This window comes from Esox lucius, chromosome 1 (genome assembly GCF_011004845.1).
Source record: "Esox lucius isolate fEsoLuc1 chromosome 1, fEsoLuc1.pri, whole genome shotgun sequence".
Classification (NCBI taxonomy): domain Eukaryota; kingdom Metazoa; phylum Chordata; class Actinopteri; order Esociformes; family Esocidae; genus Esox; species Esox lucius.
The window spans coordinates 32,318,646-32,445,347 of NC_047569.1; the positions used below are offsets into that span (position 1 = coordinate 32,318,646).

Sequence of the window (126,702 nt, forward strand, 5' to 3'; positions counted from 1 at the left end):
GTGTGTGGTGGCGATCAGGTGAGGAGTACAAAGACAATTGTGTCTTTCCTACAGTCAAGCATGGTGGTGGGAGTGTCATGGTCACGGCCCACTAGCTTTCTACCGAACGTTTCTGCAAAGCGGGCCCCCAGCGGCTTCCTTTTTATTTTTTATAGTGCGTGTCACAGTCGGGCCACCGGTGGGCCACTTCCATTACAATGTCTTCCAACAATACCCTGATCTGCGGCTCACCAGCGGCTCGAAAGCGGCTCGACAGCGGCTCGACAGCGGCAAGACAGCGGCTAGCCACTTTTATGCGCTAAACCCAGCAGGATGCCTCACGCACCAATATTAGGTTTTATTTATAATAATCCTTTACAATAATTTTGGTCATATCCCAAATGACAATGAACTGAAATTTATTTCAAATAGTGCAAGATGCATACAAAAAAAACATGCCTTATACAGCAAGCATAAAATATAAACATGTGCAAATGAATTGAAATCAAAAAAATTTAAATCAAATAGTGCAAGTAAACATTTCCAGCAACAGATATAGTAAACTTGCAGTATTTGAATGTGAAAAAGTACAAAATAAACATAATACAATACAAGATAAACAAGGGCTAGAATGGCAGTAATATACATAAGTGTGACCTAGCAGCGATTGATAGTTATTGAATATTATAGATACAGTGAAATAAGCTTATGAATGATGGCATAGCACAATACAACTACAGTCAGAATTAAGAACATTCACACACAGCTTTAAATATATTAAGAGGATAATGCGATCATATACATTACACTGTAGATAGCAGCAGTTAAAAAAATTTAAAATAAAAGAGTACTGTAGATTAGCAGCAATGTTGGTTGTGCTGGACATGTCATTCATATTCACGGCAGGTCCCTTGTACTGCCGCAACGTCTCCTCCCACCTGCACGGTCAGCTGCCCTTTCTGGTACCTGGGGACCTGGTTCTGGACAGCCTTGTCAGTGGCATCCCAGTTGGAAGGATTCTTCCTTATGGCTCCTGTAATACAGCAATAACATATTGTACTTATATTGTCCAACCACATTTTGAGAATTGCATGACATTCAAGACAAATGAAATGTTTCATGAAGACATCATGCTAGCGCAACTATAGTCTTGTTTTTATCTTATTGTAGAGCCAGCTGTTCCCTCGGCTTGACATTCTCTTTAGTCAGACGTTCATCAAAAGCTAAAAAGTACAATGAATTGTCAATAGGTTAATAGTGAAGTGAACAAAACTGCTATACACATGTGATTTCTGAAAGGCTGTACGGTATTGCATTTTAGTAAAGGGCACACTTTCCGACAAATGCAGTTTCATGAAGACAAGATGCTAGCGTAACTATAGACTTGTTTTTACCTGATTGTAGAGCCAGCTGTGCCCTCAGTTCGACCGTCTCTTCAGTCAGCCGCTTGATCTTCTCCAAATTTTCTGAAAGTAAAGACAGACAGTTAATTATTCAGTCCTAAATATCTGGTTGTTTTACAATCAGAACTCAAATCGCAGTTTCCGCCGTTATGTTTATTGTTACCTTCATGTGCAGAGCTAAAACTCCCCATACCTCTGCCTTCTTGCCCTTAAAAATAAAGTTGAAATTTAGAAATAAAATTGGAAGCAACATGCTTTAATAACAAGTTAAGCATCTGGATTAAGTGAATGAACCCACACATACCTATGTAGCAATCCTCTACATGGTGGCATGGAGTACCTCTCTGGTGCCTTGGAGTACTGTGCTTGCTCCATCCTAAAAATAAACATAAAAGTTGGTGAACAGGTAAATATGGTAAAACCAAGTAAACATTGCAGCAATTACGAGATCAACATGTAATTCACATACCTCCAGGGCTGCAATCCACAGAGTGTTGTGGTGTAGATGTGCGCCCTTGGGGTGGTAGGGGCCCACACTAGAACGATTTTCACTCCTCTGGTGATACACGCATCTGGTCTCTCACGTGTCTAGAAAAAGTTAAGGTTTAATAAGCATTTACCCTGCAAAATATATTTTCATTCCAAGTTTCAAATTGTTATTACATTTTCAAATTGACCTGGATGCTTGATGAGCTTATAAGGGACAGCCTCCCAGGTGTCTTCAGGTGGTGAACAAGTTCTGGCAACCTTTTCATGGCTGAAGGACTTCCTACTGGTGATGCTGTGTGGTGGCCAGCAGCAAACTCCCCCTTTGAGCCACAGGTGTGGAACTACTGCCACACAGTAATCCTCCTCCGGGAACAAAACTACAGAAAACATCATGACCTGAAAGCAATGTTTAGAAAAGATGTTTAAAAAACCGGCAGCATATGACACACACAGGCTAGCTAAGAACAATGTGGATAAACAAAGACACACAAGACACCTCAGTAACAGAATTGTAATAAGTGCAGGTTTAGCTAGTCTAGCTAAATGTTACTGCCAAGAGTAACATTATCCACATGATGTGGATAACGTAGATAAGCAGCAATATGGGTTGGCCCGCAAAATGGTCCGCCAGCCAGTGAAGTTGTCTTCCATTTTGTTTCACGGATTCCATCTGGCTGTCTATCAGGGTGGATTTCATTATTTGGTGAGTATATTACAAATAGTGCATTTTATATATATTTATATTCATTGTTTTAATTGATATGGTACCGTCAATGTTCACAAACTAGCATCTGTGAATTATCTTTCAATATTTGAGTTAACATTAAAGCTCTGTGCGAGGAGATAGTGTTAGTGTAACCTTTGCTAGCTAACTAACTAACATCGTTAGCGAATGATGTCACCACATTTGGGAGTCACCGCTCGGTTACGTTAGTTGTAAGCGTGGTTGACTGCGTTAACTAACTAGCTAGATAACTTTAGTTGCAACTGGTTGGTAGGGCTAACACTAGTTTGCCCCCTGTTTGAACAGTTGAAGGTAACATTATAGGCAGTCAGATAATTTCGAATCCACTGACGATCCCAAAGCTATCTTAATCAAGCATGTTCTCTTTGCCCCAATTGAACAGGTGAAGTAAAAAGGATAGAACTATCACTGGAATGGTATACACAGCTCTGTGTAAATACATTCATTTTACTATCTATTTAGGTGAAGTTACATCAATTTGGCTATTGTTCACTATCTTATGTTACCTAACAATTTTGCTGACGTCAGTAGCTTAACGGTAAGCAAACTTCTGTTCCAGTTAACCGGCTAGCTATAACTTTGGCTAGCTATTTGTAATCGGACTGCCTTTCAAATATACTAGAGTTTCTGCGTTTATACATACATGATTATGCTTAAGTATTCAAACCTCTGAATTCAGTCTATCATGCTGCTCTGTGTTTTATTACTGGTGCAACCTTTAGTACACATCATTGTCTGTCACACACTTCGATTGGCTGGGACTCCCTGACTTCAGTAAGAGCCAAACACTGGTTGATATTTATGTATAGAGCTGCCTAGCAGAACTAGTACTAGTTAGCTACATATTCTTGTAATGCCTTGCACGGTTAATTAAGGTAATATTTATACATGGAGGGAAAATACACCTACAGTACTGTAAGTCCTCAACCCGGCAGGTTTATTACATCTTCGGTTGATTTAAAAAAAAAAATTATAATATTGCCCTAACAGTGGAGATGGGTATTATTCAGGCAAGTTGCTGTTTGTTACAGCCATGCTTATTTTTACCAAGCTTGCTAATCTTTACCAAGGGAGCCAAGAACCGTGCCGGATATGCTCAGTGGCATGAAGGGATGCTTGACTGACTTCCTAGAAAAGCCACCCGAAGGCAACATTAATATTTTGTTTGTTGTCTTCTAGTGGACGCTTGCATGCGAAGAAGGTTTGCTGAAACAAGTTCACACATTCAGAACTTTTCTGATCCCTACTGAAACCAAAGCTCAACTCTGCTGCAGTGTGACATATGGGAACCCTGCACCAGAAAAAGTGTTTGTCGAAATTAGCATACCTCAGTATAAAATAAATACAACACACGCTACAGTGGACAAATGCCATTGTTGTAACCAGGGGAAATCAGTAGAGGCATATTTGAGAGTAGCTTCACTACAATACAGCTCCGGGAAAAAATTAAGAAGGGTTCATTTTAACCCTTCTGTTCCTCACTCAAAACCTTCCTTTTCAACTTTTTTGGAAAGGAAAGAAAAAGTGGTGCAGTGGTCTCTTAATTTTTTCCAGAGCTGTATGTCATGCAGATGCCCTCCACACATGGGAAACAGGCCTTTACTTTTCAATGAGATTGCTCATCTCAACAACATAGAATAACATGGTTGTTGTCTGGGTTGGACGCAGAAGACATCGGTCTATGTTTTGTGTTGGTGCCTGGCCCAAATGTGAGCCTGTGTAATGACTTCTGGCGTCCGCTACTCCACATCATACCCACCTCACCTTGCCACCAGAGGGATGAGAGGCACTGATAGTGTCTTCTGAATGGCCGCCCATCCATCATCAGCTCCAGTGTCCGTTGTTCTCGCGCTTGTATTACTGACTGCTAAGCTGTGTATGGAAGCTTGTAAAGCCTTGCAATAATTGCAGCTCTGTGTGTAGTGGGTTACTGTATTGTACCGTACATTGATTAACTGAATGAACTGGGGAATTGGAGATACTTTATGAGAAACACTTTTGATACTATGTGTGTGTGTGAGAGAGTAGGTGTGTGTGTGTGTGTGTGTGTGTGTGCTCGCATGCATATGCACACATTACTTAAACTGAAATTCTTTCATTGTGTTATATCTGTCAAGAGGGAGTTAAGAGAGATTAGATTATTTTGGACAGCAGCAAAACCTTTCATTGGTCAAACTGCAGACCAGTCGTTTCACCAGAATAAGGCCCTCAACATTTGCTGGAGAAGAGTGTCAAGCTCAGTCCTGTGCACTTTCACATCCACCACCCTGTGAATTTCATTAGGGCACAATATGTAGTCAAATTGAATAAAAAGGGCCACAAAGAACATTTTGCATGACTCCAGGGTTACATAGGTAAAATTGTTGTGTACTAAAGCACAATCAATACTATCTCTCCCATAAGAACAAAGACATTTTCAGTATGGAATCAACCTGACGCTCACTGTATACCTCTGCCAGTAAAGTTCTGTCATGCTGAATAGTAATTATTTTTTAATTCAAATTACCTTTGAGGAACTACTTGCACTGTTCGGATTGTGATGACGACATCAGTGCTTTTTACACTTTTCCTGGTTAAATTAGATTTGGTTCAGGTAATCACCTAATCAGTACCTCATTAAGTAAAATTAGGTGTGACTGTGTTGGAATTTAACAGACATTGGAATGGAATGGCTGTAGAGATGTCATTTTTTCCGGAACTGTATATGTATATATACACTCACCTAAAGGACTATTAGGAATGCCATACTAATACTGTGTTTGACCCCCTTTCGCCTTCAGAACTGCCTTAATTCTACGTGGCATTGATTCAACAAGGTTCTGAAAGCATTCTTCAGAAATGTTGGCCCATATTGATAGGATAGCATCTTGCAGTTGATGGAGATTTGTGGGATGCACATCCAGGGCACGAAGCACCCGTTCCACCACATCCCAAAGATGCTCTATTGGGTTGAGATCTGGTGACTGTGGGGGCCATTTCAGTACAGTGAACTCATTGTCATGTTCAAGAAACCAATTTGAAATGATTTGTTTCTTGGTTGATTAGATAATTGCATTAATGAGAAATTGAACAGGTGTTCCTAATAATCCTTTAGGTGAGTGTATTTTCTGTCAAGCTGCCATTTCATTGTTTTTTTCTGTTCAGTACAGTATAGTACACAGTGTCAATTTGTGGCCAATATTTATTAAATTGGAATATGTATTCTACATATCTACATATATACACTCACCTAAAGGATTATTAGGAACACCTGTTCAATTTCTCATTAATGCAATTATCTAATCAACCAATCACATGGCATTGGTCAGCCATTCCATTCCAGTGTCTGTTAAATTCCAACACAGGCACACCTCATTTTACTGAGGTGAGACCACTGCACCTTTTTCTTTCCAAAAAAGTCAAAAAGGAAGGTTTTGAGCGAGGAACAGAGGGGTTAAAATTAAGAGACCACTGCAAATTGAAAGCATCTGTTCCTCATTCAAAACTTTCCTTTTCCAATTTTTTTGCAGACCAATTTAATGCAGTGTGCGGCGTATGATCTGAGCACTGACAGGCTCACCCCCCCACCCCTTACACCTCTGCAGCAATGCTGGCAGCACTCATACATCTATTTCCCTAAGACAACCTCTGGATATGATGCTGAGCACGTGCAATCAACTTCTTTGGTCAACCATGGCAAGGCCTGTTCTGATTGGAACCCGTCCTGTCCTGTTAAACAGTTTCAGGGTCTTGGCAATCTGCTTATTGCCTAGGCCATCTTTATGTAGAACAACAATTCTTTTTTTCAGATCCTCAGAGAGTTCTTTGCTATGAGGTGCCATGTTGCACTTCCAGTGACCAGTATGAGGGAGTGTGAGAGTGATGACACCAAATTTATCACAACTGCTCCCCATTCACACGTGAGACCTTGTAACACCAACAAGTCACATGACACTGGGGAGGGAAAATGGCTAATTGGGCCTAATTTGGACATTTTCACTTAAGGGTGTACTCACTTTTGTTGCCAGCGGTTTAAACATTAATTGCTATGTGTTGAGTTATTTTGAGGGGACAGCTAATTTACACTGTTATACAAGCTGTACACTCACTACTTTACATTGTAGCAAAGTGTAATTTCTTCAGTGTTGTCACGTGAAAAGATATACTCAAATATTTACAAAAATGTGAGGGGTGTACTCACTTTTGTGAGATACTGTATACAGTACATTCTAAGCTATATTTTTGTATTTTGTATGGGATAATTTATGCTCTTGTTTTTTTATGTTAAACAAGGTTGGTGAATTGTGTTTTGTAACGGCTTTTCCTACACAGTCTCCTGCAATAATTTCCCTGGTTATAATGTTTAGCTACAGTCTGTTCTGACTTTGTATCAGATGCTTTACATATGTGTTACCAATTTTTGTTTAAAGGACACTGAGATATTCTGTTCACTGGTTCGAGACAGATGGGCTCCTATCGTTTAGATATTGATGTGTTCATAACATTTCTGAATACGTGTGATGTTTTCTTACATTAGGCCAGCAAAGTTCAAAGAAATGCTAATTCATGTTTAGGGTGAGTTCCTGCCTTTTTGTGAAAGGGCAGTGGAATCTATGATACTTTGAGTCCTGGCTTATTATCCTCAACGGGTGTGCAAAAACATAATTTATATGATTCTGATCAGAAGACAGATCTGAAGAGTTACACATGCTCTATTCTGTACTGTATTGTGTTTTCCATATATATACATATATAGGTTTATATTAATTTCAATGTCTAGACTGCATTTCAAGCCCACATCACTAATTCAGAGCCAATAGCAAGCCTTATCTTGTTTTCTCATACTTGAGCCTACCTAGCTGGCTAACTTTTTACAGGGAGTGTATGTAACGATGGTGATGGCCTGGCTGTCAGCCTCGGCTTTGATCTCAATTAAAAAATAACAAAAGCAAAGCAATATGAACATGCCATTGCTCATTTCATAAAGGACAGGAGAATGGAATGGAATAAATGATAATTGTATTGGTTAGAGCACTTTTTGTTTTCATCTACAGCTTGCTTTCTGTTGCTTTCTCATTCATGTTATTTTGAATGCAATATGTAAAATAGTATTTCAACTTCAGACCACTTGCTATGTGGTAAAAACCAAGGTAACGATGCTGCAGCTGGATGTACTGAGTCTATGACATTTTGTGATGTGGTGCATTTTTTTTCTACACAGGCATTTTGTATACACAGGTACTGTATACACAGGCATGCGAGTTCTCTAGCTATATAGATAACATCAGATCCTTTTCTGCCACTGAGGGCCTAGCTTCAATAGTCATGGTTCAGCACTACAATGGCCCATTATCAGCAACCATCACTTCTGTGGCATTTTATTTTGCTAATCCAAGTTTATCATTTTAAAAGGTTAATTGACCATTAGAAAATCCTTCTGCAATTATGTTAGCACTGTTGAAAACTGTGTTGCTGACTAAAGAAGCAATAAAACTGGCCTTCTGACTAGTTCAGTATCTTCAGCGTTAGGAATTGTGGGTTTGATTGCAGGCTCAAAATGTCCAGAAACAAATAACTTTCTTCTGAAACTTGTCAACCTATTCTTGTTTGGAGAAATGAAGGCTATTCCATGTGAGAAATTTAGGCTAGTTCAGTATCTTCAGCATGTACATATTTGTATGCAGATATTCCATTGAAAATCAGCCATTTCCAGCTACAATAGTCATTTACAACATTAACAATGTCTACACTGTATTTATGATAAACTTGATGTTGTGGACAGAAATTGTCAGAGTGCAAATTTAGTGTCCCCTGTGGCAGCTTGCCAGGACCTACCTCTTTCATCCCTTGAACTTCAGTGGGAAAATAGAGGGAGCTCTTGTGTCTTTCTTTCACATGCAAAGCCTCTGATATGGCTTTGATTAAAATGTGTTTAAAGTGTTTGGTTTATTAAGGTGACTGACCAAAGGGAAACTAGACCCATTCATTTGTAGCTTTTCCGTTAGCATTACATTACAATCAACATAAAATAGATGAAGCGGGTAAATGATGGCAGCGTTTAAGTAGTTAGAGCTTCTGTTGTTTCAGAGATGTGAATGAATGGTTGTGATAATGACAACTTACATTTGGTGAATTATATTTGACACTTTAAATTTCTTCTATCATTTTTGCCATTAATTAAAAATTATCCATCATCATGTCAATGTTAACAACCATGATGATGTGAAAGAGTTTGTGAATAAACCTCAACAGCCTTTTTGTCACTACATGTTATAAGATATCTTGCCACAGAACACAAGAAGGAAATAATTTCAGATCATGAAGATGAGAATATGCTCAAAAACATTAAGGCACATAATCATCACACCAAGTAATATCAATGTCAGGGATATCAATCTGTCCGGTTAGAAAGCATAAGTGATTGTAAATATATGTCACCTGTTTTGGTGCCAATGAAAATGACAACAGGTGCACTGGAGAGGCCAAAAAGTCAATCTTCATCTGCATTTGTTCCCTAGGTTCCATTCCCTAGTACACAAGAGAAAGTGCTGCACTATATCTTCTGTCAATTTACTTGGTAAATTATAGGGTTAGTACATAATTGTAACGTATATCAAGTATTGTATAATATTCAGTAAGGATCATTAATACTTTAAAGTGACCTTTGTTCTTTCTAATTCTGTGTAGAGAAACATGATTTGATTCTTTGAGTGCACGTCAGTAAATGAATAAAATCAGTTTCCATTTAGGCCTATAAGATGTTATAATAATGCATCTGGTCCTTTAATTGTGCTTCTAGCTACAGAGGAATATTCTGTCCATTGATTCATCTGTAGCCTACAGTCTAAGCCTACTTAGCAGTTTTAAGAAGGTTTTTGAAAAAAGAAAAAAACAAAGTGATTATGTTGTGGTCTCATCTTACAGCCCTTGCGCAAGTGACTAGTCTACCCTAGAGCTAAGCAATGCCATTTAAATATGTCTGGTGCTGGTTACCTATAGGGCAATAAATTCCTCCTCCATTCTACATATCATAAAATATGTCTCCCTTTTTTGTAGTCTTAAATTAAGTGGATGCATTCAAGCAAGACTAAGTAATTTTTTATTGATCTCAGTTCCTCTGCAGAGTGGGCATAGTCTGTAATTTTTGCATTAGCCTATTAAAGATTCCAGTACGGTCGCCAGACAAGACCATTGTTTTTCTCCCAGAAATCCCTTGACCAAATCCCTTTTACTGCAGCTAAACTCCTTCCATAAACATGAAACTCACTCTTTTTCTATGGTGTGGATTCTATTATATCTGTTTACTGTCACAATCAGACGGACAGTCTGCATACCTTGGCAGCGAATTTGTATGTAATTGTAACCTGTGTAGTTTCACATTTAGTTATAGTCTTAATAACAATCTATGGATTATGTTATGTTTCTAGGTCTTATGTTGGAGCATTTTGCCAGTTTTAATTTTTAGGAAAATGTTGGCAAAGTCATTTTTGTGAAGCTCAAGCCACAGACAGCAATTCTGCTTATGCTCATTATTCATGGTTACTTTAGATTTGTTTCACTTGTCTTCTTTGGTTTGTATTATTATTATAGAGTAAGCAGAACATGAATTGTCATGAAAAATTACAAGGAATGAAAATTAATAGAGGAAAAGAAACAGAATAGATCTATATGGTAACAATTAAGATGACCTTTTAAAGGGAGAATGTCTTGCGGTAGCATCAGTGACGTACTCATATGCAAATCGGAAGAGTTTTCACTCCTTAAACATGTCAAATAAGTTAGAAGTTTCTCTTATTTTTAATTATTTTTTTCTTGAAAGTAGAGCATGTTTTTCCCTGAGGTAAGAGTGGGGAAACACTATGATGGAATATGAGGATTAAAGTTGCGCGGTTGCCAGGATTGCTGTTTGAATCCGATAGCCCTTCGTCCTCAGTGTGGAAAGAGACAATGGTGTTCCTCTGTTGAGTCAGATAACCAGCTCATTAAAATTAATTTTTGCTGTGTTCAACAAGCTCACATCCAGGCTGTGTTGTTGGAAAAGCTATTTTAATCGAACTGGTAGAAAAATAATTGCATTTACTAAAAACGATTCCAATCATTGTCACTTTGATTTGATCTATTATCAGATATCAGATACTACTCAATTTAAGTATCTTGCCTTGGGTTCTTCAACCTTTCTTTTTATGTAGATGGTACTATGTTTTAGAAAGCTTTTAAACTGGAACATTCTTCTCATCTTCTCTTCAACTTCCTTATAGTTTCTGAGGACCAGCCTTCCGGGACTTCAGACCCAAATTATTTTGGGTCAGCCCAAAATCTGGTTCGCCCAGTAGGAAACTCCTAATGTTATCCTACAATTATGATAATTCCACAGCAGTTGCCAACTGTATGGCAGTTTTAGCACTGATTTGATTAAGAATGCGCAACAACGCCTCTTGACACATGCATGTGAACTTATGATAAATCAATCAATGTCAGTTTTTTTGTTTTCACTAAATGGTAATGAATGACAACTAAAAACGCCTTTATTTAAATTTTCCAGCATTCAATTTCCACATTTTGGTATTTTTCAAGTATTTCACACTTGAGACCCAGAGTGATCGACAAGTGTGTGCCCCTCACTGACAGAGGGGAAATGTTTTGGAAATGAATTCACTGATATTGTGTTTGGCTTTTAAGCCAGTAATTACTAAACAAGGGTTGACTAATGTCACCCCTTTGGTTGGAGAGTAGGTAGTAGTATCATAGATCAAGAAACATTATAATTTGCAACTGTCTTGACAGTTTTTCTTATAATAACTTACAGTGGAACATACTTTAAGATCATAAGCCGATACCACAAACCATTTTATTTCAACGATAAATTGTCATTTGTTTGATGGGTAATCTAATCAGCACTATGAACCACGTATGTCCTTTTTGACACCCACTATGATGTCAGGCATCGCACTGGTCACTTGTCAGAACCATTATGTCATATGTCATTAACCTGTCACATCCTGTCCTCCCGATCAGGACCCTTCCGATACCTGACAGATGTCTCATGGTCTTTTCTCCTATTCATATTTCTGTAGGTGACTATGGGCTACGACTCCACAGAAACTGAGTAGATGTTTTGGCCTCCTTGTAAGTACAAACTCTGGATTGACTGCGAAATGTGAATATTTAATCTCTCAACTATATAAAAAGTCAATTAACAAACCTTCAAAAGTATAAGCTAAGGCAAAACATTTGAGCAGATTGAAGGAGATAAGATAAAGATGAGCTTCTTCTATTTAAAATAATATTTGGGTTTTAACATGTTAGGCATTCTTTTCCACTTACAGTGTTGAAGCAAATGGACATTTGTCAAAGTTCCATTTTCAAGACTGATTTGCCTGTCTAGTTGCATGCACTAGTTGGAGAAGAAAATGACAGTGGACCAAGTTTCATTTTGAAACTGCTGGGTGATGCTTTGTAGCAATGTCCATTCCCTTGGGTGCTCTGTTGTTCTACCTTCACCCAAACAGAAATAATTGATTGGAGACAGGGTATTCAGTTATTTCCTTTATTCTAATCAATTCCCTGACAATATAATTAATAACAGAATTATGTGTTGTGGCTATTCTTAAATAACTAAAGCTAATTTTATTTTACATTTGGATATACAGGTACAAAAAAGAGCTTATGGGAATGAATCCCCTTGCAAAAAAATATTTGAAAACATAGCTGACATGTCACAGATTTATTCCACCTTGGTTCAAAAACTGTTTTATACTCAGCATATATTTTTTTAAACATGCAAGATATTGTCAGTCAATGGACATAGAAACATAGGCTCTCTAGAAAGTTGCTCAAAGCCAAATCTAGAAGTAAGGACGTTGTGGAGCAGCATGCATAGTGACACACCACTAGCAGCTGTAAACGCCGCCAATATAAAGAGGGTTAGCAGTAACATAGGCTGGAGCTGTAGGTATGGATATGATTAACTGAACAAAAGTGTGAAATACTGCGGTCCCTCATGAGTTCAGTGTCAATGCTGCCTGTACCATGTCTTGATTATATGCTTACTTAATTGCAGTCGAACAGATCATTAAAGTCTGTTAGCGTAGTAGTAGTGGTAGTAGTAGTAGTAGTAGTAGTAGTAGTAGTAGTAGTAGTACAAAACATAATTCTGAAAGTAATATGACTACTATAATTGCACTATGGTTAATGAGCATTTAAGTACTAGTGTGGATCATACTGTGTATACAACTGTATAAAGGGAACGTTTGTATTTTTATTTGACAGAATATGCAAATTATCAGTATTTTGTTGATGTAAAAGTTCGTTTTGATGCTGGTATTTACTGGTATTTCAGATTCATCACTTGTCTATTTATTACAATTTGGAAGTCAAAAACAAATTAACCAAAAGCGGAGAATGAGATGATGTCAGTGTTGATATTGAATGAACTAAATCTCCTGCAAAGACAAGCAACTTAAAAATATAGACTAATAGTTTTATAAGCCAGACCGTGACACATGAATGATATGTCGCCCTTCATTTACCAGCCCCCATTTCCTCTGACAGGGGTAGAGAATGTGTCTTGCACATTTCCTGTGCACAGAGGTGGGGCCGGCCTGTGCTCAGTGTAATAGATCAGTCTGTTCTGTTGGTTGGGAGGGTAGTTCTAATACAAATGCTTTGATGCTATTCCCAGACTTCCCTCTCCTGTAGTGCCAAAAACACATAGTATTGATGTAATTGATCCAATATAGACACAAAGGAGATACTGCTCACACCAACAGCCAGAAGGACTAGACGGCCAGTCGGCAACAAAATTTGAGCCCCTCCAGGATCCAGCAGGACTAGAAGGCCAGCTGGCAACTATATTCGGGCCTGTCCAAGAGGCTGTTAACAAAGGATGTTCCTCCATGATGTTGGATTATTTATTATCATGTTATATATTTATTTTCGATAAAGTGTTTGATCTCTTAAAATAATGAACCTCTCTGTGTCATGGTTGACTTTAGCCTTTGACAAAAAACATGTGACTGACAATTCACTGCCAAATATGTAAATGGCCCTACTGTTGATGGCAGGGAGAAGCATTTGCAATTGTAACAAATGTAAAGGGATTCTTCTCATTTTGTCATGGGGTCTCCACGCGGTGCAGCACATTTCTTCACAGTTTCAGAAGGTTTGGCCCGTAGCCTCAGAACCACCCATACTGCCAATACAACTCTGTTACTTTGCTTGTTTGTCCGTCCGTGTCCACTGACACACTCCACAGTGAGAGGGCTAATATCGCAGCAAAGCAGCAAAAGGCATCCCGCTGATGAATCTATTTGAACTTTACCGTTATTTAACCAGATAAGTTGATGAAGTGCAAATGACCTAGGGGGCAGGCATGGTGCCAGAACGAGTCAAGAGGGTGGACATTTGACATTCAAGGGGGGCAACACACTGATCACAGGCAATATATCCTTATGAAAAGTGTCCCTAATTGAGTCAGTGGTATTACCAAGTCTGGTACACCTACAACAGAATGGAATAGAACATATCTACAGATATTTCAAATACAGTGCTGCCCCGGAGATGATGATTTCCATTCTCTGTAATTAGGCAGCAAGGTCAGTCCCACAAATAAAACATCAACAATAATACTGGAAATAATCTATTTTATATCCTGCACAAAAAGCTCAGCAGCTGACTCCAATTTAATTCACACCAACAGTTGTACACATTATATATAAGAGCTGCTTAAAGATAATAAACAATTGACTGACTGCCGTGAGTAAAGTTGTATACACCAAGTGCTGGAATTAAATCCCTGGGCTTTGCAAGTGTGAAGAATGGCATGTTTTTGGTCAGAAAACAGATTAATACGGGTTGAGAAGGAACTCTCACAGTTGGCAATGGAGGCGTCAAATGTTAGAGTACATTTTAATGCTAACAATAAACTAGGCATGGCATCCAAGAGCTTGTGGTGTGTTAACAGGGGTCCTTGAATCGTCGATGTTCCTTTGATTGTGACATCCTCTATTTGTGCATCGAGAAAGGTCCTTGCAACTTTATTTTCCCCTTTAAACAGTCCCTTATGGGTTTACTGCAGCAAGAGCGCCTACCAGCTCTGCTCACTAAAACGTGTCCATCCACCCTAGTTTCCCAAATTGCAGCCTCCATAGCTCCATCTTCTTATAATCTTTATATCCAATTATCTCAGTCACCACATACTCATCCAGGTTTCCGGTTTACTCTGCGTCTCTGTTTGGTGGCATGTGCAGAGGTCGTCTCTGTGTTGGCGGCAGATGCAGTGTCCCGTAAGTTTCCAAATCTTCAGACCAAGTTTCTCTTGTAAAAGCTTCTGTAGGCCACAATGCTTCTCAGACACAAGTGAATCACCATTGAACGCCTGGCTCATAATCCTAGATGGTGTCAGCCCAGATTTGACCAGCTCTGCTTGTATAATATCTGTTAAAGTGCATATCCCATGCATCAGCAGCAGCTACGTTGAGCAGGCATTCAGTTACCCTGTTAGTTTTTAAGACACCATATGTTATTTTGTTTTTTCTCATCCATTTGATGTAATAACTGACCTCTTATAAACTGGATGGATTGAATGCTGATTGGCTGATATCCGTGGTATGAGACCACACATGGCATGACATCACTTTTTACTGCTCTAATTGTGGCAGTAACCGGTTCATAACAGCAATAAAGCATCTCTGGGGTTTGTAATATATTGCCAATATACCACGGTTAAGTGCTGTGTCCAGCCAATTCTAATAGCTCTTAGCCATGATATATTGGCCATATACCAAACCCCATTTTGCCTTTTTACTTACATATACCACAGCTCTCTGTCAATCAGCATTCAGGATTGTTACCAATAGTGCATTCATAGTACCAATTTGTTTTAAGAGCATAGATATTTCCTTGTCAGTGTCACTATGTCTTTGTCTTTTCTCCCAAAAACCTTGCAGTTGAGGTGTTTCTTTGATGTCGCCTGCTGCTAAAGTCCTTTGTTTGTCTCCACGGCATGTTTCCAGTCACTATACACCTTTACAGTCATGGTTGAGTTGAAAGTGGGCCCTGCAGAGTGAAACTTCCAGCAGGGGTGACAGAATGAAGCATCGGATTTGATACTATACTCAAGCCAGTCTCTATTTTGAAACCATGAATTCACAAAAGAGCATTTTTTGTCTTGATAAAGAAAGGTGAGGTATATCGCCAAGGCAGGTTGATTAGGTTGGCCAATACCAAGGTCGTCTGGATGCCCAGGTAACATGGAGAGAAACAGCACAGGGAGAACAGTCTTCTTTGGCCATTGTTGTTTCATGTCCTACATGATCAGGCTCGATCTCAATGATTCTCTTGTGCTCAAGGCGAACGGTAGGCCTAACAGCGATTTTTCCTGCATCATGAGGCCTGTTGTTTTCCTCTGAAGATGCAGAGGCAGATTGTCGGCAAAACCAATTTCTAATACCCATCTTCTGACTGTGACCTTAGACAATTATCTTGCTATTGCTAACTGTTGGTGATCAAAGACACAGCTCAGTAACCCCCACCCCACTTGACAAAATGACAATCGGCCTGAAGGTAAATCATCCACAGTGAGCTTAGACCTTGTCTGAATTCAAATATACAGTGGATATAAAAAGTCTACACACCCCTGTTAAGATTTCCACTTTTAATGTGACCTATAATGTGAACAATTCAATTGAAAAACAAATATTTGCCTTCTTTTATTTGCTCTTCTGGTTAGATGCTAACTGCATTTCGTTGTACTCTACTTGTCCTTGTTTAATGACAATAAAGTTGAATCTAATCTAAATGTATCGGCTTTGTGCAGTGTTGAAGGAATTTTGGCCTTTTCAACTTTTTGATTAAAAATAATTATATAAAGCAGCTATACTGTCACTTAACCCTGGAGGCGGTCCAGTCTTTTTCTATTACAGGGAGAAAAACCAGACCAGAAAAGTACAAAATCTTCACATTTAATGACGGCTTCTTCTTGACTGATGTGTTGTACTGTATGTTGCTGTGTTGTATTGTCCTGTTGTATTATTATTATTAATACTGATTTAGTATTCAACTACATTTAGGTTTGCTACAAACAGCATGGTCCAAACTGCACCTCCAAAGACAAGGAAGCAGATAGCTTGTCCATTATGAGAGGAAAAAACACACTCATGTTTCAAGGTTTCATCCCCAGATTTGTTGCTTTAACAGGATTCCTAAAGTCTTACAGAAGACATGTAGAAAAAAAAATAAAGAATGAACACATGCTTAGAAATTGTTTAAACTGAGTGTACGAAGTGCTGGGCTACAAAATCCCACAATCCCTTGATCTATCTCCCTCTGCTCGTAACATCCACGCCAGCTCTCATACATCAAACTGCTCCTCTTCCGAGATACTTTCAAGGTTGCACTGGAGGTCTTAAGCCCACACCAAGCCATCCCTTCCCGAGAAAGGCATGTCAGTCGAGGGTCAACTGGTGCACTCAGGGGACATAACCCCATGACATTCTGGAGAAAACACTTTTCATTTGGGCTTCTTTTCTGGGCTCTTGTCAAATTAAAATAAAAAAACAGCAAATGTATGACATGACTTGTGTGACAATGTTGAAAGTATAATCAACATAATCTTTTCACACCACCCAGTTCCATTGACGTAGCCTAGTTTTCATTTAGATCTATGAAGCACTGTTGACCAACTGTTGTGAGATTATTACAGTTCAAATCACATTTATTTCAGCCCATCATTGGCTGAAAGGTGTCCGACAGCTTGTTGATACTTTTTCCCTAGAACCTGGATACTGCAGAATTTGTGAAGGTTCTGTCTGTTTTTTGTTAATCAATAAACCTTTTCCACTTATTGTAGTGACTTCATCATGGGAAACCTCAGTCTCCACTAAACTTATAGATAAAATAATGGTAGCAGAGATTTAGCACCATGGATGTTAGAATTAGGGTTAGAAGGAGTGCTTAGGCATGTAGGATATTTGAGTTTGTTAATGTTGAATGTCTGTGTGGATGAAAAGGTCAACAGCACATCTGTGTACTAGAGAATGTCAGTTTCCTTACAAAGAATGCAACAGTTTTTTTGGTGTGGTTTTCCTGGTGTATGGGCCCTCACATCTCCAGGTTATAAAAGTGTGAAATTATGAATTAGAAAAAGAGGGGTGTGCAAAATGATGCTAATAATGAGAGTATTCACCATTGACTTGGTTGACATTAATAATGAGAGTATTCACCATTGACTTGGTTGACATTAATGACTGATCTGTACACAAAAAAGAGTGCAACATTGCAAGGCAATTTGTTTTGAGAGTGACCTGTTGAAGTCAGTCTACGACATAATGTGATGGAACATAACGCAGAAATATGGGCCATGATACCGTGCTGAAATGTATACACTAAAGTCACTCTCCCCAAATAATGTTGAGACAAGGCTATTAGTACACACTTTATATGACACCTCACGTGATAACAAGTAATAACAGCTGACATAACTTCTCATAACCTGTTAGAATACTTGACTTGTTACTTATATAGTTACTTATATTGTTACATTATATGTAATAATATATAATGATATGCAACATAAGTGGGTCATAGCCCAATATACTTACTACCCAAGGCAAACCATTCAATCATGAGCTGAAAAAACATACATGTCATGACATGTTAATGTAATATAATAGTTTCAGTGATTTTATTGAGTTACACTTCATACATGAAAAATCTGCCAATTCCAAATTTTTAATTGGTCCATAATGGATTTCACCCATGACTGAGCATACAGATGGGGTGTTCTTGACATTACCCACAGGATAAATCAGAAACATTTAAGGAGCTGTCACCATGTGCCCTGTTGCTTGTTGCCTTGTGTACAGAAAAAATTGAGGAAACAGGCAGTGTAGGGTGAGTTGTATCACATCCTCTCATTCTCTTAATATCTTAAGTTCCTTTTGTTTTGTTCATACATGTTATGACATGGTTATGATAGTGTCATAACATGTCACCAGCTGATATTTCAGTCCAATGTCTTACTGCCATTACCGGTTAGGCATTGGGGCTAGGTTAGGTTTAGGCATAAATGTTAGGTTTTTAAGGATGAGGTTAGGGTAAGGGTTAGGATTAGAAATAAAATGGGAAGATACTGTGAAGATTAGCATTGACCTTAGCATAGGTGTGTTAGAGTTCAGTATTTTGTTTTAGGCTCAGAAACTAAAGATGCAGTCTGAGATCGTTTGTTTCTGCATAATCTATATTGACTATCTTACCTCAGTTAGCTAAATTCCAAGTCTGAAAGTGAATGGTTTTAATAACATCTGGGACAAAGTAGCACATGGATGACACAGTACAACATTTTCAGGATTTTTTTGGGGGTAATATTGGACGTATGCAGGTTTTAGATCCAACCAAGGTGTGTTGCCTTTAATCACTGAACTAATAAATTAGCTGAGATAATGTTCTGCAGTTCATGAGCCATGTATTCTTGCAATATTTACTCACTTGATAATTTGGACATATTTCTTTGTGTTTCATAACTTTTTATTGTTCGTTTGATCTACTGACCACAGTGAATTATCTACACAAGAAATAATACGTAGTCCACTCCTCTGGGTCTGCAGCTCCAGAGACAAGCTCCAACCACTGACTGTCTATATGTGTCAGCAGGGAAAAACATCATCCTGCAGTCAGCATAGAGAAGAAAAATACTTGTTTAGACTGAATACTGAGCGGATACTGTGAGGATCAATGCATTTTATTGACTACTCAATGTTATTGATGGACACGTTTGTAGATGCGTCACACAGGCTGTCTGTCACTGCTTAAATCGAGAGCTAATTGACTGGGTGGCTGCAGTTAGCAAACTATATTGTGCTTATCCAGTGCACCAGTCAAGTAGCTGCATTCTTCCAAGAGCCGTTCACAATTCAGTCCGGTTGCTAACAAAACCTGACTTATTATGAAATTCTAGTTTCATACGGCTCAAGATTTTTTTCAAACTGTATTTGTAGCGAACAGACAAGTACATCGGTTGAAGCTGATGGAACTTGATTTTTACCCGTTTTATATACATTTCCAAGGAGTCAACGATTTAAATTGAGAGATGAACTTAATAGTTAAACAGAATAAACCAATAATTACAGTACAATTATCAAAGATAAAAGTTCTCTGGAGATTTGAGATACATGCAAGGGTGAGGAAAATGCGAGGGAGACCCTTTCCACAACCCACTATGGATTTTATCCTAAAAACTAAAATTGTGGGGTTTGGATTGTTAACCTAAAAAAACCAGGACCAGTCTTGAAAAATATACCCCCTATCAATTAGGGAAACATTCCGAGACAACCTTCTGGTCCTGCATTCACACCTATGATAGTCTATGATGAGGGTAGGACTGAAATTAAGTATATATTTTAGAAATAGTTGTGAAGAATAGTAATGAAGAATATCATGTAAAAATGTAAATGGACACAGAATTGTGTTGAACCCATTTCTACATTGTGTTAAATGACAGCTGCAGTAGCCTGTTATCCCAAGAAAGTTTGCAGGTGGAGGGATAGCAATTGTCCCCTGAAGCAGGTTTGGGTGAAGTGGGTGGCTTGATGTGTAATAATGGGTTCCAAGCGATGCAGAAGATCGTTGAAATGATTAGCCGACATCCAAAACATATTTTAAATGCATCTCTTCGTCCATCTTACGCATCTGCTGAACAAGCACACTGTATTCTTCCGAATCGGCTCGACACATATTCAAAGGCCTCGTTGACAACCTCTTCTTTGCGTCTTCTCTCTTTCCTTCTAATTAACTTAATACAAACCATTTATTCCATCTCATCGTCCTTCTCCTCGTCCTCAATTAATTCTACACGTTCTCTCAAACTCACCATTCCAGAAATATATGTTTTTTGCTTCTTCCCAGATCTAGCTAGATAGATATATTGTTTACCAATTCAGTTACGTCTTCTGTGAAGCTTTTCCTGCTCTACAAGCGAACAAAACCAACATTTTGAACGACAGCGTTGCCTAGCGCAAAGAAATGTAATGGCTATCTACAACAAGGCAGCACACCTATAAATGCTGAGCATGTCTCCGCACACCAGCACATGACATTAACAACCCAGACCCGCAGAAGCATAAATCAAGCTTCATCCACCATCCTTGTCCCCAACACCGCATATCAATTACTTGTCTAGTTTTCAAGTAATTTATATGTGTTACTCATCTAGGCGACCATGTAATATTAATAGTAACCTCCTAGCCTAGAATAAGAGTATTGTCACCAAGCTACTGTGGTAACATTTCATCACAATTAACTAGTTCTAATCCAGAATCACCTTTAATTGGTAAATGTGCACTTAGACAACATATAGGAACAGACATGACTGTGGAGTTTAAATTGGGGATGCTTGAGAGGTGAATGTTTTTTTTTTTTGTTTGTTTTATGTAAATCCAGTCACTCATGCATGCTACTAAACTAGCCAAACAAGTAAAACACATGAACTTTGACCAAGAAAATTACTGGTTGACGCTACAGTACTAAAAGTAAGTGCAAAATGTGATCTAACATGCAACAAAATAAATATATAATGCAACAACACAAAAGAAAAATCCCTTGAATGAAGGCCTGAAAGCACTTGTGTTTCCAAATGTGACTTCTGTTTGTAGATTCTGACTTTGTGATTCTATAATCTAGTGGAAGCCCTCGAGATGGTTGGAGTGAGAGTTTTATGACTTGCACAATGAGAGGTTGTGACTACAGGAAGGGGAACAGAGTGAGTGATGTGAAGGCAAAGCGAGGACTTGCACAGAACTGGGAAGAAGAGGAAATGGAGGGGGAGTGAGGCGTGGTGAAAGATGACATGTGGCCTAGATACAGATGATGGGGGATATATTTAGTTGTGGTGAGACAATAAAACCTCACCACAAGTTTTTTAAGTATTTACCCATATCATGAAAATGATAGCCCATGCTTAATGTACAATCACGGTCAAAAGCACAAGAGATCGGTCAATTGTTGCATGCAAGTCTAGATTATGCATGGCTTTATCAAATATTAGAAATATTAAAACATTCTTTTAATAACTCTAAATAATTTACCTGTATAGCACAGGAACCACTGACTTGCTTCTGCTTTCTATTATCTACAAACTTACTGGTGATTATCAACATCCTGAGCTGTCTAACAATAAATACTTGGTGATTTATCTGTTATACCCGAACAAGCTGTATGAATGGGTTTAATTTCACAACACTTTGTCTGATTCTGAAATGTTGTGTGGATATGTTGAGTCTTGGGTGGTAGGGTAGACCAGTTTTATGCCCTGGAATTTCCTGGTTAATATGACTCTGTGTTTGGTTTTGCGTTTGGTCATGAATGTGCCCTGTTCTGTCCTGTTTTCTTTCATTGTTTTTGAACGTAGCCTATTCATTTAACATTTGGTGATGTGGTTGGTCATTTTGAGGTATGGGTTGTGTGCGTGCAACTTTACTGAGCCTTCTTTTCCTGAGCATTCATTTTGATCTGAGAATCTTTAAAGTCTGTTTTGGTTTCTCGACCCTTGCCTGCCTACTGACCGCCTCTTTGGATTTTCCCCACTGTACTTCAGTGTGCCTCAAGATCTACACTGATTACCCAGTTACCAAGCATCTGCCTGCCCTTTGACTTCGCTACATCCTGTCCCTTTTTACACTATTGTTTCTCCCCAATAAACGTCCTGCGCTCTGCGCTTGAATCCATCCCTCCAGCCAACCTGCTCTGCGTGCATTCATTACAGACTTAGTTAATATCAATCTGGAATTGTACATTTAACAACCCAGGACATGTGTTTTTCCAACTGCTTTTTGTAAAGGTCTGTACCTTAGTATTTTGTTTATATTCCATATGTCTTTCAATTAAAATCTGCCCAGCAAGGAAGCATAGAGGAAACAACCCAATATATTTCTCATAATGATGTCTCTGGGTGCATGTGCCACTAGGGGCCGCTACCAATGTTAAGTAGTCATCTGGGTGCCTGGACTTTCTTCTTCTTGGCCAATACCCTACTCCATCCAGGTCATCAGATATGTGATCATGTCAATGAAGACCAATGAATGTGAAATTCCCACACAGAGGGCTGCATTCAATTTGTGGAAGTTCTCAGTGGCAACGTCCATGCTAAAATGACCTTCTTGCCACAAGAGGTGTCCTATATCCAGGGCCAGTTCTAGGCATAAACGACATAAACAGCCGCTTGGGGCCACTCCAAAATCAGATGGCCCTGGTTGTACAGATCATGCGTTTGTCAATGGTTGCACAGCAACTTTCAAAGTATCATAGTTAACCTGTTGTGCCAGGCTAGTATTATTACTAATACTAATACTAGCTATTATTACATACCACATTGGTGTTGCCAATGAAATGGATATATGCAGGGCTGGCTATAGCCTTTCGGGGGCCCTATGCAAAGTCTGATTTGGGGTGTGGCCCTAAACGACTGTTTATGTCGTTGATGCCTAGAACCAGCCCTGTGTGCAACTATTCAGAAAAACAACCATCTCAGTATTAAACATGCAGTATCACTTTCATTGTATGTTCTTAAATGTCTAAAGAATAGTAGCCTCTATTTTCTGTTTATTATGGCTGGTTAAGGCAATAGTTCATCTTTATTGCTCTGGTCATGGTTGGCCATATCCACACTTGCATCTCATCGCTGTCGGGCAAAAACCTTGTATGTCCAAAACCATTACTTTTCAGGAAATGAAAAAATCCCTGTGGTTTTAAAATAATTGAACACCGCACTGTAAAGTTGGTAGTGTCTTTATATATAATCAGATACTCCCATGTGTCATTAATGTATTAATATTTTACCAAAATCAAGCTCAAATGGAGTCACAAGGTTTTTGAATAGCAAATGGTGACGTGTGTTTTATCCATCATTGATTAGAACGGTCGCATCTGATGCAGTAGGTGCATCGCATTCTGTTATTATCAACTCATAAAGTTTATTGTAGCTATGTGTGCTCTCAGTTTTCTTGTCGTTGAATACATTTGGGCAAAATCTATTGTTATACAAGATTAGGTGCTATGAACAGGCTATTGAAGACAATATTGGCTGTGACTAGACGGCAAATGCTAAACTGCACTCCAACCCAGAGTTGGCAGATATCACAAGAGAAACAAGCAACTGGGACTGTCAAAAGAATCCCAAAAAACGCAGCCTTTTAACTCAAACAATGCCCTGGTGTTATTTTCGTTTGAGAGACCCAGCTTCTCTAATGGGTCCAAATACCCAACGTTGAAGTTATGTTCACAATCTTCCAATTTAGCAAACAAACATTAACTTTTATATTTACATAATATCTGTAAACACATTAATGGCGAATACAAAGCTAATGGAAATGTATTTGCTGTTATTTGCAAACTAAAGTTAATTGATTGATTGCACCTCTAGCCACTGAACTTATTTGGGGAAGGGAAACATTCCCAGCTAGTAGTAGCTGGCAGTAGCTCAGACATACATTAGGCAGCAGGGATAAGGGGACATTAACTCTATTAATTTAAAGTCTCTCTCAGTTTTCGTGTGCCTCATGGTCCAAAAAATACACAAGCCCAAATAAGTATGGGCATTTTCGAAATAAGCCCAAAAAAACGCTACCTGCTACAGACAATATTTCCAAGCTACTTTCTGAAATAAGAAGTTGCTTATAATAATTCTCCACACTTATATGTCTCAGGTCTCAAATTCGTACAACATTAGCCTGTTTAGACTCATTGTTTCTTGAGTGAAGAAAATGCTGTAGGCCTACTTATTCAAACAACCAGTTCTTTATTTAGCCTTGCTAAATATTATCAAACACAATACTCACAGGTATTTCAGTGTACACTTGTCAGATAGTTGATTACATGCGTTGCCATATAATTGAAAAAATACATTAATAATAATTTCTCCCTTGTACAGGTTTAGTTATGACAACACATATTTCACCAACAGCAAGTCACCATGTAATTATACTTCGATGGGCTGTATCGTTAGCTTGCCAGATGCATACATACAAGATACATACTACTGCATTCAACATTGAGATGTTAAGAAAAAGGTTGGCTAGCAAACTTGTTGTTAACTATCTACTTACATTACTGGATAGCAGCTAACATTCACAGTCACTTCCCCTTGTCTCTGGCATAACATTAGCTAGCCACCCACAATCCCCAGTGATGCGCCTCTGGCCAACCGACAAACGGACTGATTGGATCTTGTCAGGAGGTGTTGGGGCTGCGTCTGTGGCACCTCCAGCACCCCTACTTCCCACAGCTATGGACGGAGGTCTATCTGAATGTTGGTTTCTTCCAGTATTTATGTAATGCCATATAAACAATCAGTGTGGCTCAGCATTGTAACGTTCTTCACCTGAATAATATTCTGTTCTGTTTTTATTGTGCAGTTGCAGCTCAGCAAGATATAATCAATTATATCACAGGTTGAACATTTTATTGGTACATGTATGCACTACTCCTTATGGGTTGGCTGGGAGAAGCACGACCTTTAAACACTGTAAATAACCTGGTCGGCCTTGCAGAGAAAGTTCCAACTCGTCAAGCAAGATCTTTTCTAGCTATTGAAATATGGTGCACGGGAAATTACCCTCTTCTTCTTGCTCTTGTTGACTTTAACTAGCGGTTTCTTTTCCTGTTTTCTGATAGGCCCAGAGTGGGCTTCTGGCGACTAGCAATTAAGTAAGATGTGGTTAGGCAAGCTCAGAAAATAGTTGAAAGCAATTTTACTAGGCACCAAGTGTTTATTTGGCTGTAAAGATTAAAATAATCAGAAACATACATTAGTACAAATCAATGTAACAATAGTGTATTGTGTTATCCAAATAGTAAATTACATCTATTGAATTGGCAACAAAAAAGTTATGACTAAATTTGAAGGAACTGGCCATGTGGAAGAAACAATAAGCTGTCTGCCCCTGATAAACAAAGGTCACTTTGTTGAGGGACAGAAGGAAATCCCGGAACGTGGCTGGAACTGAAATACATGATTCCACTGTGAGAAATTTTAAAAGAAATGTCATTGTAGGATGACTTAGACACCATACACTATACTATATATCTTTAAAAGGATATATTTACAATATGCCTTTGTCTACTAAGTAAATATATCTATTCTATAAAGGAAACTCATACAGCAAATATATTGCTATGAATGTATTAACCTTGGTTAAGCATGATCACTCTCACTGTATCTCTTTCTCTCTCTTAAATATGTCTTTGTTGCAAGCCCTGTGCCCATTGCATGCTGGAATCCAACATGACCCTCAAACTATGCCTAGAGACAAATTTCCAAACCAAGGGCCGTATCTACGAAGAGTATGAGAGCAGAACATTTGTCGCCAGTGCTGCAAATAGAGATACTCCTACGCGTGTGGAAATACAAGCTATGCGTGAAGCCTCTTTAGTCATGAGTCACACCTAGTCAACAGATAGTTAGGACACCTCATGACATTGATGTGGATGCCTCATGGATAGTTTTCTCCTCATCAGTTGCTATGTCAGATGAGGAACTGTTCCTGGCTAAGAGTATGTCTGAACAATGTTATAACATCATCTGACCTAAATCCAAGTTGAGATTTTTTTTTTGTCATCTTTAAAACAGGTTTTAACTAGATGCATAGGACCTTTTCTATGGTTGCTTTATTTATGTGACCCTATGACTTGGATTAGGATTAAGATTAAGTGGGATGGGCTGGAAGTGCTGTATTTCAAACTTTGGTCTCTTACATTCTATGAATTTGTGCAGTCTCATGGAATATTCATGAAGTAATCCGAGCATGCATATTAGTTAATGGTAAATTATTAACAAATATTGTGAAGCTCCTGTATTTTTCCTTTTCTAAATGAGTTTTATATATTATTTAACACCGCCATCTAGTGGAAATATACAAGTACTATCATGCCAAGGAATTTACTGTGACAACAGTTTGGACATGATAAAAAATATGTTTATGTTTACTTTATGTTTTATCAATGACTTTAAATGCCAGCATGTAATACTTATCTCAGCCTTATATATAGTGGAGTTTGCTTGAGAAAGGTAAAATTGAGAAAGGTAATATGGTTTTCATGCAATAAGATATTTGTCAGAATGAGTAGTAGGTTTTATTCATATTTGATGCTTACTGCATTGACTTTTACTAAAAAGTAGGTTAAACTGTTCCTCTGAAGACCAGTTTACTTTCTGCTTGTGCCTTATAGATGCATTGTATTCATTTTGATTTGTTTGCTTTGTGCTGTCATTTGTAACCTGCTGTTTTCCTGTCTCTACCTGGTAATTTATTGACCAGTGCTTGTGAATTTACTGTATAAATCAGTGCACAGATTTTGAGACAGACCGAGAAAGACATAAAAAGAAAGAGAGAGAGATAGTTGGTCCAGCTAAAAAAACAGAAAGATTGACTGAAAGAATTAGTCATGTATATGTAATGAATGAAGTGCTGCAATAGGGGATGTGAGAGAGTCTGCATCTATGTGTAACAGCTACACTTTTATGTTCGGTGTTTCAGTTCTAGATTTCTTGTTTCTATATTCAGTCCCGTTAGTGTATTGTTTTCACCTGTGTCTCGTTTACCCATTCCCGTTTTATTTAGACACATTTTGAAAGTAAAATATTTTGCTGAATTTGGTCGAGCAGGAGGTGTGATATAAGCTAAACAAAAACATGATTTTATTTGAAGGAAATATATTTCAAATGTTTGTTATATAGGCTAGCATATATTTTTGATTTCATTTATTGTTCAAAAATATATTTTTTTCCCATACCAGAGTCAATGCATATTTAACAGTTAGAATTGAATGGAAAATAAAAAAAAATTGAGATGGTGTCAATAGTTCCAAATGGTTATGGAATTACAATTTGTGGAGCCTTGATTATTCTAGCACAAAATTAGGCTAGATTTTGAAACCGAGACCTAAGCAATTGTGAGTAATGTTTGACAGAGTATCCTATCATACTGTTACTCTGTTAAATCGATTTGAGATAGCCATAAACACAATTAAACCACGTTGTGACTCGACAATTGTTTAGGAATGGCATAAAACATAGCTAATAGCTTGGTAAGAATTTTTATTTAAATATATTTCTATTGATCTATGCTAAGTTTCTCACAAAGTTGTGTGGCACGGTAATGCAACAAACCTATTTATTTACCAGCACATATTTTACCGTACAAATATTACTCATACGCTAATTCACAAAATAGTTTTGTAGTTTATTGTCACCAGAAACATATACTGACAATGAAGGATGACTGGAGCCGCGATTCATTTTGACAGTAGGCCTATATCAGCACCATTTTTAGACTTATTTAATACAGCCAATCACAATCCCAATTAAATAACTTAATATTTCTTTAGCCTGGGCATGAAAAAATGACAACCTGCTATATGTTTGATTTTACACGCAAACAACATGTTTTCATTTTATTCATCCACACTTCTTGCCAAGTTTGCGCTGTGGCATATTTATGATGTTTTTTAGTACCTTCTTAAACAAAGTAGCCTATACATGATTAATTCGATTGGCGCGGGTGTTGGTAAGACTACATAGTCATAGCTGGCTAGAATTCTACTGTTGTTATTTAAATAAAGTTATTGATTTTATAAAACAGAAAAGGGTGAGAATAAAAATAATGAAAACAATGTAGAGAGTACCAAATGATTTATACTTCTCTTTAGAGAAATATGACACTCCCGATCTGCAGTGTAATCACAATGTAAAACTGCAATACACATGTTAGGGATTCCATGAAAAAGACAAAAAGACACGACAAAACTGAAATACTTGAATATGTATATATTACATCTATTGAATAGTAACCAGGAGTTGTTGAAGCATTTATTTCCATATTTACAATGTACATTCAAATTATATATATACAATACTGAAAAAGAAAGTATACAGGGTACACATTACAGGTAGGCCTATCAGTTTTCTGTGAAGAAAAATGTAAGAGAAAGAAGTCCTGTTTACAAAAAAGGGTGAAATAAAATAGATTCTTCATGGGAAACCTGTAAGAAAGATCGTAAATATCCTAATACAAAACATGTTAATGTCTGCGATTTGAATTCGTTGTCTGTGGTTTAAACTAGCCACCCAGTCTCGCTTGTGTTAAAACTCACACAGAGAAAACCGCATAGCAAAGACAATAATACAATTGAATTGTATTAAAAAAAGTGACAGAAAGTATAGAATAAAAAATATGTTGCGGTTATAGGGCTACACAACATTAAGCAACAACAAGCTTGATTGACCAATGGACATGGACTTTGGTTTAGGAAGGGAGGATGTTGGCAGTAGGCTATAGCCAACGGCCGACGACCTAATTGATGAAATGTTCGAGAGTGAAAAAAACAATTACAATGTCGCTAGCTAACCAAGGCAACAAAACCCAATGGTGACTATATTACATGTAACCAAACACCTCCAGTCAACATGCCTGGTGGTTTTAGCTAGATGAATGACTACCTTCACTCACCTGTTTTTAGCAGAAAAACAAACCTTCGTCTCATCATCAGAGGTGTTCTTCCTGTTCGTACAGACTAGAGATCCCCGGGTTACTGCGCCCTCAACTGTATGGGATAATATCTACGCACATATATACGTGCGTTCAGTCGTCTGGGTAGGTCGTCTATGACAGTCGACTGAAAGTGTATACTGATGCGTCGTGTATACGGGTATAGGAACGCGTATATACATGTATATACAGTCGCATACGCGGTGGCATGCACATTAGGTCTTTTCAATAGCTTATTAAAGTCCCTTTTCACCTGCCATAGTGCTTGTGTCTTGCCTACTACAACCATGACACTATGCTTCTCCTCACTGTTAAGAGCCTGTGGGGTTAAATCTAACCTAGGACCCCAAAACTGATTCCTGGGGTCTACATTATTAAATAGTCAATCGTGTATCACTTTTCAGCACATTTTTTTAATTATCAGATGGAATAAAAGGAACCTTAGTCAGACAGTGATTAAGGATAGTTACTGGGTTGGTTGGAGGATTTCAAGATTTCTTGTCAATTCCCTTAGTACTATTTAGAATATTTTGGTTGTTGTATCGAAGCAGTTGACTAAACAAAAACATAAGTGTTTTTGCAGCTCTTTATTGATAATATTCATGTGTTTACCATGGCATAAATAAGACAAATTGAGGAAAGCACCTCACAACTATTTTGCAGAAACGAAAAAAGCTCTGTTGAACTGTGCTGACCACAGACACACATCCTTAAAATCTTACCATTTTCACAGTAACAAAGAGGAACATCGACCACAGAGACAGTAAGCTATCCTCTTAGACATCAAACACCAATTACAGACAATTTGCCATATCATCCGAGAGGCAACTACAGGTAAGAGATCACGTTAGTGTTACTAATGTTTGTTAATAGTGACAAACATCATTTACACTGGAAGTATAATGTTTGGCAACATGGCTGTTCTATGTGTAAAGGCCTCACACAGGATTAGGAGACTGAGTACTGTGTATGTTGTGTACTAGTAGTATTCTGTTGTGGTCTGAGTCTAGTATGCACTCATACAGTGCCATACGGAAAGTATTTTCACACCTTGATTTGACAAATCTTTAAATAACTGTTGAGATCCTGGCAGAGCATCGGTAGACAGTAATCTTCAAGTCCTGACACTCAGGGTTTAGGATGTGCGTGTTGGGTGTAGGTGAGCATGCATTAATAAAAAAAAAAAAGTGTTAAAATAATGCTAGAATAAATGTTTACAGATAATGTCTGCACGCTCAGGGCTGATTGACATACTTCACCCAAATAACAAAATTACACATTGGTGTCCTTAGCCTCTAAGCAGTCGAAATCCAAGCTTTGGTTTACAGATGCCCATAGACATACACGCTTACACGATTAGGAAACCAATGCGCCATTTTGGAAATTGGGGTGAACTATTGCTATAATAACATTTACTGCTTTGTTGCCTCTCCATTCAGCTTATAGTATGTGCTTTGAGTTGTTGTCATGGTTAAAGGTGAACTTTGAGCCTTTTCTAGAAGGCAGCTGGTTTTCCCTCCTTATCCAGTTACAGTAACCAATTACCTTTTGTATCTTCTGTACAACGCAAGTATTGTCAAGCAATGAGAGAGAACGCATTCACCACTTCCATTTTCTGCGGTAAGCTTATTATATTTTCATGTGGGTTCTGGTTTGTCAAAACCTGTTTGCGTGTACATATGCAAGTTCTATAAACAAGAATAACAGTCATTTTTTCCCTTACGCCTGTCTCTGTGTGTTCAGTATCCACTCTGTGTAGTTCTCTGTGTTGTGTGGTGACCAGCCCAGCGCAGAATGTTCAAGAGGGCTCTAACGTCCATCTCTCCTGCATCCTTGCGCAGTGTTTCAGAAGTGTGGATCATCGCCAACTCACTGTGGAGTGGGAGTTTCACAAACCATTGGAATGTTGACTTCTTGCAGTAATATTATGTCACGTGTTGTGTTTACTTATACAGTGGGGAGAACAAGTATTTGATACACTGCCGATTTTGCAGGTTTTCCTACTTACAAAGCATGTAGAGGTCTGTAATGTTTATCATAGGTACACTTCTACTCTGAGAGACGGAATCTAAAACAAAAATCCAGGAAATCACATTGTATGATTAATTTGCATTTTATTGCATGACATAAGTATTTGATCACCTACCAACCAGTAAGAATTCTGGCTCTCACAGACCTGTTAGTTTCTTTAAGAAGCCCTCCTGTTCTCCACTCATTACCTGTATTAACTGCACCTGTTTGAACTTGTTACCTATATAAAAGACACCTGTCCACACATTCAATCAAACAGACTCCAACCTCTCCACAATGGCCAAGACCAGAGAGCTGTATAAAATTGTAGACATGCACAAGGCTGGGATGGGCTACAGGACAATAGGCAAGCAGCTTGGTGAGAAGGCAACAACTGTTGGCGCAATTATTAGAAAATGAAAGAAGTTCAAGATCTCCGTCGGTCAATCTCCCTCGGTCTGGGGCTCCATGCAAGATCTCACCACAGAACTACAGGAGTGGGCCAAAATCCCTGCTGCAGTGTGTGCAAACCTGTTCAAGAACTACAGGACACGTATGATCTCTGTAATTGCAAACAAAGTATTCTGTACCAAATATTAAGTTCTGCTTTTCTGATGTATCAAATACTTTTTATACTTAAATACTTTTTATACACTCACAATTGAAGAGTACCTATGATAAAAATTACAGACCTCTACATGCTTTTAAAGTGGGAAAACCTGCAAAATTGGCAGTGTATCAAATACTTGTTCTCCCCACTGTATATAGCGACAGTATATAGCACAGGAGTCTGTGTATTTGTACTTTAACTGTGCTCATCTATAAATGCAGGATGAGAAAGAGGCCACTCTCATCTATCACTACCAAGAACGGACTGTGATCATTAATGCCAGAGTGGTTCTGGTGGGGAACATCTCTGAAGGGGACTTCTCGATCCTGCTAACTTCAGTGACAGTCCAAGATAGTGGCACTTACGTGTGTCGCCTACACCCTTCACCCGAAGATCCAGTCATCCATAAGAATTACACAGAGCTCAAAGTAAAAATGTCAGGTAAACTTGTGACAAGTGAAGCATTAACTTAAGTTTTATGTAAGTAGATTATGTAAAATATTCATAAAATGGATATGCAAAAAAGGGCTATTTCAATTAAAATATATGTATATACTAGTTCCCCCCAAAACAAGATCTAGGAGTCAACCGGAAGACGCACAGAAACTCGGTGTAACCTATCATGCTTGGCTGTTGCCATCTACTTGTGTGCTTGGTCTGTTGTGCCTGGTGGGCGGAGCCAAAGTTGGAATGTGGGCATCTCGCAGAAGGTCACAACCACAACAAGATGACCAGAGGTGAGATATTTCTGAGGAGGGGTTCAGTTGGTTTTTGGGGGAATAATGAACTTAACTGGTTCAATGGCGACCTTCAAAATGTATGAGTATGAATGCTAATGCAGTGTAATGAGAAATGTCTGAGGAACAGGCCCCACCAAGTCTCCAACACACCCTTGGTGATGTTATTCAGTGGTCCTGCATTACATTTGCTTCTCTAAAGATCTGGCCCCACCAAGTCTCCAACAGACCCCTTTATCATGTTAATCAGAGTCCTGGGTAACATTTGCTTCTCTAAAGATTTGGAACACCAGGTGTGGGCCATCAGCCCCACCTTCCTCTGCTCACCTGAAGAGGTAGGAAACTCTGAGCAAACTGGACTGTAACTAAATTCATGATATTGTGGACATTTATCTGTAGTGTTTGGATTTTCCCTGCTCCCCATGAATGGCAGAATAGGCTGATATGCTTTATTGTATGGGTTATGGGTCAAACTTCACAAGAACATTTTAGAAATTCAAAAACCCTTTAATGATGGAAACCATTTTGAGGACCATTACGTCGCCCGGTATGGCGCAGCCAGGGCCCCACCCTGGAGCCATTCCCCACGGGGTCCGGCCGGGCTCAGCCCGAAGGAGCGACGTGTGGCCGCCTTCCCGTGGGCTCACCACCTACAGGAGGGACCATAAGGGGTCGGTGAGTAGAGGATCGGGCGGCAGTCGAAGGCGGGGGCCTCGACAACCCGATCCCCAGTAATGCGGTCGATGTATCGGTCTGTCGTGGTGAAGAAAGAGCTGAGCCGCAAGGCGAAGTTCTCGATTTACCGGTCAATCTACGTTCCTACTCTCACCTATGGTCATGAGCTTTGGGTCATGACCGAAAGGACAAGATCCCGGATACAGGCGGCCGAAATGAGCTTTCTCCGCAGGGTGGCTGGGCGATCCCTTAAAGAGGGTGAAAAGCTTGGTCACCCGGGAGGAGCTCAGAGTAGAGCCGCTGCTCCTCCTCATCAAGAGGGGTCAGCTGAGGTGGCTTGGGCATCTGTTTCGGATGCCTCCAGAACGCCTTCCTGGGAAGGTGTTCTGGTCCCGTCCCACCGGGAGGAGACCCCGGGGAAGACCTAGGACACGCTGGAGGGACTATGTCTCCCGGCTGGCCTGGGAACGCCTCGGTGTCCCCCCGGAAGAACTGGAGGAAGTGTCTAGGGAGAGGGAAGTCTGGGCATCTCTGCTTAGACTGCTGCCCCTGCGACCCGGCCCCAGATAAGCAGAAGAAGATGAATGAATGAATTGTGGAAGTGCGATCTGAGACACACAGGAAAATCAACTATATTAAAAAATATATATATTCTGGCGAGAATGGACCAGCAAGTGTGGGTTAGAGTTTTTACAGCCGCTGTATAGTACTTTGCTCACCTTTGAATGGATTTTTGAAGCATGTGCGCAACGTAAAATCACAAACATTTTGGTTCAGATACTCTGACTTTGAGAATTGATGGATAAACAAAGAAGTGTGATGACATGATGCTATGTGACCCAGGTACTCGGCAGTACCTGCATCTTCTGCGGCATGCATGTGTTTCTCCCTGTGCCACTCACAATTTCAAAGCTCCTTGAGAGGAATGTTAAGCATAGACAACTTGACCAACTGAATAGCCTAGCGAAAGTAGGATATGGGGTTGACTGATTTTGCTTATGATTATTCATGGTTTACTAATTTACTCATTACTCAACATTTTTATGCATAACAATTTTACATTAAATGATAGACAATGCATAACCATAGGCTGCCAGGACTTAGATCCACCTGTCTCTCATTTGGCTCACCCCATTCTACGCCTGGTGCTGACAGAGACCATAAGGTGGACAAACCTGAGAGAAAAAAGATAGAGTATACTGTAGTAAAAAAAGGTTTGTGCAGAGAAAACACATCGGAGACATGTGAGGGTGTACTAAACCATTGACAATTTTACCTTTTGTTTTATGTTCTTGCAGTCACATCAAGATAGACACATACATTGAATACACACTGGATGGAGAGAAGGTAACTGGAGAGAAGGTAACTGTTGGACACAATTTGACAAAACAAACATGCAAATGAACAGACCTATATGCAAAACCCAGTCTTTTTCCCCCTGGGGGCTGTGTTCGGACCCCTAGTATGTGTGTACTAGCAAAAACGTCCTGTTTGACCGAGAAAAGTAATAAGAATCAGAACCTCTTAGCAAGATGTGTACAACACTCACGGGCTCGATATCTCTCTATCTGTCTGTCTCATTACTTCGTGCTGCTCCCTGCATACCCAGTCGATAAATCCCTAATAACCAATCTCTACGTTCTGCATCAGTGTCTTCAACCACTCTAATATCAAAATGTTTAATGGACTGTATCTACCACAACACAGGACACCAACGACTATGACACACTCCAGAGGTTCAGAGCCCCACCCCCTCCAACACCTTATGAAGGACAAGGCATCTACGTTACCATGGTGAGCACGGAAAAACAAGATTGTTGAAGCAAAATGTGAAATATACAGGTGCTGGTCATAAAATGTGAATATCATCAAAAAGTTGATTTATTTCAGTAATTCCATTCAAAAAGTGAAACTTGTATAATGAATACATTCATTCCACACAGACTGATATATTTCAAGTGTTTATTTCTTTTAATTTTGATGATTATAACTGACAACTAATGAAAACCCCAAATTCAGTATCTCAGAAAATTTGAATATTGTAAAAAGGTTCAATATTGAAGACACCTGGTGCCACACTCTAATCAGCTAATTAACCCAAAACACCTGCAAAGGCCTTTAAATGGTCTCTCAGTCTAGTTCTGTAGGCAACACAATCATGGGGAAGACTGCTGACTTGACAGCTGTCCAAAAGACGACCATTGACACCTTGCACAAGGAGGGCAAGACACAAAAGGTCATAGCTAAAGAGGCTGGCTGTTCACAGAGCTCTGTGTCCAAGCACATTAACAGAGAGGCGAAGGGAAGGAAAAAATGTGGTAGGAAAAAGTGTACAAGCAATAGGGATAATCCTCCCTGGGAGAGGATTGTGAAACAAAACCCATTCAAAAATGTGGGGGAGATTCACAGAGAGTGGACTGCAGCTGGACTCAGTGCTTCAAGAACCACCACGCACAGACATATGCAAGATATGGGTTTCAGCTGTTGCATTCCTTATGTCAAGCCACTCTTGAACCAGACACAGAGTCAGAAGCGTCACGCATGGGCTAAAGACAAAAAGGACTGGACTGCTGCTGAGTTATGTTCCCTGATGAAAGTAAATTTTGCATTTCCTTTGGAAATCAAGGTCCCAGAGTCTGGAGGAAGAGATGAGAGGCACAGAATCCACGTTGCTTGAAGTCCAGTGTAAAGTTTCCACAGTCAGTGATGGTTTGGGGTGCCATGTCATCTGCTGGTGTTGGTCCACTGTGTTTTCTGAGGTCCAAGGTCAACGCAGCCATCTACCAGGAAGTTTTAGAGCACTTCATGCTTCCTGCTGTTGACCAACTTTATGGAGATGCAGATTTCATTTTCCAACAGGACTTGGCACCTGCACACAGTGCCAAAGCTACCAGTACCTGGTTTAAGTACCATGGTATCCCTGTTCTTAATTGGCCAGCAAACTCACCTGACCTTAACCCTATAGAAAGTCTATGGGGTATTGTGAAGAGGAAGATGCGATACGCCAGGCCCAACAATGCAGAAGAGCTGAAGGCCACTATCAGAGCAACCTGGGCTCTCATAACACCTGAGCAGTGCCACAGACTGATCAACTCCATGCCAACGCCGCATTTCTGCAGTAATTCAGGCAAATGGAGCCCCAACTAAGTATTGAGTGCTGTACATGCTCATACTTTTCATGTTCATACTTTTCAGTTGGCCAACATTTCAAAAAATCTTTTTTTTGTATTGGTCTTAAGTAATATTCAAATTTTCTGAAATACTGAATTTCAGATTTTCATTAGTTGTCAGTTATAATCATCACAATTAAAAGAAATAAACACTTGAAATATATCAGTCTGTGTGTAATGAATGAATATAATATAAAAGTTTCACTTTTTTAATGGAATTACTGAAATAAATCAACTTTTTGATGATATTCCAATTTTATGACCAGCACCTGCATATTCCACGTGAAAGCTACTTGAATTGCAAGCAACAACATTTAAATTTTTTAAAAGCCATAGCAATAGTTGTTTTTCATACCAGGTTTCAACTCATGTCAACCTGTTCCCATGTCCCTGTACTCCAGTCATCTTGAGTACAGGGACATTTACATTGAATGAAGGGTCTCTCACTCTCTCACTTGAGTAACTTACTTAGGTTTATTGTATTTGTAGTTTTGGTTAAAGGAAAAGATAGCTATTTTTGAACCTGTGGCCTATTTACAGATTATCTAGCACGATCTTAGTTCATAGAGAAATTTTTCTTCCCGAAGATAATTTCATTGAGGTTATCCGATTTTTCCTGCAGTCTCTCTCTAGGCTAAAATGGAACTGAACGGGGCAACCGAGGTAGCTTTCAAAAATAGATGATATGATCCGTTTGCATGTTTTCCAAAATGAGAAGGCCATGGTGTATTGATGTCTTCATTTCTTCTCCAGAAAAATATACGGATATTTATCAAAATGTTTTGAGAGTGCAGTCCCCTATTGTTTTAATACATTTAAATCTAGCTAATTTTCTATAAGACAGAATGTTATGAGTCAGGGAAAATAACTGACATGGCCATTCCCAACAGTATCAAAATCATGCCAATGCTCCGTAGTAGTAATAATTTCAGCACCTCCCCATACTATTCCTGCAGAAAGGGACTTACGGCAAGAATTATCCAAATAGCTATTGCATGACTACTTACAGAATTGAGAGTTGTCTGTTTGGTCCCTCTGGCCTCTGCCTCTTCTTCCAGTTTCTTTGGGGATGTGGAAGGTTTCCAAAACTACCCGGTTGATAAAAGCCTGTTGCACACGCTGGAGCCGATTGAGCCTCATCCACGGACACATCAAGGTTCTCAATGGCATTAGGTAGCAATAAATCCCACTCCTAACGTGAGCTACAGTTTTGTAAACAAAGCCGTTTGCTGGATATATCCACCTTGCAGACAGATTTGTGTCGGTTTACCAGTAGCTAATAGAACTTGTTGGCATTTTCGTTTGTGCTACAGTAGTAGTCTATACTAGCCAATGTGAGCTACAGTTTTGTAAACAAAGCCGGTTGCCAGATAAATCCTCCTCAATGACTGATTTGCATCAGTTTACCAGCAGCTAATATAACTTTTTGGCATTTTAGTTTGAGCTAGTAGTTTTACTAGCTAATGTGAGCTACAGTTTTGTAAACAAAGCCGTTTGCTGGATAAATCCTCCTCGCAGACAGATTTGAGTCAATTTACCAGCAGCTTATAGAACCTGTTGACATTTTTGTTTGCGCTAGTAGTCAATACTAGCTAACGTGAGTTACATTTGGGTAAACAAAGCCGGTTACGGATACAGCCTCCAAACAGACAATCATCTGCACGGCAGCTGCTTATACACTTTCCAGAAAGAATAAACCGTGATAACCATTGAAACAATTCTAGTTTTGGCACAACAATTTGTCAGAGTACATGCGGAGAACTATATCAATAAACCCTGGCCCTCCTGTTTTGGAAAAACAAATATATAATACTTTCGAACACTATATCGGTTGCTCTGTTCACTTCCAATGCAGCCCGGAGAGATGCTTCCCTTTAAAAGAATCAAATAACCTCAAAACTGCAATAGTTCCCAAAAAAAATCTCTACAGTCCAGGATTATGCTAGATAGTCTGAAAACATGCCCCAGGTTAAAAAACAGCAAACCTTTCCTTTAACTATGACATCTCTCTTTGCTCCTCTCCATGTACAGAAGTTTCTTTTTCAAATGCGCCCCACTCCAGGGATACAACCTCGCTAGTCATGTGACCCCCATGACGCCACAACTCGTGTTTAAATGCTTGTCTACAGCAGTGTAAATCCTTGTCTACAGCAGTATAAATGTGTGTGTACAGCAGTTTGTTTTATGTTAGTAGGGTTCACACACACAATATCTGAATTTGCAGAGCTACAGTAGAGAGCAAATTGATGGCGCAAATTAAAATCGTATTACAGCACCACGTTTGGGGTCCCCTTCAGGAATCACTCTTGAGAAATGTCTTGTAATTGCCTCCCTCCAAAGGGGAGATGAACATAAAGCCAAGTCAATAATAATGTCTTGATATTACAAAGGCTTTTTGAACTCTTGACCATGTGCGTGCTCATGTCTGAAGTACTTTGTCAAAATAACCTCTTATTTCTCTGCTTCCTGCCTCTCAGCATGGCACACCGACCATGGTTCCAAAGGTTCATCCCCAGCCTCCGTCACATCCATGCAGAAAGACTATTCCAGAGGAGTGGCTTCAGCAGGAGACGCCCCCAGGAGGGATCAGCGGGGGCGCAATTGTAACTGGGGGCGTTTGCAACACATTGAGTATCTCATAAATCATACCCAATGAATTGAATTTGCCACAGTTGGACTCAAGTCAAGTGCTAGAGACAGCTCACATATGATCAAAGAAAACCGGATGCAGCTGAAATACATTTGAAGTGCCATTGAGCTATTATTGCACACAATTTACTGGGTATTATGTGGAAGTTGGTTGTAAAATTGTTAAAAACAATTATAAATTGTCTGTAATCCAAAAATACATGGAGAAAGTAAAAGGGTCTGAAGATGCCTCAGCATCAGACCAACAACCCTGAATCCAGGCCAATGCATCTGTAACAACCAAATGCTCCTGAATCCAGGCCAATGCCCCTGTAACACCCAACTGCTCCTGAATGCAGGCCAATGCCCCTGTAACACCCAACTGCTCCTGAACGCAGGCCAATGCCCCTGTAACACCCAACTGCTCCTGAACGCAGGCAAATGCCCCTGTAACACCCAACTGCTCCTGAAAGCAGGCCAATGACCCTGTAACACCCAACTGCCCCTGAAGCCAGGCCAATGCCCCTGTAACACCCAACCGCCCCTGAATGCAGGCCAATGCCCATGTAACACCCCTGAACCCAGCCCAATGTAAAACCCTACTGCCCCTGAAAATATACATACCAAGTAGTAGGAGTAATAAGAAAAAAAATATTTTGATTTACAATGGATTACACCTTTAAAGTAAGTCACGCCAAACAATATTTTGTTTTCATCTACTCTGTTTACTCCCTTTTTTGCTTACTATGTATTCTGTTACCTACCTATTCTGTTAATGAAAAGACAAGAGAATTGTGAAAACCCCTCCTCTTTTACTGCTCGAGTGGTTGTGGTCTACAGTGGATATAAAAAGTCTACACACCCCTGTTAAAATGATGTAAATTTTTTGGACAAAGATAAATCATCTCAGAACTGTTTCCATTTTTAATGTGACCTTTAATGTGAACAAATCTATTGAAAAACAAACTGAAATATTTGAGGGAGAAAACCTTACAATAACCTGATTGCCTAAGTGTGCACACCCTCATATAACTGGGGATGTGGCTGTGTTCAGAATGAACCGATCACATTCAAACTCATGTTAAATAGAAGTCATTACACACCTGCCATTATTTAAAGTAACTCTGATTAATCACAAATACATTTCGGCTGTTCTAGTAGGATTTTCCTGATGTTTTCTTAGCTGCATCTCAGAGCAAAAGCCATGGTCTGCAGAGAGCTTCGAAAGCATAAGAGGGATCTCATTGTTGAAAGATATCAGTCAGGAGAAGGGTACAACAGAATTTCCAAAGCATTAGATATACCATAGAACACAGTGAAGACAGTCATCATCAAGTGGAGAAAATATGGCACAACAGAGACATGACCAAGAACTGGATGTCCCTCCAAAATCTATGAAAAGACGAGAAGAAAACTGGTCTGGGAGGCTTCCAAGAGGCCTACAGCAACATTAAAGGAACAGCAGGAATTTCTGGCAAGTACTGGCTGTTTGCTACATGTGACAACAATATCCCGTATTCTTCATATGAATGGGCTATGGGGTAGGGTGGCAAGACGGAAGCCTTTTCTTACAAAGAAAAACATCCAAGCCCGGCTGAAGTTTGCAAAAACCAACATCAAGTCCCCCAAAAGCACGTGGAAAAATGTGTTATGGTCTGATGAAACCAAGGTTGAACCTTTTGGCCATAATTCCAAAAGGTATTTTTGGTGCAAAAACAACACTACACATCACCCAAAGAACACCATACCCACAGTGAAGCATGGTGGTGGCAGCATCATGATTTTGGTCTGTATTTCTTCAGCTGGAACTGGGGCCTTAGTCAGGGTGGAGGGAATTAAAAGATCTAAATACCAGTCAATTTTGGCACAGAAACTTCAGGCATCCATTAGAAAGCTGAAGATGAAGAGGAAGTTCACCTTTCAGCATGACAACGACCCAAAGCACACATCCAAATCCATAAAAGCATGGCTTCACCAGAAGAAGATAAACATTATGGAATGGCCCAGCCAGAGCCCAGACCTGAATCCAGTTGAACATCTGTGGGGTGATCTGAAGAGGGCTGTGCATTGGAGATGTCCTCGCAATCTGACAGATTTGGAGCGCTTTTACAAAGAAGAGTGGGCAAATATTGCCACGTCAAGATTATTATCTATTTGTTGCTAATTCAGAGCCAGTAGCGTGGCTGATCTTGTTTTCTTACGTTTGAATGTGGCTAGCTTTTTGCAGTGAGTGTAGGTATGGATGAATATGGCCCAGCTGTCAGCCCTGGCTCTGATCTCAATCGAAAAATATGCAGCACTTTTTTTTTCTCTGACAGCATATACTCTCCATGGTCTTGAAACAATGTGAGTAGTAATGTGGTTGAACTTATTCCGCCATTTTTTTAGTTTTTTTTTTTTTTTTTTAAATAACCCTATGTTATTCTACCAAGGTTTCTGCTATCAATATTTGCAACCATAATGTACGTTTACTGCTTCCATGAGCCAAAGCCAAGGTGTGGCTTGGGACCGTTTTGACTTTGTCATCCAAGAATTGCTTCTCCTACATACAGTAGGTCTGCAAAAGAAAAGTCATGCTCTGTATAGCCAGGCGTCAGATAGACGTCATAGTCACGGTTTGCCTCGGAGTCAAAATACAATTTCAAAAAGTCAAACTGTAAATAAACAACATTGGTCTTGGAGAGTTATGCAGCAAAGTAAAATAATTGAGACAAGCAGACAACTTTAGAAACCTTTAAAAAACCAACAACACTATTATAATGAAAACCTTACATCTGCATCTACCTCTGTCTCAGTTTTAAAATTTTTGTTAATTTGCATCTGCTCTTAAAGCATCTTGACTCCATTTCTTTAATGGTTGCTTTCTCATCAGTGTGATGTGGAGATTCATGGAAGGGCTTCAGCTGCTAAAGGCTACCTAATCTCTAACAGACACAGACACATCTACATTTAACATCTGTTGGAGAAGCAACGCTACAGCCCTGGCTTTTCCATATTTGCTGTGTGCATTCAAAATATTTGTCTAATTATATAAAGGCAAGTCCAAAATTTTTGTGAAAAGATTAAAACTTTACATGAAAACCGCTGCCAAAATGATCACTGGTACCCTGTGAGGTTTTGTCATACTGTTGATACTATAGCAGGAATGCTGTAATCTGAATGACTGGCTCGCATTGACCAGGGACAAGATTACTCAATCCTGTCAATCATTCCACGAGGCATCGTTCCTCTCCTGCTTCTTTATTTATGTTGTCTCTATATTCATCACTTCCCTCTATCTCTCTCTACAGTAGATAGTCACTTGTAAACCACTGTGCTTAGCTAACCAATTAGAACATTGCTAGCAACATCTCTCTACCTTCTTGACTGTTTCATCTACATCGTTGCATCCTCATCCATGACACCTTACACAACTATTTCTAACTCCCATATTACATGTCTCCCTTGTTTTCCATAATAGGTCTATTGATGACTGGTGTGGAGGGGAAGGGTCGCGGTATAATTTTATTGTTTTGTTTTTCTACCACGACCGCATTATTTTCAAAACGATCTATCGTGAGAGACCGCCTATGAACACATTTTCATACTTCACTCTTTTGTGTGTCTGTTCATACTATTACCCTGAATGGAAATATCACATGAAAAGTACATTATGTTAAATGCTAAAAGAACCACTATTTGTCTATATTTTTCTTACTATTTTAGATTGTTGAAATGGTACAGTCTGTGGAAAGACAACAAAGTGGGCCAATGTTAAGGCTTTAATAATGCTAAACATTTTATAATCCTATTTGGCATAAACTAAAAAGCCCTGCGGTCTTCTGTCCATAGGCTTTGTTAAAAGGTTATCAGTAGTATTAATTCAGCTTGTGTTCAACTGCTGCACACTTATACTAACATGTGCATTTTCAGGCAAATTGTTCAGAATTTGCCCATGTATATTATTGATGATCTACATGTTTGATGCTGTCTTAAACCTTTAAAATGCAGTTCCACTCTCAACTAAGAGAAATATGTCAATGTACTACAGATTAAATTATTGCCAGTGTCTGTAAGTTGTGGCTAAATAAGGTAGTGGTTATTAATCATGATGTTAATGATCGACATATCTTATTTTCATGCGAATGCTTAACGAATGTTATAAACAAAAACTCTACACAATTTTAAAAAATGCAAGCATGGACCCATACACAAACTAACCTGGCCAGTAACTTTGGTTTTAATGGATGTTGGGGGGCAACATCTGATGTCATCTGAAGCTTATTTCCCACTTATCCCTTATGCACACTTACATTAAAAAAAATTGCAAATGTGAAAAAGAGAATGTGTTTATTAATCTGTCTCTGTGAGACAACTAACTACAGATGACAAACAAAGATGAAAAGCATACAAAAGCATTGTGGCATCACTGACCTGTCCTTCCATGATCCTACACATTTCTTCTGTTGTTCTGTCTTATGTTGTATGTCCTCCCATTCTGTGTGACTTCAACAAAACACTGTCTCCTTTTCTTATGTACTTGTAAATTATGAATTTTGACCATTCTGCAATAGTAGGAGTTTTCCTGTCCAGCACAAAACGCAAACTTTGTGTATTCAGGCTAAAAATGGCTTTTAAAGTTTATTTTCAGATTTTAGTCACATTTGTAGTGATTTAGCAGATGCTGTTATGCAGATCGACTTTCATTTATGAATGTATACATTTCCATCAATCAAATTGAAACTAACAGTTCACATTCCGGTTGCACGGAACCAAAGTCACTTACATGATGGAGTCTCAGGCATAAAGGAATAATGACAATTAAGTATTTTTTCAACTCTTGTTATTGAATTAAAACTATATGTCCTAACGCGGTGCGATGTACAATGAAATGTGAGACACGCAAGCTAAAAATTTAGGTACATAAGGTTATTGCTAAAATGGAAGAATTTCATGCAATTATCCATCTCTTTTTAATCAAAAAATGACGCGAGAACGTTTTTTGCAAGCCTAAAGAGTTTCGATGTAACTCACTTTTCAAGCAGGGTGTAGGTACCAGAAACATAGAATCAACCATTTCAGAGGTACTGTCACTCCCAGCCGTATCATAGCACTGAAATAACAACACATATTTTAAGATTTCTTAAGCAAAACGCAAGATTTTACGATATTTGTATTTGTATTATAGAAAATAACGTTTTACTACAAGGGAATACAATGCCTTTTACATTTCAAGAGGGGAATAAGACGTCGAGTATAGCTAACTGGAGCATCGTTGCATTGGTGATTTACACTATGGGTAAGTGGCTAGAAACCGAGCGTCAATTAATGGAACAGCGGATCGATCGATGTTTGGCGAGACTTTATACAGCCTGCAATTTTACTATCGAAGATCAAGAATGTGCACTACGTCTCCTCGAGCTGTGCGTGTTTGTGTGTGTGTGTTCTTGCCTTATATCTTAGTGTGAGTGTATACAATTAAAGAAACAGATATTTCAGGAATGTTGTTTCATCACTGGAGGCCTATACATCAAAGTACGTAATTAATCTTCACTGGAAAATGAACAATTCATCAGATAAGCCCCAACATGAGCAGTTATTCGAAATATATACATCCGTAGAAAGCAACACAGTTGTCAGAACGACTTCATGTGTTTTTTTTATGAAGATAACTGAATTACAGCGTGAAGTATTCAGCTTCTGGACGCCTGACCTATATTGAGGATAAACTAAAACAGTATGGGCGTTTATTACGCCCGCTAAATCTACCTAGATCGTTTTGAGAATGTAGGCTTGAGTGAGTATCAAAGCAGGTCCAGTATTACACTGCTGATGACGCTGATCGACGCACGGCCATATTCATCAATGAACTTCAATACAATACACAATAGTATTAGGATCTGCACAGTAACAGCGAATCTTAATTGCTTGACTATTTTCAAACGGGCTGTGTAGTCCTGAAATGAACGTTTTCTGGTCGATAGCAATGGGTCTCTGAATTTACGGTTTGTTTAATAGGCCAATAGCTGCGCCGCGGTCTGCTGCCCTTTGACTGGCCTTGCGCATCTGGGCGGATATGCGGATCTCTGAATATTTCCGTTTATTTACATTGCCTCGACATTATATAAAAAAAGAACTGTCATGTAGCGATGGACAGTAGAGCCCTGTATTAGGTTCAGCACGGTATTATAACAGGAGCTGGCTATATAGTTGAGAATTGCGTAAATTCACAGCTGTGAATTTACGCTATTAACAATTAGGCCAGTGCATTAACAATTAGGCCAGTGCGGTGGCCTGAGACTTTACGCGCATGTAGGCCTACATATATATTTTGTCACATTATCTATGCACAACATTTCTGATATAAGTTTACAAATGTGCAACCAATTGTTTTAATAAGTGCCAGTACCGCATGACTCTGTTATGCTGTGATTCAGTCTGATGAGGTGACTTTTGTCAGTTCAGTATTCACAATTTTATAGCAGTCATGTACAGTGTCCTTTTGAAGTTCTGGAACAATGTACGTTATTGACCTTTTGACTCTGTACTCCAGTTGGATTTGAAATAATTATTATGAAGTAAAATCACAATCATCCAAACAACAACCAATGACCAACGCTATACTTACAATACATTTTATTTGATACAAACTAATGTAATACACACACACAAAACATGTTATTTCATGCTAGTAATAGTGTACTATATGTAACATATTTTCTGTGCTTAATTTGGTAATCATATGAATCTGTGCCAATTCATTTTGTGCCCAGAAGTAGGTCTACCTATTTATATCACTGCTGCAACTCGTAGACTTTTACACCAGAGGGAGACAGTGTTATACACACAATATGGCATGCATTGGGAAAACTGAAAAACTTGTGCCGCAAACAACATAATTACGTTTTTTTGGCCACCATAAACCATGTTCCACCTCCCTGTTACTCCAGTCCATATTCACTCCGAATATAATAATAAAAAAAACGGTTCTATTTTGCACAAAATAATCTGAAACATCACAAAAAAACAGCAAATATAATACGTGGTTACAGTCACAAGCTTGATGTAGTAATTGAACCGACTACTTAAAACGATTGCTTTAGGACCCACATAATCATGAGGCCATATCAACTATGCATAATAGTAATAATAATTGCAAAAAACAATGTTGTTTTATGGCCTCTGTAAACGTTAAAATGTTTGTATAAAGGCATTTTAATGTCAGCAGTGTTACAAACTGAATATACAGATTTCCAAACCTCAATGAACAAGCAATACGATTCAGAAGTACAGTGGCTAGGAACAACTCGCTATAGAAAATCAGAACCTAGGAAGAAGCCTAGAGAGGAGATGGACTCTGAGGGGCGGCCAGTCCCATTTTTGCTGTGATCAGAGGTTGGAATTATGAGTACATGTCCTATTTAGACCACATTTAGACCTCATCAATATATATTGCAGAGATTATCAGCATTGGGTCACTCTCTGTGAAACCGACACATCAGATGCCACCAACAAGTGATCTCCTTGCATGATGCAATAACTGGCTATTTTATGTTCTTTGCCTTGTTCTTTACCACTTGCAACTGGTCAATAAAATTTTAGAAGACACTTTTCTTCTTTTTTTTTTTATTTGCAAAAAAAGGAGATGACCAATCCAGGTTAATATTGTCCTGTTAAGTTGTAGTATTGTCAGTTATTACAACCTGAGGCACCTGTTATTATGAAGGTAATTAAAAAAAAAAGTTTTGAAAAAAGTACAACTCATGGGGTTTCTGAATGATTTGTCTTCGTAACATTAAATTCAAAAACGTTTTTGTCCGTTTTTGAAGTGTAGTTGGTACGAGAGCGCTCTTTTTATTCATTAATAGTGCTGTTTGCAGGGAGTATAGGGAACAGCTATCATATGCTATCCACACACAATGGGACATGCTAACATGTTATCCTAGTTTGGTATATAAATGTTGGTGATCATTAGGCTCATATTTCAAAATATTCATATTAAAAATGCTCTGTTTCACCCTGACCGAGCTGTAAATTCTTTCATCATTCGGTATTGGGTCCATCCATGCACTGTCTTATTTAAACCACTAGGGCGCAGTCTATTCCACATCCAGTCTATAGCCCAAAACACAGTCTATTGTTGGGTTCTGTGGCTATGCAGCAGATTAGCGCGGAGCGGGCTGTATTGGTTTCATATGAGAGATCACTAGTTTTCATTCTCAGGGTGGTACCGTAAAGAAACTGCTCTTTTTGAATGGGATGAAAAAGTGGTAGGAGTAGCGGCTTTCGTAGAAGGAATTGTTTAGTGCTTTAATGTAAAGTTTACCAACCATTTATGGACGAGAGGACATCATTTCACATATTTGACATCTTTGGGGTGGCAAAATCTACTGATGATTTCAATGAAGGTACTGATTGGAGACACTGACAAGATATGCAGGTTAAAGGAGTGAAAAACAGAAAGCTGATTGTGTTTTTAAGAAGATAACCTACATTGACTTGATCAGATTCTTATAGTGATCAACATAATACCACATTATTTCTGGTTCAACTCTTAGACTAGAAGTGAGTGGATTGCTCTTGAAAACTGTAGCCTCTACTAAGCCAAATCTAACAGGATTATTTAAATTGGCCTCCCTATTGATGTTATACTCACTTCCTAAAATCAATAGGCAATACGTTTGATGAGCCAGTGCCCACAGCCACACACACACACACACACACATTCTCTTTCTCTCTCTCACACACACACACACACACATACACACATAAGGCTAAAGGCATTTGCAATCAACTTTAGTCAAAGCTATTGATCACTAGATGGACTTGGAAGGCCAGTGGGGTCAAGATCTATTAGACAACCTGTCCATCAACCCCTTAGATCAATCCATCAATCAGTCAGCATATGCCCTCTGTGTCTAACCCTGCCTGCTGGGCCTGAACCATCCACCTGCAGGGTGACGCATGGAGACAACATAGGGGCGAGGTGATGTCTGTGCCACTGCTAGAGCAGGGGACATGGAGATGAGAATGTGAAAACAGGCTTGGTCCAGGGTAGAACTGATATTTCCGGTTGTTAGAGAATTAATTTGTGAAAGTAAGAAACAGGCATTGGTCTGAGAAAATGAATAAATGTTTTGGGAATAAAAAGGATTTAAAGTTTTTAGGCAGTTTCCCACTAGGGTCAATTAGGTTTTCAACTTAAGGTTTGGGTTTAGGGAAAAACTGGGGATACATTTGAATTTATTCATTACCGTTTAGGGTTAGGCATTAAGCCTAGGTTGAGTTTCAGCATATAAGTTAGGTTATTGAGGTTCAGTTTAGATTTACGGTTAGTTTTAGGGCTAGGCAAAATGGAATATGGATTTTAGGTTCAGGTCCTCACAACGACAGTAAGACAAACGTGTGTGTACACATGTGTTACGCACACATACAGTAACGTTTTATACCAGAGTGCCTGGGTTAAAAGTGAAAATGACATCTGATGGAGAGCTGTCTCTGCCTGTGCAAATGCATACGTGTGTCTGCGTGTGTGTGCGGTTGCGACCATGTGTTTAAGCGGGCTCTCTAAGGTGGTCTTCCCAAACAGTAATCCTATAACAATCTGAAAGAATGTATTTCCTCGGCGCTGCAGAGTACCTTGCCGTTGCCTTCTCCTTTACGATGACCTTGAGCCTTCGGAGAAAGGAGCTGACGGAGGAGAGCAGGGAGGTATGGGGTGTGCCGACGGAGGAGGAGGACGAAGGGAGGGAGGGAGACAGTGCAGTGTTTCGCTGTGTAATAGCAGAAGTGGTGCATTGCAATGCAGGGCCATTTGGCTTACTTCCATTTCATATTGTATGATAGGATAGGATTATGTCTGTCAGAAGGCTATAGTGTTATAGTTCAATACATGTGTGTGAAGACCTTGGTCAATAGCTAGGATGGCATCCTGATTACTGTATGTCCTGTGGAGCTCAGCATTCTAAAATGCAGAAATGCTATTGGTCATTGGAAGGCTCGGCGACTTATCTTTGCTTTACTAAGACGTGACTGCCTCTTCTTGAATGAGCAGTGGCAAACGGCAGCAAAGAAGTCCCTCATTTCCTTGCTGGAAAAATTCTTAACGGTCATCTCAATGTCTGTTAAAAAAAGGACAAGCACTGAGTAGAGCAGGGCATCACCATTGTTCCATCTAAATTGCTTTTTTTTTTAAATATGTTTTAAATATCCTAAAATATAGTTTTTACACCTTTTGTAAGTTGGTCGACCAAAAATGAAAGTGAAGCCGAAATTAATGGGTGGTTTCTGTTTGCAGTAATTCAGCTAACAAGGGTGCAAACAAATTCAGAACATCCCCTATAACTCCTGTTAACATGTATACAAAAATATCAGTTTGAAAGCATTGTACTCTATTGTTTCACATATATTACTATATTTATTAGTGTACACATTTGTAAAAGTTTGGGCCAGTTCATAATTATGTAACTGTATTATTATTTTAATTTTTTATTTTTTTATTTATGTTATTATTATCATTAAATACTTGCCAATAGTCTTCTTAGTTAGTATTGTTTTGTTTACATGTTTTATTTCTTAGACATTTGATACAGATTTCCTCTGGCAAAATGTCAAATGAATGCATCTTTATTAGCTTCCCTGGTAAAGATTAATTAAAGAAAGTTCATTGCTGTTCATCAGATTTGTTTTACAGTCAGAATATAAAAACAACCCTACCTTTAATTGCTGAAAGAAAAAAACACACTCTTAATCTATGAATAAATATGCGCTATATGACCAAACGTATGTGGTCACCTGACCAACACACCCATACAAGCTTGTTGTACATCCCATTACAGAACCATAGGCATGAGAATGGAGCAAGCTTTCCACAATATGTTGGAGTGTTTCAGTGGGAATTTGTGCCCATTCAGCCAAAATAGCATTTGTGAGGTCAGGCACTCATGTTGGACGAGATGGCCTGGCTCGTAAAGTCGCTGTTCCTGTTCATCCCAAAGGTGTTCATTGAGGTTTAGGTCGAGGTTCTGTGCAAGCCGCTCGAGTTCCTCCACACCAACCTCGTCGAATCATGTCTTTATGGGCGCCGCGTGCTGGAGCAGGAACAGGTCTTCCCCAAACTGTTGGCACAAAGTTGGAAGCACCCGACTGCCTAAAAAGTATTTGTATTCTGTAGCATTGAGATTGACCCTACATTGGAACTAAGGGGCCTAGCCCAAACCCTGAAATACAGCCCCAGACCAATTTCCCTCCACCAGAAAACTTTACTATAGGCACTTTACTATAGGATTTATCCATCCGACTGTCAGATAGTGAAGCATGATTCATCTGTCCAGAGAACACTTTTGCACTGCTCCAGAGTCAAGTGGCAGTGTGCTTTACACCACTCCAGCCGATGCTTGGCATTGCACATGTTGATGTGAGGCTTGCACACAGCTGCTCGGCCATGGAAACCCATTTTGTGCACAGTTCATTTGCTGATGTTGCTTCCAGTGGCCGTTTGGAACTCTGTGGTGAGTGATGCAACAGATGAGTGACGCTTCAGCACACAGCAGCCCCGCCCTGTGAGTGTCCATGGTCGACCACTTCGTGGCTGGTCTGTTGTTGCTCCTACTGTAGATACTTCCAATTCACAATTATAGCACTTACAGTTGACTGGGGCAAATCTAGTTGGGCAGAAATTCCACCAACTGACTTGTGGCAAAGTTGGCATTCTATGACAGTGCCAGTTTCAAAGTAATTGAGATCTTCAGTACGACCCATTGTGCTTCCACTATTTGTCTATTGAGATTTCATGGCTACGTGCTGGACTTTATACACCTGTGAGCAATGAATGTTGCTGAAACATCTGAACTCAATAATTAGTGAGTCCAAATCCTTTTTTTATATATATATATACTGTATTTATCAAAAACATGTGTCACAGTTATTGGCACTCTTATGTATTCTTATGATCCAAAACTAATATAAGTTTCTTCTTATTGTCTTATGCCCCCAAGCACAGTTAGCAGAATGATTCAAAAGATAGAACATTATCCAAGGAGCACAGAATTGCAGATGTTGAACCTTGTGGTCATCAAGTTGCAAAAAAATACAACTACGTGCCAACTATTTATTGGAGGTCTTGCCAGAAGAAAGGGCCAAACGGGCTATATCTAGAGAACACTGTTAAATGTATAATTATAGTACCCCTGCTGATATGATGTTGAATTCCCAGCCGAGCCTCTTATGTGAAAGACTTTCTTTGGACTCCAACTTTAACCTACCTTAGAGTCAGATCCTAGTCAGGTCAGTTGTGCAGGAATCTCCACAGGAAATTCCACTCCCGTTACCCTGGTGAATGTGAAGTTCAATTAAGACATGGCAGATGAGTAAGCATGGAATGGATTAGCTGATTGGGTGTGGATATTAAAAGGTTTGATGGTCCCCCCTCCTAACCGTTTCCGTAAAGATGAACTGTACATACCCATCGTGAGTATACAAGGGGAGGTATAGGCTAGAAGGACATTGACATAGCACCAGTGAGCACCAGCCTGCATGGATGACTGCTGAGTCTGCAAATACACGTGCTCTTTGTGTGTGTGCGCACGCTCTCTGTGTGTGTGTGTGTGTTTGTGCTCTGTGTGTGACGTACAGCATGTGCCTATGGGGTGGGGCGGGTCATGTTTATATTATGGGATGTCCCTCCTTCCCCCTCCCGTCTGAACAGGTGCTGTACTGCAGTGCCTCCAGAAGACACCTAGAGAGGGGAGGGGGGATAACACCACTCCACCATTAAAGTGCAAAAACACAGGGGGGGGGGGCAGAGAGACAGAGAGAGAGAGAGACAGAGAGAGAGAGAGACAGAGAGAGAGAGACAGAGAGAGAGAGAGACAGAGAGAGAGAGATGAATGTGGGAAACCAGCTAGAGAATGACATGTAAAGTGAAAAGGGAGAGAGGGGGGAGGAGGGTGAACAACATCTTTTGGTAGAAAGAACGAGTGAGTGAGGAAGAGGCAGGAGTGAAGTGTGGGTGTGAGTAGGGGGTCTGGGTGCTGCGGCAGAGGCCCGGGCCGCTGAACAGCGACTGCAGTGGAAACTGGCCCAGAAACACAGCGCTCTGCAGAGGGAGGGAATGGTGCAGAGCTGAGTAGACACCCCCATCCTACCCGGCAGTCCCGCGCGTGCTCGCAGTCTCCAACAGCCGCACTCAGACGAATAAGCACACACCCCGCCAAGACACCCAGGACACACACACACACAGCGTGCACATGTTAAACTCATACTTATGCTTTATATTGTTCACTGGTCAGCATACAGATCCAGCCATCACTCAGGAGATTCGGTCCAACTCTGTTTCCGGAGCTTTAGGCAATGCTAATGTGCAAGCCCTCATCGCAATGAAGACCGTCGTATGATGCCACTGCTTCAACCCCCTGGGTGTCAATCATCTGTTGGGATGCAGACCCGTCGTTAGAGTTCAGAGCACTGCAGAGAGACTGTTATACTAGGTGTGTCAATAGCCACATTTAGTTGAGTAGCCAGGCCAGGAGTGAGTCACTGCTTGCATACTGAGATGTTAACACAGTACTGTACTGCGCAATGCCTTCCAGGTTGTGGTGATGGTATCCATATCACTATTGCAAAAGCAGTATTGCGTTCTGGTAATTCATTCATCCCCTTGCCTTTGTGAGTTTGCAGGGATAGGTCGTTGTCAAGTTCTTGGGGAGAATCAATTAATAGCAGTTTTAGTCATACCATAAATAGTTTTGATTGGATTTAGGCCAGGACTCTGTTACCGAAGAACACTTATATTTAAATTCCCGCTGCTTTGTAATTTTGGGTGCTCCTCCTTGAGAGCTTGCTTTGGAATTCACAGGGGGAACACAGAGAAACTGCAGATTTGATCCTGAAATCATGTGAATCTCTATGTTACACAGGTGGAGGCTGGTTTAATTGGTGTGTGATTTCGACGGTGACTTCTTATACGTACCTAAATGAATTCTTTATTCTTTTTACAATAGTAGTGGAGACCTATTCAGTTACAATATTTACATTTTGTATTTTTAAAATATGGTTTGATTTTCCAACAGTAATACAAATACTAGTAACACAATCCCCTTAAAAGTGTGATATATATAGTGTAGGTGAGTGGGAAAACCCTTATTTGAGAGTATGGATATCGACACTATGAATTTCAAATACACTATTAAATGTTCATGAGGTGTAGATTTTCTATAGCCACCGAATCTGTTTGGTAAAATCTGTCGACTTCAAGGCTGTTTGTATTTGTTTAATCAGAAGGATCTCCCTAGTGAATGAGTACAGTACTAGATACAGCCTGTCTTTATTTAACCGTCAACCCCCCCCCCCCCCTCCCCCCAGCTTTGCCTGCATCTAGTATGGATGTCCTGTACCATAGCCAGATCACTGTCTTGAATGGCACCGTGGTGAGTTTCCAGTGCACATTCACCTCCTGCTATAAAATGGATGTCAACAAGTTTGCCATGAACTGGACCTACCAGGAGAACTTCAATGCGACTGAGGAGATGGTGAGAGCCCAAACTCTGTCCTTTGCCCTACCTTGTCTTGTGTCAATGTAATGCCACGCGTGGAACCCATTTTAGGACATCCCTCAGCTGTAGAGGTAGACAGGACTACCTGAGCAGTAACCATGACAGGTCCCCTGACCTGATTTGGCGCAGGTTCTAACAAAACCTGCTAAGTCTGTATAGAAACGGGTTCTAATGGTGCAGGTTCTAACAAAACCTGTAAAGTCTGTCTAGAAACAGGCTCTAATGGCACAGGTTAAAACAATACCTGTAAAGTCTGTCTAGAAACAAACTATCATGGTTCAGGTTCTGACAAAACCCATCAAGTCTGTCTAGAAATGGACTCTAATGGCATCACTGCAACATCCTCAGAAAGCATGAGATCTGGCTGGGAAAATCTTGTAACATACTGAACATGTTTTAAAGATTCTACATGGTTGGTCTCTCCCAACTATGTGTTTTTCTAAAACAGAAATATCATGGCAGCATTCAGACAGCTTTTTCTGAAAGCTGGAACACACTGTCTTTGGACACAAATCACTGCACCACTGCACACATTCACACATCAACTAAAGACCTGTCTAAAATACATTGAGCTGTGTGAACAAACACTGTACTGTATCAGCTGTGTAAACAAACAACTGTATCAGCTGTGTAAACAAACACTGTATCAGCTGTGTGAACAAACACTGTAGTGTATCAGCTGTGTGAACAAACACTGTGGTGTATCAGCTGTGTGAACAAACACTGTAGTGTATTAGCTGTGTAAACAAACACTGCAGTGTATTAGCTGTGTAAACAAACACTGTAGTGTATTAGCTGTGTAAACAAACACTGCAGTGTATTAGCTGTGTAAACAAACACTGTAGTGTATTAGCTGTGTAAACAAACACTGCAGTATATTAGCTGTGTAAACAAACACTGTAGTGTATTAGCTGTGTAAAGCCACTTGCTGAGTTTCTATGTTGACGTTGTTCCATTTTGGTCTTTTGTTCGATCGCTTTCTTTTGCTGTGTTCTGTCTCTTGTTTTATTCTCATATTGCTCTGTAAGTACTCATCCTCTGTATATAAAACATAGTATTTAAAATATTTAAAGTAAGCCATCTGCTTAAAACTGATATTGTTTACGGAACATTTTGATTTGATTGTTGTGCAAGGTCCCTTTGAAAAGAAAAGTAACAAAATAAGGGTTGCTTGTTTGATGGGGTCACGTGTACAGTCAGAGCTTTTCCTCTCTCTCTCCCCATTGTACGAGTGATTTTGTTTTCTGTTGCATTGTCCTTAACCTGTCCTGTGTCAACATTCTGTCCCTCTCTCTACCTGTATTTGCTCAGATCAGCTAGTTATAAAAGGCTTCTTTTCTTTGACTGTGTTTCCTTTCTGCTAATCCTCTACCTATTCTGTCTTCCACCCCGTTCTTCTCCAGTTTATGACCTATAAGAAGGGGATGGTGCCCTTGCGAACAGAGCAGTTTGGTGATCGTGTGCAGTTTGTGGGCAACCTGGACAAGAACGACTTGTCCATCACCCTCTCTGATGTCCAGCTGTCAGACGAAGGCATCTACCACTGCTACGTCCGCAACCCACCTGACCGTATCCTGGGGCACGGAGAAACCAAACTGTTTGTCGTCACTGAACGTAAGGGCAAGGAGAGATAGTGAAGGGAAGGGCTGACGAGGTGGTATGACTAAAAGGGGCATGGTATGGCCAGTGAGAGGGCCTACTTCATTGGGCTCTGCCTTACCCCAAGGAAGTGAATCACAAGTTATATTGTACTAAATATTCTGGCCTTCCGATCCGTGGCCAGCATGCCATTTAAGGTGTTTTGTGCATGTCATTCGTTTACCAGTCCATTCCCACATCATTCCCTCCATTATTCAGTCTCCCGTCTGGCCGGTGTGTGCTTTCCAACCTTATTTTGGCCAGGCGATAACTCAACCCTGTAAAGCTTTCATGTTATTGATTAGTACGCCAAACCTGCTCACCTCAGCATTGCTATCACAAACACTGGTATGAAAGATACGCAAATACACGCAGATGTCGGGTTTCAGGGGCGTACACTCACCAACACAAACATAACAGCCATTTCAGCGCTGCATTTAAATCACGGAGCTAACTTACCAGACACTAGAGAGGACACACGTTTGCATGTTTTTTTTAAATACTGGGCCCCCTCTGAGGGAATTGAAGCCACAACTCTGGCATTGTTAGTGCCACGGACTTACCAAGTGAGTTACTGGGGGCGTTGCCATAAGCCCTCTTTCTGTCCCTTCTGCCTTCACAGTGCCTCCCCCGCGGGACTCAACCATAGCAGTGGCGATTGGGGCATCTGTGGGAGGGGCGCTGGCACTGCTCATCCTGTCCATGGTGGTGGTGAAGTGTGTTCGGCACCACAAGAAACAAGAGCTCATTTCTGATGAGCAGAAGATAGAGGAGGAGGGTAAACTGGACCCTGAGGGGGGCACCGAGGACGGAACAAAGTGAGAATCTCTTGTTTTGACTTTCTGCCCTCACTTATCCTGATCTAAGTGTTCATTTAAAGCTCTTTTTTCTATAGTACTCCCATAAGTCTCAGGGCTATGCCTTCCGAAAACAGTGTCCTGTTACTTTATCATCCTTCTGTTTCTCTTTGCTGCTTGTCCTTCTTTCTCTATCATTTTTAATACATTTCTATTTTATGTAAACCTGTATTATATTTGAACTTTTAGTATTTTGCTTAAACTTAAAAACTGTTCTTGCTAATTCTTGCTTTGAAAGGGAATTTGTAGGTCCAACTGTTTGGTCTTTGTTCGACCCCAGATTGATTAGTCTGTAACTCAGACTGTGAAACTCAAAGCTCAACTCAAATGGTGATGACCAGCAAGTTCTGTCTTATGTATATATTTTTACACTGATGAGCCAAAACATGACCACCTGCATAATTATGCAGTTGGTCCTCTGCGTGCCGCCAAAACAGTGCAAACTCGCTGAGGCATTAACTCTGCAAGACCCCTGAAGTTTTCCTGTGGTTAATGGCACCAAGATATTAGCAGCAGATCCTTCAAGTCCTGTACGTTTTCGAGGTGAAGCCGCCGTGGATTGGATTTGTTGCTCCATCACATCCCACAGACGCTCAATCGAGATCTGGGGAATTTGGAGGCCAGGGCAACACCTTGAACTGTTCGTCATGTTCCTCAAACCATTTCCTAACATTGTGTGCAGTGTCGCAGGGCATATTATCCTGCTGAAAGTCCACTGCCATCAGAGAATGTCATTGCCATGAAGGGGTATAGCTGGTCTGTAACAATGTTTAGGTAGGTGGCACATGTCAAATTAATGTTCACGTGAAAGTCTGGACCCATGCAGAGCAATGCCCAGAGCATCACATTCCCTCCACCAGCTTGTCGTCTTCCCAAAGTGCATCCTAGTGCCAAACGGGACTCTTCAGACCAGACGACATTCTTCCACTGCTCCAAGGTCCAGTTCAATTGTAAGCACTTTCGATGGTGACCAGGGGTCATCAGGGGCATTCTGACCAGTCTGTGGCTACGCAGCCCTCACACACCGATGAGCCTTGGGCGCCCAACACCCGTCGCCGTTGTGGTTTGTCCCTACTCGGACCACTGTCGATAGGTACTCACCACTTCTGACCGGGTGCACCACATATGCCTTGTCGTTTCAGAGACGTTCAGACCCAGTTGTCTGGCCATAAAAATTTGGCCCTTGTCAAAGTCGCTCAGGTCTTTTCTCTTGCCTTTTTCTCCTGCATCCAACACATTGACTCCTGCATTCACTTCCGTCTAATCTACCCAGACCTTGACATGTGCCCTTGTTAGGAGATGATCAACGTTATTCACTTCACCTGTGAGTGGTCATAATGTTTTGGCTCATCGGTATACATCCATATACATACAGTGCTTTCCAGAAGGATTGGCACCCTAGGTAAATATTTAAATGTCGTTATCACTGGTTATCTGCTTGATCTTACAATCAGAATACCACATTAAACTAATCTTGAATGGAGTGAAAATAAACTTTTCCGATCCTTCATTGCAAATGCTTAATTCTGTGGCCAATGAACCATTTTTGTGTGGATTTGGAGGTCTGTGTTGCATCGTTGTACGGTTGGAAGATCCAATGATGACACAGTTTTAGCCTGCTAGCAGATGTAAACAGGTTTTTGCCTAAAACCTGCTGGTACTTGATGGTGTCAATGTTGCCATAGATCCTAAAAAGGTTCCCAGGGCCTTTGGAAGTTAAACAGTCCCACCACACCACAGATCCAACACCATACTTCATATGATATTAGTGAATTTTCAGCATGACCGTGGCTCTTTTTATGCCAAAAGCACATCAGATTTTTCCAGAAAGCACAATTTTAGAACCTGTTTTCAATCTGTTTTCAAGTCCCAATGATATTTAGCAAACTCCAGTCCTTATGTTTGTGGTTTGGTGACAGCTTTCTGAGTGTAAGGTCAATCTGACAGACACCAATAAATGAATGGCCACAGCCTTTTTGTTCATGTTTACCTAGGGCCAATATTTCTGCCAGGCATTATACAAAAACATGTGTGGATTTTTATGGACAATGTAAACCTGTTACTTGTCAGTAGCACAAAAACAGTGAATTATGGGCAAAAGCAGATGTCATGCCCATTTCTATGTTGAGACAGACAACCTGAGACGATCTCATAATGTGTTCTAATGTCGTTACTGGGGAAACCTTGAGAGAGGTGTGAGACATGTCCTAGTCTGGAAACAATGCCGGTCAGGATCATTTCTCTCTCCATTAACTGTTGTTAACCTCTTTTTCCACTGTTATTTCACCAGGTGAGTACACTAACAACAAACTGTTATCCACAGCAACAAGCTGTTGCAATTACCACCCCCCCCCCCCCCTTCTCTTGTCAACTGTCATCCACTTGAAGACTAACTGAAAATCAACTTAAATGATCCTTACATTTTAGTGGTGTAGGCCGTCATTGATACCTAGCTAGTCACAATATTTATAAATGAACACAGCATCAGGAAAGGAATTTAAACTATTTTACAACATGATGTTAGATAGCGTTCCTCACCCTAAGATGTTTACATGCGCTGACAAATTGCCCTTTCCCCTCTTGCCCCCTCCTTTTGTGTGTATGTGTGTTCCTGTGGATACGTGCATGTACGTGCATACGAATTTGTGCATGTACGTGCAAATGTGTCAGGCAGCTATAACCCGACTGCTTGGTCCCGGAGGCCCAAGATCCATTGGAGCCCGAACTTCTCCCACCCTCACACTGGTAACAATCTGTGGTTGGTGTGTCGTACTGGTCATGTGGCCCTAGTTAGACAACATGGGGTGATTGCTTATGGCCTTCATCCTTTTTTTCACAAGCCTTGCCATTTGTCCTTCTCTCACAACCGTGTTTATTTAAACTTTTAAACTTTTAAACTATCTCTGTGTTTCTAAACTGTGTTGTTCTGTTCTGACAGTAGCCTGTCCTCATTTCTTGTTTGACCATATTGTCTCACATCGGACAACAATTCCTCATTCTGCTGCTGTTCTGTCTTGTCTTGTATCTTGCAAAGGGTAATGGGATTGCATGAAGGTAGTGGAGTCACAACCTGCTTTTAAAGCATTTGAAAATATTGCCTAGGTTCTGCCTCAGACCAGTCCAAATTGAGCTAAGCTAAAACCAATTTATCTATCAAAATGGCAACTGTATCTCTTTTGTTAGTGAAAAACACTAAGTTGCATTATTTTACATATAGCAAACAAGGTTTGTGCTAATAAAGCTATATTTCCAAATATTGACAATGCATGGAAGTTAGCTTAAATTTGTTGATTATTAGTTCAATAGATTAACCAGCCTATGAAAAAACACAATGAAAAAACACAATTCTGAATATTTCCACCAAACGCTAGCTTGGTACTGTAATACTCATTAGTATGAGTTGTAATTTCTGTTTTATTGAAGCAGCTGTGCTTCTTGTTCTGCTGGGATCTCTAATGTTATATTTTTCCTTTTAGTTTTTTCCCTGCTTCTAGCTGCTGCACTTGTAGGCCTAATCCACAAAATAATTCCTGACAACAGTTATTCTTACTTTTGTGGCTATATATTTTCAATACAAATTAAATCAAGCACGCTGGTCCATGAAATACAAATACCTAGTAGCTGACTATAAGAGCTAACTACATCAAGTTGGCTAAGCCGCTAAGTCACTGGCCGCAATCTGCTTGCACATCATTTTAGCCGAATATGGCCACCATAAATGCAAATGATTTAGTAATGTACCAATTTAATATCTAGCAATTCAACCCAAGCACAAAAATAAACAAGAGAGTACAGTGTTATCGTAAATTACTGACTGTTTGACTTTAATTTCCACAACCTACAAGACATATGGGTTGAGGGATGAGTTTCACAGATGAGCAAGACAATGGCAATACTACTAATGTGATAGGACTACAGACGAAAACCTTTTGTGGTGCCCTATCATGTATTAGGTGTCATAAAGGACTGGAGACAAGAATTGTCTGTATAGTCAATCCTATCCTATCATCTGCTCTGGTTTTCCTTTCACCTTCTTGTGACAGTATATTTGACCTGATGATCTCTCGGCCAGGCCTTCGATGAGATCCATACTGTTTCAGAATGCATGGGGCTCCATCCTAATCGCAGATACAAACACAGCAAAATCCTGCAGAAATCAGTCTTCTGATGGATTAATGAGGATGAGACATTCGCATGTGTACTGAATTTTGCCATTAATTTCTATGGGATTAACTGCCATGACATATGGCTGTAGATGCCACCATGGAATGTTAAATAATGAATAAAATTGTCTTTGTTTGCCTTTTTTCATTTTTGGCGTTGGAGTCTAAAGCCGTATTCCAAGGATATGTATTCTTAATTGAGGGGTTCACAGGGGAAATTGTAATGGCCCAATGTAGCAGCAGGTACCTGGAGGAACTTTTTAGTGTGCAAACGTTAATTAGTTTGGGTTTTGCTTGAAGATGTCGATATTGTTTTGTGCCATCCATTACAGTAAAAATGCCTCCTATTTATCTTTTCTGTTGAATTGGTATCATACCCTAGAGTAAAACAAGGTATTTTGTAACTTCATTAGGGGTGTGTGAATGTGAAATTAAACATGATAAATATAACATGTGCATCAACATACTAAAGTAACTTTTTAATAATTATCAACATTAATAATATTTACACTACCCGGTATATATATATATGTATGTATATATGAGGTTTCATTTGTGTGTGTGTGTATATATATATATATACATACAAGTGTTTACAACAACAATATATATATATATATATATATATATATATATATATATATATATATATAAATGAAACCTCATAATGACCAAAGCAAAAACACAGTTTTATACATTTCTGCCAATTTATTAAAACTGAAATATCTCATATACATACACTACCATTCAAAAGTTCTGTGTCACTTAAAATGTTTCTTGTTTTCCATGAAAACATACATGAAATTAGTTTGAATAGAAAACATAGCAAAATTAATAGGAAATATACAGTAGTCATTGACAAGGTTAAAAATAAGGATTTTTTGTTGAAACAATAATTGTGCCCTTCAAACTATTGCAAAGAATGTTCAATCTACAACAATTACAGCCTGGCAGACCTTTGGCAATCTAGTTGTCAATTTGTTGAGGTAATCTGAAGACATTTCACCCCATGCTTCCTGAAGCACCTCCCACAAGTTGGATTGGCTTTATGGACACATGTTACATACCAAACCGTCAAGCTGCTACCACAACAGCTTAATAGGGTTGAGATCCGATGACTGTGCTGGCCACTCCATTATAGACAGAATACAAGCTGACAGCTTCTTCCCTAAATGGTTCTTGCGTAGTTTGTAACAATGCTTTGGGTCATTGTCCTGTTGTAGGAGGAAATCAGTTCCAATCAAGCACCGTCCCCAGGGTATGGTATGGTGTTGCAAAATGGAGCGATAGCCTTCCTTCTTTAAGAAGTCTCCCACTTTTCCACCTCCAAAGCAATCCCATACCCCATCCCATTGTCTCCACCATGCTTAACAAATGGCATCAAGCACTCCTCCAGCATCTTTTCATTTGGATTTTGTCTAATAAATGTTGTTCTTTGTGATCCGAACATCTCAAACTTTTTGTCTGTCCATAATACTTTTTTCCAATCTTCCTCTGTCCAGTGTTTGTGTTCTTTTGGCTATCTTAATTTTTTATTTAATTGGCCAATCTGAGCTAAGGCCTGAATCGCTCATTCACTGATTACATTGAGACTGGTGTTTTGCGTGTACTATTTAATGAATCTGCCAGTTGAGGATAGTTTCTCAAACTAGAGACTCAAATGTATTTGTCCTCTTGCTCAGGTGTGCACCAGGGCCTCCCACTCCTCTTTCTCTTCTGGTTAGAGAGAGTTTGAACTGTTCTGCGGAGGGAGTAATACACAATATTGTATGAGATCTTCAGTTTCTTGTCAATTTCTTGCATGGAATAGCCTTCATTTCACAGAGTTTCAGAAGAAAATTTTGTTTCTGGCCATTTGGAGCCTGTAATCGAACCCATACTTGCTGATGCTCCAGATACCCAACTTGTCTAAAGAAGGCCAGTTTTATTGCTTCTTTAATCAGCAGTGCTAATGTACAGTAGTTGCAAAAGGGGTTTCTAATAATCCCTTTAAGCCTTTTACGGGTTTTCTAATGATCCAAAAGTTTGGACACACCCATTTGCTTGAAGATTAACCAGGACTATTCCTAGAGCTGGCAAGAAGGGAGGTGACCAAGATCCTGAGTAAAATGGATTGTTCACAGATGTTCAATCTGGTTCAAGTCCAGGCTTTGGTTGGGCCTCTCAAGGACATTCACAGACCGAAGCCACTCCTGTCCAAGGTGCTTCTACAAAGTATTGAATAAAATGCCAGAATATGTACATGCATGAGATAATTCTGTTTCAAAAATGTTACTGAATTGGCACAAATATATATATTTTTTGCCCCATTGTCATTATTCGGGTGATATAAGTAGATGAAAATGAAATTAAAATGTGAGAAACAGTGCCACCTACCCCCCCCCCCTCTTTCCTAATCACAAGAACACACATGCAGGTGATCTGATGCAATTTCTAGACACAGCAAACCGAAAATGAATCAACATAGATCCAGCTAAATGCAATGGAACAACAAAAATTCAGTGAAAAATCTATTAATCCTTTTGAATTCCCTTACGATAGATAGCCTAGCTGCGTCCACTGGGAGCAGTTGGCTAGTGTAATGTGATATTAAGCTAAACATCCTGTATACTAATGCACTAAATATTTTTGCCAGAAAGAAAGCGTTAACTCCATGTCCTCCATGTAATTAGCCAATCTAGCGTTAGCTTAGCACCACTGGGAGCTACCAATAGTTGGCTAAACAATTACGAAGCTAAACAATTTGTATAATAATTTAAGTGAATCAGTCTACCTGTCCAGAAGAAAAAGTGCAAAATCTGAGTAAAACCTGATCCCTTTTAATACCATTGCCATTGCTGAACCAATGTTTCTTTTTTTTTCCCCCTTTGCTTTATCCAGCTCTTTTTTACAAATAGCGCTACTCTCTGAAATATTTGTATGCTTCGCAGTTTTCGATGTGTATGCTGGCATTTTGTTGTCATTTCAAGCTGCCATTGTAGCTTCAGTCTGAATAATTTATTCTTTGATCCTTATAGCGGACGTATGCTACCTCCAGACCGTTTGCGCGTTCACAAATGGTGCCAGACCCCGCCTCGCCTAAGGCGATTGGCTGGAACAGAATGGGCTGCATTGTTACTACCCGAGGAACATTTTCACTGTGGGATTCCAGGGACGGGGGAGCTGTCTGTCATACTAACCATCTCTCACATGGCCATATAGACACCATGTTTATCTAAAACATTTTATTTTCAATTAAAATATCCAACCTACTGTAACTTTAAGTCTATAAAACAGAATGGGTGGAGAAGGGGTCTGAATACTTTCCAAGGGCACTATATATATCAATTTATATATACTGTATATAAATCATTTTAAAATTATTCCTACTGGGGGGAAGACCACTGGATTTTATATATGGTATCTCTGAGCTCACATATGGATATATTTGTCCTCTTTTTCCCTTCCCCCTTTTTTCCAGAAAAGCATTCCTACCTGAAGATGTACAGTGACCCTGCTTGAATCTCTGTCTGTCGTCTGTCTCACCGAAGCCCAATCCCTCCTCTTGTACCATCCAACAAGATACCGTTATGGGAGGTCCCTGCCACCAGACATGCCAACCACGAAACCCTGCCTCTGTTCAGTTGGCCATCTTATCTCGTATCTTCTCTGACGGGAAGCCGCAAAAGGTGGAGAACATTGATGGAAGCCTACAAACACTTAGTTCTCGCTTCTAATTCGTCTTCTTAGAGAGGCATGAACTAGAGTGAATGGATGGTTTGGCCCTGATTACTAGGAAGGCTCCTGCTCTGCATGCAACCTTTCCTGCCCTTCTCTCTTCAGAAAATATCTGAAACACTCTCTTGAATCTTTGAGTCTCTCTCTCTCTCTCTCTCCCTCTCCATTATGCCCCATCCATCTCTTTCATTTTTTGTGTCTCTCTCCAGACCTTCCAGGATTGCATGATTTCTGGAAAAAAGTCCCTGCATATTATGTGAGGTCTGACAAAGTTGATAAATCATTGCACTATTTTTGCATAAACAGTCATGTTATTGAATTATTATCACAAAAACTGTCTTTCTAATTCTCTCACCCTCTGTCTGTGTATAGTATTAAAATTGCGGTTTTCGACCATACAACTGAATAGCTAAAGGTTTTACTTCCAAATCATGATTATTTCTTATATTTCTCTCTTTCTTCCTTCATCACATTACGGTGTAAATGGCTGGGCCGTCTGACAGCTTGTGTGTGTGTCCAAATGACAACCTTTCTGTGTGAGAACGGTGTTGATGGATTTGTGTGTCCTGCTTTTTATGTACAGGGTATTAGCTTGTGTGTGTGTGTTTTGGTGTGTGTGTGTGGATGGGTAAAATGTATTTGACTTTGGTTCAAGCAAGCATCCCTTTCTTCAAATGCAGATAAGTTCCCCGAACTGATAGATTAAGGATATCAGTCTCTTCTGAACCCTTGCTTGACTCCAAGATTATATATTTTAACATGAACGGTTCACTTATACATCGAGATAACAAACATCACTATTACTATTAATGGCATTAATAATAATACCTTGAGGCCCAAATATCTATACATCACTCTGTGATGTTGTAATGATCGATGTGGTACAAAGTGCCCAGTCACCAGTGTATCCCAGTAGTCTATCTATAGTCACCATTACACAGCACCAGAATCTCTGACCTGACTGAGTACACAGACCCACAGATGACACGTGATACACACAAGAGCCGTACATCTCATGCAGCTGAGCACTTTCAGGGATAAAACACAAGAAAGTATGATAGTTACAATTATTTTTTAACCAACTAGGTTTTAACCAAAACGTTCCAAGCAGTCCTCTTAAGGAGTGCTTCAATTCCTGCCACTCTTTAGGTGTGTGGTCCTCACTGTCTTAAACTAAAAATGTTTGAATGTATGGGACCTCTTTTGTCTGAGGTAATGGTTGTTCTTTGGATGTTACATATATTTAGCTAATTGTTACTAGTATTATTGTTTTTAATAAGTTTACTTTACAAACTACTTTTAAAATAGCTATTCAGTTAAATACACGTTTTCTATTCACACTTGCAATGTTTCAGAAGTAGCTTAATTTACAATGTTCATCCTGTGCTAACAAGAGGGTCCTCTTGTAAAAGTTGTCAGTTTTTATACGGTACCCAAGACCAGTTTATTTAATCTTATCATGGGAAGAAGAGCAACCACATATCGAATGCAATGAGGTATTGAGTAAAAGCCAACTTGGGGCATAAAAACTTTCAAATGCCTCTTTTTTAATTTGACAATAAAGAACAGGTGGCTCATCAATTATGTCAATAAACTACTCCCATTAACGAGATATGCATGTAGCATCCAGAGTAAAGGAACACAGGCTCTGCTATTACTCCTTCAGTATTTGTATACGTTAATTTCACAGGTCTGTTTTGGACTGAAGCTGTAGAGCTCTGTAAGAAACATGTTAATACAGTATGATGGTGGATTGATCGGCTATACTGATTGGCCAAAAGTCCTAATTATTTTCTGCCCATGTCGGCCTTTAAATTAAGCCCCAATTCTCCAGAAGTACAGATAAACTGTCGCTGAGCAATATCACATCCTTAAATGTATAGGATTATATAAGGTATTTAAATAGTCAATCTTTGTCACATGTTGTCTTCATTTTAAGCTTTCTGTCTAAAAGTCTGAGCTTTGTATTTCCCAACACCATGTTGGGGAGTGAATTGCCTATGGGAGTGATTATAGTTTATGACTGTGTTCAAAGGCAGAATATGCCTGGGTTGCTCAGATTTGTCTAGTTTGGTTTAAAGAGATTTAGTGGTCACGCTGATCCTGTGTTCAGGGGTGTCCTACCTCAGCTGGGAACAGTATCTGCATTCATTCATCTACATGCATAGACTGCCGTTATGCCATTCACTGCCAAAGCTTTTGTCTAATCAGATTTGTTGTAATTTAGATTTACTTGAGTATTGTGTTTTGATATTCCTTAATTTTGTTCCACATAATCATGTTAATTTGTGTTGTGACTTCATGGTTGTTCTCAGTGTTAATCAAGTGGTAGCCATCATTTCTTGATCTTTGGTGAGTTGTCTTTGAGTTTGGGAGCTCACCTCTGAAACATCACTAATCAAACAGTGCGAGGTCAGTGCTGATTTAACCCTGGAGGTTGTGCATTCTTCAGTCCTTGAATGTGCAATTTTGTGACCGTGGTGTAAATCAGTAGCGTGTCTTAGACATCGGTTAGATACATGGTAAGAATTATTGTATTGTATGGGGAGCTTGTTGTTACAGATATGAGATTATAACTATCATTCAAACTTCCCAAAGTAAAGAAGGTACCTTAAGAATGATAAAATATGTAAAATGTAGATTGTATTGTATTTTTCACAATCATAACCCTACTGAGGGTGGTTTGAGGACAGATGAGGACAGAGAAGCAGATGTTCTAGAAAATAATATTGGTAACCTATTGAAAAAACCATGACCTCCATTTTCCATGGCATTCATGTTGACAACTAGGCTAGAGGGAATGCTGGGATAGCTACCTAGGTTAGTGAAGGACCCAGTGTCATGTGTCTTCCTATCTGTGTGTGTTCATGCATGCTTTACTGCAGTGTTCCACTGCGACGCATGGCTCTAACCAGGCACAGAACACCAAAAAGGCATGCACTGCACTGTGTCTCTTAAGAAGAACCTGTAATCATTATTGTGTTTTGAAATAAAATGAACTGCAGTAGCAATGTTGTTGTGTATTTTATTAGAGCAAATTCACTTCTTGTTTGTAATGTTTATTCCTTTTTGTGTCAAATTAGTTCCAAAAATGGCCCTGTGATTTAACAACCTCCTAATGAGTGCCGATTATGAATAATGACAGGTTAAGTTTCAGTTTTGGAGGTGGTAATGTCTGCTCATTATGCTGTATGGTACTGCAGTGTTTATTGCAACATCATCCTCAGTAGACTAATCTTGCTGGGGAGTGAAACTGAATTAAACAGCAGCTAAGGCTGCAGATTCTGCCTCTTTTGCTCTACATGTCTCACTCTGGCTCCCTCAACTTAAGTAAAAGTGGAGGGTCAGCCTTTCTGCTGGTGCCTGACTATGAAGGAAGAGAGAACTTGGCTGGGGGAGAGAAATGTTTAAAATGCGGGGCTGGTATCTTGGTCTCAGTCAGTGTGCTCATTAAATAGGACCAGTGATCTAAAGATGACAGGAATGTCAACAGGTCAGTGCAGAGTGTCATGCAACTCACCAACAGAGGGATATTCAGAAAATATGGAATTGTTAAGGAATTCTGGGATATTCAGCAAATATGGAATTGTTAAGGAATTCTGGGATATTCAGCAAATATGGAATTGTTAAGGAATTCTGGGATATTCAGCTAATTTGGAATTGTTAAGGAATTCTGGGATATTCAGCTAATTTGGAATTGTTAAGGAATTCTGTCTGGGTCTCTGTTGTCAAACACACAAGTGAAATAGCACTATTTGACATGTCAAAGAAGATAATTGACCAATCAGAACATGAATGTGAATGCGAAACAATTCATGATTGAACATTCGTTCTTATGGTGGTGATTACGAAATCAATAGTACTTCGTAGCTTTTAATGTTGCCAAGTGCACATACGGGACCCATGGTTGCTAATCAGAGGGGCCCCCAAGAATGTCGGTCTTGTCACTGAAAAGAAATATTTCAAGTGGAATAAAAATAAGAATCTTGTTGTTTTGACACATAATATTTAGTTAAGAGAATACTTATGTTTACATTGACGTGATAAACATCTGCATTTGTTCAATGATTTCATAATACATTTTTAGGATTGACCAATCTGTGTCAACATACTTCTCGTCTCATCTTGCCGGGTCTTTAGCTGAATCTCTGACTTGTAGAATATGACTAGCTCGCACCAATGGGATCGGAAGCTAAGCTCCGCCACTGTTGGCTAGCATTTTCTGTCTAAGCTTTGCTTGGCACAACGAAGAACATTTAAATATCCTTTCCAAAACGAGCACTTTGTATCTGTTAACAATTTGTAGTGGAGGTTGTGTAACCATACTAGGCTCTTTAACTCTGGCCCCAGTGCCAAAACAGTTCTGTGTTTTTGCTTCTACTTGCTGGTAAGTTAAACCTGTTTGTTAAACTCAGTTTGCTGGTCATCTGATTTTAAACTAGTTACCAGTCTTCGTAACTTTAGGCCCTCGGTGTTCAGCCTTAGCATTTGAGGACAGTACAACATAAAATGGGTGAGGAATATTATGCACATGTGAAAGTCATGCCCCTATTACCACTCCAATCTAGGAACTTATAAATACGTTGATACCATAAACATTCCTCCAGGAACCACTCAACTTAACCCAGGTACATTGACTAGTAATGGTTCCTCGAGGAGCTCCAGGGTATCAACACCAATACAAAATGTGTAGGTGAGAAATGCTGCAGCCGATGACCAGCGCCGGCAATTCTGTTGTCTCAGCCATTTGCCCCCTGGGCAGTAAGGAATATCAGCTCTGAATGAATCAATATCTCATGAAAGCACAGTCAGTTTAGTCTTCCTTCTCAAGGCATTGCAGTGGAAGCCACAGGCTAACTCTCTGAAAGAGAAAATACAATGAACATAACCTTTGAGCTGTTTGATTTCCTCAACCAGCAAACAATTCTGACACACAAAAACTCAAAGTCATTGTGTTTTAATCACAGGATTGCTACATATTTCGGTTTGATACTGGCATACTGCTGTCATGTCTTCACCCCGAAGGACAACTCATCTCCTATGTTTTTCTTTTACTTTCTGCTGCTCCCTTCATTAAAAAAAATGTATGTCTTGGAAATCTTGATCAACAGATATAGACCTTTTATCTGAAATCAAACTCTAATATCAATAGTTATGTGCTTACTGCTGATTATAAAATACATACCTACCCAAGCTCAGCAGAACTAAGCCCAGTGGTGAATGTCAAATGTAGTTTTTACAAATAGGAAAATCATTTTTTGGGGTTTTTGGTCTCAGGGCAAAGTACTGTTTCCTTCCAAGTTAGTTTCAAGCCACTCGTTTGAGGGAAAAAAATAAGAAGCACTATTCTTTTATTGTTTTGTTTTCCCTGCCACAATACATTGTTGGATTTAATAGGCTTATCCAAACATTCTTCTCCACTTTTTCCTTTCTCAGATTACTCTTAAAGGATGGAAGTCTCTTATTACTCTGAAAGTTCTTCTGGACCTAGATAGACTATAATCATGGTTCAGTTTTCTTTACAAATACATTGACATTTTAGCAGCTGCAATTTGTTTTCAAATAGCTAAACCCACAAGTCCGAGCCTCCTTCGAAAAGGACTGAAATGGTCTAGGCAGAGCTGTGATAGCCTTGTCAAATAACACAGTGGCAAATGGATGGGTTAAAATTCCTGTTGGACACACAGGCATGTGTCACTGACATTTCACTGCAGCCTAGAACAAAACCAGCAACCTGGACCAATCATCTCAGACTGACACTGTTAACTGCTGTATCACAGTGTCAATACATTCTTTGTTGTCTTTCTCAATGTTCCGCAGGTTAGCAACAACATAAAAAAGACCCACCAAAGACAAACATAAATGCTTAAATTCACTATGGGTGAAGGGACCTGTTCTTCCATTTTGAGATTTCAGGGTGACGTAGTTGCTAGCATTGTAAACTATATTTTCAAAGTAGCTTGCCCAGCACTGACAAAACCTCCCATAAACTGGAGAACGTCTATGAGACAAGAGCTGTGTTGGGACGTACAGGTAAAAATCCTTCCTCATACAGTAACATCAGTCGTTAAACACAAACGAAATGACAAACTACTTTCTAAATAGGTCATTATTACTCCTTCGTCATCCTTACAAACATACACATGCATCACGTCATCACCCAAAACACTTACAATACATGAGTATAACTAGAACAGATACATCGTTTCTCAAAACTCCTAACAGGCCGGTCACTCACCACATCAAGGTGTCCATGGCAGAAACAAATGGATAAAACAGCCGCAATGGCAACAACTGACCACACACATACAAACTATGAAAGAAAAATCGGAGGAAAAAACCCACCACTGCCCTTCTTATCCTCCAGCCACGTCCTATCGCGCAGGCCTTATTCTGAGCTCTGAGCTGTCCCTGGCTAGTACAAAAAAGGGAACGTGTGTGTATGTATGTGTGTCTGATAGAGTAAAAGAGGGACAGGAGCAGAGGATGAAAAGGAGAGAGGAAAAGAGGGTGGGGAGGGAGGGAGGGAGGGATGGAGCAGAGCGGCTCTCTCGCCGAGTTCTTGCTGGGATGTCTAAGGTCGCATACTAAAATCTCTGGGAGGCGAGGCTTGATGCAGCATTTTACCTTCTCAGAGGGAGGGGCTGTACTCAAGGCACAGTGAATGCTAGGTCAGTGCTGAGCATTCTGTCTGTATAAATGTCTCTGAAGACACCAACTCCTGTATCTTCCCTCCAGCTGGCCTCCAGTCCTCTCCTCACCTTCTTCCTCTGTCCTCCCCTCTTCACCCACTGCCACCTCCCCACTCAGAAAAAGAGTTTTGCCTCGTCATCCTCCCCTTGCCATCGTTTCGGTAGTACAGTCACTTCTTGGTCCCTTCCACCATTTCCTGCCATTATTGCCATAGAATTACATATACTGTATGAGCTCTATGATAATCGCACTGTTTCCAGGTGAGGGGTGTCTTTGTGCTTTTGATACAGCTCAACGCTGTGCTTAAAAAATTGGAAAGTCTCCTCACTGTTCATTTCCTGACATATTGTATAATATATACCCTCCATCTCCACAGCACCACACATGCCTGGAATCACCTGGTCTTTTCTGACTGTCCAGAATGCATTCCATGTCACTTCTAAACCCCCCTGAACATTAAACATTTATTGAACTCTGTAGTTGTGCCTATCGAATAATTTCAAATCTCAGGAAAAATTCAACAGTTATCATTATCGTTGTCAATACAGGGAAGTCACGAGAGACTCTCTTACACAGTTGAAACTGGCTTCCATAAATAGTTGCACTCAGATGGGTGATTTTATCTTTTCTTTATGTACTCGCAGATTGTGGAAGCATGATTACTTTATTTGCTCATTTACAATTTGTAACATTATCACTGAAATAACCATGACCCCCCCCCCCCCACACACACACACACACACACAACCACACACAACCCCTCCCCCACATCGCTCAACATGAACGTGGATGTGCAATCCAATCCGACACCACTTTGGTAATGTGATATACGAGGGAAGAATTGGAATATGCAGAGTATTGGAGTGTTGCTTCTCATTGCAACGTGTAGTTCTCTGTATGTCCTCTGCATAGGCACATCATCTACGCTACCCAGGGGAGTGACTCCTTCGGAGATGCAATAACTAAAAATGAAGGAGTCAAATTCCCACAGAGACCGTTGCGTGGCATGTAAAACACACACACTCTGTCCGCACCAGGGTAACAGCTGTTCTCGGATCAAGGTTTACTGCACACTGAACGGCAACCATCCATCACGTCGCCGTCGGCAGCTCACACAGACCACTTGCCACACTAAACTGTGTTGTACGACGGGCAGCGGTGGAGCCTACGGGTTTGTTCGTGTGGACGCCTGCGTTCAAGTGACCTTCGTAAGGTTGTCTATGTAACCTAAGCCACGCGGAGCCCCTATGTCGCCACACCCCCATCTGACACCCCACCAGTCACATTCCCCTGCTCATGGGGCTAACGGGAGGTGTGGGGGTGACACACACCCTTTCAGGCCCGTCCATCATTACAGTGTGGGGCGGCGGAGAGAGGAGCGAAGAGGGAGATCTGGGCAGTCAAGTTAATCACAACTCGTTCAGGATATTCTATCTCTTCGTGCAGGAATCAGTTGACTTGATTACAGTTAGGATGTAGTTCTGATATTTCCCCGGATATTGTCTGATTTGCTGATTGTCTGGAGAGGTTGTTGATAGAGTGAGCGGCAATGATGGTGCGGTCGATGTTGCAGCAGTTTTTGCAGACACTGCGTCAGTAACATGCAGTAAATACACATACAATGTGAAGAGGGATCCGTAATGGTATCTAACACTGCACGCATGCATATCAATTATCGTTTCCATGGAGGACAGTGACTTTTGAACACTATTGATACACGTTCATATTGAATCCTCTGGCAAGGGCTTTTTTGTTGCTCCAGTGGTCAGAACCAACAATTCCGGTCGGGCAGTTTTAAGTAATTTGGAACAGCCTAGCCAGTACACCTGGCGACTTTCAGAAACGACTGCCGCAAGAAGTCACTTATGTTGAGGTATACATTTTAGCCCTGCTTTGAATAAATTCTACTTTAACACTGATTGGATTTGAATTAACTTACAAATTACTTTGCAGGATTTGCATGTGTGTGTGTGTGTGTGTGTGTGCGTGCGTGTGTGTGCGTCTGAGAGAAGCAGAATGGAGGAAATTGCTTTCAAGGAATAATGTATTATTCTTAATAGAGTCCCTGTGTTGTGGGACATGACTCACGATGGCCCAGTACCCAGAGACACCCTGTGACACGCTCCACCCGACTACCTGGGCAGTAGGATGCAGGGCCAACCAGTTCAGGGCTGAAGCCAGCACCTGGTGTGAGACGGCCCCAGACGCATTCAGGCTGAATGCCCCCCCCTCGTGCTTCCCTCCTGCTCTCCCGCCCCCTTTCTTATTCACCTCTCCCTCTCTCTCTCTCCCTCCCTCCCTCCCTCCCTTGCTCCATCCTCTCGTGCTTCTGCTGCAGTGGCTCTCCCACTCCTCTCATTCCTCCCTGAGCCAGCCAGGGATTCACATACCGCCTGTCTGCTGCCTCCCTGCTGCCCGTCTGCTTGCTCGAGCGCCACGCTCTGCTGTTCTGCCTGCTCCCTCGCCCCCATATGCAGCTCTCCGTCGGGGGCACGGCTGACATCCTCTCCCCCCTACACCCCCTCCAGTGCGACACAGCTCCGCGGTGCAGACGCTCGCTGCCTCTCAGCAGTCCCCCGCTCTGCCTGTTCCAGCTCTCAGGTTGTATCAGTGGAAAATCAGCACATCGGCGAGTCAGAGAGAGTGACTGAAGCAAAGAGGGAGAGAGAGAGAGAGAGAGAGAGAGAAAGAGAGAGAGAGAGAGAAAGTGCCTGGATGAGGTGCAGGAGTCTACTCTCTCTCTTCTGGTCCGTTTGTACGTACAGAAGGGTAGACTGAGAATTCTTCCTCCAGGAATCAGCCTTCCTTCACTCTGTATCTCTTTCTCTGTCAATCTCTGGGACTCTCAGCAGCGGAGGAGGGTAGAGAACTGGAGGCACAAACCACAGGACTTTGCAGACCGTCAAGTATCGCCTTGCTATTTTTGCTTTGCTCTCTCGCCTTCCTCCCATACACTACTCCTCCTCTTCCATCTCAAACGCTCCCCTGCCCGCTCCAGCCAGCACACCCACCCACACAAACACACATAACACACGCACACAGCCGCACACGCTCGCCCAGAGTGACTATCCAAGGGCGGTCAGACAGACGCAGCAGAATATGGAGTCCAAAGGAAACGGACGGTTCTCTCTGTCCAGGTGCATGCGCTCAGGAGACACTGTTCACGCCAGCGTGGTCGTCACACTTCTGCTCGGTGAGTCTAAAATCGGACTTTATACTGGCATTTCTTCTCTCCTTAGCTGTCCCCCCCCCCTCCTCTCTGCCCCCCCTCTCCCCTGTCCTTCTCCTTGGGGCTCCAGCCAAATCATTGCAGTTTCTGTGGAGCTTGCAGAAATGGCAGACGCCAGCGGGCAGGGTTTCACAGTGATATACTTGTTGCATGCAAGGCAGGAGTTTGTTTGGATGCACAGCTTGATATGGATACATGCTTTTCTATTTTGGGATACAGAGTTGTGTTATTTGGCCGAGCCAGGGGCCACGAGTTCCATGCCTCGATACTGTACGGCTCGCGTGAGTGGAGAGATTCAATTTGACTTTCAAAGCTTAGATGCTGAGTCCATAATAGGATGACAGTAACAACGGAATCTGTTTAGAAGTGGAATTATGAGCACTGCAAAAGGACCTTCCAAGTCCCTGAGACCGTGACGTTGAATTATGGGCACCGGTAAAGGACCTTCCAAGTCCCTGAGACCGTGACGTTGAAAATTCCCCATGTTTACATCTCGGCCCACAATTTAGGGAAGAATGAAGGGAAGGTCCACTGGCATAGCAATCGCTACGTTTATACTGCATACACATATAATATCAAAAGTCCCTACAATGTCAAAATCTGTTTTACAAAGTGGCCACTAGGGGGCATTCAAATGTGCCTGCTGTATAACTCTGTAGCCCACTTAATGTTGATAAAGTTGTTTATTTTTTTAATTAAATGTTTTACAATATCCTACACTTTAATGTCTAAAGTTAACTGTGACATTGTTTTTGTTATAACCATATTTTATGAATACAGTAACAAATCAGAAAAAAATATTAAATAATAATGTCTGTCCATTATTGGTAAACTTAATGTCAGACTGTGATATAAGATTACCATGGGACATGTTAGTACAGGAGGCTATGGAATGGACCATTTTATAACAGTAACACTGGGAGAAGAAAGTCATTTACAGTACTCATCAGAGAAACTAGTGATGCAGATATTTCTACTACGCAGCTTATTCTGTTATGGTACGCAGCTTATTCTGTTATGGTACGCAGCTTATTCTACTCACGCCACTTAATCATGGATATAATTAATTGGTACAAAATACAAGATGAATGCTTTGGTCCAAATACAATCAGGGAAGTGTAAAGTAATGTACAAAGGAATTTTATAGATTTTTATTACATATTTTTCGGGGGAAATATATTCTGAATCTAATATTTTGGAGTTATTATTTGTAAATGAAAATGTTAGACAGAGTGGTTTCAAGAAGGGATCAATAACTACTTAAAAAAACTACATAAACAGCTAAAAGCCAATCAGGATATCCACCAGCACTTATTCTCCCCAGTCCTGCTGTAATCCTTGAAACGTGTTTTGTTTAGCCGCATATACTGACTTCCAGTTAGTGCATTCATTTAAAGATAGTTGGATAGGTCAACCACACAACCCAGCAATAGTAAGTACACCTTATACAAATTTAGTAGATTTGATGTCTTACATATTTAAAAACAGACACATTAAAAACATTAATAAGACATGTATCCTATGTTACTTCGTTCAAACAGGACAGGTATTATTTTAGACAAGGGCATAAAAAGATGAAATCAAGACAACAAAACGTATAAAAAACTATTTCATAATTTAAATAAGCATGCCATTCTAAAGAAGATGGCTGAGGATTCACAGCAGAGAGACAACAATACTAATAACATGTATATTTGCATACTTATATTAAATGATGAAACCTAACTGATAAGCATGAGTGTGTGTATATATACACATATATTTCCTAGTTTTGCTCTGGATTTTTCGGCTTGGCTCTCCTTGACTCTGCATCAAGGTAAAGTGCAAATTATTAAAGTAGGCCAGGTTTCTTTTTTTAACAGTCCATGTTAATGTTAATGTCCCTATAAAAGCCCATAGCATATAGGATGAACAGAATGAGAACATTCAATCTTTTCAAGTAACTGAAAGTCTGTGGGTTAAATGTGAAATGCAAACAATGCAAACTCCTGCATTGGCGTCATTCCAGATTTACAGAGTTGAAACACTCACAAAGTAAAAGTGGTCAGCAGCAGTGAACATTCTATCTCAGCAGAAATGGACAAGTGGCTGGGTTCAGGAAGACTAGGGAGAATAATTTATAATGTCTTAGTGTGTAAGCTTGTTTCTCTAGTGCTTCTTCTCTTTTTCTGGCCCTGTATACGCGAGCCATTAACATGCATCCTTCAGTTTAATCCTGTCCTGACCCAGAACTGGGCGCAGTTTGCCGATTGCGACAGAACAAAGCCTCATGAGTGTTTTTCCTTTAATGACCAAACATGCCTACCAACCCGGGGCATAGATGGTGATGTTAAGTACAATGTGTGATATTACTGAAAGAAATGGAACTGCCTTTGGATCAGTTGTTTCCATTCAAGCCATTCCTTAATATTAGAACTACAGTATTACGTCATTTTGCTGGATCTGATCCTAAAAACATGTTTTCTACAGTACAGCTGTGTTTGTTTGTTTCACTGCTTCTAAGGAAACATATTTGAGACAGGACTGTGTGTGTGTGTGTGTGCTGTGCTCATAACTGTGTTGCACACTTATGTTGGCTGGGTAAATTGTGAGGCATTTGTGTGCAGTTACAGTGGATATAAAAAGTCTACCCACCCCGGTTAAAATGCCAGGTTCTTGTGATGCAAAACAATGAGACAAAGATAAATCATATCAGAAGGTTTTCCACCTTTAATGTGACCTATAATGTGAACAATTCAATAGAAAAACAAACTGAAATCTTTGAGGGGGAAAAATAAAGTACATAAAACTCACAATAACCTGGTCGCATAAGTGTGCAATCCCTTAAATTAATGCTTTGTGGAATGACCTTTTGATTTTATTACAGCACTTAGTCTTTTTGGGTAGGAGTCTATTAGCATGGCACATCTTGATGTGGCAATATTTGCCCACTCTTTGCAAAAGCGCTCCAAATCTGTCAGATTGTGAGGACATCTCCTGTGCACAGCCCTCTTCAGATCTCCCCACAGATGTTCAACTGGATTCAGGTCTGGGCTCTGGCCGGGCCATTCCAAAACGTTAATCTTCTTCTGGTGAAGCCATGCTTTTGTGGATTTGGATGTTTGCTTTGGATCGTTGTCATGCTGAAAGGTGAACTTCCTCTTCATCTTCAGCTTCCTTACGGACGCCTGAAGGTTTTGTGCCAAAATTGCCTGGTATTTGGAAATGTTTATTATTCCCTCCACCCTGATTAAGGCCCCGGTTCCAACTGAAGAAAAACAGCCCCAAAGCATGATGCTGCCACCACAATGTTTCACCGTGGGTATGGTGTTCTTTGGGTGATGTGCAGTATTGTTTTTTGCACCAAACATACCTTTTGGAATTATGGCCAAAAAGTTCAACCTTGGTTTCATCAGACCACAACACATTTTCCCACATGCTTTTTGGTGACTTTTTTTTGCAAACTTCAGCTGGGCTTGGATGTTTGTCTTGGTAAGAAAAGGCTTCCGTCTTGCCACCCAACCCCATAGCCCATTCATATGAAGAATACGGGACATTGTTGTCACATGTAGCACACAGCCAGTATTTGCCAGAAATTCCTGCAGTTACTTTAATGTTGCTGTAGGCTTCTTGGAAGCCTCCCAGACCAGTTTTCTTGTTGTCTTTTCATACATTTTGGAGGGACGTCCAGTTCTTGGTAATGTCTCTGTTGTGCCATATTTTCTCCACTTGATGATGACTGTCTTCACTGTATTCCATGGTATATCTAATGCTTTGGAAATTATTTTTTACCCATCTCCTGATATCTTTCAATAATGAGATCCCTCTGCTGCTTTGGAAGGTCTCTGCGAACTATGGCTTTTGCTCTGAGATGCAACTAAGAAAATCCTACAAGAACAGCTGAACTTTATTTGTGATTAATCACAGTCACTTTAAATGATGGCAGGTGTGTAATGACTTCTATTAAACATGTTTGAATGTGACTCGTTAATTCTGAACACAGCCACATCCCCAGTTATAAGAGGGTGTGCATACTTATGCAACAAGGTTATTATAAGGTTTTTATTTTACATTTTTCCCCCTCGAAGATTTCAGTTTGTTTTCCAATTGAATTGTTCACATTACAGGTCACATTATAAGTGGAAAAAGTTCTGACATGATTTATCTTTGTCTCATTCTTTTACATCACAAAACCCTGGCATTTTCACAGGGGTGTGTAGACTTTCATATCCACTGTATATCTGTATGTGACCACTGAGATGTATGTTTTAGATGGGACACACCGTATGTCTGTGTGTGACCACCAGGATGTATGTTATAGATGGGACACACCGTATGTCTGTGTGTGACCACTAGGATGTATGTTATAGATGGGACACACTGTATGTCTGTGTGTGACCACTAGGATGTATGTTATAGATGGGACACACCGTATGTCTGTGTGTGACCACCAGGATGTATGTTATAGATGGGACACACCGTATGTCTGTGTGTGACCACTAGGATGTATGTTATAGATGGGACACACCGTATGTCTGTGTGTGACCACCAGGATGTATGTTATAGATGGGACACACCGTATGTCTGTGTGTGACCACCAGGATGTATGTTATAGATGGGACACACCGTATGTCTGTGTGTGACCACTAGGATGTATGTTATAGATGGGACACACCATATGTCTGTATGTGACCACTAGGATGTATGTTATAGATGGGACACACCGTATGTCTGTGTGTGACCACCAGGATGTATGTTATAGATGGGACACACCGTATGTCTGTGTGTGACCACTAGGATGTATGTTATAGATGGGACACACCGTATGTCTGTATGTGACCACTAGGATGTATGTTATAGATGGGACACACCGTATGTCTGTGTGTGACCACCAGGATGTATGTTATAGATGGGACACACCGTATGTCTGTGTGTGACCACTAGGATGTATGTTATAGATGGGACACACCGTATGTCTGTGTGTGACCACTAGGATGTATGTTATAGATGGGACACACCGTATGTCTGTATGTGACCACTAGGATGTATGTTATAGATGGGACACACCGTATGTCTGTGTGTGACCACCAGGATGTATGTTATAGATGGGACACACCGTATGTCTGTGTGTGACCACTAGGATGTATGTTATAGATGGGACACACTGCATGTCTGTGTGTGACCACTGGGATGTATGTTATAGATGGGATACACCGTATGTCTGTGTGTGACCACTGGGATGTATGTTATAGATGGGACACAGTGTATGTCTGTGTGTGACCACCAGGATGTATGTTATAGATGGGACACACCGTATGTCTGTGTGTGACCACTGGGATGTATGTTATAGATGGGACACACCGTATGTCTGTGTGTGACCACTGGGATGTATGTTATAGATGGGACACACCGTATGTCTGTGTGTGACCACTGGGATGTATGTTATAGATGGGATACACCGTATGTCTGTGTGTGACCACTGGGATGTATGTTATAGATGGGATACACCGTATGTCTGTGTGTGACCACTAGGATGTATGTTATAGATGGGACACACTGCATGTCTGTGTGTGACCACTGGGATGTATGTTATAGATGGGACACACCGTATGTCTGTGTGTGACCACTGGGATGTATGTTATAGATGGGACACACTGCATGTCTGTGTGTGACCACTGGGATGTATGTTATAGATGGGACACACCGTATGTCTGTGTGTGACCACTGGGATGTATGTTATAGATGGGATACACCGTATGTCTGTGTGTGACCACTAGGATGTATGTTATAGATGGGATACACCGTATGTCTGTGTGTGACCACTGGGATGTGTGTTATAGATGGGACACACTGTCCTGGATATGTGCTTGTGACGTCCTGTTGATCCACAGATTAGTTTTGGCTGAGCCACTATCACTGGCCAACAGCACCAGCTGCCATGGTGTTCACAGCCACACTGTACCGCTGCCAACACCTGCACCCGCACCCTGGTCTGAATGTCATAACCTCCTCGCCACACGCCACTCTCACAGGCAAAATACTTCCTGGCAGAGAACCGACTCACACGCTCGAGAGAGAGAGAGAGAGAGATGGGGGAGAGAGAGTGAAAAGGCAGTAGGAGATAGAGAGTGAGTGAACGAGTGAGAGAGACAGACAGAAAGTATTGTATGTCATCAACCCTCACCCACATACAGATATCTATTCTCCAGAGCGGTGCTGCTCTTCTGAAACGGACCCTCAGCTCTCCTCCCCTGTGCAGTGCTTCTAGACTGTTCTGACTGCCTGTGCATACCAATGTGTTTTAAAACCAGCACTACTTAATGGCTTTGTTTGTGTTATTGAACCGCCTGGCCGCGGTGCTTTGATGTGATGTCAAACTTAAACACTGCTTTGGCAAATGCCCTTGTATTTATACACCTGGTGTTTTGAATGGTTCCACTAAAATTCCTAGGTGGTTGGGTCACATGTAATTTGTGTCACTCTGTGGAAGTAGAATGGGGCCTTAAAGATGCAATCTGGGACTTTTGTGATTAAGAAAAGAATTGTATATACCCCATTTTGGATGGGATGTGTAATTTGTTGTTTATGTCTGCATTTTCCATAAGTATGACATCATAACTATCATACCTCAGTTATCCTAGTGGTCACACAGAGACATACGATGTATTTTAAGTAGTACTACAGAATGTTATAAATAGCAGTTACATGCTCCGTTAGATTTAAAGGAAACTTTTATTAATTGTCAAGAGACTTTCCGTGCATAGGCTGCAGGGGATATGTTATGTCTGTCAATTTAGAGCCTCAGTACAAAGCATTGAAAGTACAGACCATAGATGAGAAGATTGGAGATGTTTTAATTAATTTCTGTCCCTTGGGTCGTGGGGGTTACTATTATATGGTGACCTATTTCATGTTGATGTGGATCTGTCTTTGGTGCTGTTTTCAAGTAAGTGGGATGTTCCCTAACGAATGTGTTCTAATACCGTATACGATTGTCCCACTGGAACTGAAAACTATTTCAAGAAATAATGAAGGACTGGTTAAAATAAAACTAAACGCATCCAAATCTGTTATTCCCTGTGTTCAGGATTTTATGATTAAGTCAGCGACTGTAGTTAAAGGAAGACATGGCAACCATTCAAATCGGCCAATATATAAGCAGGGCCTGTGTGGGGCCCAGGAACGCCTGCCTCTCAGACTGACCGCCCTGTACTCCACTTCTCTGATCAGACTGACCGCACTGTACTTCACTTCTCTGATCAGACTGACCGCACTGTACTCCACCTCTCTGATCAGACTGACCGGACTGAACTCCGCCTCTCTGGTCAGACTGACCGCACTGTACTTCACTTCTCTGATCAGACTGACCGCACTGTACTCCAACTCTCTGATCAGACTGACCGCACTGTACTTCACTTCTCTGATCAGACTGACCGCACTGTACTCCACCTCTCTGATCAGACTGACCGCACTGCACTTCACTTCTCTGATCAGACTGACCGCACTGTACTCCAACTCTCTGATCAGACTGACCGCACTGTACTTCACTTCTCTGATCAGACTGACCACACTGTACTCCAACTCTCTGATCGGACTCAGGCCCAGGGGCCTCATGTATCAATCGTTCGTACGCACAAATGTGTTTAAACCATGAGTTTTTATGCAAACGTTGGTGTTGAACTTGACGGGAAAGTGTGTGTATCTCTATGCAGATTTCAACCCATGCTTATGCACAGCCTAGAGGGGGAATTGGAGAAATACCATGCTATTTCAGAAAAGCTGGTAGAGGAATGTCAACTGAAACACATGGGAAAATGTTAGGACTAATATGTTGTAAAACGCAGCACTTTGAATGGACATATCCATACAGTTGGAAAACTTCTGAAATGTTATATAGCCTACTTTCTGGGTCACGTTCTCTAGGCTACTGTTTCTTTTAACAGATCTTGTGTTTGCAAGACCACCTCGGCTAAACCGCCACGAAAGTCCTCACTCAAATCCATACGGACCGTTACCAAACTGCAGAGGCCAGCAACCCCACTCTGGGATGTTACTGCAGATGGGTTCTTGTTCTGCAGTGAAACTAATGCCTAAAAGTCCTAGGCCCACATGACTTGGACAGAGCTTGACCAATTCACTTAGATTTTACGTCTGTATTGACATGTTTCTTGAATGTGAAGTTGAAATGTTATGATTAGCCTAATGGCAAATGATCACTTACTGCAGCCCTCCCACAGCGACATATTCGGTGTCCCCATCTAGGACTTTTCCAATCAGATCTCCCCAGTGATGCCAGAGATTTGCTAGTCAATGTGAGAAATATCAGTTACACTTTGCCCTTCTCCTGTAGTTCGCACGCTGGTTATGAGTGCAGCAAATCACGTTCTCGCATCCGCCTTGATTGATCTCTGACCACTTATTTTTGTTGACAACAGCAGCCACGTCTTACAATGCAGAATATTTGACTGCTTGACAGTCTACTTGATACGTTTTAAAAAAGGACACGTTTTAGATTAGAGTGACCAGACATCCCCGTTTTCCGGGGACAGTGCGATTTTGGTGGACCGTACCCGACTGGAGCGGTCACCGGAAAATGTCCCAATTTTTAACTGTGCATTAAAAACAGCAAAGAGAAATAATATTTTATGTGGCAAGAAAAACCGGGCAGTAGAGCCTACAAGTTGATGTCTCAATCGTGTTTGGCTTGTTTTGGCAGAGGGGGCTGCTTGCTATAGCAGCTTCATTAACTCTTCTACTAAATACTTGCTCGCACTAATCTTAGAGAAAACTGCTTTGGAAAACTTGTCCAGAAGCTCTCAAGTGGCAAAGTTAATCCACAACCTCACCATAAATGTCTTTTCAAGGCAGGTTTCAATCATGTGAGATACTAGCTAGTGATGTTATAATGTCCCAATTGATGAAATAGATAGATGATCTGAAGGAGACAGAGGAGGACAGGTAAAGATATGATTACAGAGCATGTCGATTAATTATTCCAACCAATGTTTTGGAGATGAAAAACTAAAATGAGGAAAGCAATGGGAATCTGTTCAATAGTCTTGTCTAATAGTGTACTATTTGTTATTAAAGATTGGAGAGGAAGGAGGAGAGAGTGAGAAGGACAAATGTAGGGATTAAAAAGAGTGAATGGAGGAAAAGTGAGGTGGAAAGGTAAAGAGACGGAAAGGAAGGAAGACAAGGGAAGAAAAGAGGAGCAAGATTGGAGGAGAAGAAAATGTAAATAGAATAAGAAGTGACACATGCAATCCGGAAGAAAATAGCCCTACATTCTCCTGAGAAATGCACAGATTAGGTTGGTAGAAGTAGCTAGTTCTTTTCATGTCCATCACAGTGTGCCTGTGAGACTAAATACATTGAACTGGAATAGTCCCCCTTTTGTATTTCATAGGTAATAACATTAAAATAAAAACAATTGTAATAAATTAAATATATAGCATTATATAAATAATAAAATGTTAATGATATATTGACCACCAAACTGGAAATTTCCCCAGTTTTCATTTCAGAAATCTGGTCACCTTATTTTAGATTCTATTTCAGATAATATTATGGGAATTTCACATTATGGGAAAAGTATTGGCTTGTACGTTTTTCCTGATCGGTCTCCACCTTGCTTCCTGCATCTACTGAAATGACATAGTCAATAGGGCTAATTTGGCTATCTTATATGGATAATTGTAGGCATTCATTGGGCGGAGACCATAAGCTGGTTCACGTACGCAGAAGTATAGTATGGGTCTTATTTATCAACGGGAGCATGCGTATGTGTCGCATTCGCCATTTTGATAAATCCCAATAATTTTGTGCGCACGCAAATCATAGGATTTCCACATTCGTCAGAATTTAGTTAGAAACGTACGCAAGATTGATAAATGAGGCCCCAGGTCTGCATTGTGACTCGCAGGCTGCTTTCCTGAGTGCATTATAAAACCTCCCCATGCATTTCCATAAGTAAGAGAGCAGCCTACCCCTGTACTGAGTAGAATGGAGAGGGGTGAAAAACCAGACGCCTGGCCAAGGCACTAAAAACCACACACAGAGAAAAAGATGAGAAGAAGAAAAACATGGAGAAAAAGAGAAGCGTTAGATGAATAGAGAGTTGACCAGTGAAAAAGCAGAAAGGCCCGAACAGATGAGTGGAGGAATAGACAAACATATGCATTGATTGTATCACTGGGACTAGTTTGTCTAACAGCCATGAAAAAAGGATGAATAAATGTCACTAAGCAGCAATAAAGAGGCTTCCCCAGTGTCTGAGCCAAACAGTCGAGTCATGTTTCGTGCAGCCCAAAAAAAAAAAACACAGTCAGCACTACTGTCATGAGAGGAAGGCCGGGGAGGATGAGGGGGGAGAACAGAGAGGAGGGAGGGGAAGACAGCCGTTGAATTATTTACCAGCTGACTTCTTAACGCAATGGCGTGAGGGGCTTTGAGAAGGAGAACAGAGAGATTCCCTCCATCACCAGGCTTGCCTCATGGATTCTGAGTGGTTGTTCTTCTCAATAGACATTTCGAAGGAGCATCGCTTAAGCCAGCAGTCACTTCAGATCACAGTGCTCTGTCCCACGATGAGCGGAAAATGGATGATACAATGAAATTAAGAAAATGGTCCAGACTTGGTCCACCCTCACAAGCGGTTGCTAATCTCATTTTAGAAAACCCATGAGTTCACTACCACTTGATTACCGGATGTGTTTGTATTTTTGTTTGAACGTGTGTGTGCGCATGTGTGTGTGTTGAGGACAGCTCTCCTTCCATTAATCTGAGATTAACATGAGCTGTCACAGCTGTAATGTATTTACAAGGGCCAGTAAGTGGAACAGGAGCAGACTGGGATGCTGCTAGTTTGAGTTGCTAGTCTAGAAAAGTGTATCTTAGAGAATTAAAAGAACTAATCACCTCAAACGCAAACACACAAACACAAAAACTAATGCTGAGCAATTAGTGCCTCTGACGCTGGTTTGGTTTCCGCTTGATTGCTGAAAAATAATCAGGCTTTATAGATTATTCTAGCTTTTTTTAAGTACATGCGACATTAATGCATAATGAAAATGATGTTGAATGATGTGGTGTTGGCTGTGGTCATTGCCTGTGTTTATATACACACATTGTATGCATAGATTCCTAAATAATTTTACAGTTTAAATGCATTATGAACTATAACTGCCATGATTAGCACTGTGGTCTCAAACTACTGCACTGCAGATGGATTGCAGTCGTACCAACTTTGCCCAGTGTTTCGAATCCTGGTTGAATCTCAATTGTATTTAGGTCAGGCATTTGACTTGGCCAATACAAAACACAAAACGTCTTTCTCCTGAGCCGTTCTTTGGTAAACTCGTACCTCAGAATTCATATAAATTCTTGCAAACCTAAACTGATTACATCGAGATTTTTAAGTCAACTAACTTAATTTTGTTAGGTAAATAATTACTTAAAAATGACAATTTATGGGAATTTTTGAAATATTTATTTCAAGTTAACTGTACATGAAAATATAGAAGAAAATTATTTCCCAATTTGCATTGCCCTTTAAATGAACTCTAGAGTAACCACCCATGACTGTATTTGTTAATGCCTGACACATGGTTATTGAACACATTTATTCATTTAGTCTATTCCTTGCCAACAGTTATAAAATATTAAACTGTGAATACTTAACATATTCATAAATCCTAGCACAGTGGCTAGAAAGACATGTTTAAAAAACATTCATAACTTAAAGGAAAATCCCAGATTTTCAAAATAAAATTGAACACCTCTGCTAAGATTTCTGGAAATCCTGGGAACTTGGGCAGAGTTTTGCAAAGCTACCCACAAGGCATTGGCTTGCAAAGGAATGCATAATTCCTATTGGAACCAGAATGTCTGACCCAAAGATGGATATTTTATGTAATTTTTACAATCATTTCAGCAGCAGGTGCAAAATATATGTTTGACTAAATGAATGGATTACTTTAGACAAATGTATATGTTTCCTGTTTGTGTAGCTAAGATGAATTAATATGTCAAAGTACATGCAAAGAAAGGATAATAAACATTTTCCAAAATATCAACTTGAAGCTGGGAACATTTTCATTTTAAACATGTATCATGCGTAAGTCAAGTTCACCGACTTGCACCACAGTGACTTATTGGAAGGCCGTTATAAAATATCTTATTCTGCAAAATGTCCCCGAAATGTGAAATTGTCCTTTAACACAGATTCAATCTCCCCTATAAAGTCCTTTCAGTAGCTTTTTGTTCAATGCGATTGGGAGAAAGAATGCCTGGCCTTGGACTGTGATTTATTAATAAAGGTTTGACTCCTCGTTTATTTGTTTTGATTCAGCAAAATGTATATTCTGCTGATGCAGACATTGTGGTCACAGTGCCTTTACCACAGTGGGAGAGATTTATTTTACTGTTGTTAAAGACTAATAGCTATGGTGTTCTCTCACAACCCATTTCACTTGAGATTAAGAGAGCTAGTCGTACATGTTGTACGCAACTAAACGTGTATGCCACTGTGTACGTTTATGGATAAGTGATTGGAGGTGATATTTACTTGATTACAGTAGTTCAAATTACTGATGCTTATGTGCCTCAAAGTGAAAGTGCAAACATCCTTTGTTCCAGAGACTCTAGCCCTAACTCTTAGATCCTGCCATTAGTTGGGACAATATAATTTTTGGACAGTAACCCTGAAAATGTACGCATCTGAACAAATTCCTAACTACAGCCATCAGAGAAAGTGACTGCCAAGAAATAATGATAGTGCTCCCTTTCAGGATGTGTAAGTTACTTGTTTGTAGCTGAAATGGTTTGGGAATATGTTTTTGTGATTGCAAGCGGTGTTCACTGCAATAAACTGCAACCCTGTTTCCAAAAAAGGTGTAAAATCGCATGTACTGTGTAAAATGCTAATAAAAACAGAATGCAATGATTTACAAATAATTTCAAACCTATAGTCAATAGAAAATAGTACAAAGACAACCAGTCAAATGTTGAAACAGACATTTTGTTTGTTGAAAATATGCCACTTTGAATTTGATGCCAGTAACACGTTTCCAAAGAAAAAAAAATGTGACTGAAGAAAGAACAGACTGGAAAAGTTGTGTAATGCTAAAAAACTAAAAGGTTCGGCTCAGCCACAGCTCGCCATAGATGGAGCAAGTTGCAAGTTGAGCGAGCGGACAGTGTGCACGTAGGGTTAGGGTGGGGTTTGCGAGTAGACGCGTTACGTGCTGTGACAACGCCACATGTTGTGCAATTCGAATAGCAATGTGTATAATTTGCTTCAGGGCCAGTGAAGCCAGCAGCGTTTCTGGATCCTGTTTACACATGGTTTATTCTTCTGTTAGAGTTTTCACTTGCATTTGTGGATGTTGCCGACTGACCAAATAATGCCACGTTTCCACTGCTGCTTTTCCTCAGTACAAGGGCTAAACCTGTGATTTATGCTAATGCTGGCCTTAGACTTAAAGGTATAGTCTGAACTCCTGTTTAGACTATACCTTTCCTACCAAGGATTTAAGGAGGGGCTTATGGGGAGGGAAGAGTAATCTATCAATGGGATTTGGCTTTCCGGTTCCGAATTTTTTTTTCTCGTAACAAAGTAAAAATTACAGTAACACCGTGCTCAGTTTGTTTATAACGTAGTCTAACCACTCCGTACTTCTATTGAATAATTGGCATTGTGTACCAACTTCGGTCATTCCTACTTTCTGCTTCCCTTTTGCTTTATTTTCTTTATATTATCAGGGATCTCTTTGTTAGACTGGATGAAAACCATCACGAGAAGCCTAAGCGTCGCTCACACCAGAGACGGCATAACATTACCATACGGTACCTTAACGCAAACATCGCAATCAATCTACCCAAACATCCGAATCAAACTTTCGCATCTTCATAACCAATATTACAAAGACGGAGAGCCTCATTTTGTTAGCATCTAGCGTGGCGACGAGCAGGAGCCTCTCTCAATTTAGGTTTCATTGTAGCAGATTAAATTAAAACTTCTAAGTCACACAGGCTATAAATAGCTATAAGCATTTCTTGTGATCCCATAAACACATTGTCGAAAGCTACATATTAGCACTTCTTCGGTGGTAAATCAACTTCAGTTTCTGATACCGTACGGAAAATCTCAACTCTTGCGACACACCTGCTGTACCGCATCCAAATCTGGTTGAGTGCGGTAGATTGTCTGGAGCCGTGCGGGTTGCTTTCTACTGAAAATAATGGACTTCCGCCGGTACACATACATGTTGCCGTGCCTGGTGAGAACCAGGCTCAAAGGTTAATTTAAGATGGACTGAGGCGAAGTGCAAAACGTCTCTGTGGTCTGACATCAAAAATTGAAATTATTTTGGTGAATCATGAAGACTGCATCCTCAGGACATAAGAGCCTGGCAACCAAACAGCTGTCCGCATCAACCTAGGTTTCCTCTGTCACGCCCACTTCTAAAAACGGTCACCTGATGACCTGGTCCAATTTGATGAATTAATAATTATGAATATGTCGATGTGACTTTGTCCAATTTCTTTAAGTACTAATGTGTAACTCCTTGAAAATCACTTCCCTTTTAGTTGTCTTTTCCAGACCTTTGCTCCAGTGTGTCCTTCCAGCCATTTCTCACTGGTGTTCACAGCCATTGTGCTCATACATCCTCTACCTCAGTGGTTCCTAACTACAGTCCTCAAGTACTCCCAACAATGAACATTTTCATTGTAGCCCCAGCCAAGCACAGCTGATTCAACTTGTCAAGTAATTATCCGGCTCTCATTGAGTTGAATTGGGTGTGCTTGTCCAGGGCTACAACAAAAATGTGTGCTGTTGGCGGTACTCGAGGACCGAATTGGGAACCACTGCTCTACCTCACTGATCTCATTGCCCAATGGTACGGTGGCCCAGAAGTGCAAAACACAACCACTAATACAATTGCACCGTCCCAATAAAAATACTTGTGTAATTGTATTTGTGCTATGTTTTGCACTTTTGGGAAGAGTATTTTGATTGGGGAAGCGCAATTGTGTTAATGGTTATGTTTTGCGTTATTGTGGGGAGTATCTTTATTGGAGGGGTGGTATTGTATTAGTGGTTGTGTTTTGCCCTGATGGAGGAGTTTTTATATTGGGGGTGTGTAATTATTTTAGTTGTTGTGTTTTGTGCTATTCTGGGGGAGTATTTTTATTGGGGATGTGTTATTGTATTCGTGGTTGTGTTTTGCATGGGGCCACCATACTAGCCATTAGCTGTTGATTAGCATCAGCGGTCCTATTTGCAGGGGTGCATTTAATAGCAGTCTGCAGAGGGGTATAATAGAGCTCCTTGTCTCCCGCTGTGAGCATCTTGCAATACATCACTCAGTGCAAAACAAGCAATGGCACAGTGATAATAACAACACACATGTGCTGTCTAATAGGCAGGAAGAGTTCACGCCCATAACAAAGCCACAGTGCCCCTGTCAGTTGTTAGTAGCTTAGCAAAGATTAGCAAACAAATGGAGAGCACAAGGGCATTAGTTTCCACGTGTTATTCACAGCATTTATAGTCGTTTAACATCCCGCATAGAGTACATACCCAGTAATAATAAAATCATCGTTGGTACCTACAGTATGGGAAAAAAGTATGTACGCACAAACACGTCTGTGTAGCCTCACAGACACACACGTGCATGCGCACAAACAGACCTGAAGAATCATCCTCAGGCTCAGACAACACTTCTGAAGAGACCCGTGTGATTGTGGAGGTGGATGACTCCTCATCCTGAGACCCTGAGATCATTTCTGAAGAGACCCGTGTGATTGAGGAGGTGGATGACTCCTCATCCTGTGACCCTGAGATCATTTCTGAAGAGACCTGTGTGATTGAGGAGCTGGATGACTCCTCATCCTTAGACCCTGAGATCATTTCTGAAGAGACCCGTGTGATTGAGGAGGTGGATGACTCCTCATCCTGTGACCCTGAGATAATTTCTGGAGAGACCTGTGTGATTGAGGAGCTGGATGACTCCTCATCCTGAGACCCTGAGATCATTTCTGAAGAGACCTGTGTGATTGAAGAGGTGGATGAATGGTAGAAACTACCATTCGAAGTGGACCACTTTTATGAATTGCACAAATCCAAATGATTTCCTGAAAAATCATCCTCAGGCTCAGACAACACTTCTGAAGAGACCTGTGTGATTGAGGAGCTGGATGACTCCTCATCCTGAGACCCTGAGATCATTTCTGAAGAGACCTGTGTGATTGTGGAGGTGGATGACTCCTCATCCTGAGACCCTGAGATCATTTCTGAAGAGACCTGTGTGATTGAAGAGGTGGATGAATGGTAGAAACTACCATTCGAAGTGGACCACTTTTATGAATTGCACAAATCCAAATGATTTCCTCTAAAATATATTGCTACTTTTCTGGACTAGGTGCCAGGGGTCGGGGGTTAGGGTTAGTTTTTAAATGCTATTCAAAATGAATAAACTCTACAAAAGAGGTTCTCAACATTGAAAATGCATCTTTTAATAATATATGCACTTATCAGTGTATGTGCTGCATAAAAGGGTCTGCTAAATGAAGCTTGGAGTTGAGAAAAACTGTACAGTATTTTGACTGAAGAGGCAATAGTGAGGCGATACGGGCTAGAGCATATGACCCATTGAGATATAATCCACAGGCATGGAGCTAGGTACTATTGTCAATAGGCCTATGGTCCATGAGCTAGGGGCTGATTTCAAATGGGATATTGATAGCTTGAATATAGCTTGACTGAAGTGTAGGAATCAGCACTAATGTGGTAATTGCTTCAGTTAATTGGCCAGTTAATGATCTCTTGAACTGTTTATTATTTTCCTTCATTGCTTTGAAATAGCTAGCAGCTCAATCACAGACAAAGAGAAACAATTTTACACATAACGTTTTTTCCCAATAATTATCTTATAATTTGAGACTTTTGCCATGTACCCGCATAATCAATTTTCTATTGATCTAGGGTGAATTTGAAAACTCAAATAAATATATATATCAATCATTGCTTTGTTGAATGCATTGCCTTTCGTAGAATCATGCTGGTACACACAAAATCAAGAAGACTGACTCCTTTGTGTAATGACCTTGGTTAAACTGGCAAGGAGTCAACTTCCATCCACAGTGGGCAGTGCTAGCCATATATGCACAGCTCTTAATCATTTTGGCCACAGTCTGTGTTGTGTAACTAGGATTAGAACATCAATTGGAGTGATGAAATTCCACTGTGATTTGAAGCATCATAACACGTTCCACTGAGGGGTCAGATTTTCTTGAAAGTTCTAAAGACCTGCACTCTCACATGAATTATTCACATTTTATTGACCTCAAATAAATGTCTTATCTTGCCACGTGACTCTGTTTGTAAAGACAAATTTTCGCAATGTTGTAATTTATACTAATTATATATTAGTTAATATATGATTCATATATTAGAATTAAGTATCTTGTTGAGTTATAAGATGTGATGGATCACTACGACAGATATCCGGCCACAAAACCTCATACTGGCCCCTTATGTTGAAAACACTCACTTGCTATCTGTTCCCCAGGATGAAATATTGAGATGGGACAACAGGGTTTATATATAGCCTGTGAGCAGCCTTCTCAGTACCGACCCCGTGTCACATGATAAGGGTACCACCACCTGCTACACCTCACTGTGTGATCCACAGGACCAGGCGGAAAGCAACCTGCCCTCCGTTTCCTCTCTCTTGCTCCCTTTTGCTCTATTTTTCTTTTCCCAAACACACACATCCATCCTTTCCCAGAGTCTTCTGTTTTTCTCCTCCTCCCCTTTAGCCACTCTGTCTGGAAGAGACGTCTGAACACACGCAGCAGAACAGAAACGACCCAAACATTTCGGAGAGCATGCTTTGACTATGTAGGATGTATGATCACGACTTATGGTACGACATAACAAAGACACTTACACACACACGCACACACTACAGTGCTATTTTAAACAAGCCTATGTTGAATTTGTGTGTGTCAATTCCCAGAGTAGGTGAAATAAGTGACAGCCAGGACGTTTTAGAAATAGTTGGAAATAAAAGAAAAATGTCATGTTGTAGTGCTGAAAACAAATCCAGTATATCCTTGCTATCTCTCTCACTATCCTCATAGAGTGGTCAACTATTGGTGGGGAGGCAACCAAACCAAAAACCCAATAAAGAAATAACATTAAAATAAATGAGCCAAACAACAAAGTAAAGAGTCTCTGGGTTTCTTTTATATGTTTACTCCTTTTAACCCAACCAAAAATCTCTAATATGGCCGAGGTTGACAGTTCATAATGTCTAATAGGAAATGTAAACTTAAATCCAAATTCTGTGTGACTGAGGAAAATGTTTGGACTTCGGAGCTTATGTGAACATACGTCTTGTGTTTGTCTTAAATCAGAGATCCTTTGCTGTATGGTTGAAACTACACAATGAGTTGAACAGAGTCCACACTCACCAGCCAGGCTGGGGTTGTCCACAGGGTCCTATAGTCACCAGCCATGCTGGGGTTGTCCACAGGGTCCTATAGTCACCAGCCATGCTTGGGTTGTCCACAGGGTCCTATAGTCACCAGCCATGCTGGGGTTGTCCACAGGGTCCTATAGTCACCAGCCATGCTGGGGTTGTCCACAGGGTCCTATAGTCACCAGCCATGCTTGGGTTGTCCACAGGGTCCTATAGTCACCAGCCATGCTGGGGTTGTCCACAGGGTCCTATAGTCACCAGCCAGGCTGGGGTTGTCCACAGGGTCCTATAGTCACCAGCCAGGCTGGGGTTGTCTACAGGCATAGTCGCCATGCTGCCCAAATGGTTACAGAACAATGTTTTTGTCTTTCAGTCAGCCACATCGTTGAATAACAAGATGTATAACGCTCTCTCTCTCCTTCTCTCTCAGTGATTTGGTGTGCTCAGGCGCTTGAGGTGTCAGTGGGGAAGGTGCCTTTTGTGGAAGCAATGAACGGCAGCACAGTGCTCTTACCCTGCACCTATTCCAGCTGCATCGGTATTAAGAACCTCAACTTCAACTGGCACTACAACAACAATGGGTCCATGATGAAGGCAAGACTGACAATAGTATCCCCCTGGCCGACACTGTTATCTCCCTGACTGACATTGGTATCTCCCTGACTGACACTGGTCTCTTCCTGACTGGCACTGGTTTCTCCCTGACTGACATTGGTATCTTCCTGACTGACGCTGGTATCTCCCTGAATGTCACTGGTATCTCCCTTACTGACGCCGGTATCTCCCTGACTGATACTGGATTCTCACTGACTGACACTGGTAACTCCCTGACAGACACTGGTATCTCCTTAACTGACACTGGTTTCTCCCTGACTGACACTGGTTTCTCCCTGACTGACACTGGTATCTTCCTGACCAGCGCTGTTATCTCCCTGACTGAAGTATGTAACTCTCTGACTGACACTATTATCTTGCTGACTGACACTGATATCTCCCTGACTGACACTGATATCTCCCTGAATGATGCTGGCATCTCACTGACTGACAATGTCATCTTCCTGACTGCCTGACTGACACTAGTATCTCCCTGACTGATGCTGGATTCTCACTGACCGACACTGGTATCTTCCTGACAGACACTGGTATTTCCCTGATTGACACTGATATCTCCCTGACTAACACTGATATCTCCCAGACTGACACTGGTATTTCCCTGACAGACACTGGTATCTCCTTAATTGACACTGGTATCTCCTTTACTGACACTGGTATTTTCCTGACTGACACTGGTATCTCCCTGCCTGACACTGGTATCTCCTTAACTGACACTGGTATCTCCTTAACTGACACTGGTATCTCTTTAACTGACACTGGTATCTCCCTGACTGACCCTGGTATTTCCCTGACTGACACTGGTATCTTGCTGACTGATGTAGGTATCTCACTGACCAACGCTGGTATCTTCCTGACCGATGCAGTAATCTCCCTTTAGTCAGTAGTTTTATTTTCAATCAATTGTTTTACTTTTTTAAACCCATTCGTTACAGAGTGGAATTGTGCAGGCTATCCATAATAAGAGTTTTAGCTTCTATTTTTGGGAATGGTGGAAATAAATCAATACAGTACTACACCTAAAATCCTTGCGTAAAGAAAACATAACATGTGGTGCACATAACAGGTCTGTTTCTGGCAAAAATATTGCAGTACTTCTATCTCAGCAACACCATAATATTAGGAGTTTTACTTGAGTAAAATTTATCTATTGTAAAGGTATCTACTTGAGTATAGTTGTCATCAAAGTAATAATTGCTTTTCCTTGAAATATACTATTTCCACCCTTATTCTGATAATATACATTTTTCTAACATTCGTTAACTATATTATGCTGAGAGCACCTATTTTCACACTGGTCCCCATGGGAATTGAACCCACAACCCTTGTGTTATGCCAGTCACACTTTACCAACTGAAATACCTGAAGCTACTCAACACACAATGTCCCATCCATTTTTTTCACTCCCCAGTAGCACCATTCTACCTAGTGATGCCCAAATGAGTCTTCATGAACATTATTTTAGCAGCAGGATATTATGCTGGCAGCACTCAGAATTTCTTTATCACAATAAAAGCCATAATTGAAATGTATAAGGCCATATAGTAAACAATCTAGACTGTAAAAAAGAACAGACAAGAACAACATTGGAAAGGACATTAAACATAAAATGACAGACTAGATTGACAGACTAGATAGCTAACTATATGCCTTATATATTTCAAAGATGGCTTTTATTCAAAAAAAGAAAAACGGAGTTATCGCTGCTAACATAATATCCTGCTGCTAGAAGAACGGTAATGAAGCCTCGAATGGCCATCACTAGTTGTACCCCCATTTCGCAGACCTGACATGAACTTCAAATGCCATAATGTACAAAGGTATCTTGCTATGTGCTGAAACTCTCTGTGCTCCCCATTACCCTTTCCTGTCCCTCTAGCTGTGTAAGGGAGTGATTCCAATAGAAGGGGTGGAGCCGCGTGTCCAGGTGTTCCATGAACGGATCGAGTTTGTGGGCTCAAGCAAAGACAGCAACATATCCATCCTGCTATTCAATGTGACCTTCGAAGATGAGGGAGAATACACTTGCTTCGCCAAGAACCCGAAGGAGAAGGACCGTAACCACAGTGCCATCTTTACTCTCTTTGTGGTGGATGAATGTACGATATTACACACACCTTAACTACATAGTAAACACCCTCTACATACCACAAACTTCCTAACTGCAACTACACACCCCCTAACTGCATTGTACACACTGCCCGACTCCATTTTCATAGTTTGGAGTTTGGTTAAGGTCACATGGTTACTAGTCTGGGCCTGCTTCCCTACTTTTAATTCCACTCTGTGTATCGGCTCACGTGACTTACATGATTCGTGTTCTGTTTTAGCTGTAACTTTTCTTCTTTCAAAACAAGATATTTAACAGGATGATGGAAAATTAGGGGATACAAAGGTGAAAGAAAAAAAACTCCAGTCCTGGACTTTGAAAAGGGGACAAACAAAAAATTGAAAAAAGCATGCTGCGCTTGTCCTATACATTAATAGTGGAGGGGAAAACGAAGGCTAAACCTAGAGCTAGCGTAATGATTAGCTCTACTCAAGAACAACAGCATTTCTGTCTGAGCGTCGTCCACGCACCCTTCCGTAGCTGCTCGAACGTGAGCTCAAAAACTCCAGTGCTCCCTGCCTGAATGGCGCTTGAATAGGGCAGACACAAGACAGTAGCTAATGAAAAAAGGTGAATTAAATGATCTGTGCCTCACTCCCCACTCAGAACCTTACATGTCGTTCCCTTACACAGCAATATGTGTCAATGGAAATGTGTCATGCCCATTTATGCCCATTTATGAGCAGATCAATTGATCATCCAGCATTCTGGGTGTGAGATGGATTAACCCCTCCATTCCTCCTTCTCTGTTGCCTGCCGAAACAAAATTCTCCGCAGTGTATACAGGTTCACTTTTGTCACATCACGTCTGCATAAAACTACTTATCTCTGCCTGTACACTTATAAAGACATTGTAACCTAGGTTAACTCACAGAACACTGTCTTCCTCCCATCATCATTCCTCTCTCCTGTCCATTTCCTCTCCTCAGTGAAAGTGGTGGACAACACTGTGACTGTCATCATCTTGTCTGTCGTGGGTGGAGTCATTGGCCTGGTCATCGTTGTCATGGTTATCAAGACTGTGGTGCTCTTCATCCTAAAAAAGTCGGCAGAGAAGAAGTAAGTGTTGGAAAATTGAAACATAGAAGTCTTGGCAGAGAGTGCAGTTATATAGTCAAGTGCTTCTTAAAAAAAAACAAAAAAAACATGGTATATTACATGTGCATATAGCACACACACACACACACACACTAACACACACAGGCAGCATGTGCCAGAGCAGAGACCATTATTGTGCTGTTTGGGAGTAAAGCACCTTGCTAGCGGGCATTTGCGATATCAATGCCAGCAACCCATTGGTTGCCAGCTCACCCCCTTCACATTTTTCCCGTCAGTGCTGGGATTCGAACCGACATCTCTGCGGCTACCGCCACTCCCCTTTGAAACTGTCATGGAACATTGGTATGCATGCCTTTATCAACATTTATTTAACTGTCTTGTGTTCTTCACACTGATTTACTCTCGCTATTTCATCCTCTCTTTCTCCCTTTCTCTTTCTGTCTCGCTGCCTGTCTTTCTCTCTATTTCTCTTTTCTCTCTCTCTCCGTTTGCCTCGTCCTCTTCTCCCCCTCTCACAGTAAAGAGTGCCTTGTGAGCTCAGGACAGGACAACACAGAAAATGGCCTCAAAACAGCCAAAGCGGACAACAAAGCAACACCAAAGGCATGAAACATATGGGCCTATATGTATGTATAGATGTGTGTATGTACATATACATATTATATATGTACACATGCAAATATACTGAACAGACAGAGAAAGAAAAAGGTTATTTATTGATGAACTGTTTATCTTCTTTATGTAATAACACAAACAAATGTGAAATACAATGTAAAATGTATATTTTGAGGAAAGGGGATCGTCCAGGCTGGATCAGACTCAGTCCAATGACACTCTCCCTTATGCAGGGAGCCAAAAATGCCCTCATTGAACTACAGTATATTTAACGTTTACAGAGTCCTTTTGACAAAAAAAGGTTTTTCCTTAAAAAGATAATGGAGAACAAATTATATACAGTATCAATTGTGCCTATTTAATATGATACACATTAACTAAAATGTGTTAATTAAACTATTTTACCAACACATACTACAGTCACTGAGGTAAAGATCGTTCATTAGATCTACATCCTGAATCAAAATACTTTTCTTAGGCATTTGAAGGCTAAGCAGTGGGCTGTTTTATTGTAAATTGGCATTAGTCTGTGGAGGAAAGGAATGTAATGAAGAAGAGGAGAATGGAGGGGTCATTGGATTTATTGATAGATCGAGTCCACCACTGGTTTGATTCTTGTTTTGCTTTAGATGAAACACAGGTGCCTGTATTCACATCCTGCTCTCTTTGCTTTTAGGGAGCCATAATAACGCTATTAAAAAAAGAAAAGAAAAAACACAGAAAAATAGAAACAGATGAAAACTATAATGACCTTGACTAAAGACAATCCCCAGAAACCCATCTCCCTCTAGTAATGAATGAAATGTTATGATGCTGCTTCTAACAAATAACCAATGCATTTTTTAAGCATGTGATCTTTTTTTAATTATATTAATATATATATATATATATATCTATACTTATACATGTATGCAACACATTCATACCACAGGAGAGGCTGCTGTCTAGATTACGGTCTGTGTCTGTATGTACAGTGAATCTGTAGGCTCTTTGTCATTTATTCACACCCATGCTGTGTTAATATAGTCATTGGCCCAATTTAACATTATTCCCCCCGACTTCAACAGCCTAAAACATTGTTCGGTGGCCGATGCCAACAACCAAATTTGTTGGCCATCTTCACCTCCTAATCTTGTGTAGTTCCAGTATTCAAAACGGCCCATGACAGCTGTGCATGATGTCATTATTTATGAATGTCCGCTGTTGTTCCTCAAAATACAACTGTGGGAGTGTGAATCTGAAATATGGAATGTAGTATTACAAAGATCAATTGTCCCTTATGACTCTGCCCACTGAATAATGAATGTCCTATTTCATTCTGTAGTGCAAACCATTAAGTTCTGAAAGCTATATTCTCCCATCACAAACCAGGCCAAACCTTAACATCCCAGTGTTAATGTCTTTGTTTAATTTCAAACACGTTTCCAATCTCTATCTTTTACAATTCTGTGTTGCCATTTGAAATTAACAGCTATAATTGCATTGATCGAACTGTGAATGAATGTGAACTTCGTAAGGTTTTCTGAGGTGAAACTGAAATAGGCCCCTCCACCGCTTAATTTCCCCTCTCCTAGCCCAGGTTTAGACACTGTACAGGGATTAAGGAAGAGGGGGATTCTGTTGACTTGGGTATGACTGGCACTTTACTCTTACAGAATATCCTTATGAACATCTGGAATGTGGCTGATGCAAGTATATGGTGAAAGCATCTTAGATTAGTTAGTTGTTGACAACTAGTCCATCCAGGGATAATCCTTTATAGACTACCCTCAGTCTCTTCCCTCACTCCCTGTTGAGGTCATCGCCTTCAGAATGGTCTTCCTCATCACTTCACATAACAGCAGCTTTTAGATTCAGGAACCCTGGCGATGCGGTGCACCGGGGATTGATTGCAGACAGAGCACTGCCGCGGTCCTACCCATATTCCGTGGTTGTGATTGTCCTTATTGGGCCACCATACTGTATTAGTGGCACTGGATCTACCTGTGCCATGTACTGTGATGTTTTAACATTAGAGAGCACGGGCTGACTTCATACCGCCACGAAAACAGCGGGTCACTACGAAAACACAGAGGTTGGCATGGGCACGGTCTGACCTGGTTGACTTGCGGTCTTACGCTTTACCATCACCGTGGTTACCATGTGCACCTGTGAGCAATAAGATCCACAACTTTAATGAACTTGTGTGGCTGTGAAACAGATGATGCAATAACCTGCTCATTAACCTAGATATCGGGTATGGCGGCGTGCTGAAGGGCTATGCACTGATGTACCAACTGTCTCTATTGATGGAGTCCATGTCTATTGTATTGCCCCATAGAAAATTTGTCACACACATAGATACAGCCACACACACAGAATTGGTTGCGTGTAAAGTCAACGAAGCATCACTACTTCTGAAATTGGAGGAAATGCATGCCAGCCCTGCCTCAGAGAGTGAAGCAATACTATTCAGCTAGTCCTTTTTCAGTGAGTCAGTCAGTATCCGTCATTACTATTCAGCGGGTCTTTGTCCATCAGTATCCTTGTATAATGTATTCAGAAGGATCATGTCGATGAAGACATTGATTCATCAGGCTAGTTGTTTTATTTGTACTGTGTTGTTTGCGGAGTTGTTTTCTCATCTGTAACTTTCACCAGACCTGCGAATGTCCACAAAAATATGTTGTCTTATTTTCACATTAGTAATAATACTATAACATAATATATAGTGATAGCAATACTATATAGTATACTATACATTATGCTATATGTATTAATATTGCATAATTACTGCAGTATTTATATATTTTTATTTATACTTGCAGCACCGTCATTCTTCCCTCTTATCTGCTTGAGTATCTGTAGAACATCGTCTGTTCAAGCCCCTTGTTACATAGAGTTGCACTAGCTCTGAGCTCGACTAGCCATGTCTGGGCCGAGATCCACAAGCTCTGAGCATGATTGTGCATGTCTGAGCTTCCGGACACAACAGTGAGCGAACTCTGTGTTGCTGTAGAGGGCGTTCGCACAACCGCAGTGATGCAGTGTGGACTGCATGTCGTGGTAGAATGAAAGCTCAGGCCTGCCTCAGTGTGGTGCATTCACACAGCTTGTGTAAACCAGTGCTCAGACACGACACAGAGAGCTACAGTAGGGGTGGGGCTATTATCATAGGATTAATGCAATGTTATTAGGCACCCATTCGATTTGATTAACTGAACCCTAGTGCATGTAGTGACAGAGCACAGACAAGCAGGATGCATCTGAAAAAAGGTAAAGAATAATATAAAGATCAATAGCTCATGTTCAGTGTTATCAAAATACTTATTCACCATGACAAATCAACGCTTATAAATGTTCTGAATTCTCTGTAACTGAAATATGAACAACACAATTAGCTACACACATTTATTTATCCAGTTTAAAGACTAGGGACAAAATGTATTCTGTCCTAAACATTGTTTACTACATCAGATGATAATCTGATTTGTTACTAATATGGTTTTCCTGGGGCCCACTGCCTAAACGACTCCTACTCACACTGCCAAGCCAAGAGTTTGTGAAGTCTGCTCTCTGCTTCCCACATTCCAGTGCAGAGAATACCCAGAGTAGACCTGCAGTATACAGCAGAGTAGAGTATGGTATCTCTGGGCAAACTGCATTTTAAAACTGCTTTTCTAAAGGCTTGGCTGTGCCATTTTAGCCCACCAATGCTAAAAAAAAAACATTGATTTTAATCTTCTTACAATGGGTGTACATTTGTAGCCAATTCAAGCTACCCCATTAGTTTACTGTATATTATAACAGATAGGAATTTTACACTGAGCTCATACGTGGCCAGATCACTGCCTGTTAGGATCATAGGTGTACACCGTTTTTACCCCAATCGTCCTCTGCACCGAGGAGCTACCCAGGGTCGCGAAAGAACTCTTTTCACTCACAGGCCTCACCTACAGGGGTTATTGTCTGCGGTTGCTAGAGCCACCAAACAACCGGCCTTGTAGTGACACGTTCACGTCTCTATAACAGATGACTGAGTCCAGTACACAGTCTGTATGTTCGAGCTAGACAGTTGCACTTCTTTGTTCTGCTAAATTGTATAAACTGTTATTAGCCCAAACCGAGGCCTGGGGCAAATGTGGCTTGTGCAGCGGAAAACAACTAGCCTACTTAACCGCCAAAATACACGCGCTTACCGTGAAGCCCTGACTGGCGTTAGTCCTTGGCATCCGACACAATGTTTCCTTTAAAATCTCCAAAAGTGAATGTGGAAACCTGTCTCCCCTCCCTCTGATTCCTCTGTTTCTGTAACAATGTCCCCCCATCCTCCCTTATCATGACTATGCACCTCAATTGTTTTTTTGTCTCTGGATTGTGACAACAACAAAATAAGATGAAAAAGAAAATAAAAGTTTGCATAAAACGTGTTACCGTTGTGGATCTGTCTGTTTTGTTGTCGAGGCTGCGCAGTATGTTTTTAGAATGTTTCTCTACAGTTGCAGCCCCGTAGTGTCGTCTTAATGGTGTCTGATGTTATCGACAAAGGGTTTAGCGAGTTTAATCAGACACTGAAGACATCCCTTGACTCAATGAAAATACAATAATTTATTAGACGTCATGACATTAACAGTAATACCAACAACAATGGAGCACATTATTATCTTACACCGACGACAATATCAACCTATTACGTAGTAAAAATACAATATAGAAATAAACCAATCATGTTCACTTCAACCTTTAATATTTCGGGAGCCACAATCGCTATTCTGAAAGCGCAATACGTACCAATCCTAAACACGTCAATCACCACATTTGTGTTTCCTTGAATCCAGATAGATAGCTTAGTAGTTTTCTCTACCAAATCATAGTTATAAAAAAATATATATTTCCTACGTCAGAAGTCTATCACAACTGTCTCGTGAGGGTGTACCCCCCCCCCCCCCATTGGTCTTTGTGCTTGAATCTCATATGGTAAAAAAATAATAATATAGAGTATTATCAGAACATTGTAATAACATGTGGATATTAGTGCTAACAGGGATTATTCTGACTTTGGCACAGTGAACATGAGCAACCTGAAAGTGCATAAGTGTACCAATTCTGGTTCTGTTTGAAGAGTATGGCAGGTTGAAGGGCCTGTCTGTTGACATACAGAATATAAAAAAGTTTCCCGCGGCATAACAGCAACACATTTGAGGATTAGATAACAATAGCAAAGATTCAGTTTCTAGTTTAGGTCATATAAATACATCAACACTGGTGTGATGAAGACAGAACAACATTTTTTTTCATGTTGCCTGAAGTGCCTACAGTAGCCTTGCCACAGTGTATAACTGAAAAATTCTAATAGAAATAGCAATTCAAAAACATGATCCACCTCAAATGTACTATATCTCTAAAATACTCTATAAACAATTCTCAGGTATAAAGACCATCCTGCTTTTGGGGAACGTCCACAACATTGCTAGACTGAAAATCTAAAAATGTTAAAACTATATTACTCATGTTAAGTAATCACCAGCCATATTTCATAGAAATCTGGAAACACTGGAAGTTCATCTTGTCATCATACAGTCTTGTATGAAAAGAAATAGTGAAAACCACTGATGAGAAGATGTGCACATTTGTCTCCAGTTTCATGGAAACTTAGTTACTGCCACAAATAGTATTTACACAATATATGTAAATTTTCAAGATGTTTCATGACTATACTCTGATGAAAACAGTCACTTTTGCATATCCTGTATATTGTTGCCTTTTTGCAACTTAACTGACACAAAGAAACAGCAGAGACCACAGGTGTATGTTTCACATCAGTGGGTGCCACATGGGGTCCATCCCTGTCAACAGCAACATTTTCCTTTAAATGTTTTAGTTTTATCAGTAGTCCCTGAGATATAATTCCTGAAATGGATCAAGCCACACCTGAAACGACCTTAGAAACAAGGTCAAGAAGTAAAGGGGTGTAGAGTGGGGTTTGTGTGTGTGCAGGCACTGAGGTCTTGTTGCAGGTGTCCATTACATTTCGAGCAGGATTTTTCTTCCATCATCTTGGCGAGCTTAATGTAGACCCACTGAAATCCATCCTCATATCACCACCCAACACAGCACTGGCTTTTGGTCATCGTTTGAAGACTCATGGGTTTTCCTAGAACAATAAAGTACACATGGTCACAACATTATACAGTATAAAATGCCTCAGGTTATCTTAGGGCAGATGGTTTTAAGTCATGGTCATGTTCCATTTAAAAACACATAGTACCAAGTATAAACCAACACAGCTCAAATTTGGTCAATTATTTAAGCATACGTACGTCCATGACGTTATAAATCCAATTGAGCATCTCGTCCACGTTGCAGTAGACCCCCGGAAGATTCTGTCTGGCACAGCCAATACCCCAACTCACGACCCCCACCAGCATCCAGCGCTCTGACTGGTAGACGAGAGGACCGCCGCTGTCTCCCTAAAACACATTGTCAACCAACAATGGCCTTAATTACACTGGAATTATACACTTTGCATGACCCAAACTGAGGTTGAATATTCAATATTCAGTAGTGTTTAAATGTCCTCAATACTGTTTTTATATAAGACCTTTAATGGATCCATGCCAAATAGCAATCTCTGTTTACCTTCTGTTTTTCTTTTGTATCCTCAAAGAAAGCGTCCCCCTACCTGGCATGCATCAACTTTGCCTTCCAGGTAACCTGCGCAAAGCATCCTGGGAGTAATGGAGTCTGCGTAGACAATGGGACTCGAGCACTGATCCTGGCCTATCAGGGGAATGTTGGCTTTCTGCAGGATAGTGGACACCTTACCTGAGACGAGATAGAAGATAAGCAAGGGAAATGAACTGACCGAAATTACTCCTGCACGTATGAACATCTCAAAAGAGACAGGAGGAATGAACTGCCTGCCAGAGAGGGAGCTGAGAAAAAATGGGCGGGGCCTGTGCTCACCTTTCTCCTCCAAGTAACCCCATCCTGTGACCGTCAGAGAGGCTCCTGCCTTCAGTCCCAGGTTCTTAGGAGGCAGGCACACAGGCCGACGGTAGTCTGACGAAAGTAACATAACCTTACTGAAATACATTGGCTCGTCATTACATCACATCCGGCTCTCTTGACAATCTCGGCGTATTTCCCCGGAGGGATATTCCGTGTTGTAAAACAAAATGAAACTGACAGTTTGATGAATTGGCCACTAGAGGTCAGACTCTACACTGAATGCTTCTTTTCCAGAATCACTCTACATGTATACAAATCACGTTTACGGCTAAGTTTCCATGACAATATACAGGAGGGGGTTGTTACTTTGTCAGAGTGCTGAGAAAGATCCTTCACAATAAGTAATTGATTTGGTTTTGTTCAGCCTCAGACAAAACACAAAACGATGTTGACCAAGTGCAACCCCGCTGCTGGTGTGTTTATGAGACGTCATGTTGGAGGGTGATGTACCTGCCAGAGAGACGGGTGTGGTGAGTCTCATCATGGCCATGTCGAAGTCATTTCTGGCAGCATCATATTTTCCGTTCACTATGACCATGTCCACAGATGAGCCCCCCAGGACAGTCATGTAGGTAATCCCAGACACCACACTCCAGCGACTCAGCAATTTCTTGCTATTGCAGGACCAGGAGGGGAACAGGGCTTAGCAACAGATACAATCTGGATGTTTTGTTACAATTTGGACCGCATTATCGTGTTAGTCGTAGATGTCGTTGTTGACCCACTCTACACAGTAGATATTGATGGTGTAGATATTAACCCGCTCTATGGTTTAGTGCTAGTGTTAGTTAAGACAGACTCATTCTACATTGTAAATGTTAGCATTGTAGATATTAGCACATTCCACGGTGTGTATATTTACTGTATAGATATTGGCCGCTTTCTAAAGAGTAGATAACAATGATATCGATTTTGACAGTGTAGATATTGGCCCAGTCTACAGTGTTTGTACTGTGTTTTCATTGTCTGTTGAAACTGACCCAGAGAAGCAGTGTGCTGCCGTGACGACCCAGCGCGGGGACAACAGTGTGCCTCCGCAGGTGTGTTGTCCGTTCAGCTGCAGGCTCACCTGCCACGGCCAGTCCTCTATAGTGGTATCCGTCCCCCCCACAATACGGTCTGTTGGCCCCCGCTCTCCACACTCTGCCAAACACACACAGAGGGACGATCGTGTAGCTCCACTGGAGACAGAAGTACCTACTCTGAGGTAACATCTTGGTAGCTGCACACTTTGGTTGTTTGAAAAATAAACGTTGACTTTGAAGTGGGAATTCAGTGAAGTCAAACGAGCTAGCTAGATGTTAGCATCGTTGCCATTCAGAAAACACATGCGAGCTGCCAATTGGCTGCCTAAGTGAAACATTTTTCAGGTGTTTGTCTGCCATGTGAGACTCAGTCATATAACCTGCACCCTTATTAAATATGTTCCCAAATGAGCGGTCAGAGGAAGGAATGGGAGAGATGTGGGCTTCGGAGGAACAGCAGGGCTTACCTGAGCAGGACAAGGAGACCACGGTTCCTGAACTACACCCTGGGCTGGAGTTACATAGAGACACTTATCAGACACAAATTAAATACAAACAGTACAGTATATATACATGGGCAGATCACATGTAGAATGCATGAAAATACGTAAGCCTCACATACACCTGAAAAACATAATAGGTAAAGCCCTTGGGTCCTATTTTAAGCTCCTGGGTTGTGTCATTGACAGACTAGCCCTTCCTGTTTCTTATAGTTTCGGAGACACTGGGGGAGGGTGAACAGAAACTCTTAGATAGTTTGCATCAGATAAACAGGGAGTATGAAACAGACGCAGAAGTGAAACCGAGAGAAGAAAGGAAGAGAAAAGTTTGAAGGGAAATAGCGGTAGAGATAGAGAAGGGTGTGAGGAACAGAAAAGGAGAAGACAGGTATAAATAGTTGAAGAGTGGAGAGACAGGGTGTACAGAGTGAGAGAGAAAGCAGGAGAAAGACAGAGAGCAGGAGAGAGACAATGGTAGAAAATAAGAGAGAATAGTAGAGCGAGAGAGGGTTGAATGGGAGAGAGACTAAAAAGTCAAAACAAATATTCAAAGGTATGCATCAGATAAACCTGTTTGCCTCTTCTGGGGAACTGTCGAATCAACATCAAAAGCTCTTTAGGACAACCACTCAGAGTCTGAGATTATTTTTAACTGAAAATATCTTGTAGCTAAACAATTTGAGATTCTGTCTTCTACCACTGACTCTGCTGATAGTAACTACATTGAGTAGGTTTTACTTACTACTAGGTTGTGTAGTTGTCAAACCAAGCTATCTTAAGAGTAACCTTGTCCCCAGGCTATTGTGCACAGCGAGTTTGGATGTGTCTGGGATCCAGATTATCTTCAGAGAATTGCAATAAGCATAACGCAACACACAAAGTGAGGAAAATACCTTGTGCCCTGATGCAAGTTATTCATTTCATTTGGGGTATTTCACATATTTAGTATGCAGTGTTGTGTTTTGTCAACAGCATGCTTTGAACAATTTTAAACAATCTAAAATAATGTGTTTAATAGTATGTACAGAATCAAAAGCTGTGTGTTCTTTGAATGCTATTATGTTATACAACTTTCATCTTTTAATCTAATATAAATATGCTTCATGTTATTGAGGACGAGGCTTGTCTTTTCATTTCCAAGTGGGTTTGAAAACAGTTAATCCTCTAAAATAATGTATCATTTATTTATTTTTATTTCAACTTTATTTAACCAGGTAGGCTGACCTAAAACCAATTCTCACAGTGGACATAGTAGACACACACTCACCTAAAGGATTATTAGGAACACCATACTAATACTGTGTTTGACCCCCTTTTGCCTTCAGAACTGCCTTTATTCTACATGGCATTGATTCAACAAGGTGCTGAAAGCATTCTTTAGAAATGTTGGCCCATATTGATAGGATAGCATCTTGCAGTTCATGGAGATTTGTGGGATGCACATCCAGGGCACGAAGCTCCCATTCCACCACATCCCAAAGATGTCTAGTTCAAGAAACCAATTTGAAATGATTCGAGCTTTGTGACATGGTGCATTATCCTGCTGGAAGTAGCCATCAGAGGATGGGTACATGGTGGTCATAAAGGGATGGACATGGTCAGAAACAATGCTCAGGTAGACCGTGGCATTTAAACAATGTCCAGTTGGCACTAAGGGGCCTAAAGTGTGCCAAGAAAACATCCCCCACACCATTACACCACCACCAGCAGCCTGCACAGTGGTAACAAGGCATGATGGATCCATGTTCTCATTCTGTTTATGCCAAATTCTGACTCTACCATCTGAATGTCTCAACAGAAATTGAGACTCATCAGACCAGGCAACATTCTTCCAGTCTTCAATTGTCCAATTTTGGTGAGCTTGTGCAAATTGTAGCCTCTTTTTCCTATTTGTAGTGGAGATGAGTGGTACCCGGTGGGGTCTTCTGCTGTTGTAGCCCATCCGCCTCAAGGTTGTGCGTGTTGTGGCTTCACAAATGCTTTGCTGCATACCTCGGTTGTAACGAGTGGTTATTTCAGTCAAAGTTGCTCTTCTATCGACTTGAATCAGTCGGCCCCTTCTCCTCTGACCTCTAGCATCAACAAGGCATTTTCGCCCACAGGACTGCTGCATACTGGATGTTTTTCCCTTTTCACACCATTCTTTGTAAACCCAAGAAATGGTTGTGCGTGAAAATCCCAGTAACTAAGCAGATTGTGAAATACTCAGACCGGCCCGTCTGGCACCAACAACCATGCCACGCTCAAAACTGCTTAAATCACCTTTCTTTCCCATTCTGACATTCAGTTAGGAGTTCAGGAGATTGTCTTGACCAGGACCACACCCCTAAATGCATTGAAGCAACTGCCATGTGATTGGTTGATTAGATCATTGCATTAATGAGAAATTTAACAGGTGTTCCTAATATTCCTTTAGGTGAGTGTACAGAGTATAGACACAGCCTTTGTCTCGTAATTGGAAAGTCTCTGAAGGAACGTCAGAATACTGTAGACGCTAGCATCACAGTGACGGGCTATGTTTCAAATATCAAACAGTGAAACGCTCTTACGTGTCAGCGACCGTCTGGTTAATGGGAGTGGTTACAGCCGATGAAGTGACAATGGCGAACGGTCCGGTCTTCAGCGACGAGGGCAGGCTCAGCACCGACGTGTTGCTACTCTTTGGCTTACTGTGGAAACAAGGCAGAGAGACATTTACTACACATTTAATAGGAAACCCAATCGGAGGACAATCTGAGAATCAGCCAGCGGTGACTCACTTGGTGTAGCCCAGCTTCTGACAGGCTTTGAGTGTGTGCTGTTGAGTCCAGCCCTCACTACACACAGATCTCCAGCCTGTCCCAGCACTGTAGACCTGGAAAACATTGCTCTCAGAGACCAGGCGCACTGCACAGAAAGAGACAGATGGAAAGAGACCATTTCCATTATATTTAATATTACTGCTTGAATCATGTCGTATATTAAATTAAGTCATCCTTCCCAGAGTTACACTTGGGCCGTATGGGCTGCACCATGCCCATTTTCTAACTTGAATTGTGTTGTGTGTGCCTGTGTGTGTGTGTTAGTCTGTGTTTGTCATGTGTTTACCTGGGAAGATGGTGCTGACCGTCAGGTTGGTCACACATGAGAGTTCATCCTCTCCTCCTGAGCAGTCTGCCTTCCCGTTGCAAGCTTCATCCAGAGGAATAAACTTCACCGACCGGTAGCAGAAGAAATACTTACTGTCTATCAGCAGCTTGACTGAGGCCAGGTGACGAGTTGGAGGGAAGATGGGAGTGGGCAGGAGATGACAGAAGTCAGGGCCATTCAATCAAAACCTACCGTCGGACTGCCGAATCTAAAACATTCACTTTGGCGGTATCCAAAACGGTAATTTTGCCACGGTTAAACAGTAAATCCCTGAGCAATCGTGACAATCTGCGTGTTGATGCCAGACTCACTGAAGTATCCACAAGTCACCAGGATCCCCAGCACAACCAACACCACCAACACGGTCAGCAGGATGCTCTTCTTAGTCGGCGGCGACTTCTTAGTCTGGGCCTTGGTAGCCGTCATTGGCTTTCTGTGTCTGCCAGGCCGCGCCGAAACTGCAGAGAGAGGGGTATTGTAGTTCCAGTACAACGCAGTATGAGTGGGCTTTACTGACTGTAAAGCCCACACATACTGTATGGGCAACTGCTAGGAGATATGACACATGCTCAATAAATGCACTCCCTTAGGAGTGGCTTACCTTGTTTTGGTGGATTTAATGGCCTGTTGCTTTCATCAACCTGATTGTCAGTCTGGACAGAGAAAAGATGAGAATGAGACAAAGAGGCCTATCATGTCTTCTATGCAGAATGTCTGACAGTGGGTAATAATGAATGATGTTTTACTGGGAGAGGGTGTGACCGATTAAGCATGCAAACCATGTTAACAAATCTATATATATTTTTTTCCTTTATTTGAAAATAGGCATGATGTTTTCTCTTAAGCTGTTCATGATCATACCGGACAGCGTTCTCAGGTGTACAGTAGCAAAAATAGCTGCCCTCTTCACTGCCATCATTGTTGTGACGCATAGTTAAACGCTTCAGCGAATGAATGCTGCTCAGTGGTAGATAACAGCCATTGCAACAAAAACAACAACAACCTGAAATACCTTACAGACTTGTTTTCTCTGTCACGTTCCTTAATTTTTATTTCTGATCTCTACAGCCAGCTGGTCCTCAAACACAGGACCCATCTGTCCCCACACTTACAGACTATGAATGCATTCAATGAATTCAGTATGTCCAGGCCACACAACGCCGACTGGGCTTTTCCTAACACACTCTGCGACAATCAATACAACAAACAACACTTAGCGGAACTTCTATGAAGTGATTGATTGTGATGGAGGCTCTTGGCGGTTGAGTCACGCCTACAGTACTGACCTGCAGTCCAGGTTACTGCTTGATAAGTATTTGTTTTCAATTTGTCTTGGAGTTCTTCCACATTAATAAAATGTCACGTTAATAAAATGTATTCTCATGACTACAAGATGTGACGCCTGCTTTCATGGAAGAAAAGTATTACTTTTTCTGGAGCAGTTGTGGAAAATGAAGCCAAAGTCATGCTGTATCAGTGAAAGAGACACAAGACTGAGTATAAGCCTCAGCAGACTCAGTATCTGAATGTGGATTTCAAACGCATACACAAACACAGAGAATGAGTAAGAGATCCAGTATGGTTTGAAATGTAAGTAAAGTTTAAGTTGTGTGGTTTAATTAGTAAGTTGTGTGATTGTCCCACCAAGCTTTATTAAGTGTTTAAGATGTATGGAATAAAGAGAGAACACAGAGAAGAGGAAGGAAAACTTGATGGTATACAAGGAAGAAAGGTGAAGGAAACCTGTTGAACCAGAAATGTGACACGTCATGTTGGTCAGCTGACAAGGTTTCCTCAGGTACCGAATTTGGGGATTCATACATCGCACATACATACATTAGATGGTCCCCTTATTTATCATGTGGCAATCGTGTCTATATGAATAATTGTTTCTAAAAATTGTTGAATCATTAGTGGTAGTAAGCCAAGTCATACCCATGTCTAGTGATGTGTACATTGATGTGTAGTGATGTTTCTAAGTACATTTAAAAATATCCGGGTGACTATAGACCCTAGCTGTAGACAGACAGATAGGAGACAGGCAGGTGTATTCATGTAGTTTGGGCGATTTGTCCCAGGCAGGAGAATGAGCGCTCGGACTAGACCCTGGGAATTGCGACACAGGAGGTTTCTCTGATAAAGTCACTTGGCATGTTTTGCTCTTGTGTATACAATGCTCTTCTCTCTTTACTTTGTGGACTGTATTATAAAGGGAGCGAGCAACAAAGGCCTTCTTTTAGAGAAGCTACACTTTAGAGAAGCTACACTTCACAGGAGCTACACACCAGTTTTAATCAGGGAAATGTATCCACAACACACACACACTCATGTATTCAAATACATAAGCATTCAAACGCAAATCGCTAGAAACTATTTGCCCACTGAATAACAATTGTAAATTATACACAGTGGTATGTAAATATACCAATATACAGTGTTATCCCAAATATTCCCATATGTTTAACATATGTTGCTGTTGAGTTTCATTTTCTTCTTGGAGGTTGTTGCTTTTTTTTAATCTCATGAAAAAAAATGAAACCAGTTTTACTTAAAGATGCAAGATTTTTGTCCCGTCAAGCCCAAAAGGTTCTCGAAAATGGTTAAATGTCATGTACTGCCAATTGTATGAGTAAACTGAGTAAACATAGGCATTCTAAAACAGTATCATACAAAACACCTTGCAACAGAATAGACAGAATGAATACACAACAACAGGTTATCCATGGCATACATCTCAACAGATGACTGATCCCAATTCTCTCCCAGGCACTAGTCTTCTTATGCTGGCTCTAAATTAGAATTAAATAAATCACAATACTTATCAAACAATATATGTTTGATACCCCTTCATATGCTTATCTCTGAGGATATTATTTGGGTTCTAACAGTTGTCTCAATCTCTACTCACCCGCATCGTGCTGTGATTCATCTCTCAGTTGGGATAGACACACTGGAGCAGGTACAACTCTTTAATAATGTGCCCCTTGACCCTTTCTCCTGCCTTCCCTCCTGCTGCAATTAGTTCTGCCGGCGCCAGTCTTTCCCTTCTCTCTTTCGTCGTATCTCTCGCTCTCTCTCTCTCGCTCTCTCTCTTTATTATCATGCACTTTGTCCCTTAATTAGGCTGGGAAATAGTATCTATCGTGCAGGCTGCCTGTATTGCCCTGCTGTATAACTCTCCGGCTGTATTATCAGCTGCCCTTGTGTTCCTGTTTGCGTCTGTGCCGCTGAAATCCTCTGGGATTTGTTAGTGACCCAGCCCCTGCTGACAAAACAAGTCACTCCAAACTAGTGTTGGTAATTCAACACCTCATGCCTTCCTCTCTGTACCTGCCCACTTCTCTACTTCCTGGCTCTCTCCTCACGTTATCTGATGGATCTGTGTTTTTTTGTCATTCTCCTGTTTGTCTGGTTCTCTGCGTGCATTTACGTGTAATGTGTGTAGAGAGTCTTCTGTAGGTCAGGGTGTGGCCAAGTCCTGTCAAGTTGTTTTGAATTTCAGTTGATGTTTAAGCTGACTTTGCTACTTGCTACTACAGCCAGGAGGAAATATGCCTCATAACCTAATGAAAGTGCAAATGTGATCACAGTGATATTTTTTTATGTACTACTTTGTCTTTTGTACAACCCCCTTTAATACACAAAACCATTAAACATTTTTTAAAGGGGGAAGAATTTCAGGCATTGGATCCCTTTATATACAGTTAGGTCAGGAAATAATTGGACACTGACAGATTTTGTTATTTTGTCTGTTTACCGAAATATATTCAAGTTGCAGTTGCACAAAAAGTGAAGTCCCTCAGCTTTAATTAGTGTATTCATATTCAAATTGGAGAAAGGGTTTAGGGATTACAGCTCTTTAATATTTATCCCCCACTTTTTCAAGGGACCAAAAGTAATAGGACAATTGAATCAAAAGATGGTTCATGGACAGTGTGGGCTATTCCTTCATGATTTCAGGTATGGCATTCACATCTGGAAGCTGTTGCTGTGAACCAACAACATGCGGTCAAAGGAGGTCCAGCGCTAGGACAAAGTAACTGAGGAGGCTGTTAAAAATGGCGAGGGGGCTTATCATTTTTCATGGCCCTGGCCCTGGGTCAAAGGAGCTCTAATTGAAAGTAAAACAGGCCATCCATTAGGAGTGGCCAAATCAACAGTTTGGTACATTCTGAGAAATAAAGAACACACTTGTGAGCTCTGCAACACAAAAAGGCCTGGATGTCCACAGAAAACAACAGTGGTGTATGATCGTAGGATTGTTTCCATGGAAAAGAAAAAACCCTTCACAACATCCAGCCAAGTGAAGAACACTCTACAGGAGGTAGGCACAATATTATCCAAGTCTACCATGAAGAGAAGACTTCACAAGAGCAAACACAGATGGTTCACCACAAGGTGCAAACCATTCAGATGCTTCAAGAATAGAAGGCCAGATTAGACTAGCCAAAAATCATCTAAAAAACTGAGCCCAGTTCTGGAACAGCATTCTATGGACAGATTAAACTAAGATCAACCTGTACCAGAATAATGGGAAGAAAAAAGTATGGAGATGAAAGGGCTCATGATCCGAAGCCTACGACATCATCTGGAAAAAAACATGGTGGAGGCAGTGTGATGGCATGGGCATGCATGGCTTCCAATGGCACTGGGTCACTAGTGTTTATTGATGAAGTGACAGAAGACAGAAGCAACCGGATTTATTCTGAAGTGTTCTTCACTTTACAGATGGATAATGACCCATAAACATACTGTGAAAGCAACCCAGGAGGTTTTTAAGGCAAAGAAGTGGTATATTCTGCAATGGCCGAGTCAATTGCCCGATCTTAACCTGATCAAGCATACATCTCGCTTGCTGAAGACCAAACTCAAGGCAGAAAGACCCACGAGCCCCTGAAATAAGGGGACAATGTATGAAGATGGTTGCAATCCTTAAACATTTCATACAATATTTTTGTCCAACCCCTTGAATTAAAGCTGGAAGTCTGCACTTCAATAGCATCTCGATTGTCTCATTTCAAATTCATTGTGGTGGTGTACAGAGCCCAAATTATGAAAAGTGGGTCAGTGTCCAAATATTTCCGGACCTAACTGTATTTCTTCATACCAAAAAGATTGGGTTATTGATGTTTTGTCCGTCTGCTCGGTTATGGATGCTGTGTAATGAAGCTATGACAAAGTGAATAAAATTAAACTGGCGGCATGACTTTAAAGGTGGGTAGCACCCAGACTCACCTCAGGCTATTTGTGACACATTTGTGACACTTCCTGAATGGTGTAACAGAAAAATATGACTCTTTCCATCTATCAGATTGTCAATGTTTTCTTACCTTCCAGTCAACAAACTTTCCTTAGATTCCCTCAAACAGCTGCATTTCTAACAGTGATTCATTTATACATTCAACTATGATTCATAAGTTAAAATGTTTTTCCTTGCCCCTTAATTACCCTTAATTAACAATACCAAGGGTATTGTTATCATTGGATACAAAATGATAGCTGACTAATACTTCAGGTATAAAATGAATTCAAGGTGTTAAAATTCTCGGAATCTGCAAATTGTCTAGTTTACTTTCCAGAACCTGGTTATTAATAGAACTTACTAGGGAGGATACAGAAGAATAAGAAAGGGAAGAGTGAGAGAGAAAATGGGAGCCGCTGTGCGTCGGATCAGAGAAGGGTCCTCTGTTAAGAACAGGAACCAATTGGAATCCAGGACGACCTATTATTACCCCGGGCCCTCTAATCACAAAACTGTTTCCCCATTTCAAATTGAGGAAGTAATGAAAGAGTGGTTTCATAGTTGACTGATTCATGATTTTGTTTTTGGGCATTTGTTCCTCCCTGCCAAATCAAACTATACTGTAGTCAAATGCCAATACGGGCAGATTCTCAAACTGCCAGTCATTTTTAATACCTGGGTGTTGACTGACATTTCAGTATATAAAGCCCTGTTTTAAATAAAAGCATAGTCAACAATCATTGTTATTAATTTGCCATGGACATAATTTGCAATAAAAAACGTTTAGTATGTCATTGTTGCTTGCAATTGTAAAAATATTGGTTTGTCAACAGCTAGTCATTTTGAAATGGATCCAAATGGAGGTAGGTTGGCAAAGCCAATTGGGTCTCACTCCAGACAAAAGTCACTCATTAAATCAAGAGTCATACATGATCACAATGATCACATATGAAAAATACAAAATGTGTGACATGGACTATTAATACTGTCGATGTTTTACAGTATTCTAAAATATGTCAGCACTAGAAGACTAATATTGGCAAAGGTGCCCTGAAATGTCCCTGGGAGGCACTGCTGCCTTTAAGCAACTTCGCCCATTATTCTGGACCAATAATGTAAACATGAAATGTATACTGCATACCACCTTCTGATAACTAACCAATAAAGGTTACATGTTTGTGTAATATTTAGGGTCCCATGCAGCAAAACTGCAGGAAACCTATTGTTTTTGTGGTTGTTTTTATTATTATTATTCTAAATAATAATAAAACACTTATTATGATGGTTCCATTTGGTAAAAATGTATATACATGTAGGTATTGCGGCTAATTGAAATAAATAACCTGATGGGATGCATACGCTGCATGGTGGCTTAGCAACAGCCTGTTGAAACACTAAAACACAGCCCCACCATCCCTTATCACCCAGAATGTTGAAACTTGTCATGAAGGTCCCATTAATCATGGGGAACAATGTTTCCTGTAGGACCCATAATGTCCGCCAATGTTGACATTTCTGCCATTTTGAATTTTGTAAAAAAACATTGAAAAATCTTCTCATGAACCATAGGTCCGATTGACTTGTAGGTTACTATACATATACTTTATATCCTCCTCTAGTTAAACTTTGAAGGAAAAGTTGATTGGTTGAAAAATAGTGAAATGGCATTCCCATCAACTATGGTCATGTTAGTCATTTGTGGCCACTGTTACACAAACAGCTCTCAATCCTGAAAAAAATCTGCTATTGCCATGCAAAGCCACACCCATGTCAAATACCTGTCCTGAAGATTTTATTCCATGTGCCTGATTAATTGGCCTGCTGGATGCGCTATAACAATGTTTTGTTAATTTATTTTCATTAATCTTGGGATGTTTCACAGTATAACACATTTAGTGACTCACAGACATTGTTTGGTCAGCTATGCTTTTCTACTCAATGGGAAAAAACATGTATACTTCATAGAAAATATCATATTCTTGATCTCCATGATATTAACATGTTTTCACCAAGTGCAGAAAACAGGGAATTCAGTAGCAATGACGCATTGTGGATCAGTTGCACTGTACTGTCCTGTGTAATGTGCCATTGTTTAGTTTTTTCCAACCCAAGCAGCTTGCTACTGCTTGGGCTGGAACCCGCGAATCGCTAGTTGCAGCTATATTTGAATGGTTGTTTCAAAATAATTGGTGGCATTGCTTTTACCAGGGTGTGGTCTCTTAGAAACGTTAGTCAGTTTAAAACAATGGCAATGGTGTCTAGCGAAATATTCAAACTTGACGTGATGTTAATGCGTGACAAAATGATCTAACGTTGAAATGCTATACCGGCGCTCTGCAAATGTATAGCTTTGTGGTGTAGTGGGTGAAGACACAGCCTCTCACATGAAAGGCTTGGGTTTGAATCCAGTGAGGGATTATCACTTTTAATTGCAGGCCGGCGGAACTAGGCTTGCCTGGTTCCTTTTCTGGTTTGTTTTCGACTTAATTTCAAAATGTTGTTATATTTTAAACAGAGTGCAGGGTTCCTTTATTGACAGCTGTAGTGATGGTTGAAATCCTTTTCTCAATGTTTTACACTTTGAATCTCTTTCATTTTTCACACTGTCTGTTTTGTTTTCTGAACTTTTCAATAATTTTGCTGGGTGGCAATAACGTAGTTGTCAGTTGATTTGACTTTTCCGTTCAAGAGCAGAGAGGACACAGGGGCCATAAAGTACGGAGGCCCTGTTGCCTCACAGGCTGATGCTTAAGTTATTAATTACAGAAACCATTACAATGATTTGTATGAAAACTGGTAAGATCCACACAGCAGAACCCACAGGTTTCATCAAAGGACCTCCCAGGTCCACCACACAATGTATCTTACACAGCACGTTCACATTTGTGTAATTAGTTGAAACTATGGAAAATGCATAAATGGTAATCTTGTATAAACTTGTGAAAAAGGGATACCTGTTTCACATTGTAACATGTAGAGCTCAGATCAACTATATTGTAACTGCAATAAGCAGTATTCTCAACTATCAACCTCCTAATGATGACCCAGTACTGTATCACATATAACCAAGCAATGACTACATATTGAGTATGACTGTGCATGTGTATGTAAGCATGTGTCTGTATTTTAACTGCACTCAGCAGCTTTCTAAACCACCAGTGTATCATTCTTGACTGAAACCAAAACATGTCAAACTATTTTTAGAGGCACTTCAGTCTTCAAATTAATATATTTCAGTTGTATGTTATCAAACAATTTTAAACCTGAAACCAAATACAATTAAATGGTATTGGAAAATTGGTACAAGCATAATTGGACTAGAATGCTTTTTCAAAATGTAGTCAAAGCAAATACACTTTTGTTTTCTATATCAATGCTTGAACCCCTTGAACCTAGTATTATATTTTGACAATATATATTGAATTAAATCACATGGACTCTGAGATTAAGTTGTAACTTTAGTTAACTCCTCTTCCTCCATCAGTACACTCAACGTAATGACGTCATACCCATACATGACACCTAGTTTCGAAACGTGTGTCAAACCAGGATGTACCCAAACTGACAAATGGCGAACGTCAGTGGGCACAACTTAATATTCAGGAACCTCCATTTAAACTGACCAGTGGCGAACATCAGTGGGCTTAATGTAATATTCAGGTACCCCCATATTAAGTAACGCCCCCACTTGCAGTCTGCAGGTATACCTTATTGAGATTTTTAAGTGATATCACTGTACGGTGACGATGGCGTCATCGTGCCGTGCACTCCAGATTTCCCGTCTTTACAAGAACACATCCCGGACTTGTTAATTGTGTCTTGTCATTTATTACTCGTACCCGATTCCCCTTGTCTCATTATGTGTTTGTATAAATGTGTCTTCTGCCAGTCCTGTGTTTTCGATCGTTGATACATGTCCCCGGTGAGTGCGTATGTGTATCGCTGTTATCCGTCAGGCGCTTTTGATTTATGTCAGTGTATGTATTCGTATTCGGTGTACCCTTTATTAAAACGACCTATGGAATGCAAGCAAGCCTGCGACTGGATCCTCTACACTTCCACCATCGTGACAAGTGAAGGTGCTTTCATAAAATGTTGTAATGACTTTGTCCTTGATCTTAGCGTTAATTGAATGCAAATCGTTATTTCTGTTTCAAAATGGAACTCAAGTCCTTTGGGCTAATTGTCAGCCAAACCAAAAAGAACACATTATGCATAGTGTTTAATTGATAGACTTAAAAAGTGTGCTATGTTCATCTTGCAATGATGAACATACCCCCTCTTATACCAGGGGGGACCTGCTGCTGTTTGTACTAGATAGACAGATCAGCTGCAGATATGTAGCTTCTCTTGGTCTCACCTAAGGTTGTACTTTTGTATACTGCTTGTGCTGGGATTACATTTGGTCGGGTCACCAGTGGTCCGAATGAAAACTAGATGTAGCTGAGCACCGATACTTCAAATAACCTGCAGTTAGAATGTTAGATACAACCACTATTTTGCTTTGAATTTACAATGTGCCCTTCACTCTATCATTCATTTTCAGAGGCAATCCATAACTAAGTACCCAGCTAACTGCTTATGCCAATTATATGGAACACTTTAGTTTAATAATGCAAATGTTGGTATATTGCTATCTAACTAAGCAGCCATTCCAAGAAATTTGGTATTCTGTTTAAACTGTCTAAGGAAGCAAATAATACTCTTCTAGATCGCTGTGCTAAGGTTATCGAACTTTCTGTGGAATGTAGTTGGCTAACTTTTTGTGAAATGGGGGTGGATAGCTACACAGAACAACACCACAACAAAATACAACACCACAAAAAAATACAAATGTAACTTTTTTTTTTAATAATCTAGCGGTAACACTAGCTACTTTTGAGGTGAATTACTGTATTAAATACTACATTTGAAAACTGACCTGGTTAATTTACTTTTTATTTATTATTACATAGTTATCCTATTATTTTGCCCATGAAAAATGTGCAGTGTTTTTCATTCTGTCTAATTCTGCACATTTGAGTTCCCTCAACTCCAAAAATATAGGGCTTCCCCACCTCCAGAATCCCAGCTGCTCTGCGTATGCATGTATAACTGTATTGGTAACAAGACCAACATTATTTTCTTCCATTTCAAATATGCTAGTGGTAAACAAAATCTGCTAACTGAATACAGAAAACACTTGCCCGGGCTGCAATACGTCACTCTTGACAGGTTCCACAAAGACAGATTCAAAACGTTGTAACTGCCTGTGAGTGTTCCTAAATTACACCACATTTGCATACTTGTGTATTACTGCAAATATTCTGTCCATTAGGTCGATTTGTACTCCATTTCCCAGGTGCGGGTAAAATATTAACCACTGCTGAACTAGTGTTGCCCTCAAGGTTCTATTTAAATGAGTAGTTATTTTTTACTTCTCTGGAATCCCCAAAAGTGACATGCCTAACCTAATCTCACAGAAAGCATACTAAAATGTAATTGCAAGCTCATTCCAAGGGAACACCAACCAGCTTTTTATTGAAAGTAATATTGAGCATTGAATGTCTGTAGTGACCTGGCCTGCCTGCCATACACCTCAAACTGCTGTGTACCAGCTTGTTCAATATCAAGACTATCATGTAGAAATGAATGAACGCCTACACAAGCAATGGAACCCTCTCATGATAACATTACACTATAACATCACAACGTGGCTTGACATTATCAAAATTGGTCACTTACATCCGATGAAACTGTTGCTGGTGTCTGTCGGTCCTTTAGCCTCAGTACTAATGTCAGGCTCTGGTGGTTGGGGATGGTGTTCATCTAAAGTTCATTGGTCTAACTTGAGCCTTATGGTAAGACGGCCGAGGTACAAGTGAGTTTTGAATGTACATGCCTATCCATACACCTCTTATACGTTTTCAATCCCAGAATATATACTCCCCTTCTTCCTTCCTGGTGGGGTGGAGTTGAATGAACACAGGGAAATGATTAACAAATTGAGACTACCTTCTGGTCAGTGGGTTGTATCCCCTTGTTCTCAGATTACACATTTTATTTTGTGTTATAAGGAAACAGTGGAAGAATGTTTGTAGTCAGTAATGGTGATATGGCTAGACCATTCCATTGTATTTATGATCAAAGGTTAACAACAAAACATACTCATTCTTTTAGTAAAGGTCCTACAGATTTTCTATTTGTCCGGCAACTTGTTTTTCTTTCTTTCTCGCAAACCTATGTAGGTCAAACAGTTACACCTCTTGCTAAACCTACAATAATATATTATACAATGTGACCTCAGAGATGGGAACATTATATTAAATTAGTAATTGAACAGAGTTATCAGTGCAATGTATATTTAATACTGTAGTGTGTATTATGTGAATTATGTTGGCTTTCTGCCATTTGTATAATTTCTTTCATATAAGAAACAATCCAGATTTTTTGCATTTGAGACTCTCTTTCTCTGGATGAAGTGTAGAAAAGTATTTATCTCACTGAAAAGAAATCTACCTAAAAGTATTACTGTGTAAACTCCCACTACCAGCTGGGGGGATTTTGATCCGACATACTTTGTAAGTGCAATGTATTGTAAAATACTATGTATTGCAGCTTGTTATGTATATTACTTCTATACTTGCTATCTATAATTTCAATACTTCTACCCATATTGCGCATATTCCCCATCCTACTCTTTTTAAACATGCTGCTAGTTTACATGATGTATATTATTGCAAACTTTTGCTTTATATATTTCTTAATTCTTACGACGTAGATGTGCCATGTCACAATATTCTCACTGTGCAGGAGGACGTTGTTATTCGGTGCATTTGATAAATTAACTTTGAACTTTATATCTGGTTTAAGCGTACATCCCAAAGGTGGTGACTTCACGTTTAATTACTCTGACAACTTATCATTAATGAATGTAAATTGTTAAGTGTTTCTGTATCAACATGGAATTCAAGAATAACAGTGATCAGGGGGGTCCAAATATTCTCAGCAAAGCTTGACACTAGAGTCCCCTTGAACACAGACATGACCTTGTGTTTAAAAGCTGCATTAAATTGAAAGGTCACTTTGGAATAACCAGCTGCGAATTCAGTACAGGAGGTGGCAGTAGCGGTGTCTCTAAAACACATGGAGATCACCCAAGTGTTTAGCCAAGGCTAGAGCCAGGAGTAATGAGGTTCGGTGGTAGAAGATACATAGATTGATGTGCACCAGATGGCTATGCATTTTGCAGTATGTTGTTTTTGCCGGATCTCCAGCTCCACATATTCAGTATTTGTTACATGGTCTTTGCAAGGCTGCAGAACAGATGACAGCACAGAGAAGATAAATGTTATGTCAAAGTGTGCTGACTGCTACCGGGAAAGCTGCCCTCGTGTATAATTATCCACTGTCAAATTTTCAACCAACTTGTTATGAGGTAATACAACTGCAAGCTAAAGCAACAATGAAAATACTGAAGGAGTGAAGGAGTTTGGCTTTGTGTAGATACATATATTTTACAGGCATCTTTACAGTGGACACTGACTCTCTGGTCAAGTTGCGGTTCCCACATCCCTAAATTAAAGCTCACCATTCTCAGTAACTTTCCGACGTGAACAGAAACATAATTTAATGATAATATCAAATAAGGCACATTTGTCTTTATTATCTACACAGTAGTGTGAAAAAGGGTCCTGACTGTGCATGTTAAATATGCTGTGTGTTTACAATATCCTGGGCTTGGGTAGCTTGGTGGGCATTTGGTATACAATTGTATTCTGGGACTTTGGTTGGCTTTCATTTGTTTTGTCGTTGTCGGTACGTAACAATTATGTAATTTACCCGCCTCTTACTATTGTATGTAAAATTTCCCTTCACCCGTATTAAATTATCTGGACCAGACTTCCCTTGCTTTGTGTAATTTATATCACTGCGGTGACTTACTGGCAGTCATGACCTTAATACCCAGAAGTGGAAGAGGAAATGCCCAGATGATCAGCACCCTACAGCTTCTTTTTGTAGAGACAATTCTAACAGTACCAGGCACATTATTTACTGTTCTAACATTCTTTTCTGCTTCTGTCAGAAATCAGCCGTTTTGTATAGTGGTTGAAACAATTATCGCATACCCGGTCGTCAAGGGAGAGAGTAATTCTGTTTATTTATTGCAGCATTAGAAAGTCTTGTTCATGAGGTTAAATGCTCGATATTCAGTCTTACAAACTCGAGCTCATCTCACTCAATCTCAAAGAAACTTCCGGTTGTCCTCACCTTTATAGACATCCCAAACTGAATACACATTAGCCCATTTGCGATTTATTGTCAAGCTTTAAATGAGCGTGACTTCCTGTGTACGGATAAACAGATGGACTTTTGTTATCTAAACATTAACAAGCGTACATTCATATACTTCAACATGTCCAAAAAAAAAACTCAGGTTCCTAAAAAGTCGTTTGACAATATCATTCGCCAGCCACATGTTTTTATTAACCGCAGTAGATGAAAAGCTGAGATTGTGTGTGTGTGTGTGCGCACGCGCAGTTGTGCTCAAAAGTTTGTATACCCTTGGGGAGTTGGTAATATACCAATATCATATAATATACCACTTGAAAAGAAAACATGAGTAAGCAGGCAAAACACGTCATTTATTTCTTATGGGATTCACATTCAACAGTAGGTCATAACAGAATGGCAGAATCATAAAACAAAACATGGCAACAAAGCAAAAAATGAACTGACCCCTGTTCAAAACTCTGCATACCCTTAGTTGTTAATACTGTGTATTGCCCCCTTTAGCATCAAAGACGGCGTGCAGTCTTTTGTAATAGATGTCTATGAGACCCCGAAATCCTTGCAGGTGGTATAGCTGCTCATTCATCTTGGCAAAATGCTTCCAGGTCATGCAAAGTCTTTGGTCGACTTGCATGAACCACATGTTTGAGATCTACCCAGAGTGGCTTGATGATATTAAGGTTAGGAGACTGTGATGGCCACTCCAGAACCTTCACCTTTTACTACTGTAACCAATGGAGGGTCAACTTGGCCTTGTGCTAGAAAGTCCAATCACACCGTACTCACTTTGGTTAACAAAGGGCAGCCCTGCCGGAGTCCAACATGCACTGGGAAGTCTGATTTACTGCCGGCAATGCGGACCAAGCTCCTGCTTCGGTCGTACAGGGACCTGACAGCCCTTAGCAAAGGACCCAGGACCCCATATTCCCGAAGCACTCTCCACAGGATGCCGCGAGGGACACAGTCGAATGCCTTCTCCAAATCCCCAAAACACATGTGGATTGGTTGGGCAAACTCCCATGAACCCTCCAGCACGCCGTAGAGGGTATAGAGCTGGTCCAGTGTTCCACGGCCCGGACGAAAACCGCACTGTTTCCCTCTCCTGAGGCGCCGGACGGTTTGCCAGAATCTCTTTGAGGCCAGCCGATAGTCGTTCTCCATGGCCTCACCGAACTCCTCCCAGGCCCGAGTTTTTGCCTCCACAACCACCCGGGCTGCCGTCCGCTTGGCCTGCCGGTACCCGTCAGCTGCCTCAGGAGTCCCACAAGCCAACCAGGCCTGATAGGACTCCTTCTTCAGCTTGACGGCATCCCTTACTTCTGGTGTCCACCACCAGATTCGGGGATTGCCGCCTCGACAGGCACCGGAGACCTTACGGCCACAACTCCGAGCGGCAGCCTCCCTCGGGATCCAGTCGAAGCTCTGCCGGAGGTGGGAGTTAAAGATCTCTCTGACAGGAGTATGTCCAGCTTCCTCCCCCACCATCAGATCCAACTCACCACCAGGTAGTGATCAGTTGACAGCTCCGCCCCTCTCTTCACCCGAGTATCAAAGACATACGGCCGCAGGTCAGATGAAATGACAGCAAAGTCGATCATCGACCTACGGCCTAGGGTGTCCTGGTGCCACATGCACTGATGGACACCCTTATGCTTGAAAATGGTGTTCGTTTTGGACAAACTGTGACTAGCACAGAAGTCCAATAACTGAACACCGCTCGAGTTCAGATCAGGGGGGCCGTTCCTCCCAATCACGCCCCTCCAGGTGTCACTGTCGTTGCCCACGTGGGCGTTGAAGTCCCCCAGTAGAACGATGGAGTCCCCAGTCGGAGCACTTTCCAGCACCCCTCCCAGAGACTCCAAGAAGGTCGGGTACTCTGCACTGCCGTTCGGCCCGTAGGCACAAACAACAGTGAGAGACCTATCCCCGACCCGTAGGCGCAGGGAAACGACCCTCTCGTTCACCGGGGTAAACTCCAACACATGGCGGCAGAGCTGGGGAGCTATAAGCAAACCCACACTTGCCCGCCGCCTCTCACCATGGGCAACTCCAGAGTGGTGTCCCTAGAGCTAGTTTCCGTGTCCAGGGATCGGGTTGTCTAGGCCCCCTCCTTCGACTGCCGCCCAATCCTCCCCTTATGGTCCCTCCCGCAGGTGGTGAGCCCACGAGAAGGCGGCCCCACGTCGCTCCTTCCCCATGGGGAAAGGCCTGGCCACCAGGCGCTCGCGTACGAGCCCCAGGGCCTGGCTCCTGGGTGGGGCCCCGGCTGCGCCATACCGGGCGACATCACGGACCTCAAGATTTTTCTCATCATTAAAGGGTTTTGAAATTCTGTCTCTACCATCTGAATGTCTCAACTGTCTTCAACTGTCCAATTTTGATGAGCTCGTGCAAATTGTAGCCTCTTTTTCCTATTTGTAGTGGAGATGAGTGGTACCCGGTGGGGTCTTCTGCTGTTGTAGCCCATCCGCCTCAAGGTTGTGCGTTTTCGCCCACAAGACTGCCGCATACTGGATGTTTTTCCCTTTTCACACCATTCTTTGTAAACCCTAGAAATTGTGCGTGAAAAATCCCAGTAACTGAGCAGATTGTGAAATATTCAGACCAGCCCGTCTGGCACCAACAACCATGCCACGCTCAAAATTGCTTAAATCACCTTTCTTTCCCATTCTGACATTCAGTTTGGAGTTCAGGAGATTGTCTTGACCAGGACCACACCCCTAAGTGCATTGAAGCAACTGCCATGTGATTGGTTGATTAGATAATTGCATTAATGAGAAATTGAACAGGTGTTCCTAATAATCCTTTAGGTGAGTGTATATACACTGCCGAATTTGCAGGTTTTCCTACTTACAAAGCATGTAATTTTTATCATAGGTACAATTTAACTGTGAAAGACGGAATCTGAAACAAAAATACAGAAAATCACATTGTATGATTTTTTTATAATTAATTTGCATTTAATTGCATGACATAAGTATTTGATCAACTACCAACCAGTAAGAATTCCGGCTCTCACAGACCTGTTAGTTTTTCTTTAAGAAGCCCTCCTGTTCTCTACTCATTTCCTGTATTAACTGCAGCTGTTTGAACTCGTTACCTATATAAAAGACACCTGTCCACACATTCAATCAAACAGACTCCAACCTCTGTGAGAGCTGGTAAGTTTGTCCAGGTTAGTTAGATGTTGCTTGTGGACCACAATTTTTCAAACTATGCCAAATATTGTCAATGGAACTGAGAGCAGGACAGACACTTTAGGACATTAACCTTTTTGTTCTTGAGCCACTCCAATGTTGCCCTGTACTTGGGATCATGTTCCAGCTGAAAGTTGAATTTCCTCCCAGGGTTCAGTTGTTTTCCAGACAAAAGCTTATTCTCTTGCACTATTTCCCTGTAAATTTCTCCATCCATTCTCCCTTCAAATATTATACAAAATGCCCTTTCAGATTTTCTTTCTTCCCTCCCATGAATACAGTCTTTTTGTTTCATCACTGTGTTGAGGGATAGACTTTTTTTGATTTGTGAGCTAACTGTGCTAACTGAGAATAATAATCTTTGCATTTGTATTACTTTATCACTTCTGTAAATAGCTCTTTGGTAGTTTTTAATTATCCTTAAGTTTTGCAGCCTGGCCAATCATCCTTTGACAGTGGGTGTTTTATTAAAATAATATAACATCAACTTAATTCTTTCATCGTGGGAGGCCAATGGAAATGTTTCCTTTTACGGTCCATTTCTTTCTGCATAAACTGGGAGCTTCCACAGCACAGGGGTTGAATACTAATGAATGCAGAATATTAAAGTTTTATATTTTTTGTTATAAATAAAATATATTTTATAAATATATAACCAATGTCACCAATAACCATAGATTTTTTGTGTCCATTTTTAAAAATGTAATAATGTATTGCTCACATTGTCACAGTTTGGCATGGAGGCAGGACATAGTTTTAGAGGGTTTCAACAATGACCAACAACAAACACTGGGACAGGAGGAACTTATATAGGGACATATAAGGGCTAAACAAGACACAGGTGAAAATTATAATACAAAAGGTCAAGCAGTGTTCAGAAACCAAACAGAACAGAACATATTCAAAACCAAAAGCAAAATCTAAACCGCACCAAAACAGAACCTAACCCACATAAAATGTGGGGAAGGAACTGAAAGTGCAGGTTTTCATGGTTGGCAAATGTGTGTTGAAACATTCGGAATAAAAAATTGACAGTCTGTACTTTTTGCCTCACATACATGTTTTAATTATATTTTCTTATGCCTTGATTTTACAGCAAACATAGACAAGTATGTATGGCATATACATTGATGCATGCATCATATGTGGTTTGGGATACATTACCCTTTTAGTATTTATGGCAGTGTCAGTGTGATTCACATTTCCAATGAAAATAAAATGATAACATTACACACCAAATTGGTTTGTTGAAAAAAGGTTCAGTGAATAAAGTCAGCACTTGAAAGGGAAACAACAGCCACATGATTTTCCATCTGAAATCCTTCAAACAAAACACTTATTCACAACATGTATAGATTAAAAAAAAATCTTAGCTTTTTGCAAGGCACTGAAAACCTGACAAAATAATGTCTTAAATGAAGATATCCCTAAATTTTCATCATCACAATATGCCAGCAGGGGGCCCCCTTAAACCTGCTTAGGTAACCAAGGCTGCACAGCTGTGTCAACCAGACTAATCCAGTCGTTCTTAAACCGTAATTTAAGATTTGACATTGCAACCGTTACATTCAATCTAAGGGCAAAATAGGTAGAATGGGGAAGTTTCTTCAAAATGTTTGTTTGTTCAGCCATGCACTGCCAAAGTCAAACTCTGTTTCCTGTTTTTATCTCAATCCGTTGAGTTCTGAATGCGGG

General features: G+C 40.6%; 4 protein-coding genes and 1 long non-coding RNA gene across 10 annotated transcripts; 3 read left to right on the top strand and 2 right to left on the bottom strand.

Annotated features, from left to right (window-relative positions):
- Window positions 1-29,871: 29,871 nt before the first annotated feature.
- On the top strand, window positions 29,872-39,780 carry LOC106024263. The gene is made up of 8 exons (XM_013133474.4): window positions 29,872-29,963; window positions 30,701-30,749; window positions 30,873-31,030; window positions 31,971-32,190; window positions 32,309-32,486; window positions 34,460-34,523; window positions 34,869-34,955; window positions 38,809-39,780. Exons 2-8 carry the CDS (start codon window positions 30,713-30,715, stop codon window positions 38,971-38,973), a joined length of 909 nt encoding a protein of 302 aa, XP_012988928.3. The 5' UTR covers window positions 29,872-29,963; window positions 30,701-30,712; the 3' UTR covers window positions 38,974-39,780.
- Window positions 39,781-44,010: 4,230 nt separating this feature from the next.
- scn2b (sodium channel, voltage-gated, type II, beta) lies at window positions 44,011-66,872 on the top strand. 2 transcript variants are annotated; one of them, XR_001198232.3, is made up of 6 exons: window positions 44,011-44,237; window positions 53,300-53,466; window positions 54,894-55,104; window positions 55,751-55,946; window positions 58,656-58,730; window positions 63,609-66,872. XR_001198232.3 is itself a non-coding variant. In XM_010873392.4 (5 exons), the coding sequence occupies exons 1-5, from the start codon at window positions 44,156-44,158 to the stop codon at window positions 63,637-63,639; spliced, it is 687 nt and encodes a 228-aa protein (XP_010871694.2). In that variant the 5' UTR covers window positions 44,011-44,155; the 3' UTR covers window positions 63,640-66,872. The 2 variants fall into 2 exon arrangements, 1 of the variants encoding a protein (XP_010871694.2); XM_010873392.4 differs by lacking the exon at window positions 58,656-58,730.
- Window positions 45,639-70,298, bottom strand: LOC109615966. 3 transcript variants are annotated; one of them, XR_004575204.1, is made up of 4 exons: window positions 70,104-70,298; window positions 52,201-52,365; window positions 51,202-51,268; window positions 45,639-49,059 (listed from the first exon to the last, which is right to left on the bottom strand). It is a non-coding gene; the product is annotated as an uncharacterized LOC109615966 (long non-coding RNA). The 3 variants fall into 3 exon arrangements; XR_002196975.2 differs by having other exon boundaries at window positions 51,202-52,365; XR_002196976.2 differs by lacking the exon at window positions 45,639-49,059 and adding an exon at window positions 49,474-50,055 and having other exon boundaries at window positions 51,202-52,365.
- Window positions 70,299-72,892: 2,594 nt separating this feature from the next.
- Window positions 72,893-101,063, top strand: scn4ba (sodium channel, voltage-gated, type IV, beta a). Of its 2 annotated transcripts, XM_010873148.5 has the most exons (6): window positions 72,896-73,751; window positions 92,688-92,851; window positions 94,749-94,968; window positions 95,909-96,038; window positions 96,314-96,380; window positions 96,557-96,659. In XM_010873148.5, exons 1-5 carry the CDS (start codon window positions 73,658-73,660, stop codon window positions 96,360-96,362), a joined length of 657 nt encoding a protein of 218 aa, XP_010871450.1. In that variant the 5' UTR covers window positions 72,896-73,657; the 3' UTR covers window positions 96,363-96,380; window positions 96,557-96,659. The 2 variants fall into 2 exon arrangements, with proteins under 2 accessions (XP_010871440.1, XP_010871450.1); XM_010873138.4 differs by lacking the exon at window positions 96,314-96,380 and having other exon boundaries at window positions 72,893-73,751; window positions 96,557-101,063.
- Window positions 101,064-101,221: 158 nt separating this feature from the next.
- Window positions 101,222-119,465, bottom strand: tmprss4a (transmembrane serine protease 4a). Of its 2 annotated transcripts, none has more exons than XM_010873117.5 (13): window positions 119,264-119,465; window positions 108,899-108,950; window positions 108,609-108,755; window positions 108,256-108,408; window positions 107,928-108,054; window positions 107,718-107,837; window positions 105,136-105,179; window positions 104,624-104,786; window positions 104,094-104,257; window positions 103,599-103,694; window positions 103,315-103,457; window positions 102,953-103,102; window positions 101,222-102,786 (listed from the first exon to the last, which is right to left on the bottom strand). In XM_010873117.5, the coding sequence occupies exons 1-13, from the start codon at window positions 119,345-119,347 to the stop codon at window positions 102,775-102,777; spliced, it is 1,455 nt and encodes a 484-aa protein (XP_010871419.2). In that variant the 5' UTR covers window positions 119,348-119,465; the 3' UTR covers window positions 101,222-102,774. The 2 variants fall into 2 exon arrangements, with proteins under 2 accessions (XP_010871419.2, XP_010871428.2); XM_010873126.5 differs by lacking the exon at window positions 119,264-119,465 and adding an exon at window positions 111,206-111,615.
- Between the last annotated feature and the right edge of the window lie 7,237 nt (window positions 119,466-126,702).

Coding starts and splice junctions, on each gene's coding strand:
- LOC106024263 (XM_013133474.4), top strand. CDS start 30,713: ATGAGAGAGAACGCATTCACCACTTCCATTTTCTGCG. Junction 30,750..30,872: donor CACCACTTCCATTTTCTGCG/GTAAGCTTATTA, acceptor CTGTGTGTTCAG/TATCCACTCTGTGTAGTTCT. Junction 34,956..38,808: donor AAGGCATCTACGTTACCATG/GTGAGCACGGAA, acceptor CCTGCCTCTCAG/CATGGCACACCGACCATGGT.
- scn2b (XM_010873392.4), top strand. CDS start 44,156: ATGCCTTTTACATTTCAAGAGGGGAATAAGACGTCGAGTATAGCTAAC. Junction 53,467..54,893: donor TCAATGCGACTGAGGAGATG/GTGAGAGCCCAA, acceptor GTTCTTCTCCAG/TTTATGACCTATAAGAAGGG. Junction 55,947..63,608: donor GGCACCGAGGACGGAACAAA/GTGAGAATCTCT, acceptor CCTTTTTTCCAG/AAAAGCATTCCTACCTGAAG.
- scn4ba (XM_010873138.4), top strand. CDS start 73,658: ATGGAGTCCAAAGGAAACGGACGGTTCTCTCTGTCCAGGTGCATGCGC. Junction 73,752..92,687: donor GGTCGTCACACTTCTGCTCG/GTGAGTCTAAAA, acceptor CTTCTCTCTCAG/TGATTTGGTGTGCTCAGGCG. Junction 96,039..96,556: donor AAAAAGTCGGCAGAGAAGAA/GTAAGTGTTGGA, acceptor CCCCTCTCACAG/TAAAGAGTGCCTTGTGAGCT.
- tmprss4a (XM_010873117.5), bottom strand. CDS start 119,347: ATGAACACCATCCCCAACCACCAGAGCCTGACATTAGTACTGAGGCTA. Junction 108,756..108,898: donor ATTAAATCCACCAAAACAAG/GTAAGCCACTCC, acceptor CTCTCTCTGCAG/TTTCGGCGCGGCCTGGCAGA. Junction 108,055..108,255: donor GGTCAGCACCATCTTCCCAG/GTAAACACATGA, acceptor CTTTCTGTGCAG/TGCGCCTGGTCTCTGAGAGC.